Genomic DNA, 142,741 nt, shown 5'->3' with positions numbered 1-142,741 from the left:
AAGCATTCGTGGAATTCTTTCCTTCTTTTTCATTTTGTTTTAATATCTTTTACAAAGTGAATACTAGTAACATGAAACCTTTTTTTTTTTTTTTTTGAGAGATGGGGTCTCGCTGTGTTGCCCAGGCTGAACTCGAACTTCTGGCCTCAAGTGATCCTCCCACCTTAGCCTCCCAGGTAGCTGGGACTATAGGAACATACCATTTCTGGCTCTGGGAATTCTTAATTTGATTGCATTCAGCAGGTGCTTACTCAGTGCTGACTGAGTGCTAAGTGCTTTGTAGGCATGATCTCATTTAATCCTTTCAACCACTCTTTAAGTTAGGAACTGGTATCCCATTTTACAGCTAAAGAAATAGACGCAGAGAGTTTGCATGACTTTTTAGCAGGTGGGAAGTCAAGATTTGAATCGAGGCCTGTGTGACTCTAGAACATGCCCGAAATCACCGTGCCACCCTCATTCCCACTGTGTGGCCAGGAAACATTCAGGAGCAAATGAGATAGAGGCCTCACCAGGCACGTGCTTTGAAATCGAACAGTTTATCTGAAAGCCCTTAACTGGCAGGATGCCTTTTGATGGCAGAAGGGAGAATGGAGAGATTAGAGAATAGGAGGGGGCATACAGTTAGGGAAGACAGACTTTGTGTGATGGTAAAATGTGGTCACATTTTAGAGGGAAAGGCAGAAGAACATCAGCTCGGAATGCCTGCCTAGCTGGTGCCAGACAGCCCCTGCTTAGCTCTGCATTTCTCTTGCTACATTGGGGTCTGCTGCCCTTGGAGGTGGTTCCTGAAAATGCCAGAGAGGTGGAAGCGGTGACAGAGAGTAAGACTTTGCTAATGGGGAGCAGGACCTGCTGGTCCGATGATTGGTGTGATTTGGACAAGTCTGGGTGCTCTCAGACACCTGGCATGCTCTCTGCCTATCTGCTAGGGAAACAAGCTCTGCATCCTGTGTTGTATTAGGGCATTCCATAAGGAAGAGTCGTGTGTGTGTGTGCGTGTGTGTGTCCGCATATACCACGCGTGAATGTATTCCTGTATCGCATAGTACTTTTAAACTATTTATATATTATATTATGTTATATCTTTGTTAATTATCTGTCTCTCCCACTAGGATAAAAGCTCCCTGAGGTCAGGGACCTTGTAGTCTCTACCAGAACAGTGTCCAGAACATTGAGGTATCTAATAAATATTGTGAAAAAATGAATTTAGTTAATATCCTAGAATTTACACCTTCAGGCCAGGTGTGGTGGCTCACACCTGTAATCCTAGCACTCTGGGAGGCCGAGATGGGAGGATCCCTTGAGGTCAGGAGTTCGAGGCCAGCCTGAGCAAGAGCGAGACCCCGTCTCTACTAAAAATAGAAGGAAATTAGCTAGACAACTAAAGATATATATAGAAAAAATTAGCCAGGCGTGGTGGCACATGCCTGCAGTCCCAGCTACTCGGGAGGCTGAGGCAGAAGGATCGCTTGAGCCCAGGAGTTTGAAGTTGCTGTGAGCTAAGCTGACACCACGGCACTCTAGCCCGGGCAACAGAGTGAGACTCTGTCTCAAAAAAAAAAAAGAATTTACACCTTTAGTGGAGCCCTTGGGAAACTGCAATTAGCTACAGCCTCCTCCACCTCTTCCTTCACCTTGTCCCCTCCTTCCTTCCTTCTGCCTCCCCCCCACTCCCCATGCTTAGAATCATCTCTGGCAACAACTCTAGCCCAGCTTCTTGAAAACATACTTGATGGTTTTAGCTTTTTTCCCCCAGTCGTAACAAAAGTCATTTGCAACCAAGTGTATGAGTTGGTTTGTTGGCCACGTGGCTCTCTAACCCAGAGATGATAAATGAGGTGTAGTAATCAGATGAATATTTTTTGTGGCCAGTAAACTATCTCTCATGGTCATTCCTCTTGTCGAGGAGGGCCCAGCAGGAGGGGAGCAGGGGCAGGGAGACCCCAGGAAGCCCCTCAGAAGGGGAGAGACCCAGCTGGGTGTGGACATTCTGGTTGCATTGTTTTCTAAAGCAGTGTGCTGAGTTTTTGGTCCCACCTCCTGTGTGTATTCATGTGGAAGGGAACTTGAATCTTGAGACCTCAGGAGCTGTTTGGCAGTGGGAGGGAAGGGGTTTCCAGAATTGAAGAAGGCCCAGAACGCCACGTGTTTCCTTGTGAGGTCATTTGGGAACTTTATCGTGGACGTTGAGTCCATGGTCAGAAGAGGTAGATGCTTCCAGGGCCGTTTCTAGTGAGCCCAGGGGTGAGGCATCATCAGTGAATGTCAGCAGACAGATCCAGGAGGGAATGGACAAAGCTCAGCATCTGCATGTGGCCTGTTCTAGCCAAACCAACCTTAGGATTTAGCCCTTCTCCCCTGCCAAGCGTCCTCTGCAGCTTCACCAAATCACTATGGAAACCCCGGGACCTTGGCAGTGACCTCCACTCTGACTTCCCCTCTCCTGTGTTCAAGCCCAGCCCGGCCCTTTGGGGACCCACCTTCTTATTCCATCCTGTACTGTTACCTGCCTGGAAGAGCAGCTACCCAGGGGGCAGGGCCCCTTCCCTGTGATGGATGGGGTGGCCTGTGCTGGGGGGGCCCTGCTCCTCTCTGGGCATGCAGGGGGAGGGGGACCGCCAAGACCACCCTTGCTGGGCAGGTCTCTCAGTCTGTCCACAGCACTGGCCCTTAGGCTGCATGGCCACCTCCTGCCCAAGCCCCAAGGAGCCTGACTCCTGGGGTCCTGGGTTCTGAGCCTGATTTGGAGCCATTGCCCCTGCTGTGCTCTCACAGCTTAGCATGTGGCCACACAAGCTCACAGCCAGGGCTGTTAAGGTCTTCACAAATCTGCATCACAAATGCACACTAAATACCTCACTAATAGAATTTTGTTGTAAAAGTTATTTGGAAGGATTCAAAGTTATTTGGAATTATCTGGATGCCAGTAACTCATGGACTTTAAAATAGGCTATGATTTCTTGGAAAAGCTCAAGCCAATTCAGAAATTCTTACTAAGAAAATCCAACCTACAAATTATTTTCAGATGTAATGAAATGTTTATGAATATACCATTAATGAACCAAGTTGACATAATGTGTTGTGCTTTGTAGACATGTAATGACACATTTAGAAAGTTTTGATTTTGCATTTTTGCTTTCCGTATTGGGGGATTGAAATATTTTCGCATATTTTAAACATGTGAAGGTCTTTGGAAAAATACATGGGCCAGACGCTCTGTGCCCATAGGGCTGGGTGGACAAACGCCCCTGCTCTGGCCTTGGGGAGTTGCAGAGTAGGGAAGGGGCAGGGTGAGGGGTGGGGGAAAGGAGGTTTTGGCTGGAGATGTCTGGGGGTCTCTGAGGGTGGCGGGTGGGGCTGGGGGTAGGAGTCAGCCTGGGTTCTGGACGGCTCTGATACTTAGTTCATTTAACCTGTCAAAAGGCGTTTGAACCTCGATCCTGTTGCCTGGGGTGCTCTCCTCTAACTTTGCAGATACCCATTGGCTCCCTCCTCTCTCTTCTTTCAAGATTCCCTACAAATGTCACCTTAGGCAAAATGGTGCTCCCTCCTCCTCTAACCCAAGATGCAGTGTTAAGAAGCCGTCGATGCCATGTAGACAGGTACGCAGGCTGGAAGAGTAGAGAGTGTCATGTCACTGTCTGTTCACCTGTGTGTGGTCTGCCTTGATCTGCTTCCTGAGGGCAGGAATTGTGTTTTGTTCACCAGTACCTGGCCCCTAATAGCTGCACAACAAATATGTAGTTGTGGGCACAATGCATGAGCCTTTGCTCATGCACAATGAGTGAACCTTTGGCCTGTCTGCCTCTTGTGGCTGTTGGAAGATTCAGGGGAGAAGCGATACACTCTTCAAATGATAAACTAATGTACCAGTGGCCCCAGGAGTGCGAACCCACACTCTGTCTGCAAAGGACTTTCCAGGAGTTCCTTCTGTGGCTCACACACCAGTGGTGCCCAACCTTGTGTGTGGGAGAACACATTAAAGTGCAGCTGAAGCCTCACCCAGAGATTCTGATTCCATGGGCTGGGGGCAGAGCACTTGGGTGATGCTGATGCTGTCGGTCCTCAGACTGTGCCGGTAGGAACCTCACCAAGAACTAGTTGTAACTTTCGATTCACTTTGCAGAGCAAGACACTGAGCTGGAGTGCAGTGGAGGCTGGAGCCCGTGGTTCCAGAGCTGGGGGTTGCCCCCTCAGCGTTGGAGGGCCTAAGAGCAGAGCCCCCAGGCTAAATCCCCTGGCTGTACCTCTGGTTCTGGAACCCCTTAGCCCTGGTGTTCTCACTTTCCCATTCCTTCTTTTAGGCCAGAGGTGATCCAGTGATCTGGGAGCTACTGGCCATGCAGGCTGCTCAGTGTGAAGGTTGGGTCCAGTTGGGCCAACAGGGTCCCATGGCCGGTTCACACCCAGCCCGAGGCCCTTGTGGGCTGAGCATTGGTGCGGACCGTGCTGTCTTGCAGGAGTGGGTCTGGGTGCCTCCAGGAGGACAGAGGTACCACGCGATGCCTGATGACCTTGGAAAGGCGCATAGAGGTGCTGGAGGAGCCCAAGCCAGGGAGGCTGGCGTGGACAGAGGCAGCAGCTTGCTCACTCCCCCAGAGCAAGACACACCCTCTCTGCATAATGTGCTTGTGCCCAGCAGCCGTGAATCCCTCTGGGCTAGCCACTGTTGACGCTGGACAGCAGGGTCCCGGCAGCCCAGCCCTCGGACATGAACCAGGCAGCACACAGAGCTCAGTTCCCATGTGCATGGGCCAGTCTGCGAGGACAGGGTGTCGGGCTGCATTTATTTATATCTGCAGTGCAGACTCGGGCTCCTGAGTCACCCGGCAGGTGTGAGGGGACTGCAGGCGTTTGGTCCCCTGAAAGTGCACACAACCAGGTTCGCAGTCACCACAGGCCATCTGGCCCCAGTCATTGATTCATTCATTCCACAACAATTCATGAAGCACCTTCTGTGAAGACACAAAGATGAAAAAGACAGTCCCTGTCTGTCCTTGAGGACCCAGCAATGAGCAGCCCCCAGATGCCCAGAGCTGGCGCTCGGTCGATCCTGGTTGAGTGAGCGAGTGGGTGCTGGAGAAGCGTGGAGGAGAGAGTGAGAAACTGCCAGGGAAAGCTCCAAGGAAAGGGAGAGGGCACTCCAGTAAAAGGTGTGAATGTCATAAAATATGTGGGGAGTGACCGGAAATTCTATGTGAGTGGCAGCGTAGAGAAGAGAAGTGAGAGCTGACTCCTGCTGAGTACTGGGTTTCAACCAGGTATGGTTCTGTGCGTATTGAACACACCATGGCTTTAATCCTTTGGCCTGGGGGAGTTACGCTCCCATTTTACAGTTGCATAGCCTGAGGCCCAGAGAGCTTAGGTTAATGCTCGAGGCCATCCAGGTAGTGAGTGGCAGCCAAGTGTTAAGCCACTCACCAACTGGCACCAAACCAACCTGAGTCTCCATTTCTCTACCTGTAAAATGGGGACACCCAGGTTTCCCCTCCAGGTTTCTTGGAGGGATTAGGAAAGCTTTGCACGAGTGCACATGAAAAATCTGCGAAAAGGTTACCAGATTCGCAGGGAACTTGGTAACAGTGGTTACCTTTGGGGAGGCCGTCTAGTCTCGGGGAATAAGGATTAGGAGAGAAAGAACATACCAGTTACTGGATCACTTAATGCGCCTCCAGCGAGTAAAAGTTAAATGACCAGGAACCTTAGTGGGAAGGAGTTGGGGTGGCGGTTGAGTTTGAAAGAGAAGTTGGGGCTGGTGTTCCTGGAGTAGGGAGGATATTTGTCTGTAGCGAGCACTCTGCCTGCAGCCCCCACCCCTCTCTCTTTGAGGGGAAGGACACCCTGGCGACAGGCTTCCGCCTTAATATAGTATGTACATTTTATCTCTGCAGACTTCTTGCAGACTTAGTTTAAAGATCTCAGCTCAATACCATTAGTGTGTATCTGCAGAGGGCCCTTTGTAAAATTGATTAGAAAGTGGGCTTTTGCATGTGGGGTGGGGGTGGAGGTGGGACCTAATCGGATTTGAGCATGAGATGGTATCTAATTCCCTGCATCCAGCAACTGGCTTGGGGACCTCCCTGGGAGCCAAGGCCCCCCTAATTTGGTTTGCGAATACATTAGCCAAACAAGCTGAAGGGGCTCCTTTGGGGAGAGGGTTTTTGGGGGATGGGGAAGGGAGATGGTGGGAAGGCTGAGGAAATGGAGAGGGGAAATACTTTCTGCACAGGTCCTGGGTGCTACTGTACACGAGAGCACCAAAGATGTGCATTTCCGGTGGTTTGACCCCAGCCAGGAGAATGAAGCAGAGTTTTAAGAGGACTTGTTATTGGATTGCGTGCCAATTATCCAGCCCCTATATGTACCTTTTTTCATTTTTCAATATTTAAAAGAAAGTAATACATTCACATGTAACAATAAATAAGTCAAACACTATGAAAGTGCAGGCATGACTGGTATGGTATGTTCTTTCTCCCCTAATCCTTGGTTCCCCAGATGGCCTCCCCAAAGGTAACCACTGTTACCAAGTTCTCTGGGAATCTGGTAACCTTTTCACAGATTTTTCTATGTGCACTCCTGCACAGCTTTCTTAATCCCCCCAAGAAACCTGCAGAGGAAGCCTGAGTGTTCCCATTTTACAGATAGAGAAATGGAGGCTCAGATTGCTCACGTGCTAATTGGTGAGTGGCAGGGCCCAAATTGTAGGGGGCAGTCTGGCTTTAAATCCTGGCCTCTTGGCTGGTGCAGTGGCTCACGCCTGTAATCCTGGCACTCTGGGAGGCCGAGGGGGGAGAATTGCTTGAGGTCAGGAGTTCGAGACCAGCCTGAGCAAGAGCGAGACCCCCGTCTCTACTAAAAATAGAGAGAAATGATCTGGACAGCTAAAAATATATAGAAAAAATTAGCTGGGCATGATGGCGCATGCCTGTAATCCCAGCTACTCGGGAGGCTGAGGCGGGAGGATCACCTGAGCCCAGGAGTTGGAGGTTGCTGTGAGCTAGGCTGACGCCACAGCACTCACTGTAGCCCGGGCAACAGAGTGAGACTCTGTCTCAAAAAAAAAAAAAAAATTCCTGGGCTCTTTCTATGAAATCATTTGCCTTCCTGTGTGCCTTTCCTAAAAAGAGAGGGGGCTATTCAGAGCTAATCAGGAAATCTTTGGCTTTTCACTTCTCCAGCTCTTTTCTTCTTGGGTCTATCCATGTTATAATTATACCCATGCATCCTAAAAACAGGATGGAAACTTGCAAGGGCATCTTTGTTAGGGCCTCCTTCCCTTCAGCTCCCCTTTGTGAGAGTAAGAGTCACGATGAGTTGGGTGCTTGCCCACCCTATCTAGATCTGTGGGTTCTGCCTGCCTCCCTGCTAGGCACTGTGTGTGTCGTGGGGAGCGGGGTGCACGTGGCAGTGTGTGCTACAAAATGAGTGGGCATCAGAACCTGGGTCAGCGCCCAGCGTCACTACAGATAATAAATGTACCAACCTCATAAGGTTCTTGGGAGGTCTGAATGCTACCATGGCATTGTAGCTGGCACATGGTGATACCTCAATAAATATTAGCAATTATTAGTAATACTAGCTAGATAACCTTTAATATATTACTCATCCACTGTGTGCGAGTTGCCTCAACCAGAATGTAAGAATAGTATTGTTCTTATTTGATACTATTATTTAACATCCAATATGTTAATATTTGAATAGAATCAGCATAGTGCCAGGTATACAAGAGACGCTCACTAAGTACGATTTCCCACTTTTCTTCCCTTCCCTTTACCAGCTTTAAATCAAGATCTTGGTTCTTCTTTATCCTCGTGTGAATCTCATTTCTGTACAGTGACCCAATTTCAATTCACTCAACACATTTCTTGAGCGCCTGCTGTTTACTTGGCACTCTGCTATGTGCTGGGGACACAAAGATGAACACACCATGGGCCCTGTCCTCAAGGGACTGATAGTCGCATAGGGGAGGTGGACTGAGAACAAGGGAACCAATTGCAGTTCAAGTTTGCCGTGTTTGGGGCGTGCTCCTGGGTACAGGAATAGACTCGCTGGCTTCATGTTCTTCAGTTCCTCAGTCTTCCCTTCTGAGGACTGGAGCTACCTCCCTTTCCTGTTTCTCGGCATTTGGAACAACCTGGCTGATGTGGCTGGTCCTGTAGGGGCCAGAGGGCCCCACCCACCTCTCCTCACCATCAAGTCCTGTACCCACAAACCCCACCCACCCCCGCCTCTGCTGGAAGCTGTGGCTGCAGGAAAACAGGGTCACAGACCCCTAACTACTGTCGTCTGACCTGCCCCGGCCATTCTGGACCACCTGTGCCCCTCACTGGCCACACCTTCTCAGCAGATCTTTGTCCCAACCCCGCCCTCCCTCACAAAGAAGGTTATGTAGGGACCAGGAGACCTCAGCCCGGATGCTGTACTGTGAAATCCGGAATTATATAACAGCTGGATTAGGCAGCGATTATTAGCTTTGCTTAAAGATTTTCCGTTTACACAGGGATTAGCTGCAGGGGTTCCTTTAAATAGCTGGCTTTGCTAATGCATTTGTATTGCAAAGAAAAAGTGGGGGCTGGGGGCAAGGACAGAACTGTGAGGCAGAAGGCCTGAGTTCCAAGCCAGCTGTGTTTCCCTGGTGGGGAAAGTGAGCAGCACTGAGCGTAGCTGGGGGAGGACCCCCGGGCAGTTTGCAACGGGCTGGGTGCAGACCACAGCTGGGGCACCGGGAGGGCGGGGCACACCCGCACCGCGGGGACATGTGGCGTGATGCAGCCTGCCCCACAGAGGTTCCCGTGGCCAAGCCCCTAGCTGGGCCCTGCCCATCTGTCCATCCCGGCCCCGCCCCTTGCCACGCACCCTTGTCCCAGACTTCCCACCTACCTTCAGTTCCCAGGTTTGTACTGCCGTTTCCTACCTCTGTGATTTGCACATGCTGGTCCTGCTGCCTAGAATGGCACTTCCCACCCTCTTCCCTTGGCCTGGCTGACACCTGCTTGGCCTTCAAGACACAGCCAGACGCCTCCTCCAGGCTGCCTGCCCTGACTACCTTCCCCTAAGGAGGCTAGACAGCCCTCCTCAATCACTGATTGGAAGGAGAGGGCCCGCGAATATGCATGTGTGTGACCCTTTCATGGCGTGTTAGGACACTTTATTGTCCAGTGACTTCGTGGTCACTGGTCACTAACTTGTATCTGCCATGAGCTGCTGAGCTCAGGGGCAGGCTCCCTGTTGTGTCTGACTCAGTAGATGTGTGGCAAATGAAATTAAATAAATAAACGAACAGTAGCTACTTGCCACATGAGGTAAACATGTTTCATCCCGAGGCACACGGAGGACCCCGCCCTCCCCACCCCACGCAGCTTGTCCTCCGGAGCGAAACCCTGGTTGGTGTCAGACTGCATGAGTGCAGACAGGTCCTGGCCCCGCCCTAGCGTGTGACCTTAACCAAGTCACCTCGCCCCTGAGTTTCCCCGTCTATAAAACGGGACAGTAAGAGTCTGGTCTCTCAGGGTTGCTGTGAAGAGGAAGAGAATTAATCGCGCACCGCACTTAGAGCAGTGCCTGGGCCTAGTCAGTCCGCGTCTGGTGGCCGTTTGCTGAGTTCTGCCCCTGGGTACCCCCAGCGCCACCCCCCGTGCTGAGCTTGCTGTCTCTCCCCTCCACGTGCCCCTGTGAACTGACTCTCCCCCACCCACCCACCCCACCCAGTCAGCACAGAAATAATCCAATTTTACTTGATTATTAGTCATTACTTTCTGCTGCTGTTTTTGTTCGTTCCTTTAAAAAAAAAAAACTATTCTAGATTTAATTGAGTTGATTGATTAGTGCAACTACTGATTGGAAGGAGGTGCTCTGTAACCCTCTCCTTCCCTGGCCGGAGCCTTCGCCCAGAGCCAGGCAGACTGCGGGGTGCAGGGCTCCGGCCTGGCACGGTGACCCGAGGCTAGTCCCTTGCCCTCCTGGGGGCTCATCTGTAAAAAGGGGATGGAACTAAATGAGCTTGTGATCCCCTCAAATTCTGTGAAAACTGGACATCTAAGGCCCCCCGCCCCGCCCCACCTTGGCTCATGACTCATCCATCCATTTAACACCACAGCCCGCCTCCGCGCCTGGCACTTCGCCGGGCAGTTGTGGGGACCCAGCTGTGAGCAGGCAGGAGCCCCCAGCCTGCTAGGAGCTAGTGGGGGGGACCGGCAAGATGGAAACTCCACCGTTTATAGCTTAGTGTGCTCTAGGCTCAGTGGAGTCTCAGACGGGAGCCCTTAACTCTGGAAAGTTGTAGATGGGGGTGACACTTAGGTTCAGTCCAAAAACAAAAACAAAAAAGCCTGAACAGACTGGGGCGGGGCCGGGGGAGTGACCTTCATGGAAGCTGCCACTGTGCTCTGAGTACTGCGTGCGCTAAGCACTTTCATCTCATTTTCTCTTTCAACCTCACAGCAACCCTCTGAATAAAGGGACACGATATCAGTTTTATAGATGAAACACCTGCAGCTCAGAGAGGCTGAGTGGCCTGCCTACAGTCACACAGCAAGTGAGTGGGAGAGATAGACTTTGGACTGAAGGCTGAACGGTGTCAGAGCTTGTCCTCTTTACATAGTGTCACCCCATATTACAATATTAAGTAATTTCAAGAAGGCAAAAAAAAAAAAAGATCAGCTAACGTCGCCTAATGTCACTATTTCCATGTTATCTTCCATGCATATTCTTTTTATATTACAGACGTAATTAGAGTGATGTATCATTTTCTGTTTTTCGCTTAATAGCATTCTATTTCTTCTCCCCTCTGAGTTTCATTCATTGATTCATGCATTTATTGAGCACCTTCTGTGTGTCTTGGCTCTGAGGTAAAACAATAGACCATGTCCCTGCTTTCGTGGCGCTTCCCCTGGGTGGACAGATTTTAAGCATATAAGCAAACACATAAGAAAGAGAATGTTGGATGCTGAGAATGACTGTGGAGAAAGTACAGCAGGATGAGGTAGAGTGTACGCTGGGTGTCAGGGTGTCTTCCCTGAGAAGGTCACATCTCAGCAGAGACCTGACTGAATGGGGGAGCAAGCCGTGTGGGTGTCTGAGTATTCCAGGCAGGCGGCACAGCCAGTGCAAAGGCCCTGAGGTCGTGGTGCCCTGGGCATACCTGGGGAAGAGCAAGGAGGCCAGTGTGGCTGGAATATGAGGAGAAGGGCGGGAGGTGAACTTGCAAGGGTGGCTGGAGCTGGTCACGCAGGGTTCTGGACACCACGGAAGAGACTGGATTTTGCTCCCAGTGTTTCTCTGATGTCTTCTAATTTTGTTGTTTCAACAACTCCACAATGTGACACAGTGGATGTGGCGTCATTTACCAACATCGAGGTTGTTTCCTACAGTGTTTGTGTATGTGTGCACGTGTGTGTGTTTGGAGTGAACATGATGGGGCACATTTCAAGCGTGTAACTCTGCTTCTGATAAACTATCTTAGGCTAAATCTGTAGGAACGAGACAACTGGCTTGAAGTGTTTGCTCATCATGATCGGTAACACCTCACCGTGACATCTGGAGCCAAGAGCAGAAGGCACGCAGGCAGCAGGCCCGCGTGTGCAACGGTGCACAGGCAGAAAGAGCAAGGTTGGCTGAGGCCTGGGGCCTCGTGCAGGCGACCTCTGGCCATGAGGGAGGACATGCACAGGAGCAGATGCCTCCTGGGGACAGGTCCACCGTGAGCCGGGGCAGCTCCTCACCTTCCCTCCAAGCGGCAGAGCGGGTGGGGCTTGTGCATATTTTTTCCAATTTTTAAAAACTTTCATTGGAATAATTTTTGCTTTACAGAGCAATTGCCAAGATGGTCCAGAGGGATCCTGAATACCCCTCGTGCAGTTTTCCTTTTCATTAACTCCTTAAGTTACCAACGTAGATTTGTCACAACTAAGAAACTGACCTTGGGACATTACTATGGTCTAAACTACCTACTTTATTCAGATGCCACGTGTTTTTCCACTGATGTCCCTTTTCTCTCCTGGGACTTCACGCAGACTCCCACACTGCCTTTTGTTGTCATGTGTCTTTAGTCTCCTCTGGTCTGTGATACTTTCTCAGGTTTTCCTTAGTTTTCTTGACCTTGCCAGTTTTGAGAGCTGCTGGGTAGTTTGTTTTTGCAGTTTTCACCTTTTTTTTTTTTTTTTTTTTGAGACAGGGTCTTACTCTGTTGCCAAGGCTAGAGTGCAGTGGCGTCATCATAACTCACTGCAGCCTCCAACTCCTGGTCTCAAGTGATCCTCCTCCCTCAGCCTCCCCAGTAGCTGGGTCTACAGATGGGTAAGCTGGTCTCCAACTCCTGGCCTCAAGCAATCCTCCTGCCTGGGCCTCCCAAAGTGCTGGTATTACAGGCTTGAGCCACTTCACCCAGCCGCATTTTTTAACTCTCTATTTCCATTTGGAATCGTGATGTTGAGGGGCTGTGATATGTTGAGGCTGAGCTTAGAACTCAGGAACTGGGCATGCGGGCATGGTGCTGGGTTCAGTCCTGGCTTTACCCCCTACCCACTAAGTGGCGTTGAGCAAGAAGATCTTGCATGCCGAGTGGGTGAGAATACTACCTCGGGGGCCTGGCCGGGGCTGCCTGGGATGAGACATGAAGTGCTCATCAACTTGGGCTTCCTTTCCGGCTTCGCTGGTGTGTGGGCACCTGGTGGAACCAGGAGGAGGAACGCAGGAGCCAGGGCTGTGAAAGGCCAGAGTGAGGCTGGCAGGGAGGGCGTGACAGCCTAGCATGAGGCAGATATTTTGTGATGCTTTTGAAGATAGCGTCCTAATTTGATCCTCACCATAACTCCATGAAGTAGTGAAATGGGTTACCAGAGGCTCTGAGAAGGTCAAGAACCAGCTGAAGGTCATGGAGGAAGGAAGGGCAGAGCCAGGACTTGAACGTGGGCCGTGAGAGCTGGTGCTCCTTCCCGGCGAGGCTGGCCTGAGCTGGCCGGCAGAGGGGCGGGCAGCTCTGGGGCGGATGCTGTCGGGGAAGCCCTGCACCCTGGATCCTGCAATGGAGGGTCTGTCTCGTGGGGCAGCAGGGCTGGGGTTTGGCCAGGCAGACACACGGGGGCGGGAGGCTAGAGGGTTATGGATTGCCAGTCTTTACACGTCATATTGATCTCAGGCCGTTTATTAAAGCGAGCGTTTTAATTTGTAATGTGGGTTTTTTTCCTTTAGGTAATTTCATTTTTAACCCTTGAGTTACCTGTGAGACCAGCATGAGCACATGAGCAAAAGGCTCATTGGCATCAGCTTCCCAGGTACATCTTAGGACCAGCCAGTGCCCAGCCTCCCTCCAGCTGTCCTCCTCCCAGCTGTCTTCCCTCCTGTTCCGTTAGTCTCAGGCCCCTCTGGCAGATGACTAAGGCTACCTCTCTTTTCTAGAAAAGGTACTACAATGAGACCAGACAAGCCAGTGACTGTCTCAAGCACACACAGCCTCAGAGCTGGAGCAGACGCCATATCCAGTAGTCTCTGGGCTCCTTCTGCCAGGCATCATAAGTACTCAGAAGACAATAGTACCCTTTATTATATTTTATTTTCAAAAAATTCTTATTTTATTTATTTATTTATTTTGGGGCAAGGCCTCGCTTTGTTGCTTGGCTAGAGCACAGTGGCACCATCATAGCTCACTGCAATCTCAATCTCCTGGGCTCAAGCGATCCTCCTGCCTCAGCCTCCCGAAGTGCTAGGATTACAGATGTGAGCCACCGCCCTGGCTGTATTTTAAAATCTGAAATTTAAATTACAAAACTGTGATTCCACTCTTGATGGGGGACCTAGGGGGCCACAGTTTGAAGTGCGTGAGCTGATAGGTCTTGTCCTAGAGGGAGGGTGTGTGAGAGATAAAGAGAGATAGAGAGAGAGATGGGGGTGGGGAACACATTAGGTCTGTAGGAGAGAGGACAAAGCAATTTTGGCACTTAGGCCAAACAGCCAAAATTTACCCTCAATTCACCCAAGGCACACAGAAGTCTGGAGGATGAGCAGCCCTTTGCAAAAAGGCCCCCCTGGGGCCTGCGGGCTCCATGCCCTTCCTATTGGGGGTTCCCATTTCATCCACCTTGAACTTTCCAAATTCAGTGCTCGAAGGCCATCCCCACCCCCTCCCAGCTGAGCACGTGGGTGACAGTGCCCTGGCGATTCCTCTGGCTCTAAGTGACGTCCCTTCTGCTCATTCCCCTGTCACTGAGGCATGCGCAGGTTTTCAGATCTCCAAAGAGCCAAGTGTCTCCCTGAGCAGTCTAAGCAGCTGCCCGCTTGCTGCTGGTCTCTGGGCCTGGGCTTGGGACACCAGTCCCAGTACTCGGGGTGTCCTGAGAAGCGTCTGCCTGGGCCTGCCATCCTCAGTTTCCAGCTGACAGCAGCCTCGGCCCCTCCTCCCACCCTGGACCCACCAGGATGAGGACAGAGGCCATTTCTCTTCTGCCCACCTTTAAAGGCCAGCATGGCCAGGGTAGGGAAGAAGGAACCCCGTTTGGGGTCACCACACTCCTCCAGAGACAGTTCACCCCAGAGTGTCTGAGCCCCTGGACCTGGGCATCAGGATCGATTAGCGTTCAAGCCTCCGCCCTTCCATGTACCACAGACGCTGTGTGGCCACCTGACTCAACGTCTGTGGGCCTCGATTGATTTTCCCCTCTGTAAAATAGGGTGGAAAACTCAGAGTTACTTGAGGAGCAAATGAACTTATATGTGTAAAAGCACTTTGCACATAGTAAGTGCTTAAAAAGGAAAGAGATTTAGTGTTATTATTCCATTAAATCATACAGCAGCATTCATGTCTCTTTTATTCTTCCGAAGAGCTTGCGTGTCTGTTTTCTCATTGTGTCCTTAGACAACGCCATGAAGTAGGGTAGTTTTTCCTGGATCTGGTGTACCAGTGCAGTGGCTGAGATGCAGTGAAGTGTGATGACATGCCCAAGGCCACTCAACAGAGCAGTGGGGGCACTGAGGCCTGAACCTTGGGTCCCAGGAGGGCCCTGGCTACGTTAGGTGTGTCCCAGTGTGGCTCACCTGGCAGGCATGACAGCAGTTTGTCCCTCCGCCTCTGCCCCTCCCTCCCCTTCCCAGGAGCAGCTGTCTTCCCAGGTACCCCAACTTCCCAGGGAGGGAGGGCCTCCTTGGGTGCCGGCAGGGGGTGACTCCACCTCCCCAGCCAGTGGCAGGGCTCCATGCCATTGCCAGCAGCATCTTGGCAGATGAAGGTTGCATCAGTGAGCAGTAATTGAAATGCAAAATAACATTTTGATCGAGCCAGCAGGCTGTTTATTTATCAGATCAATAGTCAAAATGTCCCATCTGGAGAAGCCAGTGTGATAAGTGACAGAATTGCCAAGGGCAACCCTGGTGGCTCCAACCCCTTCCCCAGTGGCCCAGATTGGGGGCAAGGAACATGGAACCTGGGAGTGACCCCCACCGCTGCTTCTCCTTTCCAAAGTGTGGACACACACACCCCTTGCTTCATTTTCTTCTTATACTCAGTTTACATGGAGACTGAGCTCTGTGTTGTCAGGGGCTGCCCGTTTTGTGGCTGACGGCACCTGTACCCAAGAGAGCTGAGATAGTAACGGCTCACATTTATTGAGCACTTACTATGTGCAGATGCTGCTGCTGATGTTTTATATCTATTGTGTCATTTAATCCTCAGCAAAATTCTACGAGATAAGTGTTTTTGTAGCACCCATTTTGCAGATGAGGAAACCGAGGCCTGGAGAGGTTCAGCAGCTGGTTGCACAGTCAGTGACAAAGCCAGCCTTCAAATCCAGGTGATCTGGGCCCAGACCCCGCATGCACAGGTCTTGTCAGTCCTCTGTCTCAAGGGTGGGGGGCAGTGGACCATTTCACTTACACGGTGGGGTTCTGGCTCTGATGTCAGCCTTTTCCCAACCCTGCTTCCCACAGGTTTTCACGACTTGCATTGATTTTGTGCTAAAATATATTTTCTAGCATTTTGAAACTAGATGTCTCAATGACTAGCTCTCAGCCTCTTGCCTCTCCAAGTTGCCTGCCCAACACATGACATGGTTTTGGGTGCTTTTAAAAAACAAGTAAAACCAGGAAGTAAGAAAAATGCATACGTTCTTTGTGACGTCCTTAAACCAGGATTATCAGAATGTGATCAGAACTGATTGCAGGTTGGACCCTTTAGCTGTTCTCGCGGGGACTTTCGTTGGACCCCGGGTCGCTGTGGGTTCTGCCCCCGGGGTGGCTGGCTCCCTTCTCAGACGATGGTCCTGTCCTGCGACTCAGCTGTGTGACTGTCACATCCCCAGGGGTACAGGCCTCGGGGACTGTGTAATGCTGGTTTGACGGGGCTCCTCACATCCCACCCAACTCTTAGACCTTATTCATTTGTACATTCAACAGATATTTATTGAGCACCTACTGTGTGCCTGCTAGGATTCTAGACACTAGAGTAGAGCAGAAAACAGACAAGGCCCCTGCCCTCGTGTGTGGGGTGTGGGGAGGGCAAAGACTGGTGTGGGAACGTGACCAGTATAGTCAAGAAAGAGCCAGGGGCCGGCGTGGCTGGGGTGGAGTGACCACAGGCGAGTGGGCAGGAGACAGAGTGACACAGGTGTTGGGGCCAGATCTCGGGGGCCGTCCGAGCTGCAGTAACGACCCCTGCTTCACTGAGACTGCGATGGGAAGCCCCTGGCTGCTTTGAACAAAGGAGTGTTGTGACTTACTCCCCTTCGTGTTGTAACTCACTATGGCACTTTCTGGTAGTGTGACCTCTGCCAAGACATTTAACCCCTCTGGGCCTCAGTTTTCTCATCTGCAAAATGGGGAAAATGATAGTACCTACCACAAGTTGTTGCAAGGAATCAATGACTTGATGACATATTGTCCCTGCCTAGCACAGAGTAAGCCCTCCAGAAGTGGGCACTACTGTCGTCATTACAGGGATCAGAACAGGGTTCCCAGTTGGCTGCAGTGGCAGGTCCCTGCCTGTCCACCTGGGTTAAGATGTCTCTTTGTCACCTGCTCAGGCTGCCTGCTAGCACAAAGACTGAAAACCTGAGTCCGGATGAGAAGTGGATGCTGGGAGTCCCAAGCTTCCTATGTCATCCCTGCCGTGCACAAGGCCACGTAGAAAGGGCCACTGCCGTGACCAGAGAGTGGGTGGAAGTAATGTCCCCCCACTGGGTCTGCACACCGTGGGGCAGCAGTGAGGCCCAGCAGCTGCACACACAGGAGACTTGGATGTGCTGTCACACAGGGGCAGAGCGGAGGTCAGCGCTGTGAGCCTAGCTCCTTAAACGCGATTCCACCCTAGGTTGTATAAACAGAAGTCTAGTGTCTGGGATGGGGGAGGTGTCAGTACCGCTCTGCTCTGCACGGTCAGAACTCACCTGGGGAGCTGTGCTCAGCTCTGACGCTCCTCTTTAAGGGGGTAGGCAGAGCAGATAGGCTACGAGGGCTGTCCAGAAAGTATCCAGCCATTGTTAATACAAAGACAACGGTTTGCGTGACACGGATGTAACCTGGCAGCCAAGGCGAGTGGCCTGTACTGCGCATGCGTGAACAATGTCGCCTTCACTGTACCAGTCAGCGGGGCGCCAGCCGCCTTGGAGTGAGCACGTGTGCTGTGTGGCCGTGGCATTCAACATGACTGAGTGGAGCAACGATTGTGTCTGCATCCAATTTTGCGTAAAGCTTGAACATTCCTTCAAGGAAACTATTCGAATGATTCAGGTTTTCAGGGTCGAGGCGACGAGCGTAGCACAAATAAAAGTGTGGCACAACCGCTTGAAAGACGGTGGAGACTCTGTTGACAGTGACCCACGTTCTGGAAGGCCTGCAACAGGCAGAACACCCGAGAATGTTGACCGTGCACGGGTTAGGGTAAGGGACGCTGGGAGAACTGTGTGAGGTCACAAGACGCCTACTTTGAAGGGGACTGAGGCGTCATTGTCCTATGTACAATGTTTCTAATACTTGCATCTTCTTCAATAAATGTCTCTATTTTCCATATTACATGGCTGGATACTTTCCAGACAGACCTTTATTCTCAGAAGCCCAGGGGATGCCCACGCCAGTGAGGAGGGCTCACCAGGGGGCAGGAAGCTGCCTATCTATGGAAGGGCGTCAGACCTGTTCTGTAGGTCCTGAGAATCAGACTTGTGTAAACTATAACTGGAAGCTCAGAGGGAAGAAATATTTTTATTCTTCACAAAGAACTTTTTTGTAAAAACAATCCGAGTGGTCTAAACATGTAAACAGCCGCCTACAGAACTAGCGCTCCCCCCGTCACTGGGGTCCTTACAAGGCAGACATCACTTGCCTGCGATGCAGTGAAAGAGACTAACGCATCCATGAACGCAGATTAGGGCCCTTTGAAGTCCTGGTCTGCTTGAGTGCCTCCCCTGCACAGCCCCCTCTGTCTCTTCTTCAGGCCTCTGCTTAAATGCCACCTCCTCCGAGAAGCCTTCTCTGACCACCTATCCAGAGGCTTGCCCAGCCTCCCATGCTCTCTCCTGCTCATTCTTCACAGCGCTCACCACTAACTGAATTATTCCATTTGGTCACTTACCTGTCTTATTACTTAGGATGGGCAGGGCTAGCTGTGATTCCATACAAGCCCAGGGACCCAGTGGCTTAGCACAGCAGAAACTGACATGCCCACACGGCATTTTGGTGAGGGTGTTTGCAGGCAGCCTTTTACAAGGTGATTCAAGGCCTGGGCTCCCTCCAACTTGTGGCTCTGCCATCCCCATGGGCCTTGGAGTCTCCTGGATCCCCTGCCTATAGCCTGCATGTGGGGCAAGAGTGGGAGAGTGGAAGAGGAAGGTGGAGGGGAGAGCGGGGGAGGAGAGAAGTCTGTGGGAGATTTTTAGGGGCCAGATGAGGGTGTGGCTTATATCACTTTGTCCACATTCCATTGGCGGAGACCCAGTCACGTGGCCACAGCTAGCTGCAAGGCTGACCGGGAAATGCAGTCTTTGTGTGTCTAGCAAGAAAATGAAATAGCTTTTGGTGAACTCATAACAGTGTCAGGTACACTTATGTATCATATTTCACTGAATCTATGGTATCATCTATTATAAGAGATAGCATTTTTTTATTTTGGGGACTGCTAATTAAACCACAACATGCCGTTGATTGCAGAGGCATTCTGATTGCCAGGATGGTAAAATGTGGAAAATGGTACAGCTTTGAGTCCATGCAATATGGCATGCCTCTCCTTGAGGGCAGGGACCCGTCCACCTTGTCACCAACACAACCCCAGGGCTGGAATAGAGTCTAGCATACAGTAGATACTCAAAAGATAGCAGCTGAGTGAGTGAAGGAATGAAAGAGATAGTGTGAGAGCTACTCCTCTTCGGTAGAGTGTCAGAAACGCCCTTGTGTGAGCTGCAGAGGGAGGCCAGCTCTCAAAGCCACTATGCTGTTGGGTCATTCTCTAGCCCCGGATCCAGAGGGGAGAAAGAGAAAGAAAGAATTAGAAAAATATTCCTGGCCGGGCGCAGTGGCTCATGCCTACAGTCCCAGCACTTTGGGAGACCGAGGCAGGAGGATTGCTTGAGCTCAGGATTTCCAGGAAAATATTCCTGAGGAAGCCACATAAATTCGAGCCATCTCAAGAAAGGTGCCAGGGTAGCAGTGTGGCCGTGAAGGGTGTCAGGTGGGCTGTTTTCTATGTCAGCTTATCCCCCTGGGCAGGTCACAAGCTCACTATGTCTCTAACCCCCTGACCATCGGTGAGTCAGGCCACGCTTGCTGGCCCAAGCAGAGACGTTGCGGGGCTTGGGAGCAACTGCCGACAGCGGCCAAGGCTCCCAGGACTCTGCCTCTGACTGCTGCTCCCCTTGGCCGCCAGCTTCGATACTCTTCTCTCACTGCACATTGGCAGAAGGATGACCTCACTCAGTGCCTGAAGTGTCCATCTTACCCGTTCTGTCCCTGGAGAGGCAACCCTGGCACCAGAAATCTCATGGGAGAGACTTATTGGTCCAGCCTGGGTGAGGTGCCCACCCTGGGTCTATCAGTGGGCAGGAACGTCTATAAGGTGGACGTCTATAAGAGATGGATGGTTGGTGGATGTCTATAAGAATATGGCAATTCCTGCGGAAGCCCTGTGTGTACATGCGAGGGGTGGTGGGGAAGAGGTTAGTGCTGGGCAGTCAGTTCTAGTAGTGCCTGAAAAAGGGGCCTGGGAAAGGGACTTTCTCAGTGGAAGTAGCAGACATGCAAACGCGTGATTAAATGGATGAATGGGTAGAACACGGATGGAAGAGAGGAAGACGGTCTTTCTTGCTGTACAATTGAACTTCTTAGAAAGTATAAATGCAAGCTGTCACCTCATTACCAAACAGGGATGCTAGAAACAACTGCTAATATTTATTAAGTGCTTACTGTATGCCAGACACTGTTCAAAACTCTTTTTTGTAGTAACTCACTAATTCTCAAGAACACGCTACCAGATGAGTACTCATCCCCATTTTACAGATGAGGAAACTGAGGCACTTGAGCTTTAAAAACCCAGTTCTAAATGGGCAGAACTGGGCTTCAAACCCAGGCAGTCCAGTTGTTGTAATCACTGAGCTGTACAGCCCAGCACCACAGCCACTGTGAGGTTGGAATGCCATGTAGAATCTGCTGAGTCTGCCCGGGGACAGTAGGTGGGATGTTTACGCCACATCACTGTTTAATATAGGGTGAAAAGAAGCACAGATTCAAGAAGAGTTAAGATAAATTTACAGATGTCAGAGCTCCCATCTCTAATGAAAGAGGTGTGTTTGGGGGCATATTCCAATTTTTGATGCTGCCCTTCCCTTAAAAAGAGCCCAGAGCACTGGCTTTGCTGTCTGGGGGTCGGGGGCAGCCACTCAGCATCCAGTTGTCTCTTCCTGTGTTGGCAGAAACTCTTTCTTCTCCTTGTGATGGATGCAGCCTGGAAAACCATGGATAAAAAGTCCTGATTGAAAGGCACTAATTACCCATCATTATTTTCCATGCCGTAATTTGTGCGGAACGAGATTTCAATCAGTTGTCCGGGATCAGCCTGGTTTTGACTAATCTTTCTAACGACAAGATGCTTAATTACAGATTTTTGCCTGCGCTCCAGCACATGCAGAGGGAGGCCAGCTCTCAAAGCCACTGCGCTGTTGGGTCATTCTGCAGCCCTGGGTCCCAGAGGGCCCCCAGGAGGAGGAAGAGAAAGAAAGCATTAGGAAAATATTCCTGGCCGGGTGTGGTGGCTCACGCCTGTAATCCCAACACTTTGGGAGACCAAAGCAGGAAGATCGCTTGAGGCCAGCAGTTCCAGGAAAATATTCTTGAGGAGGCCAAATAAAATTGAGCCATCTCAAGAAAGGTGCTGTGGTAGCAGCGTGGCCACGGAGGATGTCACATGGGCTGCTCTCTACGTCAGCTCACCAGCTCACTGTGTCTCTAACCCCCGACCAGCCCCTCAGCTGTCCCCAACCAGCCTGGTGCTCTCCTTAGTAACTTTGAGCGAGTCATTAATTTCTCATGGCTTCAGTTCCCTCATCTGAAAGTCACCAGGGTAGGCAGAAGAATCTCTGAGCACTTAGATTCAGTGACTCCAGCTGTGTTGATGTATGTGTCCAGAAAAAATGTTATCTATTGTTGAAAGTTGAAAGATACACATATGCAAGATTTCAATCACACAGGAGTGGTAAAAATAGCATCTGTTAATAAAATAGGCAATTCAGACTACTCAGGGGGAAGGTCAACTTGAATTGATGAACTATCTGAGTTTAAGAAAAAAACATATACATCAAAGGAACGGACCTCAGTGCACAGAATTGGATTCATCATTATCCTTGGTTTGTAACACTTATCACTGGCCTGCCCTCCCTCCCTCCCTCCCTCCCTCCCTCCCTCCCTTCCTTCCTTCCTTCCTTCCTTCCTTCCTTCCTTCCTTCCTTCCTTCTTCCTCCCTCCCTTCCACGTACTAAGTGCCATGAATCCATGCCCAACAGGAAAGCTGGGACCTTGGCAATAATTCACGTCTAACCACATGATCCTCCCTATCCCTCTCCCCTGTTCAGGGCATTCTACATTCTTTAATACTATTTCTAAAGGAAGTTGATCTGTGCTACTTCCAGGTGCCTGAGGGGCTGATTCGTAACTAATAAAGCCTTGCTGGAGGGTCTGAGGATCTGCTTTAATGAACAGCTCCAGTGGCCCCTGGTTAGCACATTAATTATGGAAATGTACATAAGAGTCTCTCAAGTGTTCAGAAACCATTTTTCTTCTGGAGAGTGGATTCCCATTTCAGGCTTGTTTATCCTATTAATTTGCCTAGCCAACCCCTTTTCCTCCCGGTATGTGGCAAGTCCCTTGCAGAATTATCCTCAATTCTAAATCTGGGGAGCTTAGATGAGGGAAGAGGTTTGCTGGGTTTAACCACAGGCCTGCCAGCTGCTGGACTTTCCGGAAGGGGTTTCTTGGAAGAATCAAAGCATCAGGCAACATCCACCGAGTGCTTGCTGGGGACCAGCATTATCCTAAACATTTATTTGCCTTCAGTACCCATGCTCACGCAGAACACCCCCATGAAGGAGGTACTGCGGTTGAGCCCATTTTACAGATGAGAACCCTGGGGTCCAGAGAGAGTGACCTGGTTACTCACAGTCCGCAGTAAATTGTGGTAGAACTGGCACATCTGACACCAGCGTGTGCAGCTGTCAGCCATTAAGTGAGGCGGCGGCTTGTTCCTGCTCTCAGACGCAGGGCCCCAGCAGGGAGCCCCCGGGGGCTCTGGGACGTCCTTCTGCACCACCCAGACTCTCCGGTGTGGTGGGTAAACACTTCCCCTCAGAGGAAAGCAAGCCAGGACCTGGGCTAATCAGGCCAGTCCATTCCTCTGTCCTTCCGGAAGCTTCTCTCCTGCCATCTGACCACCAACAGGCCACTTTGAGAGGGACAGATCCCTGGGCTATGATTATCCTGGTACCCCCAATTTCTCTTCCCCTGCAAGAGGTCTGAGGCAAAATAGTTCAACAATTTGGGTTTCATTCAGAACTTTTGAGATTCTCCTGGTCCCGTGTTAGGAAAATCCTCAACCCACTTTGTTGTCTGGCAGAGCGATGACCAGCAGGGGAAGGGAGAGCCCCCCCAGTAAGCCCTGGGGGTCAGACCGCCCTGGGAACAGGGCCCCGCACTGGCCGCTGAGCAGGCTGGAGGCAGAGCCGGGTGCGGCAGGGGCGGCCGTGTTTCATCATCCCGGGGTGAAGCCGAGGCCAGGGCTGCTCTGCTGAGCTCCAGTTCAGAGACGGATCAAAGGGAAATGATGCCTCGAGGGGCTTCAACCACAGACTGTTGCTCTTCCAAAGGCTGCGGATGGAGATGGGCGTCTGTCCCCTCCCCATGAAGAGTCAATAGGCATCGATCCAGCTGGGAACTGGGTCCCAGCCACCCACAGATGATGAGCTCCACGTGACTCCCTCCTCGCCAGAGCGCGAGTGTCAGCTGCCTCCCGCCTCACCCTGAGGCCGTGCAATGCCTGGACACCAGCTCAGCCCCACCCCACGGCCACCTCTGAAACCGTACGTGCCAGATTCTCAGGCCTAGACGCAACCTGCCAGCCTCCCCGTGTCCTCACTCCTTCCTCCTGCTGGACCTCGGCCTCCACCTCCTGGAAACCTCCACTCTTGCTGCCTCTCCGTTGCCTCCCGAGTCCGCCCTTTCTGACATCACTGCCCTCTCTCCTGGGCCAGCGAGTTCATCTTCCCAGCCTGCAGCTCCACGTCTTGTCCACCCCCTTCCCTGGCACTTCTAAGTCAGCGTTGGCCCCAGCGGGACATTTGCAATGTCTGGAGAAGGTTTGGGTTGACATATTGTGGGGGTGGTGCTACTGGCATTTAGTGGGTAGAGGCCAGGGACACTCCTGAGCACCCTACAGTGCACTGGACAGTCTCCACAGCAGAGATTACCTGGCCCCGAATGCCAGCAGTGCCGAGGCTGAGGGACCCAGATCTAAGGTGCTGGGGGAGACTGGGCCCACCCTGCAGTGTTGCCCCTGCGGAGTGAGCTACGGGGCCTGGAGAATTTTTGTGGCCTTGATTTTTGTGGCTCTCTCCCTCTTGCACAACTACTCTTGCAAACTGTTTCCCTTTCCTTGTCCACCTGGCCCCTGGCCCTCAGCCTTCACCCTGGCACCTCCTGCTGCACAGGGTCCCTGCAGGCTGAGTGGAGGTGAGGTGGGTGGGTTTGGCGGGTGAGGAAGGCCTCATGCAATGCCCCCCTCTGCCACCTAAAACTTCCCATCTGCGCGGCCAGCCCTGCTCTTAACTCCTCAGCTAATTTCTCTACCTGCTTTCCAGATTCCTTTCAAATTTCTACCAGGTCGTCCCTGCATCCTTCTTCCAGTGGCACTCAGATGGGACGCCCGTGAGAATCACAACTGGGGCATCAAAACCAAAAACAAACAAAACGCCTCCCGCAGGTTTCCGGGCCCCATCTGCAGAGGTGCGTGTGCAGCTATGACTGCGGAGGGCTCGGGTCCAGGAAGCCGCCTGTCCCACGAGCAGCTCAGCTGACTTTGATGAAGGCTGAACGACAGTCTGAGCAAAGCCCACGCTGGCCTTTCGTATCTGCAGCCTTTCCATCCAGGTTTTGCTCTTCACCATCATCAGCACTTAGCCCTGAGTAACGATGAGTCATCATTATGTGCTTTGAGGAGAGAAGGGGCGTGATCGTGATCGGTAATGACACCGAGTCAGTAGGTAGGACCGGCATTGCCCCCCGGCCAACTGGGACGTATGGATACCTAATTTTCAATTACCTTAAATTCCTCCCATTCTCATGTCACCTGTTCCTCATCAAAGAAGCCCAAAATTAGTACCAAGAATAACAACAAGGACACTCCCTCTCCGTGCCCACAGCCCCGAGTTCAGGAGGGCGTGTCGTCATGTGTGCGAGATAGACGGGCCGCCTGGAGGTGTGCGAGAAGGCAGCACTCCCCCGCCACACCCCCGCCCCTCCCCTGCCCTCCAAGGCCCAACTTCTCGGAAGAATCGGGCTTTCACCACCCCCTCCAGGCAAAGGTGCCAGCCACCTCCAGACTGCCAGGTGCAGGGCACGCTTTCCCCTCCTCCCTTCACCTGGCCTTGTGGCTGGGTCGGACCTGCTGCCCACCCCTTCTAGAGGGCTCTGCTCGTCACATTTCTGTGACACGCTTTCTTTTTATTCTTCTCCCACTCCTCTGGGCATATCTTCTCTGTTCTCTTCTTGCACTTCTTTCCCTCCACCTTTCTTTAAATTTTGCTTTTGAATGAATGAACACATGCTGTCCTGCAGCCCGAGGACAGATGGGGGAGTGGACAGGCTTCCTGGAGCGTCCAGCCTCTTCGGCAACTTTCCTTTCCCTGCCTGGTGCATCAGGAACCAGGCAGCCGGAAAGGCCCTGTGCCTGTCTCTCTGCTTCCGGTCTCTAGTCTTACCTTGTATGGTTTGAGAGATGACAATGAGGCGCTTTGGAGCTCTTGGTGGCAGTCAGACATTGTTAGCATTTTTCGGGGCTATAAAGATGAGATCTCTGCCCGAGGCAGCTCTTCCCCAGGCCTGGGCATGGAGAGGCAGAGCGCGGGGAGGCCAGGAGCTCAGACTCGCAGTCGGACAAAAGCAGATAGCCGCATGCAGCTGGGGCTCCATGGCCAGCTACTCGTGTCCCCAGCCTCTGGGCAGAGGGGATGCCAGGCAGCTCCTGAGAGTGAGAAAAACAAGCTGAGGCACCTGGAAGGAACGTTCAGCACAGAATAAAGCTGTGGCCTCCTGCGAGTCCATACGGTCTGCAAATACGAATGAATGAAGACCAGAGGGGAGTGGCAGGGCTGCCCCTGTCAGCGCAGTGCCCCTCTCTGGGCGCGGCCCTTTCTGGCACGCCGTGCACCTGTGTTTGTCAGGTGTCTGTCGTTCCTACCAGAGTGAGCATTTCTTGAGCTCCTGGGCTGTGCCTGTCACATTCCCGTTACCTGGCCTGCCCTTGGCACATGGTAAGTGTCCAAAGTACACAGTGATTGTCCCTAGAAAAGGCATTCATGGCCGGGCACGGTGGCTCACGCCTATAATCCTAGCACTCTAGGAGGCCGAGGCGGGTGGATCGCTTGAGCTCAGGAGTTCAAGACCAGCCTGAGCAAGAGTGAGTCCCCGTCTCTACTAAAAAAATAGAAAGAAATTAACTGGACAACTAAAAACATATATAGAAAAAATTAGCCAGGCATGGTGGCTCATGCCTGTAGTCCCAGCTACTCGGGAGGCTGAGGCAGGAGGATTGCTTGAGCCCAGGAGTTTGAGGTTGCTGTGAGCTAGGCTGATGCCACGGCACTCTAGCCCGGGCAACCGAGCGAGACTCTGTCTCAAAAAAAAAAAAAAAAAGAAAGAAAGAAAAGAAAAGAAAAGGCATTCAGGGGAGGGGAGCACAATAATGGTCCTGGGAATGAGAAATCTGAAGGAATGAAATTGTTAGATGCCCCTCTCCCCTGGGACCCAGGCCCTAAAACAGCAGCCAGCTTCCCATGCCAACCCGCACTGGGGCCAGGGCTGGGTTTGCTTCCTTTCTGGCCCTGAAGTCCCCAACCAGGGCCTGGAGGTGGGGCCCAGACACTGCAGATGCTCCGTGCCCTTCTGAATCAAGAAGGAGAGGGGCAGGAGGGCAAACCAAGGCTTGGGGACAAAGCTGCTGCCCGCCCTGGTGTCCTTCAGGGCTCTCTGAGCCGGGTGGCTGGGGGGACGCGGTTGGCAAGGCCGCGGCCTGCTCTCTGCTGGGAGTGGCTGCGGGGTGTCCACCTGCTCCCCCAGGGCAGATGCCTCTTGTACGTCTGGGGGCAGATCTGAAGCAGGTGGCATAGAATACATGCCAACTAAATAGTAGCTACTGTAATTACTGTTTGTATCAAGTGTATCTCCCAAGATCTCTGGAGCCCTCAGGAGGCCCGGGAAAGGTTAGGGGTGAAGGGCCTGGAGCTGGTTTGCCCAGAGAGGCTTTCCACAATGGGCCTGGGGTGTTCCCGTGGACAGAACCTAAAGCAGCCACTAGGAGAGCAGGAGGGATGGACGGTTTGGCGGTGAAGGGCACCTGGGGAGGAACCCAAAGGCGCACATGTGTCTGCTCAGTTAGAGTCTCCTCCAGATGACGTCCTGCCAGGCTGGTGGCACTTCCAGGGACTCACCACTGGTAGCTGGAGGGGAGCCCAGGGAGATGACCAGCCAGAGATGTAAAAGGGCCCCAAGGAGACCCTCCACTAGGGGACTTGGGGCTTATGGGAGAGGTGTCTCAGAGGACTCGGGAACATTCCATTTGGGGCAGAAGAGACCCAGGAGCCTCTATCTTCACACACTGCATTCCAGGAGATTGTAAACTTCTTGAGAGTAGAAGCTTTAGGTGTATCTTTTATCTTTGTGTCCGCAGCTCCCAGCTCCTGGCTAGACTGTCTGTGGGGCCGTGAGTTCCCCATCTCTGGCCACGCTCAAGGCCCTGTCTCTGGCCGCGAGGATGGGGCAGCCCCTCAGCGGGCGCATCAACTATGAAACCATGAGTGGGACGGGGGACAGGGGAGGCCTCTCCCCACCATAAGGCCGCACAGACACATTTTGTGGCATCAGTGTGTGGCCAAGGATTGCAATGTGGGGGTGGGCTTTGTGGGTGTGATAAGGGGGAGTCACGTCTCCATTAATGGGGCTGTACTGCCGACCTCTCCACCCTCTGCTCCTCTCCAAGACCCTTCCCTCTCTCCTTTCACCTGCTCTCAGGCATCAGCCTCGGCCCCCTCTACCTCTACAGTGGAGGCTCAGGGAGTGAGGCAACTGTCACCAGACGAATGGACCCAGGCCACTGGACTCAGATCCCAATGCTGGGTTCCCCTGAACACACACTTTGATCTCCCAGGTGTGAGCTCAGCTGCCTTTCTTGTCCAGGCTGAGAGAGGGACAGGTCCCCTCCGTTCATCTCGGGAGCTGGAGTATGGAGGGTCACACCCTCCCCGGCTTCCTCCCCGCCTGGGTGGAGGAGCTTTGGTTACAGGAAACACTCTATTATCCCGCACAGTGATCCTGCCTATGGGTAATACCCCTCCACTTCATGTGTGGGCAGGGAGGCTTGGAGGTTGAGAAACTTAAAGTTAGAAACAGCTGGAGAACGTTCTAGGTTGGGGTTGGAAGGCTCCCTGGAGCTTTCTGATGGAGGAGCAGTCTCTGGGGGGACGGGTGGGCTGGGTGGAAGCTGGCCTGCTCAGGCGCCAGGAAGGGAAGGGAGAGGGGGTTTGGGAGCTACTTTCTGGACGTGCCTTCTGTTACCAAGCCAGGGCCAGTGGCAAAACCCGGAGGGCAGCCAGTTTGGCTGGGATCTTTGCCACAAGCTGCCTCCTGCCCTGGTCCGATGACCAGGCACCTCTGGTCCCACTCTCAGTGATGGCAGGGTACAGAGGGAAGCTCCGAACTTGGGCTCACCTGATGCCCCGTGGAGCCACCATCATGGGCCAAGGACCCTGTGAAATGGGTGATCAGGTCATTGTACTTAGGGTGCCCGGCCAGGGCTTGGCAGCCGGGACTGTTACGTTGTAGCCACTGAGCATTACTGTTATGCAGAAAGGTTGGCCAAACATTTGGGCCCAATAGTTCCCATCTTGTGTCGCTCTGAAGCCAGCAATTTGCAAAGCTTTGGAGGTGCCTAATCTGAAGCTTATTGATCAAGACATAGTTTCTTTGAGGACTCAGAAGGTTCTGGGGGTAATGCTAGTAACTTGCTCCAGGCTGTGCTGAGTGGAGACCACTTGATCTTCTGCACCATCATTTTATCTCTCCAAGGCCTTAGCATAGAGCCCTTCCCAGCTGCCCGGCCCCCGGGCCACCCCGCCCGGCCACGCCCGCCACGCCCCCGCACCTCACCCTGGGCTGACTTCCCGCTCTGTGTCCACAGGCTGCTGAACAGGATGTCCGCAGACGACCGGCACCTGGGCTCCAGCTGCGGCTCCTTCATCAAGACTGAGCCATCCAGCCCGTCCTCGGGCATTGATGCCCTCAGCCACCACAGCCCCAGCGGCTCGTCCGACGCCAGCGGTGGCTTTGGCCTGGCCCTGGGCACCCACGCCAACGGTCTGGACTCGCCGCCCATGTTCGCGGGCGCTGGGCTGGGAGGCACCCCGTGCCGCAAGAGCTACGAGGACTGTGCCGGCAGCATCATGGAGGACTCGGCCATCAAGTGCGAGTACATGCTCAACGCCATCCCCAAGCGCCTGTGCCTCGTGTGCGGGGACATTGCCTCTGGCTACCACTACGGCGTGGCCTCCTGCGAGGCCTGCAAGGCCTTCTTCAAGAGGACCATCCAAGGTGCGTGCTGCGCAGCGGGGCCTGGGCGCGGGGTGGGGGGCTGGCGCCCGGCCTGTGGGTCCCGCAGGAAAACCAGGGATTCTGGGGGGGCTGCCAGGTCTGGGTGTCATTGGATCAGGGCGTCTGAGGGCCCCTTCTCTATGGCTCAGGGTTTCTCACAAGGACTCCCACAGCAAGACTGTTGTTGCAATGACATGCCCCCAATATGACATGCCCCCAGTACAGCACCCCAGAGTATACACACGAATGCCAAGCCCTGGGTGCCTGTCACCTGTAGGGGGTATACTGTCAAATGTGTGCCCCTCAGAAAGCTTATTTTCTGGGGAAAAAAATAGCATTATTTGCCCTGTGATTCCAGACTTACTGAAATATAAAGGGTCCCTACAGTGTTTTTGTCTGATTGAATTGTACCACTAAGATGTGAATGATTTTCTCATTGTTAAAGACTCAGGCCTGTCCAAGTCAGGACAGGAACTCACCCTGTCTGGATCCCAGTTTGACATATCTTTTAAATCTTTTTTCTTTCTTTCTCTCTTTGTCACCCTGGCTAGAGTGCAGTGGCATCATCCGAGCTCCCTGCAGTCTCAAACTCCTGGGCTCAAGTGATCCTCCTGCCTCAGCCTCCTGAGTAGCTGGGACTAAAGGCGTGAGCTACCATGCCTGGCTAATTTTTTCTATGTTTAGCAAAGACAGTGTTTCATCCTTGCTCAGGCTGGTCTCGAACTCCTGACCTCAAGTGATCCTCCTGCCTTGGGTTCCCATAGTGCTAGGATTATAGGCGTGAGCCATCACGCCTGGCCTTCTTTTCTTTAAAGACAGGATCTCACTCTGTTGCCCAGGCTGGAGTGCAGTGGCGTGATCATAGCTCAGCCTTGAACTCCTGGGTTTTAGCTATCCTCCTGCCTCAGCCTCCTGTAGTTGGGACTATAGGTGTGTGCAGCACCGCACCCTTAAGCCTTTTTTCAAAGCATTTGCTTATCAGCTGAGTCACATTCCAATGGCTATGGGGGGGATAGCTTCTATCTGTGGGTACTGGAGTGACTCTCTGATAACTGAGTGCAAGAGCCCTCGTGGGTCCCTCTGTAAAGTCACCCAGAGGTAAATTAGGGATCACGGTACATCTGCCCTCATGGGGCTGCTGTCATGTTCACGGCACAGAGAGACTCCTTGCACACAACATCTGTGCTTCTGACTGTGGCAGGCCCTGTGCAGAGCACTTGCTTTCATTCAGCCAAGTATCTATTGAGCATCCACTGAGTGCTGGTGACAGGATAGACAAAATCCCTGCTTATGCAGGTAACTGAGACAAGCTGATGCCATCCCACTGGGACAGAAGCTGCAAACTAGCCTGGAGAAAGCCCAGGGGACACCTGTCCTGCTCCAGGATCACATCACTCCTCCAGGTCCCCGCCTGGCTGTCCCTGGGGTGTTCTCCCCCCACCTCCCAGGCTGAGCTTCCCTGGGATGATTCTGTTTATTCATTCAACAAATATTTATTTGTTTAAATTTCTTCAGAGGACAATCTATTCATTAAACCAATTGAGGGCATTAGGATTGGACATGTTCCCAATTCTACATATTAGTTGGGACGATGTGGTGCATTGGCTGACCACCAGGGCTCCCGGGCCAGACAGTTACCTTATTATAGCTGAGCCTTGGGCATGCTGCCTCAGTTTCTCTCTGGGCTGCAGTTTCTTAGTCTGTAAAATGAGATCTTGTTCCTACCTCACACAGAGCTGTTAAAAAGCTTAAGTGAGTTATTATACATAAAGCACTTAGACTATTGCCTGGCATCAGCAAGTGCTAAATAAATGTTTGCCATTATTATTTTCACTTTAACAATGTTGAGACATATTATTACTAAAACAATAGACATATGCTTTAATTTATAGAACAAGCTTTTTTATTCCACACATATTTAAATAAAACAGTACAATCCTTATTTTGATCTAACAGGATTTAGATTATTTGAGCTATTTTAAGATTATTTGAGCTATTTTAGTTTTAAATAATATTTATTTTTTTTAAATGAACCTTTAAAAAATAAACATGATAAAAATTAAAAGAGTAGAACAAGTTTTCCTAAAACTCCAGACCTTAATTCTCTTACCTATCCCAGAAAAAGCCTTTAACCAACTTTGTCCAGCAAATACTCCCTTCTGTATCAGGCCCCGTGCTAGCCCCCAGGACATGCAACTGAATGCATCTTGGCCCTGCCAGCTCTATCCCCTGAGTCCGGGGAAGGCATGGGGATCTCTACATTTGAAGAGTGCTGCATGGTGATTGTGTCTCTTGCCTCAGCCAGGTATGAGAACCTCTGGTCTGATGGTTTTCATGCAAATCATTGGATATTTGATAAACATGAAATGTTTAAACCAATTTAAGTTACTGAGATAAAGTCTTTCTTTCTTTCTTTCTTTTTCTTGAGACAGAGTCTCACTCTGTTGCCCCAGCTAGAGTGCAGTGGCATCTTCAGAGCTCACAGCAACCTCAAACTCCTGGGTTCAAGCTATATCCTCCTGTCTCAGCCTCCTGAGTAGCTGGGACTGTAGGTGCATACCACCACGCCCGGCTAATGTTTTCTAATTTTTGTAGAGATGTGGTCTCTTCTTGCTCAGGCTGGTCTGGACCTCCTGACCTCAGGTGATCTTCCTGTCTCCGCCTCCCAGAGTGCAGAGGCGGGAGTGCGTGTACTCCCAGAGTACAGGCGTGAGCCACCACGCCCGGCCCGGTTTTCTATTTAAATTGGAAAGTAGTCTTGGTGAAGTTGTCGTTATTTTAGACTCTTTGAAGTCAGTTTTTGGAAAAATTGCTTTTAGAAGACAATCCCGTTTTCTTGTCCCCATATCCTTCCGTGGGCTGGAGAGTTCTGCATCAGCAGAGGCTGCTGTGTGTAAACTCAGAAGCCTGACGGAGCCCAGGTGGCTGAGAATGTCCTCGCCAAGGCAGGAGTCCACACAAAAGATTTGTAAACAGTCTTAACTATCGGCTACCGTGAATAGGATAATAATCTCTTCAAAGAAGTCAAAAAACAAACAGCAGCATTTGTGCAGTCGGAACTGAACCGCCCCTGCCTCCTCCTCACAAGGGGACTTTCGTGTTTATACCTAGAAAGAGGTTGATACCAAGAACAGGGAAAAGTAAACTCTGACAGATTACTCTGGTTGTTGTATTAACTCTTTGGTTTTATTCTAACAAAGATTTAGATTTTGTTGTCTCTAAACGTAATAATGGTAGAAAACGTGGAAAAATAGGAAAAGTATAAAGAGGAGAAAAATAACATACTTGGACAACCACATGGACAAACTAAGAGCTGAGTGAGCATTTATTAAATCCCTGCTCTGAGTAAGGTACAGAGAAGAAACGGGAGGGAAGGGGACATAGGTCCCGTCCCAGGAAGCTGGACTCGAACACTTGGTGCCCGTGAGTCTGTAGGCACAGCAGTGCGCTCAAGCCAGGGCAGCCTCCTCAGTACCTGCCCAGCTATGGAGGGTATTCAGGCCAGTTTTTCCAAGTCCAATAACGTGGGCAGAGGAATTGAGTCATGGAATGATCCATTCACTAGTAAAGGCTTGGGAAGCTCTGAAAATCACGCTCGCTCACACCTTGCCTCCTCCTTAGATCACTTCTATCTGGTTGATACTGTTGTTATCCAGTCCAACACGGGAAGAAATTTTACAGAAACAAAGATGTCGTGATAGACTTAGGGAGAAAGCCCTGGGACGAGCATGTCCATGAATACTTGTATTACATACTCACTGCTCACCTGTGCTCAGCGCGAGTCATGTGGGGGTGGGAGGGGAGGGTGGGCAAACCAGAGCCTGCAGGCTGGCCCCCTGGTTCTGTAAATCAAGGTTTGTTGGAACACAGACACACCTATTTGTTTACATGCCATCTGCGGCTGCTGTGGCATTTCAGCAGCCGGGCGGCATAGCTGCAGTGAAGACCTGGTCCCTTACCCACCAGGGTTGCACTCCTCTGCACGACAGCACCGAACGGGGCAGACTCAGTCCCTGGGCTCTCCGTGGCTTGTAATCAACCCCTAATTGTGCCTGTTAAGTGTTTATTCCAACTTTGCCCAATTGCATGCTATGAAAGGGAGTTTGTTGTGAGTGCTGGGGGCTGTGAGACACGGAGAGTAGATGAGCTTAGAGATTGAGAAAGGCACCTTCCTAAAGGGACAGAATGGCTCCAAGGCACAGGAGATAGACCTCAACCTGATTGAATTTACTAGCACATCAAAAAGAAAAATAAAAGTGCCCAACAAGGATTGGCCAGCCCCGGAGGCGTAGAAGAGAAAGAAGCCTTAGGCAAAGGCACTACTCCCAGGAAAAGGGAGTCTGAGCCTAGGGACAGCCTGATGTCCATTAAACATTGTTTGCCTGATTAATACCTTTCTGATTGTGATCTAGTTCCCCCAAAGGTCTTCTGCCAGGAGTGCACTTGCTGGTTAGGCAGACAGCTCAGTTTCTGCTCGTGTCCGAGCTCTTCCAGCGCTGCTTCCCGGGCTCCTGCATTTGGGCAGTCGGAGTCTGCCCCTGCGAGGCGGAGCCCGATTGTGTGGCTGGCACAGTCAGGCTCTGGGGCTCAGGGCTGCGGCACTAACCTCACAGTAACGAAAACCTTTGTAATGAGTACCGAAGTAACGAGGCGGCCTTTGGGGGAGCCATCTGGGGGCCTTTTCCAAGTCCCAGACCTTGACCTTGTTTCCCTGTCCCTCCCTCTCACCAGCGACTCTACCCCTCTGTTTTACTGAGAAGTTAGAAGCCCTGGGTGGGGAACTCCCTCAGCTTGTTGCCACCAAACGTACCCAGTCTCTCCAGTATCTGCAGTTGCTTTCATCCTCTGAGTCCACAGCTGTTGCTTGCTGCCCGCTCACCGCTGGAAGAGATGTCTCCTGCCCAGGCTTTGAATCCTACCTCCTCCCCTTATCCCATCATCTCGCCTTTGTCCTCCCCTTCCACTTTCTGCAGTCTCCTTCCTTCCTTCCTTCCATCAGCACCCAAACACCTCTAGCATCCCCACTCTTAAAAAAAAAATATCCCCTCAACCTTCAGCTTCCTCTGCCCGGTTCTTACCCACCTTCTGTGCCCAGCTTCTTCCTTTCACGCCCACGGCTTCAGTTCCTCTGAAATCAGGACGAACCCTAACTCCATGACTCCTGCCCTCAGCCTCCTCCCCCAGCTCCATGGCTTTCCCACCTGATGACCATTGCCACGTGGATGTCCCGGAAGCACCCCAGACACTCTGAGTCCTAAACGGAAGCTGTGTCTCTCCGATCAGATGTTTCTCCTTGTGTCCCCAGTTCCGTGCCTGCCTCGCCCCTCTATGTTCAAGCCGACACCTGGCTCTCACCCTTAGCTCTGCTTCCTGCCCCAGTACCCACCTTCCCCCCCCAACCCCACATGCCAGCAGCCGGCCCTGTTCATTCTCCCTCCTCCATGTCCCTTGAGCCACAGCTTGTCTCCTGTCCCCTGCTGCAGCCCAGGCCACCACTGACCCCACCACCTGGTCTCCCAGCGGCCAGACTCACACCCCTTCCCAGTCTGTAGGGAAACCTGTCTGAACACACGGCTAACCGTGCCTCTCTTCTGCCTTGCGTGCAGGTGGGTGCGCCTGGGATGGCCCAGAGCCCATGCCGCTCTCCCCTGCCTGCTGGGGTTCGGCCTGACCGCTCTATTTGTCACTGCACTCACCGTCTAGACTTTGTACGCTCTTCTCTCTGCTCCCTCTCCTCCCAACCTCCAGCCTCTACTTTGGTCTGCTGGGTCTCCGGTGAGCTGGCGTTTCCCCCAGGAGGCCTCCTTTCAGGGGACATAGGTAGGGCCCCTCCCCCTGGCCCTCCCTCACACCACCTGTCACACTGTGCGGTTCTTGCCATTACCTATCCGACGCCCCAAGAAGACTGTAAGCTCCTAAGGCACAGGGTTACATTTACCCAGATTCTCACTTACCCCATGTCCTCTTGTGGTCCCTGACATATAGAAAGTTCTCAGCATGTCTGGATACAGGGTGACTCCCACGGTGACACCCCCACCCCGGCTTTCCTCAAACTAAAGAAGTTTGCAAATGTAAAGGTTTAGGGATCTAGATAAAATGAATGTCTGCTTAGAATAATGTATTAATTTTACTTATACTTGCCTATTTTAAATCATATTATGTAAAATAGTATATTACTTTTTAAAAAACTGTTTTTCTACTCATTTTGTGAAGCAAGGCTTATCAGATTTTTCATATGAATCTTTGATACAAATGTCTTTGCCTTCCTTCTCTCAAGCCGCTTTTTGGGTCATTTAAGCAGTGTTTTACAGTGCACTGTTTTCGCTCTCATCATCGTTACTTGAGATTTCATGAGTATGTATGCGCTGCGATCCCCCAAATTTTATTTTAAGCCCTAGGTACACTTCCTAGACCATTAGGAGAGTCCTTTTCTATTTGTGCGGATTTACAATCATGATTTCCACAATGCATCAAGTACTATACTGCTTTTGACACTCAACATTTGTCATTGTGCGATTATATTCTTGGGAATAACTAAATTTGTGTTAAATTGCTCTAGTCCCTTTGTTATTGATTCACTCAGGTGGCTAGCAGTGATTATTGAGGTCTTAAGGCAATGTGTCCTCCCAAATGGTAGTCTGTGGTTCACTATAAAGTGATTGACTTAATAACGACTCTAATATGAGACCTTACAAAGACTCAAATCGTAAGCAACTTCCTGTTTCCTAAAGGACAACATTGGAGAAAACTCCTGCCTTACACCTGAGCTCGTGAAGCAGCTGTTCGGTTCTTTGGTGAATCTCTACTGAGCACCGACCGTTGTGCTGGGAGCTGGGCGTACAGCCCTGGCCCCACCCGACTGGGGCGTTCTAGGGGAAAGCAGCCCATGAATATGATAAGGAAAGCAGCACAGGACAGCCTGAGACAGGTGCTATGAAGGAGGAGAAGCAATGAGGACTCCAGGGAGTGACTGAGAGAGGGGGTTTAACTTAGACGGAGGATTAGGGAAGGCTGCGCTAATCAGATGACTTTCAAAGTAAGTTGAAGCCCATGAAAGAATCCCAGGACCAGCATTCTAGGCAGAGGACACAGTGAGCGTGTCCGGGTAGGAGGGCCAGTGTGGCTAGTGTGCGTGAGAGGAGGTGGGGGGGGAGGGGTGCGGCTGGAGAGGGTGGGCAAAGTCTTGGGGCCATGCTGAATGCTCCACTTGGGGTTCTTCTAGGTGGAGTGGAAACCATTGACTGACACGTGATATGTGGCTGTGCGGGGATCGCGGGGGGTAAAGCCAGTCTGCACCCCTCCCTGAGTTCCCAAGGCAGGTGGCCAACTTCACGCAGGTCACTCGGAGACCCTTTCAGCAAGTCCTGGATCTATGACTTAAGACGAGGAGGGGCAAGAGAGAAAGAGGCCTGGCACAGTGCTTCCCCTGTTCACCTGGGGCGCAGATGCAGGCTTGGAAGGGAGCTCCCCGAGGAGAGGGGCAGGGGGATAATTGATGGGTTATTCCGCCTTGGACCACCTCCAGGCCTTTTGTCCCGGAGAATGCAGCTGGCAGATCCCTGGAGATATGAGACAGTGGTGCAGAGACAAAACCCTGGAGTGGGCAGAACCCAAGAGCCGGGTGCTGGTCCCAGCCCAAGGACTTGCCAGCCCACTGACCTTGGGCAGGGACTTAGGTCCTCTGGCCTCAGTTTGCTCATTTATATAAAAAGAGCAAATTAATCCCACAAAACATTAGCTCTCTGCTGGGCACTGGGGGAATGACAGGAAGAGCAAATCACAATTCCTCTTTTTGGAGACACAGCCAAGATGCAAATCAGAATGTGGCCAGCGTGTGACTGAGACGACACAGTCCACAGGAGGTTCATGCTTTCTGGAGGGCAGGGAGGGCTTCCCAGAGGAAGGGACACTTATGCAGGAATGGAAGGTGACCGTGGCAGCAAGAACAAGCGCCCAGAGGAGCTGAGTGTGCTCTGCTCAGGAGAGCAGGGGATTCAGTGGCGGATGACAGGCTAAGGGACAGAAAGTAAGGAGTAATATTTAAGAATTTGGGGCTATTTAACCTGGCTCAGAATCTCACCTTTACAATTCCTTAGTTGTATCTCCTTGGGCAAGGGACAGTTTTTCTGAGCCTTCATTTCCTAATCAATAAAATGGGCCTAATAAGTAGTTCCTGCCCCTAGAGGGTTACAGAAGAAATTAAATGAGACTTGCATGTATGTAACTTGGTGCCTGGCATGTGCTACCCACGAAATAAGAAGGAATTGTTTTATTTATGCCTGGCAACAGGAAGCCATTGAAGGTTTTTGAGCTGGGAATTACTCAGATCTCCTTTTAGCAAGATAATCCCGGCAATGATAGGAATGGTAGTCTGGAAGCCGGAGGGCCCGGGGCAGGCCGAGCAGTCAGGAAGAGATTTCGTAACAGTCCAAGTAGGGGCATCCAAACCAAGACCAAGGCAGAAGGGTTCAAAGGAGAGGTTAGGCTTGAGGAGCTTTCAAAAGTGGATTCAGTATTAAAAGTATAGCACCTTTTGGGTCCAATGGACACTAAAGTATAGTAGACACTGAAGGGAGGGGGACTTGTAGATTTCTAATTTAGGCTACTAGGGAGATGGCACAGCTATCAGGGGGGAACAATCCCAGAAGGAAGAATTTTGTTGGTGGGGGCTGGAGGGGGGAGAAGGAGCATGAGACAAAGGATGAGGTTTTGGACATGTTGAGGGTGATCAGTTCACACAGACCCTGGAGAGTTGGAAATTGCAGCCCAGAACCCAGGAGTGGAATCTTGAGTGGGTTTTTGAGCCTAGTGAGATTTTCTAGGGCTGTGGTTCTCAAAGTGTGGCCCCCAGGCTGGCAGCAAGGGTGACACCTGGGAGCCTGTTAGAAATGCACGTGTCAGGCCCCGCCCCAGACATACGGGCTCTGAGACTCTGGCAGTGGGGCCCAGCAATCTGATTTAATTGGCTCTTCAGGTGAGCTTGATGCAAGCTCAAATGTGAGAACAGGTGTTCCAGAGAAAGCTCTTCAGAAGGAGAGGGAAGGCGGGCAGAGGAGGAGGGACCCTGGTGAGCAGAAGCCGCATAGAAGGAGCCGTGAAAGGAGACTGAGAAGTGTCATATTTCATCAGTTCTGACGCGTACATTTTCCCCATGTATTAACATCTCTGAATTGGGCTGCAAGTCACAGTTACCGTCAACCAGGTAATGGCCGTATGGTGGTTGTCACGGTCCTCACGTGCACATCACAACGTGCAAAGAGGGGCCAGTGGCCTGAGACAATGACGAACACTTTTTTAAGAAACAACATTGTCAACTCTCTTGTTAGTAGAGAGGATGATTCTGTGGAAAAACATGAAAATGATGTCTTTGATCAAAAATGATTCAAAGAGTCCGACTCTGAGAAGTTTTGGCACTGTCTTAACCAATTCATTTTTCTTGTATTTTCTCTTTCATGTATGTATAAGAATGCTATGGGATCAAATCTGTAAACAAATCTGAAAGAGCTTTTAATAAGAAAAAGTGAAAATGCTAGTGGTAAGGAAGCTCAGTTGTAAGTTGGCAGATTCTTTTTTTCCCTTTCTGGCGGTACATAAAATAATGGTGCGTCTTAGAGTTGATGAAATACACGTGGAAATGGCCAGGGATGTTGCAAGAGGCCCTGCAGAGAGAAGGGAGATGAAATCTAACAAATTTGCCCATTTTAAGAGGGTGGTGATGGATGTCTGGTGCTTTAGGGAGGACCAGGAAGGGACGGACCAGAGGAGACAATTGCATTTGGCAACTGGCAAGTCGCTGTTGTGGAATTCTAGGATTCTCTGGGTGGGGGTTCTTGTTTTCAATTCATTTGCATTCGTTATCCATTCAACAGATATTTATCAGGTGCCAGCCTCCTACTTGAGATGCAAAAATGAAAGATACAAGCAGCTCCATCCCCAGTAAGCACGCAGTTCAGAAGAAAGAACAACACATAAGATCCTGGTTAGGAAACAGTAAGCTAGTTACTTCAACTATGGGGGGATGGGAGGTGGGAAAGAGCATGTAGCCTACCTGGGACAGAAGGGAAGATGTCACCGAGAAGGCCATATGAGAGCTGAGGCTCCAGGGATGTGAAGTTCACCAGGAGGAGGAATTGAAGAGCTGCAGATCCAGGGAGGCGTGAGAGGCCGCAGGGCTCCCTGGGACCCATGAACTACTCACTGGGAGTTCAGGCTTGCTGGAGCCTGCAAACTGGGGGCTGCAGCTGGGGGAGATTAGGGTCAGATCATAAAGGGCCTGGTAGGCTTTGCCCTGGAGTACAGATTTCATTCTCTGTGAGGTGGGAAACAGTTGGAGAATTTCTTAAATTTACATTTTAAATTAATTTCTAACTCTTATCAAAATAATATGTGCATATAGCTTAAAGAGTATAATAGAAATATACATTTTATAATGAGAGATAACAGTTATTGGCTCTACCTAGTCTCTCTTCTTCCCAAACCAGAGTTAACCATTAAAAAAATCTTTCTGCTAGGCTGGGTGCAGTGGCTCACGCCTGTAATCCTAGCACTCTGGGAGGCCAAAGATAGCTTGAGGTCAGGAGTTTGAGACCAGCCTGAGCCCTGAGCAAGAGTGAGACCCCATCTCTACTAAAAATAGAAAATGTAGTCAGGTGTGGTGGTGCCCACCTGTAGTCCCAGCTACTTGAGAGGCTGAGACAGGAGGATTGCTTGAGCCCAGGAGTTTGAGGTTGGTGGGAGCTAGGCTGACGCTACGGTACTCTAGCCCGGGCAACAGAGTGAGATTCTGTCTTAGCGATTTTGACATTATTTCTTGACTTGACTTTCTGTTATGGAAGTTAGCTCCAATTACATAACTCATCCCAACACACACAATCTTTCAACTGCCTCAATATGGTTCTATCATAATTTTGGGTTAAATCTATTTGCCTGTTGCCAATTCCTTTTAACATGTCCTTGACTTTTCTCCTGGGTTGGAGTCCCTGTTTTCTGGATCCTACCTCTTCCTCTTTTTTGGTTCACTCCTTTTTGGGGGAGCACATGCTCCATGGGCTTGCTTGAAAGGTGCAAGGGAGGTAAAATTGTTGATACCTTATCTGAGGAAATGTCTTCATTCCTCCTTCAGCCCTCACCTGAGATTCGTATCTTGGATTAGTACAGAATTCTAGTTGGAAATAATTTCCCCCCAGAATTTGGACACCATTGCTGCTTTGTCTTCTAGCTCTGGTGCTGCTGTATCTTGAGTCTCCGGTGCCTGCCGCTTCTGAGGTTCTACAGCACAGATTGCTTATTTATTATCTGGGATCCCCTGCTTTAGCTCCCTAGGCTTCTGCTTCCTCCGCTCTCGGGACAGTTCCCACACCTGTGCTGCCAGGCAGTGGGCTCTTGGGAAGACATGTAGACAGGTGTGTTCAATGTGCCATGATAAATCAGAGCTCCACGGGGGGGATTGACCTGGGGCCGTTATCAACCTGCCTCCAGGGGGCAGAGTGGCGGGGGAGGGGAGACGGGGCTGCAGGGCACAGGCGGGGCCAGCAGTGGTGAGTGTGAGACCAGGAGTGTGGCAGAAGGAGGGAGGAGCTACGGAGGAAGTAGGAGGAAAAGGATCTTGGGAGCAGAGAGGGCAGAACCCAGGAGGCCCCTCAGTTTCTGACTTGGGTGCAGGTGGCCGGTCATCCCTGTGATGAGACAGGAAATAAAGTCAGAGGAACAGGCTGGGGGAGGACGGGTTCAGTTTGAGAAAAAGCGAGAAGCCGGGAGGACCTCCCTGTGGACACATCCGGCAGGCAATGGGTGTAAGGGCGCGAGGCACAGGCAGCGAGCTGGCTGTGCATCATTGCCAAGTGCACTATGGCGGCAGCCAGTGGGGTGAGTGACGTCGTCCATCTAGCGGGTGAGGAGGAGGAACAGGTGGAGACAGAGGACGCTGGGCAGCGCAGAGATGACAGGGAGGGCCTCTGTCCTCCAGGAGTGAGATAAATCAGGGAGTGGAACCAAGCGATTGCCAGCCCGGTCCTGTCACGCCAGCCATGCAGAACACTGGCCACTCAGCCCCTGACCTTAGTCGGCGGCCTCTGAGCCCACAAGTCCCCAAAAGCTGTTTGTCGAAGCTTCGCATCCCTGAGCCCGGGGCAGGACGGCCCACTCCCTGCAGCTGTTCGTGGACAGCTGATGGGGATGCCCTGGGATTTCCTCCTCCTAGGGCAGCCGGGATCAAAGAGAGCTGGTGGTGGCAATTACCCCTCCATCTTAGGGTCACATAGAAATCCCGGTCAGGTTTTGGGTGTGCCTGCCTCCTTCCCACAGGCACGAGCAGCATCCGCTCTGAGGTCTGGCTATGGGAGGCAGATCTTAGTGTTCTTAAATGTCAGCATGGGTGGCTGGCCTCAGGTCTGACACCTAGAGAAGACCTATCCTGGGGTCCTCTGCCTGCACCTACCCTGGCAGATCTGCCTGAATATAAACATAGGAATGGCAAGTGCATGCACTGCACTAAGTTCTTTACATGCATTCTGTCTCTGAATCTGTATAACTTCATGAGATGGGAACTGTACCCATTTTATAGATGAGGAAACTGAGGCTCAGAGAAGGTAGGAGACATGTTCAAAGTGGAATCTACATATGTCTAGACTGAACAGACTCCCGGGTTAGAACCCTGAATTTATGCTACCCACTGGCTATGTCCCTGTTATGTGAGAACTCAACCCCAAACCTGCCGCACCTCAGCTGGTTGGGGGGGTGTGCACGCATGTTTGCCACCAATGTCCTCTCCCTTCCTGAGCTCTCCTAGCCTCCCCTCGAGAGACCGCAGGGATTCTGATGAATTAATCTCATCACTTTATCCAGGAGGCACTTACAAAAATTACAAAGCAAGGCCAACCAGCCTGGCTTTTCTGGCAGCCAGCCGCTGTGGCCATAAAACAAATTGAAAGGAATAGAAATAAATAAATAAATAATTAGAACTCTCTCTGTCTCTCTCTCTCTTTCTCTTTCTCTCTAGCTGACTCTCATACACACACACAGTCCCCCAAAGGGTCGAGAACCGCACTGGAGACTTGCGGTTGGCGCTCAGTCCTCTCGTCCGGGGACAGCACCAGTACCAGGTCCACACACCCCCCTTAACCCCCTGTGGGCGGTCAGGCAACGGGCTGTGGTCCACCCTCCCGCAAAGGCTGGCAGGCTGGCTGTGCAGCTGAGAGCAGAGCACGGGGAAGAGGACAGAGTGCAGGGGGCGTCCCCAGGCAGCACGAGCTCCCTGCACGGCAGCTCAGGGCAGACTGGATGGAGTTGGCCACCTGGGTTCCAGTCCTCGCTCTCCCCCACCCTGGGCTCGGCTCACCTTTCTCATCTGTAAAATAGAGAGAAATATATTTGCCTCCATGGTGGCTGGGAAAATTAAAGCATCAATAGACATAAAGCAGCACAGTAGTTGCTCCATAACGAGCACTTGCCGGTGTTCACTCAGCGTGGGTCCAGCACCTACAGGGTCCCAGGCACTTGGACTGCAGAGCGGAGCCCGTCTAGGTGGGGGAGGCAGACAGGTACGACACAGGCAGTCATGGGGATGGCAGTGGACGGTCAGCACAGAGAAGGCGCATCTCCGCAGGGGGGACCTGGAGCAGTAGGCAGGCCAGGGCCGGAGGGAGCATGGTGGGCTTGTGCTCAGCTGCAGCAGCAAAGGCCTGGGAGCCTAGGAGATCAGGGAGTTCCAGGAACTGATAATTATGCAGAGTGACAGGGAGTGGAGGAAATCAGGACACTGAGGCTGGAGAGAGAGGGAGGGGTGGGGAAGGGTGGGGAAGGGTGGAGGCCAAGTTCTACCCAGCCTTCTAAGCCAAGATAAAGACTTGGATGCATTAGTTTACACATGTGTTTTCCTCTTTTCTGTTTTATCTTCTTAATTGTATCATGCTTATGAATATTGAATCTAGTTCCCAGGAAGCCACACAAGCTACAGTGCTCTAAGAAATGGTTAGAGACCGGGCGCGGTGGCTCACACCTGTAATCCTAGCACTCGGGGAGGCCGAGGCGGGAGGACCACTCGAGGTCAGGAGTTCGAGACCAGCCTGAGCCAGAGCAAGACCCCGTCTCAACTAAATATAGAAAGAAATTATATGGACAGCTAAAAATATATGTAGAAAAAATTAGCCGGGCATGGCAGCGCATGCCTGTAGTCCCAGCTACTCAGGAGGCTGAGGCAGGAGGATTGCTCGAGCCCAGGAGTTTGAGGTTGCTGTGAGCTAAGCTGATGCCACGCCACGGCACTCTAGCCCGGGCAACAGAGTGAGACTCTGCCTTAAAAAAAAAAAAGAAAGAAAAAGAAATGGTTAGAGTTAGATACAAGAGGGGGGCAGGGCACAGAATCTTCACCCCTTCCCCTTCTTATCACCTCCCATCCTCCAGCCCCCTCCCTGCAGGAGGTGGGACAGAGAGAAAGGTGGCACGTGGACTTGAGGGAGAGAGAGTAGCCTTCCCTCACCTGCAGATCTCCAGGGTGCTCTGGGGAAATCTGTTTCCTCGCCAGTAAAACTGGGGACAAGAATACTCATGAGCTGTCATGGGCACTCAGGACAATGAAGCTCACTGAGCGATTTTGCTACTTGGAAGCACTCTGTCAGTGGTGGAACATGGCTCATGCCCATCCCCAGAAAATGCAATAGGAAGTGGTTTCTGTATCCCACATGGGCAGGCTGTGGCACAGGGAAGCCCAAGGACAATGCCCCCCCCCGCCCCCCCCCGTCAATGGTCACCAGACTGCCTCCACTGCTGGGCTAGTGACAGGGGCCTTCCTTGGAGGACAGCACTTACAATCTCCCCAAGCTCTTTGTGAGATGCAAGGGTGGCTCTGTGTGGCATTGAGTAACTGGCTTCTGCTGCCCAAGTCTCAGTTTCTTAGTCTGTGAAATGGGGCAGTGACATACCTACCTCTGAGGGTCGTTGTGAGGACCAAGGGAGCTGATGCATATTATCCATACAGGAGGTGCACAATGCATCTCAGCTGTCATGGCTATAATGGGAATGGGGTGTGGTGTGCAGGATTCAGAGGACAGGTTGGCCTCGAACTTCTCCCTGAGCCCTCAGGAGGTGGCTATCTAGGGGAGGGGCAGGAACAAGAGATGTGTTCTAGATCAGAGATTCTGTTCTCTGAAAACCACGGGCTCAGCAGACCTCCCTGACTTTGGGACAGGAGTGGAAGAGACACAATGACAAAAGCACTGTGTCATGCTGGCTTTCATGTGTAGCTTTCAGTTGCCCTCTGCCCCTCCCCTCACCTTTCTTTCCACCACCAGGCACATGATAGGTGCTCAATGCGCATTTGTTAAATCAGTGTGGACAGGTCAGAGAACAGAGAGTAGAGAGGCAGCCACCGCCTCTCCCGACCAGACTGAAGCCTCCCAGGAAGAGGCCCTGAAAAGAGACAGTGGCCTCCCCAGAGCACAGGAAGTTCAGCTCAGTCTAAAGAAATGTATACATTTACACTGCACAGAAGCACTTGGAAAGCTCAGGTTTCCCATCTGTAAAATGGGGGTAGCATTAGTACCTTCTTCCTGGATTGCCCCTGGGAAGGACTGAGATGAGTCACTCGCCGCATTCCCCTCGCCTCTGTGCTGCTGAGAGTCCTGCCCTTGTGCAGCTGACAGCTCCCAGGAGCGTGGGGTCAGGTTCACGGTAGCCAGTATTATAACCCATTTAAGAAGCGACCTGGAAAATTAATCCCAAATTCCCTCTGCCCTATGAACTGTGTTTATAAAATGACCACCTCACGTTGAATAGAGCTTTACAAACGTTAAAGCAATGTTCCACACGTCCGTCCTTCGTTGTGTAGATATCTCACCGTTTTGCAGATGAGGACGTTTCAACGTGGTGAGAGGAAAGTGATTTCCTCCAGGTCAGCACGGCTGGGCGGCCGGAGCCTCCCAGTGGACATAGAATCCAGGCCTGATCCCTGTGGGCTCGGAGTTCCCAAGAGGCTTTTTCCACGTATTGGGGGGCCCAGGCTGAGGCCAGAGTGGTGGTGGTCTGAGCTGGTCTCTGGTCAGGGGGCGTTCCCCTCCTGGACTAAAATGCCGGCTCAGTGAGTTTTGATGTCCCAGCTGAGTGGAGTGGTGGCTTCAAAACAGTGGGGGACTATTCTTGGAGAGTGTTTCTCCCAGTGGCTGCCTGGCCCACCCAACTTTGGTGTGGAAGAGAGTGCGAAGCGTTCTGATAAGCGCCTCAGAGCACCTACTTTGAGAACCCTTCCCTGTGGGACCCCCCCGGGGGGGGGGGGCTGTGGGAGTGACAAATTAATCCCCATCCAGCCTTTCATCGGGCCGTGGGCCGTGGCGCCTGGCAACCCTCTCTGTGTCTGGTTGCAGGGAACATCGAGTACAGCTGCCCGGCCACCAACGAGTGCGAGATCACCAAGCGGAGGCGCAAGTCCTGCCAGGCCTGTCGCTTCATGAAATGCCTCAAAGTGGGGATGCTGAAGGAAGGTAAGAGGCTCCTCTCACTGGGCGGTTTCAGGGCCCTGTGAGATACCCCCAGGCCGTGGACCTTCCCCAGGGCGACGCACGTGCACTGTGCCCCAAGGTAGGCCCACCCAGGGGCCGTCTCCCCCCACACCCTGCCGGCCGGCTGCCCGCCGCAGCGCTGCTTTAGGGAGGCGGGAGTTGGAAGTTCTGCAGTGAGGGTCCTCTGGGGACTCCTGGCCCCACCTGGACCCTAGACAGTTGGGCGCTCTGGGAAGGCCCTCCTTTGGGGGCAGGCCCCCTCTCCACCCTGGGAGGGGCAGGCCTTGAGGCTTTGAGGTTGAAAAGAGCAGAGACGTTAAGGCCGAGGATGATAAATCATGTTCCCTTCACCTGCGAAGAACAGCCTTTGCTGTCCAGCAGGGGACAGGACGTGGCTCTGGCCTTCTCTGCACCCTCTCTCGTCCTCTCTTCCCTCTCCTTTCTCCCCCGTGGCCTCTGTCTCCAGAGCCACACAGTCTGGCATGGCAGCCACAAGCTGCATGTGGCTCCTGAGTGCCGGTCCCAGCTGAGATGTGCTCTGAGTGTGACAGACACGCCAGGTTCAGAGGACTTCACAGGACCATGAAAAGCAGTATAAAATATGGTAGTGATCATCTCTATCACTGGATTGCATACAGAAACGATAATATTCTGGATATGTCGGGTTAAAGAAAACTTTGTGAAATTAACATCACATGTTGCCTTTTACCTTCTTTAATATGGCTCCTAGAAAACTGAAAATGACACATGGATAGCTGCTCTGGGTCTCCTCCTGCCTCACTTTCCTGGCTGATCTGCTCAGTTTGAGGAACCCCGTTCAGTACCATTTGGAGGGTGGGTCATGTGTGTGTGTGTCCCTCCCTTCTCCAGTTTCCAGGGAAGCCAGTGGAAATTCTTACAGATCAGCTTTTAAGCTTCTGGGCCTGGGATCCTTCTAGAAGTGGGAGGAGGCAGGAAAAGAGTTGTGCAGGGTGATCAGGAGGGACCCCAGGGAACAGGGAGGGGCAGGCCTGGGATGCAGACCGCACCAGGAGGGGGAAGTCTGGGGAGCCCAGCCTTGGGAGCCCAGGGTCACCCCTCCCAGCCCTCTCCCAGTGCCCTCTCGGGAGGGGTGCAAATTTGTGATGCTTTGTCAGTACAACAACTTGGACCTGGCGTGCCGTGGAAATTGGAGCTCCCACTTCCATTTTCTGTTCCGAGTACCCGCAACTCACCTCAGCTCAGCTCAGCGTCTGTCCCCGTCTCCCCTGAGGCCTGCTTGTGTCTACGTAGCGCTTTGGCCTTTCTCATTTCTCATTGATCACTTCATTTAACCCCTTTGCGATGGAGAAGACCCCTCAGCTGTTAGACGTAGGTCAGCTGCTTCGCTGGGGTCTCAGCTGAAGAAGGAGCCCTCCTTCCAGGTTAAGAATGGGCTGTCCTGGACCTGCCGAGAGACTGTCTGTGGGCTTCGGTTTTGGTTCCTTTTGACTGCACAGTTTTGGTCTTGCCCCTGCGTGCACCAGGCTCTTCCTGCTGCTTCAGAGCCTCCTGGTGTTCACATGGGGGAAACTGAGGCAAGAGGCCCATAGAAGCCTGCCTTAGCGCCGGCCTCTTGACTTCCCTCTCCACGTGGTTGTGGGAACCTGAGGGTTTCTAGCCTTGGAGAGACTCATTCCTAAGTCGCAGAGATGGAGCTGCCACTTTCTTCTGGGTGTGAGGACACCAGGTCAGAGGGGGTACGGCTGTCCAGCGACCCTCCTGGTTGGGGTGTGTAGCCTCTCTCTGCTTACCATATGGCATCCGTGGAACTTAGAGCAACAGGAAGCTTCTCATTGTTATCAGCATACCCCAGAATCTTAAGGGTGACAGAACTGAGCGCTGCAGGGGTTGGGGTGAGATGAGGCTCCCACCCTCAGTCACCCTCTCGTTTGAGGGGAGCTGGGCCCAGGGCATGCAGCCTCCTTGGTCCGTGCTGGGTCACCCCCAGGGCATAGGTCAAGGGTGGGGGTGTGGAGAGGGGACCACCGCTCGATCCCTGAACCGTCTTGCAGTGCTGAGCAGAGCCTCTTTAGGGCCACCCAGTGCTGGGAATAGTGGAGGTACTTTCTAGTGGCCCCCCAGGAAGGGGTGGTGGTGAGGGGGATGCACTGATGGCAGGGCAGGGGTGGCCAAGTGCCCAGTTGATGGGCTGCAGCGGCTGTCACATCCAGCCCGGCACTTGTAAGAGAAGCAAGATGGACTCTGTGTGTCCCAGGATGACGGTGTGGGGGGTGCTGGGAGGACGTGGCCCAAGACCTGTGCTGCCTTCAGTGGGGAGGACTTGCCGGGTGAGGCCCGTGGTGACATTCCCCCATGCTGTAAATAGCCCTGTGGTGGACGGCCTGTACCCCGGGAGGCAGCTGGGGCGTCCCAGGCTGCTGGCGGGATCTGGGCAGACACCTGAGCCCAAAATGCCCCCTTACGGAGCTCTGCCTGAACGAGGAAGACACACTCACCAGGACACTCCCTCCCCCACTCCCCATCGGTGCTGGCAGGTCTAAATCCAGAGGGGAAAGATGACACAAAGGCTCCCAAGTGTGGACAAAGCAGAGAGCCTCCTTCAGTTTCTGCCCCCCTCAGAGCCCTGGTGAGATCCTGGGATCTGAAGCTCCGTGGGGACCGGCCCCCTGAGGAGGAACGTGCCTCATTCAGGAGCCTGGCTCCCTGCCAGGCGGGGGCTCTTGGCAGCTGCCCCGCTCCCGCTTTTGTTCAGTGTCCCTCCTGGCTCTGCATGCAGGGCCCAGGCCCCCCTCTGTCTTCCTCAGACTCTAACTTGACTCTGAAAGACAGACCTCACCCCTCCCCGGAGCTTCTCCCCTGCTTTAGGTCCCACGGTGGCCTCTGGCATTGGGGGGTGTTGGGGGGCCAGGGGCATGGGCCCTGAGTCTTTCAGGAGGGAGAAGGCTGGGGAGGGAGATGGCGAATGCCTCTGCCCTGTCCCTGCCACCACCCACACATCAGAACTCTGCTTCCCCTCTTCCTCTCAGCAGCTCTCCTTTCCTAAGTGAAACTGTCATGGTTTGAGGGACCAGCAACTGCCAGGGAAGAGGTCAGACCTGGGGCTTCCTCTGGCCCACCCCATCCCGTGAGGCCGCAGTGGCTCAGGGATCCCAGGTGGGGAGACTTCTCACGTGGTCAGTCCCAAGCTGTGTCGCTTCCCTGTACCTTCCTCCCGTGCTATCCTGGGACCAGAGCCCACGGTGGACCGCAGGAGATGTCCAGGGGTCTGTTTTGCTTTAAGCAAATCTATTATCTGAAAACCTGTATTTTCAGGGAAAAAAGTAATTATTCTCTGTTAAAAATTGAATACAGAATCGGAACTGGGCGAGGAGTTGGCAACCCGCATTCTAGTCCTGGCTGTCCAGTTATCTCCCACTTGCATCATTGCTTCACCTGCAGAGCAGGGGTGTTGTGATACCGGTTCTCCATCACCAGGTCAAGGTGGGGACCAGAGGGGACAAATCCTTGGCAAAATCCCCCATGGGGTGACAGAGATATCAGCACCCTGGGTGCATTAAAATACTGTAGTGTTTTGTTCAAAATTGGTCTCGTTTACACTCAACTTTTCAGCATCCTGCCCCTTGCGTTTGGTATGGCAAGCTGGTGTCCAGCCGCCCTGATTTTCTTCCTGGATTTGCTGCTGGGAATCGTAGAGGGTGACACGGTCTTGGGCTGGCTCCCTCTCTGGGTTCTAGGATCAGGATGAGGCAGGCCTCCCCGCCTAGCTGGGCTGTGGACTAACTCAGCCCCTCATCCAGGAGAACCCTGGAAAGCCATTGGTTGCATTTCGTGAGATGCTCCCCACGTCTACAGTACAGCTCCGGGATTTCAGCTCATCCCTGCAAACTTCACTTTCTCCTCACCTCGCTTCACCTCCCTCAAGCCGGCGGCCTCCCAGGTCCGCTCCGTTTCCTCCCCATCAGCCCCTGCCTGCCTTTCCCAAGTGTTTTCTAAAAGATATTTGATTTCAGTGAAAGCTGGGCTGACATCCATGCAATATGCTCCCACTCTCGCTTTGTGCTTGTTGGGGAGGTGGAGGGCTCCTCCGGGGATTCTGGGTAATTGGGTTAGTGGCCAGCTCATGTCAGGAAATTAAAAGGAGGCCCTGATCAGGTTCCCGCTGCATGGGGTTTAATGGCTTTGGATTTATAGAGTATTCTGCCTCTAGCCCATGCCAGAAATACCACTTTTCTGGCCCTGTGAATGAAGAAAGAGAATGAGAGATGGCTTGCCTTTAAAAATTCTTTTTCTTTTCCAAAATATATTAGTGTGTTGGAAAAAGAAAAAAAGCGGCTCTCAATTACTTCAGAGAATAGTACTGAACTACAACCTGAGCACTCCAGTGTGTTAGTAGCCCTCCCAAACCACTTTCCATTCTACACAGGCCCTCCCCGCACCACACACACACACACACACACACACACACACACACACACACCTGACAGCTCACAAGATCCTCTTGTGTGCCCTAAGGCTCTGGGCCACTCAGCCACAGTGGCCTCTGGTTGGGAAGTGTTGATTGAAAGAAGACGTAGGTGATGTTGTCTGTGCCGAACTGTTATTACTGCCCACAGGGAGCTGTCGGTGTTCCCACGCATTGGATAACAGGGTCAGTGGTCATGTAGACCCCACAGAACCTCAGCTTCGCCACTTGTCAGTTCCTTGGGCAAGGTACTTAAGCCTCTGGAAGCCTCCCTTTCCTCCTCTGTAAAATGGGAGTGATAATAGTGCCCTTGTCACCTGCTCCCGGTCTTCAGGGAAAGCCCGTAGAGTTATACCATGAAGGCTGATGTTGATTGTGGGTTTGAGATAGATATTCCTCATCACATTATAAAAATGATTTTCTTCTGGGATCCAGAAGGCAGCTTGGAGTCTCCCATAGCCTCTCCTCCCACTCCGGCTGGTGATCTTGCTTCACATTTCCTTGAGAAAATAGAAGTCAAGTGGGGCATTTCTTACCCTCCTACTATTGAATCCAAACCTACCAGTTTGTGTCTATGTCTTCTGCCTTCTTCCTATCAGCACAGATGTTTTCACTCCTAACAAAAGCCAGTCCCCCTCCTGTGCTCTGAATCGCTCTCCTGTCTGATAAAGACTTTACTCTGATATTAGTAGCATCTTCTCTGCTTCCAGCATCATGACATTCTTCCTCACCACTGGATCATTTTCATCAGCATCCAGACATTATGAAAACAAAGTTAATTTTAAAACCCACAACTGTATTTTGTCCCTTCGTCTCCATCCAGATGTTGCTACTTTATCTCGTTCCCTTTCTCAACAAAGCTTCCCAGTGGAGCTGACAGCACTTGCTGTATTTACTTCCTTAAACCCCATTCACTCTGTCAAGAAAACTTTTTAAAAAAGTAGACATTGAATAGATCCAGGGAAATATATTTATAGTATATTAGGTAGGGTGAGGCTAAGCTTCTGTAACAAAGAGACTCCCTTTCCCCTCTCAAAAGAAAAAAAAAAAGAAAAAACACAAAGTGACTTACAAAAAAACAAACAAAACCACAAACAACCCAGAAACTTAAGCAGGATAGCAGTTTAGTTCTCTCTCATTTCTCATGTAACACTCTAAAGGTTACAGATGGTCGATCCAGGACTGGTTGGCAGCCCTGCCATCCTCAGCATGTGGCTCTCACTTGTGGACCCTCAATTCTTTCCATCTCAGACATCCCCCAGGAGAAGTCTATGCCAGGTGATGTGAAGGGCAGGACCCAAAGTAGCACACCTGTGTTCTTCCATTCACAGCCCATTGGTGGAACCCAGTCACATGGCCACACCTCTCTGCAAGGGAGTCTGGGAATTGTAGCTGTTACCAGGGATACCACGTACCCTGCTAAAACTCAGTGGGTATGGAAGAAGGGAATAACATATTTTTGAGGACAGCCCTTGTTGTTTGTCATAAACGTATGCCAAGCATGAAAAATACTGACAACTTCCACCCAGGATGAGACAAAATTGACCTTACCTTGGAAGTTCCTCCTGCACTTTTCCTTGTTTTCATTCCCTCTTCTCTGCCTCAGCAGCAACCACTATCCTGGATTTCACTTTGTTTTTCCTTTGCTTTTTTTTATGGTTTTACCATTTATTTGTATCTCTGATGATATCCTGCTTTTTACTTTTAGAAGAAATTATATATTTTTCTGCTTCTTGATTTTTTTTTTTGGTCAATACTTCCGAGATGCATGCTTCTTGTTGCATGGTGCTGTAATTAATTCCTTTTCATTTCTGTCTAGCAGAAGTCAGACTGTAAATGTTTCAGGCTTTGTGGGCTTATATGGTCTCCCTTATAAGTACTCAACTCTGCTGTTGTAGCAACACACACAATACATAACGAACAAACGGGCTGTGCTCTGATGAAACAGGCAGAGGGCTGGATTTGGCTCACAGACCACAGTTGGACAACTGCTGTACACTGACATCGCGTGAGTTTAGGAGAGCTTGCTTATCCTGTCTACTGTGGATAGGCACTGGGGCTTCTGGGTTTTATTACGTATGCTGTGCATGTTTTGCTGGTTGCACGTGTGTAAGGCCTTAGGGGTCTGGGAGTGGAAGCACCAGGTCTACGGCATCTTCAGCCTTATCAGATGGTTGCTCTGTATTCTCACCAATGCTTCTAATTTTTGCTAGTTGTGTATAAAGTGGTATCTTCTGATTGCTTTAATATGTATTTTCTTGACTGATATAAGCATATTTCATGTATTTAGCTATTTAGGATTCTTTTTCTGAGATGAGGTGTTGTCCAAGTCTTTTTCCTATTATTTATTTATCTTTAGAGATGGGGCTTCCGCTCTGTCACCCAAACTGGAGTGCAGTGGCATGATCTTAGCTCACTATAGCGTCAAACTCCTGGGCTCAAGCAATCCTCCTGCCTCAGCCTCCTGAGTAGTTGGGAAAGCAGGTGTCTACCACCACACCTGGCTAATTTTTGTTTTTAATGTTTTTTAGAGATGGGGTCTTGCTGTGTTGCTCAGGCTGGTCTCAAAGTCTTGGCCTCAAGTGATCCTCTGGCCTGAGCCTCCCAAGTCACTGGGATTATAGGCATGAGCCACCACACCTGGCTATTTTTCTACCTTATTTTTTCTACTGGTTGTAGAAATTCTTTATATATTCTGACATATTATACATTATATATTAGTCATTTTCAATTGTTAGTATTATAAAAATCTCCCTATTTTTAGCCTCTTTCTCTTTATGGAATCTTTTTAATGAACAGAAGTTAGTGATTCTAATAAATTGAATTATTAATTTTTTCCTTTATGGTTGTGCTTTTATGTCATTTAAAAAATATTTTCCAAATCTGCTATTGTAAAGATGTTTGCTAATCTGCCTCACATGTGTAGGTCCTTAATCCTCCTGAAGTTGAGTTTGAGTTTGAGTTTGAGCTGGTCATCTCCCAGCCTGCTCCAGTCGGACTTCACTGCTGACCACACCCCTGCGACTGTGCCCCCCACAGCCTCTGAGTTGCCAAACCTGATACTTCTCTGTCTCCTGCTCATGCTGCCTCTCAGCAATGCTCCAGGCAGCCAGCCAGTCCATCTGTGCCCTTTGCTCTTGGTTCCTCTGACGCCATGCTTGCCCAGCTTTCTCCTCACCTCTCCCACCATGCTTTGTGGTTTTCTTTGTGAACTCTGCCTCTTCCTAATCTTTACATTTTGGAGTTATTCAGGTTTTGGAGCCAGGCCCTCTTTTCCACCTACACCCTACAGGTGATTTCTTCTAGATCAAAGACTAGATGCAGATGACTCTCAATCTTAGACACCTGTGGCCCAACCCCTTCCCTAGATAGTTTAGACTTCAATATCTAACCACACAACTGGCATCTCCACTTGGGTCCCTGATGAGATATCACAGATTAAACATGTCTAGAGAGGAACTCTGGGCTTGGGCCACCATGTCCAGTCTTCCCCATCTCAGGAGTGGTGCAGCTATTCACCTGCTGCTCAAGAGAAACCTGTTGTCAAAATTGCAAAGTTGGGTTTCAGCCTAGGCATGGTTCTTGTTGCACAAAGATACAATTATTGAGACAATGAGGCTGGCCAAGGAAGAAAGGGATTCTTTAATAGGACAGACATTTGTTGGGAGGACAGGAGAAGGTGTGTCAGTCTCAAATCCATCCCTCTAACTGACGGAGATCATGGGCTTTTAAAGGAGGGGGCCACGTGCCTTGGGGCAGGTGTAACCAATGAGGGGCTACTGGCACTAGGGGCAGGTTGTGGGAGACGCTGAGTCATCAGGAGGTCTGCCCAGGGGACTTCAGAATCTCAGCTCCTTTGTCTTGTAGAAAATCCACCATTTCTGGGAAACAACTCAAAAGGTCAAGTACTAATAGTTAAGGGAAAGGATTATATAGGGGTCATTTAAATTTGTTCAACAGGGGGCCAGTTACAAACCTACAAGTCAGCCTAGCCTCCTCTTTGGTCAATGTCCAAAATGCATTTCAGTTTCTCCTACTTTTCTTCATCTCCATGTTCGTGACAGTGGTCTAAGGAAGCACCATCTTTCTGCTGGACCATCGCAACAGTTTCCTAACTGGCTCTTGATTCTGCTCTTGGTCCTATTTAATCTGATCCCCATAGCAGCCAGAGTATTTTTAAAGCACTTTTAAGATTCTGTCATTTTGCTTTAGATCATTCAGTGGCTGTCCATTGTACTTAGAATAAAACCCAAATGCTTTACCTTGGTCTTCAAGACCCTGCTCTAGTTGCTCCCACCTCTTCACTGTCTTCTCATACCATCCCTCTCCTGTCTCCTCACGCCAGCCTCACCAGCTTACTGTGGATCCTCAAGCATGACAAACTCTTTCCCACTTTAGGACTTTCAGGTCCTTCCCTCTGCCTGGAATGCTGTCCCCAGGGCCGACCCCTCTCATCCTTCCCGCCTCAAGTTAAATGTCATCTTCTCAGAAAGGCTGCCTTCCCAGTCTGTTACTTGCTATCACGTCGCCTTGTTTACTTCATCCAGCTCCTCTCTGCCTGCAATTGTTTGTTTGCATACTTGTTTACGCTGGCCATCTCTAACACAGTTCAGGCTCCAGGATGGCAAATTGCCTTTGGTTGGACTGTCAGCTCCAGGGTGGGTAAGTGGCTGCCTGGAGAGCATGATTAAAAGGCTTTTTAGGCAGTGCCTGGGATCAGTGGGCAGGAGTGCCGTGATTGATTAGCAATGCCTGCCACAGACTAGGAAATGGAAGACAGTGGCACAGGTGACAGGTATTTGCCATGCCTGATCTGGTCAACCAAGTTTAAGTGATTTGACCAAAGCCACACAGCTAATAAATAGCAGAGCTGGGTGGAATCTAGTCTCCTTTGTTATGCAGAAATTCCTCCTAAGAAGCCCATTCCAACCTCAACGTAGACTCCTTGGCCAGTAGCAAAGTGCATAGCCCCTTCCTCAAGTGGGAAGAGAGAGGAAGGGAAAGGAAAGGGAAGCTTCTCCCTGTCGGTGTACAGTTTTGGAGACTTCCTGGCAGTTGGGAATCAGAACGCAGGGATAGCACAGGCTTGTCGAGTTGTCCGTGGGGACGTGGTGCCGTGGTGAGAAGGGTGCAGAGGAGAGCAGCAGGAGAGTGGACCCTTCTCGAATAGGCAGAATGCTGGGGCTCATCTCTTGCTGCCGCTTATCCACCACAGCACCCAGAGCCCACAGGGAAGCTGGCAGAAGCCCTGGAATATTAGGTGGCATGTGGGTTTGTTTACCTAAAAGGCTATCTCTTGTGGCTTTTAGGGAGTGAGGTGGGAGGCACTCTTTGCCATTATGATATGTCCCCAGGGTGAGAGGCCCAAACTAGCCATTGTGTCTGAGGCAGTAAGGCAAGTTTACCTGTCATCCAGAATGCCCCGCAGGACAGGTGGCTAAAGGAAGTCCAGTGTACGCAGGGGATGTGGCCAAGAGTTCATGGCATCACACAGGGATGGCACTCCTGTTGGTGTGGCCCCACATGATTTCTGGGCCCTCAGGAGCTCATGGTACCCCCCATCACCTTTTGGGTGGTTTTCTCCTCCTTCTGGGGATGGATCAGCTATAGTTTGGTGGAACTTACAGACAGAGGGCCAACCCCCAATTTCCCTGGGAAGAATGCTGGTCAGATAAAAGTACTGGATAAAGTAGGTTCAGCACAGTGCTCCCCAGACCTGGCATGGACTCAGGATTACTAGAGGAGCTTTGAAAAAAATATCCATTCGTGGATATCTCCCCAGACCTACTGACTCGGAACCTCTAAGAGGTGGGTTCTCAAAGTCTGTGCTGTTCAAAGACTTTCCAGGACATTCTGATGATTATATAGGACTGGTGGTTGCAAGTTCAGGGCAAAGGAGATAGGACTCGGTGATCTATAAATCAAGATTCAGACCCACCCTCTGACATGTCCTGGCTGCAGGACCCTGAGCAAGTCACATGACCTTTCTGAGCCTCAGATTTCACATGGGACCAATAATAATCGTGTATTCTCGCTCCTCAACATTGTGATGCAGCTCAAGTGAGATATGGTATGAAATAGCTTTGTAAACTGTGAAGCACTGCACACGTGTGAACCTGCTCGTATCATTATTACACCATGGATGTTGAATTTGGTGGTGGTGATGGGGCGGGGGGGTCTGGATAAGGGGAAGAGAAAGGTCTTGGCCATGACAGTCTTGCAGTGCCAGCAGGGATCCTGACCTTAGACCTGGACAGTGGCTTGCAGAAGGAGGACCCTGGCTCAGAAGCCTTTCCCGCTCCTGCCCTGTCTGAACCTTTCTTGTGGGAAGAGAAATGTGCCAGGGGGAAGTGCCTGGGACAGGCTCAGGGCCAGGTGCAGGGCTGGGCTTTGCAGACCTTTAGCTGGTTATTTTTAGTGTCTGGGTACAACAGAAAGGAGCTTAAGCTGCCCCCCCCTCCCCCCACTGCTGCTGGCCCTGCACGCTCGGCTATTTTTACTCCTGAAAGACTGGGATCTCGTCCAGCTTAGGGAGGTAGGACGAGAAGAAAGGAGGGAGGTGGAGGGAAGCAGGAATTATTTTACTTCCATTAAGAAAAAAGTCAGAAGCCTGATCTTATCAAGTCGGCAAATGGGCATCTGATCTGGACGTGGCAGCTTCGGGCTCTGGACGCCCTGTAGCGTCTGCAGTGGATGGGAGAGGCCAGCAGATGGGGCATGGCCTGGAGGGGCTTGGGGAGCCCAGCTCCTTTGCTCGCAGGGCGGGCATCTGTCCCAGAGCAGCCCTGAAGCTTCTTTGCCGTTTCCTGTGCCCTCAGCTGGGAAGTGGGATTGGCCGCTGCAGGCACCAGGGCACCAGTGTAGAGATAAGGTTGGGGGTGGGGTGGGAGCTGTGTGACCTCAGCCAAGGGCAGGACCTCTGTCCTCAGGTTGGACAGAGGCAGCCATCAGCCCTGCTGGCGTATTTGAGACAGCGCAGGTGTTGGGGCTGTGTGCCCCTGAGCACAGTATTTAACCTCTCTGAACCTTAGTTTCTTGAGGGGTTTTTGTTTAACACACTGAGCCGTGGCAGTGACAACTATGTGGATGTATTTCCCTTTCTTCCCACGAGGAAATCAGTTTGGGCCAGACTCTACCACCTTCAATAGGCAGATGAAAGGCAAGAAGTTACTATTGAGTGCCTACTGTGTACCAAGCGCTCTGCTACGTGTTTCAACATTAATTCCACCAACCTGAAAACTGTTAAGGATTTAAAAATTTTTTAACAGTTTTATTGAGATAGAGTTCACCATTTAAAGTGTACAGTTTTATGGGTTTTGATACATTACATTATTTTTTTAATTGTGGCAAAATATATATCACATAAAATTTGCCTTTTTAAAAGCCATTTTAAGTGTACAATTCAGTGGTATTAAGTACATTCACAATGTTATCCAACCATCATCACTATCTATTTTCAAAACTTTTTTATCATCCCAAAGAGAAACTCTATGCCTGTTAAACAATAGCTCCCAATCCTCCTCCCTCAGCCCCGGCAACCTCCGATCTACTTTCTGTCTCTATGAATTTGACTACTCTAGATAGCTCATAAAAGTGGAATCACACAATATTTGTGTCTAGTTTATTTCACTTAGCATAGTGTTCTTTTTTTTTTAAGGCAAGCATGAAAATGAGGTTTATTGAGGAGAGAAAGATAGGATTATAGCGCAAGAGCAAGATATAGGCTTATAATGCGTGATACATACGCCACAGATGACGACCGGACCCATTGTCGCAGCAAAGGGAGAGCAAAGAAAGGGCAAAAAAAGTAGCGTAGTGTTCTTAAGGTTCATCCATGTTGTTGCATGTATCAGAACTTTATTCCTTTTTTTGACTGCATAATGTTCCATTGTTTGTATGTACCACATATGTTTATCCTTCATCTATTGATGGACACTGGGTTGTTTCCACCTTCTGGCTATTATGAATAATGCCGCAGTGAACACTGGCAGACAAGTGTTCATGTCTGTTCAAATTCCTGTTTTCAGCTTTTGGGGATATATACCTAGGAGTGGAATTGCTGGATCATATGGTAATTCTGTTTCACTTTTTGAGGAACCCTCAAACTGTGTTCCACAATAGCTACACCATTTTACTTTTCCACCAGTATTTTTAAAAAGTTTTTTTTTAATTTTTTTTTTTTTTTTGAGACAGAGTCTCACTCTGTTGCCTGGGCTAGAGTGCCGTGGTGTCAGCCTAGCTCACAGCAACCTCAAACTCCTGGGCTCAAGCGATCCTTCTGCCTCAGCCTCCTGAGTAGCTGGGACTACAGGCATGCGCCACAATGCCTGGCTATTTTTTTCTATATATTTTTAATTGTCCAGCTAATTTCTTTCTATTTTTTTGGTAGAGACGGGGTCTCTCTCTTGCTCAGGCTGGTCTGGAACTCCTGAGCTCAAAGGATCCACCTGCCTCAGCCTCCCAGAGTGCTAGGATTACAGGCGTGAGCCACCGCGCCCGGCCTTTAAAAAGTTTTTAATTAAACTTTTTATTTGGAGATAATTGTAGATTCACATGCAGTTGTAAGAAACAATATAGAGAGATCCCATGTACCCTTTACCCAGTTTCCCCCAATGGTAACATCTTACAAAACTGTAGTACACTATCACACCCAGTTTATTGACATTGATACAATCAAGAGACAAAATCTATAAGGGTGAAGTATTTTTATAATAATATCAATTGACATTTGTTGAGCACTTACTATGTGTGTACCATCTACACTATTGTAAGTGCTTACATGGAAAACACTTCCATTATGAGGATTAAATGGGTTGATATCTCTACACAGTGGGTACTATTATTATCCTTATTTCACAAGTGAAGAGGTTGAGGCACAGAGAGGTGAAGAAACTTGCTCTCGGTCACTCAGGTACCAAGGAGTAGACAGGGATTTATATCCAGATCTGACACTAAGGCTAGTGCTGCTTCCTTGTGTCCATAAGATTTCAGGATTTCTCATATTGGTCAAGAAGAGGGGTGGCTCCTTATCTGATCCTGGGCTCAACTCAAGGACTTTGTCTGCACAGGGTCCTGTATTCCAGTGATTACCAATTCTTTTTGTATTCATGGAACACGTAGAAATGTTAAGATTTTGACCTGCACAAGTTAGGGGCTTAGACAGTGTTGAACAGTGGTAAAAACAAAGGATATGTATTTGTTACAGTATTTGGAGATCTGTAACACTGTACATAGGAGCATTATTAATGCCTTTTGGTATTCAGAAAGTATCAATAAGATGATAAAATCCAATATCCCAGACAGTAATTGTAAATTAATTAGTATTTTAATGTTCTTCCTGAATCTGCTTTTTAGCTATTTTGCTAATATAAGGACACAAACAATAAGGCAACTCTCATTTCAAGTTAAAGCCTCCTTTTTTTTTTCCAGTTGGTATTTGTAAGGCTTAAGCATCCTAATTTAAAAAGTAATTGCCCATTGTATCAGTTAGTGAGAATTGCTTTCCATTTCAAGTTATAGAGAACCTGATAGCTAGTGGCTTACGCATCGATAAATGAGGTTGATTTCTCCACCTTACGGGAAGCCTGGAGATGAGCAATTGCTGGTGTTGCACAGGCTTCCAAGTGGTAGCAGGAAGGGCTCGGGCTCGTTCCGTCTTTCTTCTCTGGCATTCTTTGGTGTCCTCAGATGGCTGCCTTATGATAGCAAGGTGATTGCACCACTATGTTTCACCTTCCAGGTCAGGGCAGGAGAAAGGCGAAAAGAGCTGCACCAAACATGTCTGTCTCTTTTATCAGAAAAGCAAAACCATTGCCAGTAGCCTCCACCTTGGACTTGCCTTTCCATCCCACTGGCCAGACCCAGGTCACCTGCCCAGTTCTAGCTACTAGGGAAGCTGGGAGTGTGGGGAACAAGATTGTTGGGACTGGCTAGGGCATGTTGCCTCCACCAGCAAATTCAGGTTCTGTTGGCATGGAAGAGCGGGAACGGACATTGGGTCCATAACCAATACTGTCTGTTGGGCCCACCTGCTAGCATTTGGTGATCCATTTGTGAAGGCTTCATGATACAATATCTTGTTGTAGCGCTCAGGATGAGAACAAAGTCCATGCCATAACCTCTTGGGGAGAGTCTTCTCCTTGTTCATTAACATTATGAGCAGCTCACTCAAGAAAATGTAAAAGCACGGTGGCAGATAATAAGTATAAACATAGGTGACCAATGTATGTTTAGGTAGAGTGCAGAGGAATTCAGATATCTGTCCACTGTCTCTCCCCTTGAGGAGCTGATGGTTCTCGGTTCAGAGGATACCACATCAATAAAGACAATTGCGTAGAAGGCAGGGAGGTGACTGGACTGAAAATAACATATAGATACAGAAAATAGGGTGCTTGGCCAGGGAAGGAGGGTGCCCAAGAATTTCAGATCTGTAAAAGATTGTCTTGTGGAAGGGGAGCTGCCTTGTTGAACGGGATGGAGAGTAGTAAGTGATCCAGAGACAGAATTTAGCTCAATACAAGGGGAACCTTCCATGAGGAATGGGCTGCCTCGAGGGAGGGCGGTTCTGGAGGCTGGTGAGACAAAGGGAAGCTGTGAAAGGAGAACCATGAGATTCTTTCATTTCCTAAGTCTAAAGGGCTTCATTTTAACTCAGCACATCATTTTACTCAGACACTCGATCGCCTCCCTCGGGCTGGGTGCTGAGCTTGGACTATGAAGACGAATGAAAGTCCTTGCCCAGGGGGTGCCGCCAGCCCCCCAGGGAGATGGGCGTATGGCGTCTTGTGAACTGCTGGTGGTCGCGTCATTGCTGTAATAGAGAACGAGCAAAGGGAAGCCAGCAAAGGCCGCTGTGCTGGGGGGTCCTGGAAAGGCTTCTCAGAAGAAAATACTTGAACTGGGCCTTCGAGGGTGAACCCAGGATATTAATTGCGTTTGGAAACAGTGTGGGCAAAGGGGATAAGGACACTTCACTTAGGTGGGGGTCCATCTTGCCCAAGCCCAGGCTGGGGTGCCAGGGTGCCTGGGTTGGGAAGCACAGGTCTGTGCCCCAGGACCTCCCACCCTAAATGGCCATTAGCAAACCCTGACAGGGGGATGAGGGGGGACAGAGAAATGTAGCAGGCCTGGGTCCTGTCCTCTAAGAGCCCATGGAATAGAAGAGATGGTAGCTGTAAAGGGAAACAGGATGAGGTGGCACATGCAGCACCAGGTGAATGCCAGGGCGTCGTGGGGCAGTGGGAGGGTGCTGGGACGGACGGCCTCCCCTGGCCTTCTGGAACCGCTTTCCAATTTACCAGGCATTTTCCCGTCACTAGTCATTTTTTCAATTGTCACAACGGCCATACACGGTGAGCAGAGTTGACATTACCCTTGCCTCCTCCCCTGTCCACGATGATGAAGCTGAGTTCGGGACCTGAGTGGGGGCAGGGATGAGCCTGGGACCTTGACCATGTACCCCACGGGCTGCAGCGACTGTGGGCTTGTGCACAGAGCAGGACTCGGGAAAGCAGGCTGGAGGCAGGGGGAGCAAACATGTTTCACACCAGGTGTCAGTTTGTGCAGAATTAAACCCAACAGGCTACTTTCTCTTTTAAATAGAATAACTTGATAATTGATATGTTCATTGATCAGAGCCATTGACCACTATGCTGTAATGATCTGGAGGAGAAAATCTGAGGAGAGTCTACACTTGTTGTGCCCTCGGAGGTCACACCTTGGAATGGCAGAGAGCTTGGGTCTTTTACTGGGCAAATTACTAAATCTCTCCGAGCCTGTTTTTCTTATTTGTAAAATGGGGATAATAGTACCTACTTTATATTTTGTGGGTTCAATATGGTGATACTTTATAGAAAGTGCTCCATCAATTATGCTGTTATCATTATCAATGTGATTTACCAGAAAGTTGTACACAATACTGGGGAGAATAATAATAAGGGTGATAATAATAAAAGTAATAGTTCCCGTTTTCTAAGTACCCACCGTGTCTCGGGTACCATGGCAGACCCTGGAGTAGGACTGTGAACAGCCCCTGGCTGTAAGGGCTGGCCAGTGAGTCGGGGAAGCCCAGTGTGCTCTTGGAGCCCATGACGAAGCACCTAGCCCCGCATGGGGGTGGGGAGGAAGGAGGCACATCCACTCCTGTATTCATCAAGTCTTTCCTGAACACCTAAGGCCGGGCCCTGTGTCAGGACAGAGAACATTCCAGATGGAGGCATCGGCAGAGGTGGCAGCTGCCCACCTCCTTGCCTTGCTGAGGGATGGACACCTCTTTTTATTTTCAGGTGAGCATTCCTCACTCTGGTCGACAGCTGCCTGGGAGAGGTCACCAGACTGGCCTCTAGGAGAGAAGGTCAGGAAAGTGGGGAGTGCTTGTCCTGGTCTCAGGAGGGACAGTACATGCAAGACCCTGGCGCACAGCAGGTCTCGGTGATGAATGAAGTTGTCAGCGTTCCCTGGGGAAGCCAAGCTTGGCAGAGGGTGTGGCTCAGCCCAGGCAGAGTGGGCAGGGGAGGCTTCTACATAGATGTGTCACAGGTGGGGTCAGAAAACTCTTCTAAACCCTAAGCCCTGTCTTTCCTGTGTTTGTGAATCTCTTCCTTCTGCGTCACTGAAGAGGCTTCAGGGCACTGGGGGACAAATGTGAGCCAAGGTCCTGCCAGCACATAGGTTTGTGTCTGGGCTGGGTGGGATGCAGCTGTCCCTGTAAGGTCGGGGTGCTGGTGCAGGTTGACTTTACAGCCGCGTTTGCCGGGATGTCACCGTGCAGCCCTCCCCAAACCCTGCTGTGCTGCAAGTCACCTTGGTGAGACGCTGGTTCTGATGCCTCTGGGGCCGAGCCTGGGACTTCTGCACTTCTGCCAAGCCCCAAAGATGGCGATGCCGCTGGCCTGTGGGCTGTACTTTGAGGAGGAAGGCAGTAGAGCGTGTCCCTGCCCATATCCACGCGGCACCCTCTTGCCATGACACCTGGTGATGGCAGCTCTGCCCCAGGGCTTTCCTCGGCCACGGAGTCTGCTCAGCCTGCACCTGGGAGGCAGGAAGTGCCAGAGCAGCCGTTAGCCTGAGTGGCGGCCACTGAGGTGTGTTCCACACTCGCCCCCAGAGTCCTCAGTGCATTCAGCCTCAGTTGCCCACGGCAGCAACGTCGTGGATTCGTTTCTGGCTTCCCTCCCTCCTCTGAAACTGCCTGCGGGCTCATCCTTGTCTCAGAGCCCGCTCCTGGAGAAGTCAGTGACAGATGTCAGCTGCAAAATTCTGACCCTCTATGCAGAAGGGAAGCCTATAGGAGCTCAAAGACCACGTGCAGAAACCAGAGAGAACTGGGAGAAGCCCTGGAGAGCCCAGGGACAGGAATGCCGTCACCGTCAGTCCTCCCCCTCTGTCTGTCTTTGCACCTGAGTCGTGGGTCCCTCCGACCTCCAGAGGGCAGAACAGGAGAACCGGAACCTCTGGGATATGCAGTGGGGGTGTGAGGGTGGGGCACAGGCCCCAGCGAGATGACCCAGTAGGGGAATTACCTTTAAATAGGAAGCCAAAAAATGTTCGCTGCAACCATGTTTGGCACCAAATACAGAAGCACCAGGTTGCAGTTTTAAAAGGACGTTGCTGATGAAAATGCCGAGTAGTAATTGGCCCAAAAGAGACAGTCCCCTGAGGTGGCTGGGCTGGGTGAGCACACAGCATCCTCATGCCCTCCGGGAGGAGGATATGAGCTGGAAACACCTAGGGGACTGTGTCCTCAGCTTCCCTAAGTCCCTTTAGGGCAATTCGTATTTGAAGGAATTGTCCCCACCCATTCAGTAAACAATGTAATTTTACTTTCAGTTGCTCTAGGAAACTTCCTTTCCCATCCCAGGGACTTAAATTTAGTAACTGTGCATCCTAACAAAGCAGCCAGGAAATCGCCCCTGGCAGGAATGGGCTCTAAGTCACCGTTCCAGTCGGTCACAATTATTCCTGCTTCCTCTTGCCCGCTCTGAGCAAGGCCCGGACTGGTGGGACTGGCGTGCCGGGGGCTTGGGAGAGGCCAGGACAGGGAGGACACTCGTTTCTTCTGCTCCAGATCTTATCCTTCCCAGATCTAGGAAGTGCTGGAATTTATTGGAAAATAGAAGACAGGGCCCGGAAGATCGGCTGACTGGGGCTTTGTGGGCAACATTCTACCTTTGGGGAAAAGAACAGACGTTGAACTTGGCATGTCAGCTCAGAGGCTCAGGCGGCAACTGGGATTTCTTTGAGGACTCTGGTCTCCGTGTGTGACTTTCCGTGTATCTTAGTCAAGGCCCATTTCACGGTCAGGAAGAGGGCTGTCCAAGTTAGCTCAAGTAAAGGAATCTGACAAGGGTCCTACAAGGCCAGCCTTGGAGAGGTGTAGCAAGAAGACAGAAGTGGCTTCCAGGCCCTGCAGGGCCCCAGCGCCACGCTTTGGGCCCTCGCTGTCTGGTGCATTCTGTGTTGGTTCACACTTCGGAGCAAATTTGAAGGGGTCCATTCATTGTTGCGGGTCAGGCCACATCGGTTGGTGCCCTTGGGAGAAGAGCCCACCCGTAGGCCCTGTGCACTTGATCTGCTGGTGGGGGTGTCAGACGGTACCGACGATCTGTCTAGACAGCAGGAGCTGTGGGTGGGGCAGGCTTCTGGAAGGCAGTGTGGACACAGTGACAATAACAGATCTTTCCGGGGTGGACTCGCACTCCTGGAAGTGGACGTCAGTGTGGGGTCATTGTGGGATGTCATTGTGGATGTCATCACTGCTTCTGTACCTGCTGTCAGCATATTTCCAGGCACTGACTTTCCAGGGGTGGGCGGGACCACTGCATCCCATCCCATCCATGGGGATTGTGTGAAAGACACAATAGAGCTCTGTCCTAGAACCTCAGAGGGTGGGATCCAGAAATTGACATTTGTAACAAGAGCCCACCCAGGTGCTTCTTATGTGAAAAGTTTGAAAATCCTTGTTCAGCTCTTTTGAAGTGCCTGCTGATGACAGGGTTTCCTGTCCTGTCTCCGCAAGTTAACTCAACCCTCCTGGGTTCAAAGCAGATCTAACGTAATATGACTTCTTCCCCAACATGTGGTAGAATCCTTTTTATTGTCTTTTTCCTTTGGGAGGCATAAAGACTCAAGGGCTGACGGTTGCTTGGGATGGATCTCAGGAGGGTGCTGAATCCAGAGAGGCAGGACCAGGCCGGAGCAACTGGAATGGGCCATCACAGCTAGACAATTGTTTCAGGATCGTCCAGCCACCTGGCCTGAGGCTGGCCATGGGGCATCTGGGCGTGGCCCTGAAGGACTTGGTCAGTGTTGGCAGCCCTGGTCAACATCACTGATGTTGACAACTTCTGAGACAGTCTCCCCTTCCTCCCCACTAGGTGTGCGCCTGGACCGGGTGCGTGGAGGCCGCCAGAAATACAAGCGACGGCTGGACTCGGAGAGCAGCCCGTATCTGAGCTTGCAGATTTCTCCGCCTGCTAAAAAGCCATGTGAGTACCACAGCAGTCCACGCCCCCTTGGCCAGTGTCTGTACCTGGAACATCTGGCATAACCTTGGGGACGTGCCACCTTCCCACTGCTGGGACCCAGCGTTGGTGTCAGATGCTTCGGGCTTCATTCAGAAGGCCTTGCCATAGGGGGTGGCATAGGATGTGGCTCCAAATGAAGCTTGGTCCTAGGAAGCCATGGGCCGCAACATCCAGAACGTGCCCCCCCCCCCCCCGCCCCAGCCACCCACCCAAGGTTGCTGAGCAGGATCCTCTTGGGAGAATTCATCAGGCAGCTTCCCTGGGAGGGATATTTCTCAGCAACACAAATAGCTCTGTCAGCAACGTTGTAGAGTCAGAGCGGGAGGGGAGATTTCTTCCTGACCCATCTGAGATTCCACCCTGGCCCTTTCCCTCTTTCCCAGGCCTTTACCTTTCCCTCTTTGGTTGTTGCAGTGACCAAGATTGTCTCCTATCTACTGGTGGCCGAGCCGGACAAGCTCTACGCCATGCCTCCCCCTGGCATGCCCGAAGGGGACATCAAGGCCCTGACCACTCTTTGTGACCTGGCAGACCGGGAGCTCGTGGTCATCATTGGCTGGGCCAAGCACATCCCAGGTGAGCGTGTGGGGCTGGGGAGGGTATGGCCCGGGACTCTCGGCCAGTGTCCCCATGGCCTGCCCGATAGCTGTGACTCTGATGCAGGAAGTCTGGCTGCCGGGAGCCCCATGGAATCTGCCAATTCCCTTTTTCTCTGGGCTCCTGCTTTCTCTCTGTGGGATTGGAGGGAAGCAGGTGTGTAGGAGGCCCGGGGATGTTAATGCACGGCCGGGGGCTCTTCAGGACCAGTTATCGTCCTAGCTGGGGCTACCATTGCATCTACAATCAGTGTAATAATGAACAAGTTCCTTGAATGCGTAAAGAACAAAGAAAGAATAGGGTTTTCTTATAGGACTTACTAGGGTGATGCTGGAAAACAACACAGAAGAGGGATTGATTTTCTTCCTTCTCGAGGCAGGAAGAGTGGAGCAGTTAAGAGCGTGGGCTTTGGGAATCGCATCAGGATTCCAATTCTGGGTGTGCAGCTTATTAGCTGAGTGACCCTGGGTGGGCCACCTGACCTCTCTGTACAATGGGGATACAGCTGTACCCCCTCTGCAGGCTCTGACATGAGGATAGAACAAGACATGTGTGAGGCATTCATGTGTGAAGCCGTGCTAGCCTCAGCACACGCTAACATCTGTGACGGGGGGCTGTGTCTTGATTTAGATTCTGTGATTTGAAGGGCATTTCTGGTGCAGAATGTATGCATGATGTGTTTCAGGTCATATGGACATCTCTTCACTGCAGGGGGACTCAAACCCCACTTTTGCCTCTCTTGGTCTGGGCAAGTGGTGGGAGCTGATATGGTATTTTTCATTTCTGTAAACACTGACGCCCACATATTCCACATTACACGCGTTGTGGGGACTGTTCTCTGTGCAGTTTATGCCTCAGCTCCTTTAAGGCTCTAACAACTTGGCTCGTAGTAGAGACATCCTGTTATCCTCTGATAGTGACCTACCATGGACTCTGATATTAACTATGTGACATGGGACACGTTAGCTTCTGGTCTGTAGATCCTTTGTTTGTCTGTCGTGGCTCTGAAAGGCAAATGCAGCATGATGATGACATAGTGAAGGTGTCCTAGACTTTAAACACCAAGGCCCAGTGTTGATCAAGGCGAAGCAAAAAGTCCTGTGTGAGACCAAGCAAGCACAACGTACAGGAGGGGCCTTCCTGTGGACAGGGGTGCAGCTGGCTGTCACCCGGCTGGTAGGAAGCCTAGGATTCCCTCTGTCGGGACTCCCTGGTGGCCCCTGGGCATTCTGACTCAGGGGTGGGCTCTCCAGGGATCTGGGCTGGTGCGCCCTTCCTAAGGAGCTCAGCCTTTTGGGGATTACACACTCAGTAGTTTCTGAATCTGCCCAGTGCTGGTTCAGCACAGATGTGGGGTCAGGCCACTGCTTAAGACACCTCAGCCTGGATTGCTCCACTAACCCAGGGCCAAATTGGGTACAGCTACCCCTGCCCCCACCCCCACACTCCTGCCCTAGGTTGAACAGATACTGTATTCCAGCAGTGGCTCGGGAGTGGCGCCTGGCGGTCCCCTGGGTCACTGCTTCCTTCTTCCACCACCCACCCCTGCAACACCTCAGGGGGAGTGGAGAGGACCAGCAAACCCTGTCTCCCCTGCACCCATTTTTCCTGTGCCTTTCCACCTCCCATCGGGGCCCAACCGAGAGGGTAGGAGTAGCACAGGGTGGCTGCTGGGGGCATAGACTTTGGAATTGGGCAGCCTGGGCTCTGATCCCAGCTCTGTCCTTACTGGTATTGTGCAAGACATTTAATTTTTCTAAACTTCAATGTCCTTGTCTGTAAAATGGGAATCACAATAGAGCCCCCCGATGGGATTGCCAGGAGGATGTGGCACTCTCAGTGGGCACTGGGTAAATGGCAGAGACGCTTACCCCAGTTGTCGTTGCTCATAGTAATAAAAGCCTCCTTTCTTGTCGTCATTTCTCCTTGTTCAGAGGTGAATTCTTTTTGGCTAAAAAATAAAATAAAAATGGGGGCTCAGTTGTCCGTCTCAAATGCTAATTTGCCTGTTTTGCATACATCTGCATGCTGAATTATTTGGGGCTGACCTTCTAGTGTTTAAGGTAAAATTAATTAGCGGAGTCCCCTGCCACTTCATGTAAACCTCATATTAAGGCAACGACACATCAAGTGCCTGGTATTTTTAAACTAATCAACTTAATCCACCTCAGATTAGATGGAAAACGCATCCAAAGACAGGCTGATTAGCCCTTAGAGAGAGAGAAACAGAGGCCACTCACTGTCCTTAAACACAGGGGCCTGCGTCTCCCGCCTCAGTGTCTTCCAGCCTTTGTCCATAGCCTGGCACACGGAGGGCATTTCACACTTGCCTTTGCCCACACACATTGAGCACTCACTGTATGTAAGGTCTCCTGCCAGGACTTGTGGCTGACGCAAAAAATTAGAATAATTTCTGCCCCAAGGACCCCATTTGGAACAAGGCTTGATTCCCTTGGAATCCCAGCTGGTGTTCAAGTCAGTCTGAGGTTGTCCTACCCCAGATGCAGGCTTTTACCGTGAGTTGAATTTTCCAGGTGCTGGGAGGGCAAATCCAGGTCCTTAGGGTGTCCACCTCTTATTCCCTGGGAGCAGGAGATGAGAGGAAGAGCCAGCAGCCTTTAGCAGGGAGCATCACTTGATGAATTGCAGCCTCCAAACGTTCTGAGCCGGGTCCTCCTTCCTGGGGCAGCCTCCTGGGGAGTCCCCGCCACCCTGCCCCGCCCATGCCACCGTGTTCCGGGCATCCCAGAGGCCTCACGAAGGTCCCTGGGCGGCCCTGCTCCCAGGTAGCCACCGTCTGGCTCGATGAAATATGAGCTGCCGAGTGACAGCAGCTGTGTCTGAAGTGGCCCCAGATCCTATAATTACATCTCCCTTTATTACCTCTGCTAATGGCCCTCCAGGTCGACAGAAACGATCATAAATTAACAGATTATGAACTCCACTTGCCACAAATTATGTGCCCTTTTTTTTTTTTTTTTTTAATTCTGAGAGCTCGTGGTGCCAAATCACTGGGGGGATGGGGGCTTGGGAAGAGCCTGAATGTTATTAGATCGGTTGGTGCAGATAAAGCAATTTTCCTGGTGGAAGCCCTCGGAGCCAGGGGCGCTGGGCAGCACAGCGTGGGTGGGCAGGCCTGAGCCTCGAGGGGGCAGTGCCGCCTGGGACAGCCCCACACCCCCAGGGGCACGGCCCCCCTCATCCCCCCCAGCAGCCCTCCTCCAGGGGCCTCTCTGTCCCAGAATTGCTAATTATTAATACTCGATAGAGAAGGAGACCAGCCCAGCCCAGCACAGAGACGCGGGAGTGGAGGGTGCTTTACCCACGGGCAGGGAAGAGCACTTGGGATCCTTTGTTTGGGTTTTAAAGGAAAAAAAAATTATGCCCCTAGTAAAGATGTCAGATGTGACAGACGGGTGGAAATTAGAGTTCCAAGTCCTCGATCCTAAGCCTCCTTCTGGGAATTTCCTGGGCGTGGACAACCACTGTGTGTGTGGGGTGGAGGGTGAACCCCACTCATGGGCTCACACCCTGTTTTACACCTGCTCGTTCCATTTAATTATATAAAGTAGTAGCACTTACCATGTGTAAGCAGGGTCCTGAGTGATCCACACGTCAGCTCGTTTAATCCAGACGACCCCACGTGGCACCTGCTGTCATTATTCCAATTTTACAGATGAAGAAACTGACGCACTGAGAGGTGGACTTGTCCAGGGTCACAGCTCTGGCAATACCTGGCTCTGGCATCTCCGCTCTTAGGGTTGGGCTCTTCTTATGCCTTTCGGTTCCTTTCTACATCCAAACAAAGAGTTTTACTTCATTGTTTCTAGAGGCTCTAATATGCCATTCATTTAACTAAAAATTACATTTATATAATAACTACATGTATTACATTAGTTACATTTAGGTTGTTTTCTGCTTTGGGTCATTTCGAACAGTGATCTAACGATCACCCTTCTACAGTTATCTTTGTGTCTTATGTGTATTTTCTTTCTAGGAAAAATTCCTAGCAGTGGAATTGCTAGGTCAGAGGGAGCATGCCTTTTATTTTACTTTTGCTTTATTTATGATTTAATTTTATTTTTTGAGCATCTTAAACACTGACAGGGTTCAAAAGCCAAAACTAGACAAAATCTCACCTCCCTCCCTGCCCCCTCCCCTTCCTTCCTCCTAGAGGTAACCATTTTTGTTCATTTTTTTCTTCTGGTGTTTCTTTTTTCAAATATTAGAAGAGATTTGAAATATTTCAAATATTAAAAGATATCAAACACTTCCCTGCCTTCCTTGCACAAAATGAAGCAGCCTATATACGTTGTTCAACCCCTTGAAGTATCCATTTGGATTTGCAAACCTATTCCCAGGGCTTTTTCAGAAGGCTGCAGGGCGAGCCGTCTAGCCTAGCAGAGGGGCTCGGAACAGCCTCCCAGGGACATCCTCTGATGGTGGCACGGAACTTTCCAGGTTGCTGTCTCCCTCCCTCCCACCACCAAGGGGCAGGCCTTTCCCCGACTCCTGCTCAAGAGGCAAGGGCAGGTGAACCTGAACCTGGGTCCACAGATCTGAGAGGGTCTAACCACGTGCTCTGGGCACATGTTCTTGTCACCTGGGAGTCAAGGCTCATGGCGTTTGTCTGTTCTCTCCTCTGCGCTGCAGATGTTGCAGTGGCAGTAGGAAGAGGAACGGCACGGCGTCTGTGCACCCTGGGAGCTTAGAGCTACGTCAGGGGTGCCCTCGCCACCCCCTTCAGAGCTCAGCCCCCAAGCCTCCCCTTTGGGCCACATTCGGGCCATCTCAGAGCCTGCGTTAGCTGTGTGCTGACTTGTGACACCTGGCCTGTGCTCCCCCATTCTGCATAAACGCTTGCAGGCAGGGGGCAGTTCTGGTTTCAGTGCACTGTTCTGTCCCCAGGGCCTAGCACAGGCCTGGCACTTAGTAGGTGCTCCGTAAATCTTTGTTGATTGACTCCAAGGGCAGAAGCATGATAGTTACATCCTTCTAATGATCGTGCCTGCATGATTAGCCTCGCAGGGGCTTTGCTCCCAGCGTTTTCAGAAGCCTGGGTCTTCCCGCAGCTCCCTCTCTGCCACCTTCCAATTCAATTGTCTATTAATTTCCCCCCTGCCCCTCTCCTCCATCTCCCCCACCCCTAGTCTGTCTGCTTTCAATCCCCCCACCCCACACACACTCCCCTGTGCTGGCTGATTGGTATCTGTTAATTAATGTTGCCCAAGGCCTCTCTCCTACTCAGAGGCCTGATAAGGGAAATTGGATGTCCATTTCTATCTATCTTTTATTACCTCCTGGCTCCCTGGGCCACCACGGCAGCCACACACCCTCTCCCCCACTGGGGATCTGGACAACCACACACACCTGACCCCTCTGCCACAGCCTCTCCCCCGCGGAGGTGCATCAATCACAGCTTACCCGTGGTGGTCGGTGTAATTGTTCCCGCTCTTTCGTTGATCACTCTCGGATCCCAGCAGCCGGGTGGGCATCCAAGGCCCAGGGTGTGCAGATCAAGCCAGAACCATGGTGACTCAACTGAGAGTGCTCACGGGCAAGGGCAGCCTGCCGAGTGGGGGCCTTCAGCCCCAGCAGTGCCCCCTAAGGTTGAACAGCCACGTACTGGGTGGGAGATGGGCAAGGACAGTGGCATTCGGAGACAGAGAACAGCACATGACAGGTGAGACAGACCACACAAGCCCAAAGCGATAGGCCAGTCCAGAGGCTCAGGACCACCCAGCCCTCCAGGCAAGCCCCAAGCAGAGAAAAGAGTGATGCCAAAGGCTGGGCACCGTGGCTCACACCTGTAATCCCAACACTTTAGGAGGCCGAGGCAGGAGGATTGCTTGAGCCCAGGAGTCTGAGGTTGCTGCGAGCTATGATGATGCCACTGCACTCCAGCTTGGGTAACAGAGTGAGACCCTATCTTAAAAAAAAAAAAAAAAAAGAGTGAAGCCAATAGTTATTGTTGTTATAATAGTTACAACAACCATAATCACCACCAGCTCCTTCACTAAGGCATGTTGAGTGCTGATGATCGATCAGCTAACTTATTTACTTATATACTTACTCTCTCTTTCTCACTTTCTTATAATTTACTTTGCCTAATTCAAGTGCATATATAATGCAATTCCAGTATATTATCCTCATATTGCAGATGGAGACTTTCACCTCATCGTTAATAAGAGCTCAGCAAATACTCTGTATGTTCTGCACTCATTGTCCCATTTAGACCTCACGGTGGGTCTCTGAAGCAGGCACTGCTGTTATTACACCCATTTCACAGATGAGGAAGCGAAGGTTTGGGGGAGTTGCGAGGCTTTCACAAGGGCAGCCTACAGCTAGTAAATGGGGAGCCAGGATTCAACCCAGGCAACCTCCGGAGCACATTGGACAAGACAGTGTCACAATTCTGGAGCCTTCTCCAGGCCCAGCCTTCTTTCTCTGTGGAGTCAGCCTCTCACTAGCAGGGAGGGGGACTCCTGTGATTCCAGGCTCCCAGAGCAGGACTGCTGGGTCATCGTTAAGTGGAGAGCGATGGCCCGGGCAGAGGGGCTCTGACCCCTGCGAGGCTCTTGATCTCTCAGCAGCCCCAGGCTGTGGTCACTGGGCCCCCCGCCCCACTGTGGCTTTGAACAGCTGAGTCCTGTTTCCTGGTTGGTCCCCTGGGTCTCTGCATAGCTGAGACTGCGTGGAGGATCAGGTGTCACTTGAAAACACCAAAGCCTCCCCCGGCTTGCGCAGAGAGAGGGTCTTGGAAACCCCGGAGTGGAAGAGACCCTATAGTGCCGCCTCCTGACTCTACTGTGAATTCAGTAACTCTTAAACTACCAATGCACGTAATTAATTAAAAAGCCCCTACAGACATTTGAAAAATACCATAGAACTAATGATAATAACAACTGTCAACATTGACCGAGCTCTTATTATGTAAGTCTTTTCCATGAATTCCAAGTCTGACTCATTCACCGAGAGGAGGACAATGAGCCTAGCAGCCACCCAAGGAGGCCACCCCCCAGCCCCCCGCCCCAGGCAGAATCTGGGGATGCCAGGGCCACAGCCACCACCACCCCTGCACCCTCCAGCAAGCCCCGGGGAGGTCCCCGTCCACCTTCGTGACCGGCTGCTGCTCTCTGGGCCCCCTCTCCCCACAGGCTTCTCGAACCTCTCCCTGGGGGACCAGATGAGCCTACTGCAGAGCGCCTGGATGGAGATCCTCATCCTGGGCATCGTGTACCGCTCGCTGCCCTATGACGACAAGCTGGTGTATGCGGAGGACTACATCATGGACGAGGAGCACTCCCGCCTCGCAGGGCTGCTGGAGCTCTACCGGGCCATCCTGCAGCTGGTGCGCAGGTACAAGAAGCTCAAGGTGGAGAAGGAGGAGTTTGTGACACTCAAGGCCCTGGCCCTCGCCAACTCCGGTAAGGGCGGCTCTGGGGCCTGGAGGGGGAGCTTCCCAGGGTCTGTGCGAGCCTGGCAGCCTGGCGGGCAGAGCCGGCTGCAATGGGTGGAGATGACGGGAAGGCGATGAAGCTTCTTGTCACCAAAGATTGAGCAAGGGGTGGCCTGGAGTTAAAAAGATGGTGATGGGTGGGACGCAGTGGCTCACACCTGTAATCCCAGCACTTTGGGAGGCTGAGCGTGGAGGACCACTGGAGCCCAGGAGTTTGAGGCTGCAGTGAGCTATGATCGCATCACTGCACTGGCGCCCCGGCAACAAAGTGAGACCCTGTCTCAAAAAAAGAAAAAAAGAAAGAAAGAAAGAAAGAAAAGAAAGAAAGGAAAGGAAGGAAAGGAAGGAAAGGAAGGAAAGGAAGGAAAGGAAGGAAAGGAAGGAAAGGAAGGAAAGGAAGGAAGGAAGGAAGGAAGGAAAGAAAGAAAGAAAGAAAAGAAAGAAAGAAAGAAAGGCTGGGCGCGGTGGCTCACGCCTGTAATCCTAGCACTCTGGGAGGCCGAGGGGGGCGGATTGTTTGAGCTCAGGAGTTCAAGACCAGCCTGAGGATGAGCTAGTCCCCGTCTCTACTAAAAATAGAAAGAAATTATATGAACAACTAAAAATATATATATAGAAAAAATTAGCCGGGCATGGTGGCGCATGCCTGTAGTCCCAGCCCAGCTACTTGGGAGGCTGAGGCAGGAGGATTGCTCGAGCCCAGGAGTTTGAGGTTGCTGTGAGCTTGACACCATGGCACTCTAGTCTGGGCAACAGAGTGAGACTCTGTCTCAGAAAAAAAAAAAAAGAAAGAAAGAAAAGAATAAAGGTGGTGATGAAGGTTAGCCTTGGTTGAGTATTCCGTAAGCCTTTGACGTCCAGACCAGCAAGCTGGTTAAGGACACAGATTCTGTGCCCACAGTTTGCCAAAGGTCAAATCCTGCTTCTACCACCTGGGCAAGTTGCTCCACTCTGTGCTCAGTTTCTCCATCAGTCAAAGGGGGGACAGTAAACAGTCCCTACTGCACAGACTGTTGGAAGGATTTATTAATGTGGGATTATATCATGCTCACAGCATACCTGGCACCTAAGTGCTCAACTTAAATTAGCTCTGAATTTATTTACTTCTTACAAACAGTCCTATGGACAAATTTCTTGTCATAACCACATTTTACAGATGTGGAAACAGGTGTAGAAAGGTGAAAAAATTGTGTAGGGTCACACAGTTAAAAAATTGTCAAGAATTAGGATTCAAACCAAGGTTGTCTGATTCCAAAATCGACCTGAGCTTACACTCGCTCCTGGAGTCTTTCATTCAAATTGCCCAAGTACGAGGGAATAAAACCTTCCCAACTAAGTGGTTTAGTCTGGCGGTAAAAAGGAGGACTCGCTCCCTTTCTTCAGCATCCGCCAACTTCTGACCATGTTATCTGGGGAGAGAGGCTGGGTATCGGGTAATGCTGGTGAGTGAACGGGAACGTCGTGGATGCCCACACTTAGAGAGCTTCCATGCCATGCAGGGTGCTGTGCCGGGTGCGGGGGTTGGGGGGGGGAAAGCAGGAGGAAGAAAAACACAGGGTCTCTGCCCTAAAGAGAGCATTGGTCAGGAATTATGCACATAATTCTACTGTACAGCAAGGTGTGGCGGAATTAATTGCTCAGGTCTAGGTCAGACGGACCCAAGTGCAAATTCTAGCTCTGACACTTAGTAGCAGTGTGACCTTGGGCAACTCAGTGTCCTTGTGTGTTCAACGGGGATATACCCACTACCTCTTTTGTGAGTATGAAAGATCAACCAAAGATAAAATGCTTAGCCCAGTGCCTGGCCTAGAGACAACGTTCAATAAATATTAATTCATTATTATCAATGTTAGAGGAAACAAAATGTTATCAGCATATGGAAGAGGGAGAGCTGGCTCTCAGATGGAGACAGTACACACAGGATAACCAGCTGGTTTGCTGGCTACTGTCCTGCTCCTGCTCAAAGTCTCATACCCCAGGAAACCCCTCCGTCGCTGGCAAACTGGGACGCTTGGTCACCCTAACACATGGCTTCCTGGTGACTGCAGGGAATGCTGTTGAGACCCTCCACCTTTAGCAGGTCACTTTACCCAGCCAGTGCACCCATCCCCCAGCCACTAACAGCTCACAGCTGCCCCCTTCCCCAGACTCACCCCTTGCCTTGCCCGGAGGGTTACATGCCCCCTCCCTTGGCAGCATCAGCCAATGGTGGACCCACAGAGGGCGTCAGGCTGAAGCCAGGCCTCGTCCTTGCCCTGCCAGCTCCTTCCTGCCCCCCCACTTGTTTTCTCCTGAACCCACGCCCTCCGTACACCCCCCTACCTACCCCTGTCTCAGGCTCTGCTCCTGCACAACCTGACTTCATTTCTAGTTCAAATCCTTTCTATTAATAATAAATGAATGCAAAATAACAATTAAAATGTCACATACTTCTTTAAAGATCATTTATACCTTAAATTCCAAAGTTGTAATGTAGTCTTGGTTGGAGAATGCTAACGCTGTTTTTTTTAAGTATAGTTTTAGATGCACAAAACAGCTGAGCAGATAGTACACGGAGTTCCATATTCCCACCCCTGCCTTGTCCCCCCCATCCCCAGCACAGGTTCCCCTGTTATTACTGTCTTGCATTAGTGTGGTAATTTGTTCTAATTAGTGAGCCAATATTGATACATTGTTATTAGCTAAAGTCCATAGTTTCCATTAGGGTTCAGTCGCTGTGTTGTATTGTTCTTTATGGGTTTTGACAAATGCATCACGACATATCAGACAGAACAGTTTCACCGCCCTGCGCTTCACTTTGCAGAGGGCCTGGGGGTTCCAATGGGCTGAGGGGGGAGGGTGCGCAAAGCCAGGTGCAGGAAAGCTGGCCGGGCTGGCAGGTCAAGTCCTCACTTCTGGGCTCTCCTGACTAATTAATTCACTGCAGGCACACAGCTCAGCTTGCCCACGTTGGGAGAAGCGAGTGAAGAGGTAGGAGGCTGTTCATTCGTCTGTCTACCCCACCCTTACCTCTCAACGTAAGAGTGCACCAGCTCTCACCTGCCCCTCCCTGATCTCACAGGTGCACGTACACACACCCTCACACATGCACGTGCACACAGGTACACACACTCACACATGCATGCACACACATACACACACCCCACCTGAGGACCCACAATGGTTTGGTGACATGAACCCATCAGGAACTTCTACTGGCATCAAGCTTTGCCTGAGTACTCACTTTGTCACATGGGACAAGGTTCCAGGAACCCAGACTTCTTGCCCCAGTGGCATCTGGCAGGCCATCCGGCAACCTGTGGGCCGGTATGAGAAGCTCAAGGTGGAGAAAGAGGAGTTTGTGATGCTCAAGGCACTAACCGCCCCCCAAGAGGGACCACACATAGCCTATTTCAGAGAGCCCCGGGCCTCGGTGGGCCAGTGGGGGAGAAGGGGCAGCCCCAGGCCCCAGGCTTGCTGGCAGGTACTCAGGACGCAAGCGGCCAGTCCTTCCCACCCCCCGGAGTAACTGCAGCTGTGCTTTCCAAGACCTGTGATGAAGGGCCAGTTTTTAAATGTTTTAAAATGTTCCATCCATCATGGACCGACCATTTTGTAAAATACAACAAAAATGAACTGTTAGAAAAATGAAATAGAAAACCGTATGTACAAAAACACAAGCCCCATTTTTGAATTATTAGATACAACAGACATAAATAAAAATTATCCTGCCAAATTGCTGTAAACATTTACTCTCAGCTTCTCATCACAGACCAGTAGCAACCACAGGCCAGATGGGAGCCGTCTGTGCACTGCGCTTTGAGAAGCACGCATTCCGGGCACGTACTTCAGGGTCGGGCAGACCTGCATTCAAATTCTGCCTCTGCTACCCACTCGCTGGGCGTCAAGCAACCTAACCTCTCTGAGCCTCAGTTTCCTCATTTGTGAAATAGGGAGAATAGCAGCTGATTGTGAAGAAAAGTCTGCAACCTTGCACGTAAGGCACTGAGCACGGAGCTGGGCGCACAGTCCTCCCAGCTCACTGTGTTTCTGTTCAGCTCTGCCAGGCATAGTGCGAGGCCTGGGGAAGAGGAGCTGGCTGGATGTAGCCCCTGTCCCCGGGAGAGATAAAACATGAACTTGACCAGAAATCGCGCCAGTGATCCCTGGCATAGGGGGGCATTGTGTAAAGGGCTCCAGGAGGGAAAAGTCAGTTGTTCTGAGCTGGGGAGGTGGAATCTGAGCCAGGTCTCAAAGGGAGGGTTGGTTCAGGAGGACAGGAAGAGGGAGAGGAAGCTTTTGTAGTGGAGCAGTCAGCTCAGAACAGGAAACGGGGAAAGAATAGGCTGGTGTGGGGCTAAGGCTAAAACAGCAATCTGGGCCCAGACCAGAAGCTCAAGGGCTGCAAAGGGACTGGGTCGCCATGGGGTCAGTACGGACAGCCAGGAGGGGTGTGGGGAGTGACCCGCCCCAGCCTCGAGGGAAGAAAATCACCCAGGCATGGCAGAGAGTGTGTTGGCTGAGGGAGAGACGGGCCACGACACCATCAAGGCGGGCCTAGGGGCAGCCCCAAGGGCACCAGGTGCCATTGCTGAGGTTGAGTGGCAGGGAAGACTCAGGTGTGGGTCCAGTGGGGCTCAGGGGGCTGACACTAGGCAGAAGAGCAAAGCACATCGGAAGCAGCATGTGGCCCCAAACCACGGCCCCTCGGGAGCCTGCTAGCCGCTGTTCACCCTGCATCCCAGCCATCCCAGAGGCTCCCTGACAGCAGAAAAAATTCATAGCCATTGATTTTGTAATTAACAGTTTATCAATGCCATCGATACAGACCTGCTGATGGATTGCAAAGAAATTAATCTTGCAATGTTATTTCATTTTTGGTCGAAGGCAGCTGCCAATTTTGGCCTCCTTGGGGAGGGTGGGAGGGGTGGAGAGAGGGAGCTGGCAGCCAGGGCCCAGCCACATTTTGGGGTGCACGCTCTGTGTGGCTGAGAGTTTAGGAATGGAGCCCTGCTTCACGCTCAGCTGGCAGTGAAGGAATCCTCACTGCCTTGGTATCAGGGAGCAGAAAAATGTGGAGGAGATTTGGGTATGGGGCGGTAACACCCTCGCCCTGCAAGGGCACTTGCTGCCTGCCCACCTGAGTCCCCACAATAATGCTAATAATAGCTGGCATTTATTGGGTGCTTACTAAGTGCCTGGCAATGTGCTATTTCATTTGACCTCACACTGCTCTGTGAGAATGCATTCCTATTTTACAGTTGAGAAGGACCCAGTTGTAACCCAGCTGTCAGCAGGCGCCTCCCTGCTGGGTGTAGGTAAATTTCATTTGCACCCCCAATTCATGGCCTAAATTCAAAGCCTTCCTCAAGATTTTGGAGAACTCTGAACGGCCCCCTCCACCCCCGAGCCTCATGCTCCCACCACAGGGCACTCTGACACCGAGCTCCGTCCCTTTATCTGCGTCCGTATTCCGTGTTCTGTCCCAGAATTGAGTAAGGCTGGTGATCACACTGAACACCTGAGGAGCTGGTGCCTGACAGCTGTCACAGTAACAGCAGTTATGAGGGCAGCAGTGGTGGGGGTGACGCCACTTCCCAGGCACGCACTTGTCACAAGCACTGTTCTAAACCCTTGACCTGTATTCACTCCTTTAACCCCTGGAGGTAAGTGTGGCCACTTCCCCATGTCACGAATGAGGAACATGAGGCCCAGAGAGGTTCAATAACTTGCCTAAAGTCACACAGCTAGTAAGTCAGGGACACAGGATTCCAACTCCATCAGTCCGGCTCCAGGGTCCACCTGGCACTTCCAGGGCACCCGACAGGGGTCTCTGCTGCCACCTCTTGGTGCCTCTAGAGAAATGCTCAGCACAGATACAGGCCTGAGCCTCTGTGACCTCAGCCTGGCAGCTTAACCTCTCTGAGCCTCAGTTCAACTCTCTGCAAAAGGCGGGTTTAGGAGGCAGCCCTGCCTGCCTGCCTTCCCCCAGGACCCCCGGCCAGGCCCGCTAATGCTCGCCCTTGCGCCTGCAGATTCCATGTACATCGAGGACCTGGAGGCCGTCCAGAAGCTGCAGGACCTGCTGCACGAGGCGCTGCAGGACTACGAGCTGAGCCAGCGCCATGAGGAGCCGCGGAGGACGGGCAAGCTGCTGCTGACGCTGCCCCTGCTGCGGCAGACGGCCGCCAAGGCCGTGCAGCACTTCTACAGCGTCAAACTGCAGGGCAAGGTGCCCATGCACAAACTCTTCCTGGAGATGCTGGAGGCCAAGGTCTGACGGGTCCGCACACGGACCGACGCCCGCCCACAGACAAACGGACAGACGGAGGAAGAGACCTCCACAGCCACCAGCCTCGACCTTCCACCCTGTCTTGTGGCTCTGAACTGTCCCAGAGGAAGGGGGTTCCAGCCCCCTGGCTGTGTGCAGACTCCCGGGTGCAGCGGGGTGGGGGACAGGGACGGGAGGGCAGGGGCGTGGGATTCATCTGTAACCAGCTTTTTCTTTGGTATGTTTTCCCCTCTCCACGGGCAGTGCTGAGGCCTGGGCCAGGGCTGACTCCCCTTGGGATTAGAGACCACTGGAGCGAGCGACCCCTCCCCAGCCAAACCACCCAGAGGCAGCAGGTACATTTCCTAACTCCCCTGCTCCTCCCCCATCCACACCCAGGGGGGCATTCTCAGCACCCAGGACCCCGCAGACTCAGGCTGAGTGCCACCTGGAGCTCTCCTTTCGGAGAGGGCAGGTACTCAGGGGACAACAGCATCTTTCTCCCAGAGGCCCTGCCTGCTCTGAGGTCCTCCCGCAGTCCGGATGGCTCCCTTCCTCCCTCCTTCCTCTTGGCTTTGCACACACTCGGCTGGGAGCCGGGGCGCACCCACGGGAGGGCAGTAGCTAGAGCTCACGTTTCCGGGGCATGCCCACCTGCCTGTGCTGCTAGGCCAGTGCCCACCTGTCCTGCCCCTCTCTCCTCCCCTGGAGCCCCCTGCTCCGTCCTGACCCTACCTCAGAGCTCACGCACTCAGTGGGTTCAGCCAGCCACAGCGACTCCAGGGCCTGCAGACAGGAACACGCGGGCACAGAGAAGGGCGGGGCCCAGAGCATACTCCCCGGAACCCTCTCCTGCTTCCGGTCTTTCCCCTCCCTCGGAGGGCTGGTCCAGACCAGGTGGGCTGCAGGAAGTTCAGGCCCCATGGAGGACACCTGGGGGCCTCTGATTCTGAGTTGGCCCTCCTGGGAGGATCAGGGCAGGATGGGGAGAGGCCCAAACTAATCTTTGCCAAGCACAGAAAGGCCCAGCAGCTGAGATAAATGGGCAGGGGAGCCCAGAAGGGAGGGAGCTCTGCAGGGGGCAAGTGAGGGAGGTCAGACAGCCTGATCCTTCCAGGCTCCCCCGGCCCCTGCATTCAGTATCATGCCACGGGGCTGGTGCACCAGTGATACAGGAGGGGTTGCCTCCTGCCACCCTTGGGCCAGGAGGTTTGGCGTAGCTCCCCTGGCACACCGAGCAGGCCCAGCTCTCAGGCGGGACCCCTCAGTCCTCCTTACTGCTGTGTAGGCTGACCAGCCATTCCAGTTTGCCCAGGACTTTCCTGGTTTTATTAGGTCATTAAATATGAAATGTCTGACTTCAAATCAAAAGTTTAGTTTATTATATCTGAGGCAAAAAATAGTACAATTAATCAAGTATGAGCCTAAACTATCGACACAGTTTTGTCACCTTAACGGTAGTTTGTTTATGCCAGCAGCGAAGAAGCCTGGTGAGCAAGTGGCAATGAAATCACAAACAGCGTTTTCCACAGCTTGTTGAGAATTGAATATTTTTCCTTGCAAGAAGTGGTCTAAAGCCTGGAAGAAGTGGTAGTCAGTCGGTGCAAGGTCTGGTGAATGTAGTGGATGACAGAGAGTTTCTAAGTCCAGATTCTGTAGTTTGAGCAGCGTTGTTTGTGCAACATGTGGTTGAGCTTTGTCTTGCAAGAGGATTGGCCTGTCTCTAGTGACCAGTCTCAGCTGCTTAATCGCAAGCATCCTCATCATTTCATCCAATTGGTTGCAGTAGACATTGCTGTAATCAATTGATCCGGTTTCATGAAGCTATAGTGGATAACACCAGCGCTGGACCACCAACCAGACACCATTAGCTTTTTTTGATGAATATTCAGTTTTGGACTGTGTTTTTGGCACTTCATCTTTACCCAACCATTGTGCCAGATGCTTGAGATTGTCAAAAAGAATCCATTTTTCATCACACATAACAATATGGTGTAGAAATGTTTTGCCTTTATATCATGACAGCAAAGAAAGGCCAGCTTCGAGATGATTTCTCTTCTAACGCTCATTTAATTCATGTGGAACCCATCTATTCAGCTTCTTTACCTTGCCCATTTGTTTCAAATGGTCAAATATTGTAGGAATAGTAATGTCAAGCCTTGCTGCTAATTCACGCGTAGGTTGATATGGATTCGCTTCCTCTACAGCTTTCAGCTCATCATTATCCACCTTGGTCTCAGGTCACCCACGTGGCTCATTTTCAAGATTAAAATCACCAGAATGGAACTCCTCAAACCACTGATGAACGGTTTGTTCATTAGCCACATCCTTCCCAAACAAACACTTTGTTGACATTTCAAGCTACCTGCACTGCGTCAGTTCCATGATGGAACTCATGTTCAAAAAACAAACTTTTTACTTATCCATGGTTTCACAAAAATTGCTCTAAGAAAAAATTTGAAAGATAATCACGAGCCAAACGGCATTTGAGAGAATGAGGATGTAGCTACACAATAAAAATAAAACGAAGTGTCAAAGTCAAATGTTAGAGATAACAACTTAGTACTTAAGGAAATCGGACATTTCATCTTTAATAACCTAATAACACTGAAAGTTCTGTGTCCCAGGAAACCCCTCAGACCCGGGAAAATGGGACAGTTGGTCACCCCATTTCTGTGGATGGCCATGAAAATCAATTTTAACCCCCTCAAGGGATAGCCCTGAACGTCCCGTCTGTTCTCACGGTTTGGCCGAGGGCAGCTTAGAGAATCTCCCACGGATGGGAGGATATCAAGAGGGGATGGAAGACGCCCTTTCCAGTCGGCTGCCTTCTCAAGCAGGGGTCAGAGCGAGCCCACCTAGGATAGCCCTGTCCCGACCCCGCTAGCCCAGCCTTCCCCACCAGGAGAGGCAGGAGATGTCACTAGGACACCAGGAGCCAGGTGCCTCTCCTGCAGTTTTCTCAGCGAAGCAGTTGCCCTGGTCCCTCCGCCCTGGCTCTCCACCCCCAGGAACTGCTGGGCCTGAGTGTCCCTGCTGGGCCGTGCTCAGCTCACCCCAGATAGGAGGGCTGGCTAAAACCCAGACACTACAGAACGGCTCTATGAGGGTGTCCCCACGTAAACAATTTCAAGGGTTCCAAGTGCCCTCTCCCCTCCTAAGGTCTAAGTCACTTGATGGGCCAGCGTTGGAGCTATGATCCAGGGTGCTTCAACCCCCAGCCCTCCAGGCAGCACCCTTCATCCCTGATCAGGGTGGCCGTACACACTCAAGGCAAAGGCATCTCAGCATCAAGGAACATGCCAGAACTTGTTAAAAACCAAGGCTGGCATAGGCATGCCCTGAGGGTCTGACCGGGGGAAACCTCACGGTGAGGGGCCCTGGGACATGCTCTGCGGGGCTCCCCCAGCCTCTCTCTGTGTGGTGTGCCTGGGGAGGTGTGGCAGAGGGTGGCTTGTCCCCGCCAGCACCCTGCGGTCTGCACTGTCACTTCCTGCTCGAGCGTGAGGACCCGGGCTGCCCACTGCGCCTGCAGCGGCCTGTGCACAGCTGGCGTTTGCAGCCCGTCTTTCCTAGGGAAAGCGTCTGCGGCTCACCGCGGCTCCCCTGGTCTGGAGTGGGTGGCTGTTCTGCCCCTGGGCAGCTTCGCTTCGCTGGATCGAGTGTTTCTGTGGGTAGGGCCGCGTTAGAGCTCCTCTAGCAGAGAGAGAGGGGTGGCCGTCCCCAGGGCTTGGTGCCCATGAGGTGGAGGCTGCTTTTACACTTTAAACCCCTGGTCACAGCAGGAAATGTATCCGTAACACCGGAACTCCTCGTGGGAAGGCTCTTGGTATGTGTCTGATGGATCCATTGGACGTTCAGAACAGGTCAGGGCCAGCTCCTCGGCTGGAAGCCTAGACAGATGTGGGCCCTCTCTGGGGAGGGGGGGGGGCTGACAGTGGGAGAGTTTAGGAGACCTCCCCCCGCAACACTGGAACTCAAATCTACCCCCAAATCTGCCGTTTCTGGAAAAACTGTAAAGAGGAAACAGCCCTTCTCACTTGTACTCATGCTACAGGTCATTTGAAATGAACCAAGAAATAAAACAAAAATCCAACCACGGAGAAGGTGGTTTTGGCTGGATTGTGTTTGGTCCCCTCGTCCCCATCTTTTCTAAAGGTTCCCGACTGGCTTTGTCGTGTGTGGACTTGTCATGTGTGGACCCAGTGGTTGCGTACAGGGAGAGCAGTCCCCAGGCCACCATGTCAGTCCCCAGGCCACCGTGTCAGAACCAAGTCAGAGGCTCTCAAGGCCAGAACAGGGTTGGGCGGCCACGAGGGCCGTAAGGAGCCAGACCTGCACCCACCAGTGTTGGGGGCTCCCTTTGCCTAAAGACTCTCCCCTCCTCCTGTGCAGACAGAAGTGGCAGGGGAGCGTGACAAGCTTGTGACAAGAAGACTGAAGGGCCCAGAGTCCACACCCACAGAACAGCACCAAAGAAAAGCACTATGTGGAAAGATTGTTTTATTTTCTAATAATGATAATATGGCTGGAACGGCTTCTTAAGATGTATATATTTTTTAAAATGGCAGTCCCTCGTTGCAGCATCACCCGTCTGTACGTATTTCTGCCTCTGTCTGTGTTCTCCCAAAGACCCCCATGTAAATCACATGCCCCAGGAGTCTTCCTTCCTAGCCCCGTGTATCTGGAATCTAATAAATAAGGAAAGGCCTATCGAGGAGTTTCTTCACACGTCATCTTTCCAGGCTTGTTGTCCCCCGGACAGCACTGCCCCCAGGTCTCAGGCTGGTGCTAGGAGAGGCCACTGGGAGAGCCACCTCAGCCTCAGTGTTCTCTAGTGAGTCACGTGGGTATTTTAAAAGCGTGTTCAGTAGCAAAACTTAGGAATACAACCTGAGAAGCGTGATGCGGTTCTGTGAAGACGCCTCCTACTTTTTATGCCTTTACTATTAATGGTGAGGCAATCTGTTATTTTCATTAATGCCAGAGAAGTGGTACATCAGATACATGTGAACCGAAAACAATTCATTGCCTTAGGATTTTGGAATCCATCTCCGCATACACACACCACACACTGACAGCACAGCCCACGTGCAGCTCCAGGACAGTCAGGACCTGTGGGCAGCAGAGGAGAGGGCCTGAAAGAGAGCAAAGAGGACTATATCGAGATGCCTTTTGTTGCACGTAAAAGACACTGCAACTTATACAGCTTACTAGATATTTACTGTCTGGATACGTGTGACGTCCAGAAGAGGGGCAGGCATCAGGCAGGGTTTGATCTAGAGTTTCACAAAGTAAATAGGGTCATGGTTCAACTTTTCTAATCCTCTCAGTTCTGCCTTCTTCTATCTGTTTGGTTCATCCTCAAGCTACCCTCTTTCATGATAGCAATAAGGCTTCCTGGTTATTTCACACCCTGGGAGAGAGAGAGAACATCTCTTCCTACAACCACGGAAAATGTCTGAGCTTCATTCTCAACTCCAGTGGTTTCTGTGCCTATCCCTTAATGCATCTCTGTAACTGCTACACAGTGGGAAAGGGGTGGGTTGGGAGTCTAGAAGGCACCCAGCAAACCCTGACACCCACAGAATGCACATACATGGACAGCTCAGGGTCTGGTCCACTTTCAGGCAGCTGTTTGTAAGTCTCCTGAAGCTCCCAGCAGATAGGAAGCACATGCTAGTCTTTGTACTCAACACCTAGCTAGTCTCATGCGTGATATGCATTATGTACGTATGCGAATGAAAGTCCTCAGTTTGTGGATGATTTTTAGGTAATTTCTGAATTCACCTCCACTACGTCTGATGCACACGTACTTGTGCACACACACACAAATGCACACACACACATGCACACACACACACAGGGCTGGTACTCATGCTGCTACCTTAAGAAAACAATAATTAGGAAATGGAGTCAACATAACATCATGTAATGCAATCAAGATAGATGTATTTATTGAATTAGCTGTATTTTAGGGTTTTCTGTGCTGCTTCTATTCGCACACATAATTGTGATCAGATTAGCCAATAGCTCATATTTTCAAAGATTTAACTCTCATCCATATCTCCATCTGCACGCAGTCTCTAAATATTATCCCCTTCTAGTGAAAGAAGTGAAGCTTCAGAGAAAGAGGAAAACCCCAAATAATGGCCATTCATTTGTGTATTCACTCGGCAAATATTTACTGGAGGGTCTGCCCTGTTCCAGGCACCATTCTGGGCACAGAGACTATCAGTAAAGAGAACAAGCACAATCTATCTTCATGAAGCACACGGTCCATTGGAAGGAAAAGAGACACAATACGCACAAAAAATAACCAAATTATACGGTTTGTTAGAATGCGGTAAGTTCCACAGGGGATAAAGCAAAGTGTGAGGAACCAGAAATGGGGGGGGGGGGATACAAGTTTAAAAGGAGCAGCCAGGGCAGCCTCGGTGAGGGTGTTACATTGAACATTAAGTTGAAGAAAGTGAGGGTTGTGTGGGCGTCTGGAGGAAAAGTTCTCCGAGCAGAGAGAGCAGCCAGTGCAAAGGCCCTGAGGCAGGAGCATGCTTGGTGTGTTCAGGACACAGGAAGGAAATGAGTGTGGCTGACATGGAATGGGTCAGGCAAGGGGCAGTGGGCCCATGGGGCTCTGGAAGTGTGGCTTTCACTCTCAGACACTAAATGAGGAGCCAGCAGAAGCTTTGGAATACAGAGGTGACATGATCGCACATTTCAAGGGGAGCCCTTGGCTGCTGTGTTGATAGCAGGCTCCAGGAAGACAGAGTGGAAGCAGGAGGACCAATTAGGAGACCACTGGCGAGGAGACTGTGGCTTGGAGCAGGGTCATTTCAGAGCATATGTTAGGTGCTCAGGTCCTGGATCTATTTGCGAAGCCACCAGGATTTGCTGATAGGTTGGATGTGGAATGTACGAGAAAGAGAGGAGACATGAGTGGTTCAAAGTTTTCATCCCCAGCAACTGGAAGAGCAGGGTTGTTACCACTGAGATGGGAAAGACCCAGGAGGGCAGCTTTGGGGACCAGATAGAGAATCAGCCACGCTAAGCTTGATGTGCTATTGCACGTCCAAGAAGGCATTAGGGTCGGCTCAGTAGGGAACAGGGAACGAGCTTCCCCGGTAACAGACGCAGCACTGGCATCGTTACCAGCTGGGAATCCTTTTCCTGCCCAGCCAACCCCTCCATGGCTCTCTCCCAGCCTTAAAGGCAATAAATTCAAATCGTCTGGTGAATACAGATTTGTGGAGCAGAAGGGGCCTAGCAATCACCTTTGATGTCATTATTCAACAGTTGAGAGAAATAAGCCAAAAGAGGTCTTCAGGGGAAAAGACCCTTGAAGGAAGAACCGGAACTATAACCCCACCTTCCATTCTGCAAAGCAGGGTGGGTGCTGGAAGCTCACTGGGCTGGGGCGTACACAACTGCGTGTCTAGATTTAGACCACTAATTCACAAATGGGGGTGGTTTTGTCCCCCAGGACATTTGGCAGTGTCTGGAGACATCTTTTGTTGTCCCACTGAGGGATGCTACTGGCATCTAGTGGGCAGAGGCTAAGGATGCTGCTAAGATCCTACAGTGCACAGCGCAGCCCTCACTAAAAGGATGATCTGACCCCAAAGTCAATGGTGCAAGGCAGCACCTGTGACTTCAGGTTGAAAAGACCTTCTTGGCAGACCTAAGTGGTCCCTGTTAAAATGTGCTAAGAACAAAGGTGATTCCACATCCTCCTCTTCCTCACCCCAGTGGCTGTAGTCCCTGACTGTCCCTACATTTCTCCTCCATATGTGGGTTTTCTCTCACTACTTCTTCCCCCAGCCTGGGATGGGCCAGGAGCCTGGGGTTTGGCCATTCAAAGCCCCATGTCTGAGTGCCAGAGCCAAGCCTTCTGCCTACGGTATGGTTGGGGGAGTGAGGGGCGGGTAGGAGTCTTTTCAGACCATTTTTCCTACTTACTTTTTCCAGGAAATTGCTCTCACTTCTGCAGACATCCCTCCCTCGTCATCCCAAATTCCCAGCTCATTTGTGCAAAGATCCTACTGGCAGCTGTCACAAACCAAAGCCAAGCCACAAAGGCACTGGGGCTTTTACTCAGGGACTGAGGAGACTCTTCCACTTCCCCTGTGGAGCAGAGGGACAACCAGAGCCTCCTGCCCTCCTGTCCTCTCAGATAGGCAGATAGGACAAGCTTGGAGCAAGACTAAGGCATGGGTGGGCATGAAGGAGGGGACAGCCAGGCACCTGGGCTGGCCCAGGAAGACTTGAGAAAGACCCATCCATTGCATGGACTGTACTTCCTCCTGGGCCCCATTCTCAAGACCCCTATTTAAATACATGTCCCAGATGAAGCTCCAACACCACGTTCAATGCCCAGCCAGTCATTTTCAAAGAAACAACAGCCCAGCGAACCCCAGAACAACTGCAAGTGGCCCCTCCCCTCCCCATCCAGATCTGCTTGGCTTCTCTGGCATCTTCCTATTTTCCTGCACAGGTTAAAGAAGTAGAAGCTGATCCACTGAGCAAATCTCTTCTTTAGCAGAGGATGTGGGGCGGAGGCAGTGGAGGAAGTTTGGAAACCTCACCACCTATGTATTTTATTTTGCCTCAGTTGCAAATTTAACTACATGCCCAAAGAACAGAAACTGCCTGAATGCAAGAGAGCTGCCCCTTACCTGCCCTGAGCATTGCTGTGCACACTGCATGTGCACCTGGCTCTCTGGGGGCTGCTCCAGGCTCAGAGGCTGCAGCGGTTGTTTTAGGTCTTATTTCAGCACCCAGAAGGGCAACGCCTCTCCCAGGGTGTGCTCTCTCCCCTCCAGGGCTCCTGATTTCTTTCTAATGGATTCTAGTCCCTTTGGCCCATTATCTTTTTCTCATTCATTCATCACTGGGCACAGGGCTAGATTTGGGGGTGGGCACAGTGGGAGCTGAGTTTAGCAGAGAAGATAGGCCCTGAAATAGTGGCCTGCAAGTGTATCTCATACAGGAGACTTTCAGCGATGTACGGTAGTTTAACAGGGGAACGGGCCTGGCCTTTAGTGTGATGATGATGGAGAACCATCTCCCAAGGATATCATCACCGGGGCGGCAGGTTGAGGCCAATCCTGCAGGAGTGAGGTAGCCAGTGAGGACAGAGAAGAGTGTTTCAGGAGAGAGAAGAGCTGTCAAGGAGGGAGAGAGAGACAGAGACCACTTCAGGCTTGCTCAAGAAACTAGAAGAAGACCACCTGATTGGTTGCTTGTTGGCAGAGGGTGAAGAAGAAAAGAGAAGGCTGGAAATTGGAGGGGCCAGATCGTGCAGGGCTTTGTCAGTCTTGCTAAGGACGCTGCTCAACAATGGGAAGAACAATGGGAAGCCTTGCGGAGTTTTCAGCAGCGGAGTGACGTGGTGAGATCTGTCTCTCCTACCTGGGGACAGTGGGCCAAGCTTTCTGTTGTCCAGGGACTGCCCACTGGGATGAAGCATAAACTTCGGGTTCAGACTGGCCTAGGCCCAGAAGTCTGCCCTGCCACTTACTGGCGGTGGCCACGGGCCAGACCCCTCTCCTCCCAACCTGCAGGACGAAGCTGATCATACTCAGTGGAGACGCTAACGGGTAACTCAGCAGGATGCCGCCTGTATCCCAGCCACTGCACACATTGTCCCACCCATGCCGTACAGTGAATGTCCGATATAAATGCCACTGCCTTCATTTTGTGGGAGACTAAAGCTCAGAAAGGGTAATCAACTTGCTTGAAGTTACAGGGGTCAGATTTGAATCCAGATCTGCATAAGTTCAATTAAAGTCTCTTCTCGTAACCCCCATGCCGTATTTCAGACTAGTCATCTAAAGTCAGGGGCATGGTACGCACTCAGCAAGTGTCTATTCCTTCCCCTCTGCCCCACCGTAAGGTACCATGGGCTTCGTGGGAGCCTCTTCCAACCCCAGATATCTGCTCCCACCCCCGTCAGGGACAGCTTGTCACCTGCCCAGGTCAGCTCACTAACATTTCCATCAGAGCAGGAAGGCAGAGAGGGAACACACATGCGCTGGTTGGAGGCTTCTGTGCCATGCAGCCCATGTGCACTGTGGCAAGGGAGCCGCTGCAGCAGGCGTTGCTGTGCCTTTTGCTGGTTAAGTGCTTTATCCAAATCCACGCCCCATGTGACTGAGCTGACACTGCTGGCCTTCAGACCACATTGCTAGAGACAAAAATCCAGGGACTTTTATTTCTTGCCTTTCTTTTTTTTTCAAAAAAAAAAAAATTCAGCCTAACCTGATAGGCTAATATTATGGTGACACTTTTATCATCATCCTAAAGGCCCTTGGGGGGAAGGCTTAGACTCATTAAGAGAAAAAAGTCTCAACTGTATGGAATTAGAAGTCAGAACATTTTTGGTTTTGTTTCCATTTTTGTTTGTTTTTTTGAGATGGAGTCTCACTCTGTTGCCCAGGGCTAGAGTACCGTGGCATCAGCCTAGCTCACAGCAACCTCAAACTCCTGGGCTCGAGTGATCCTCCTGCCTTAGTCTCCTGAGCAGCTGGGACTACAGGCATGTGCCACCATGCCCGGCTAATTTTTTTCATTTTTAGTAGTTCTCACTCTTGCTCAGGCTGGTCTCGAACTCCTGACCTCAAGCAGTCCTCCCACCTTGGCCTCCCAGAGTGCTAGGATTATAGGTGTGAGCCACCGTGCCCGGCCAGAAGTCAGAGCTTAGACAGAAGCAATCCCATATTCCCAGACAAAACATGGAAGGATCCCAGGAGACAACCCTTAGTGTGCACCAGGGGACACAGAGGTGGGCACGGATGTCTGCAGCAGGTATTCTGTGTCCTTCAAGCCATGTCTCATAGGTGGCTGCTCCTGGCTAAGGTCACTCCCCTATCTTAGCCACAGGTGACCTGTAGGATGAGGGATGGGGAGGGGCCCCAGTGTCAGGTGCAGAGGAGGGCCTGGGTGGTCCTTGCTTGGCCCTGCCAGTGACCTGTGTCCTTTTCCATCTTATGCCCCATGCAATCCCCTGCTCCGCACAGAGGTCACTGGGGGGAGGGGGGCACAGGAGGCTATTAGAGGAGAGGGACCCAGGGCAGATGTGGAAAGTGCTGACCAAAAGGAAAGACACTTGGACTCAGAGAACCCACTCCTGGAAGGAGACAAAGCTCCCACAGCTTCCTCTGGAAATTGCTTTGTTTAAAATGCAAAGTGCGGATGTGTTTAGATGACATCTCGGCATCCATCACCCTATGCAAATGCTGACCCTGGGGAAGAGGAGCCCCTGTAAGTCACTTGATCCCCTAATCGAGTGTGTGTGGGTGATGACAGGCCAAGGGAGCGCACAGGGGCAAGCGACAGCTCTCCACCATCAGGGGCTGGATGAGGGGTGGTGGGGGAGCGAGCCGGCCCTGGGGTGGGCTGGCTTACTTGGGCTGCTTCATGCATCAAAATATACAGGAAGTAAAGAAGGGAGTCACTTGTTAGTGTTCACTTGTTTTTCAGGTATAGATGCCTTTCCAGGGACAGCGGCCACGGAGTTCTCCGTATTCCCAGCAGCTAGCTCAGCACAAAGCAGGTTCCCAATCTCCTGTACGCATGCAAAGATGAGATTTTATTGACCAGTGTCCTTCATTTTTGATCCTTTTATCCCATCTTTCCAATTTTTATATTTCCAGTACATGTTTGTTGACGATGGTGATGGTGATGGTGGTGATGGCTCCCAACAAAGTGTCCACTTCTCCCTGAAGGTCAAGGTGGGAAAGAGAAGATAGGGCCCTGTGGTCAGCAGTCATTGTTCTTTGAGACCTCCCAAGAAGAATGCAGGCCACCAGGCAAGTCCAGAGTGTCCCCTGGGGCCATCTGTGCTGGTGACCCACCTCAGCCCCTCCTCTGCTCCTCCAGCCCACTCCAGTTCACTGGAGCAGTCCCCACACCCTCAGTGCCACCTTAGACCTTCCCACCAAAATTGCAACTCTAGAATCTTCCCTAGGCAATGAATACATGCTGAAACCTCCCGTCTTTTCATCTCTTGGCCATATCCACAGCAATGAAACTCGCTCTTGTTTCTACAGTTCTCAGTCTGCCAGCAGGTCAGTCTGGTTCTCTGGTAGACAGAGGCTGAGATGGAGTTAGGAAGCGAGAGGTTTATTGAGGGTGTAGTGAGTTGAGTAGCATTCTCCAAAATTCATATCCACCCAGAATTTCTGAACGTGACCTTATTTGGAAATAGGATCTTTGCAGATGTTTAATTAAGGATCTCAGGATGAAATCATCCTGGATGTAGGATGGCCCTAAATCCAATGGCTGGTGTCCTTGTAAGAAAAGAAGACGCAGAGAGACACACGGAGAAGGTGATGTGAAGATGCAGGTGGAGATTGGAGCGATGCGGCTACAAGCCAGGGAACACCAAGGATTGCTGGGAAGCCGGGAGAGAAGCCTGGAAGATGCTCCTTCAGAACCTTCAGGAGGAACCAGCCCTGCCAATACCTTGCTTTTTAACTTATAGCCTCATGAACTGTGGGACACTAGATTTCTGTCCCGAGGTTTGAAGCCATTCGCGTTGTAGTGATCTGTTACGCGGCCCTGGGAAACTGACATGGGGAGTAACTGACAAGACAGACAAAGCGGAAGAGCGGAACTGGACAGGGAGAGCGTCCGCTGTGGCCCAGCCTTTCCTGCCTGATTCTGCCTCCTCTCTGTCACAGCTTTACCCCCAACCCCTACCCCTCACCCCAGTACATTTCTCACACTCCCAACGCCTCTCAGCCTCTGATTGCTAGAAAACCTCAACTGACAAAGTCTTGGCCACCCCAGTAGGGACCTCTGAAGCAGAGACTATCTGTTAGGGAAGTCCCATGCTGGGGAGAAATGGCCAGGCCAATGCTCAGTCACTGGCTGGAGCTGCCCAGGAAAAGCGTGGCCTCAACTCAAACTAGGTGGTGGGTCCCAAAGGTGCTGTGGCTGGAGGCTGACACTGACCACCCCTTGCAGTGCTGTGGCAAATTCTCCCTTGCAGGGAGATGAGAGCAGCATACCTCCATGCCTGCCCCAGCCAGCATGCCTGTCCCCAGCCTTAGCTTCCCCACTGTCAAACATTTTAGTCATTCTCATTAGAACCCTGGGTTCCTGGTACAGCTGACCTGCTGGAGACCTCCTGCAGTCCCCAACCCTGGGGAAAACTGCTCAGCCTGGCTGATGGGCTCCACTATAAACACACATTCTTCAATATTCATTCCTGCACTCCACAAGCATTCATTGAGTTCCTGCTGCGCATCTGGCTAGATACTGAGGATCCAGTAATAAACAAGACAGATGTGATCCCTGGTCCCCTGGGGCTTACATACCAGTTGGATGTAAAAGAAGAAGAGGAGGAGGAGGAGGAAGAGACGAACAAGCTGATAAAGTAACTGCAAATGAAAGTGCTAGAAAGGGATAAAGAAGGAGACAAAATGGAGAATCCTGGGAGGTGAGGGTAGGAGACCTACTTTAGATGAAATTACTGGGAAAGGCCATCCTGAGCAAGTGCCGTTGAAGCCAAGATCGGAACGATGAGAAAATCCTAACCATGCAAAGAGTGGGTGGCTGTATCTTCCAAATAGAGGAAACAGCATATGCAAAGGCCCTGGGGTGAGACTGAATCTCAGCAGGGCCTCAATGGTAGACAGCTCTTTTACCCCATAGTAGTCCCTCAGTGGATATTCCAACTCCCAGCAATCTTAAGGTCCCAAACCCATCCTATCCCTCAGCAGGTGACCTCACCTCCTGAGTCACAGAAGGTGGCGCCAACACAGCTTCCTTTTATCACAAAATTTCCCCCATGGTCACACACCAACTTCTGCCTTCCCCCTGTTCTTAAAATAAGATGTGCTCTGACTTCCCTCCACAGCCAGTCCTCCCCACACCTTGACCTGCCTCTCCAGTCCCTTTGGGGCTTTGTTTCCCAATCACTTCCTCTCTCACGTGCCACCAGTCTTGCCATTCCACTGGCTCCCCCTCACCCACCTTCAAACCAGCTCAAACAGCTCCTCTTCCAGCTAAGCCTTCATCTCTTTCTGTCCTCAGTCATTTTCCCAAAGCAATTTCTTGTTTTCATCATGCCTCACCGCTCACTCCTCCCCCACGTCTGTGTCTTCCACCACCCTCTGCCCAACCGCCCTGCTCTTGCAAAGGCCACCGTGCTGCCTTGCCCATCCTTTCCAGATGTGTGGTTCCTCTGCTAACTCTCCGGGTTTTGTCCTTTCCGCCCTCCGCCTAGGACACCATAGTTATTCCCTTGTGGAATACAGCTCCTTGAAGGCAGGGACTTGTCTTACTGACGTTTTACCACCCAAAGCCTCAAGCACCGTACTTTGCCCAGAGGAATTGCTTAGCAAAGGTCTATGAGTGGAATTCAATTGGGGTGTCTCCTGGGCTTCTGAGAATCAACGTGGGAAAGTTTATTCTGGGGTAAATACAAGAGGGCTCCCCTCAGTGGCAGGGGGACAGGCAGAATAGGGAGGTGGGGTTGAAGGTGGGGGTTGGGAGAGAGCGAGACGGCACGGGGAACAGGCGGAGGGTGCCAGCTCTTAGGAGAGGATGATAAATGATAACAGTGCTGGGAACAAAACCAAACATCCTTCATATTGTCAGAGCAATGAAGCCAGCATTGCACGTCACAGGCCCCAGACGGTGCCCTGCTTTTGGAAGAGGCACAGGCTCTCAGTCCCCTACTGCTCTGAGTCAACAGCACAATTCATCTTCCTCGGGGTATCTTCCGAAACTGTGGGTAGCTGGGTACCCTGGGGTTGGTGAGAGGGAGGAGTCAACCTGAGCCAGATGTCCTTCTCAGGGCAACACGGGTCCTTTCCGTGCCTGAGGTCAACCAGATGGAGCTGGCTTCCGCTGGTGCTGAGGGGGTTTGTCCCACCCTCTCTCACGGAGCACTGAACTGTCAGAGCAAAGACGCTCTAAGAAGATGCAAACGGAAACGCACCTGCGGGGCTGAGGAGAAGACCCCAGAGACTTAGCTGTTGGCTATTTTCTTGCTTTGAACACCGAGTATGAAGCAGAAGCAGCCCTGCTCTGAGAGTCAGGGGATCTGCCTGAATGGGGGGCTCAGCTTTGCTGCTGAAGAGCCCGGGAGCCAAGTGGGTGTCTGGGTCTCAATGTCCTAATCCTTAACTGGTTGGGTTGACCAAATGACTCCAAGTTACCTTCCAGTTCTCTCTTCTGTTATTCCTTATGCGACTCAGTAGTGGACACTGTGGTTTCTCAAGCCCAGCATGCCTTTTCTCTCTTCACAGTAGCAGCACCCACTTCTCAATTCCCTTTCCGCTTGGTGGCAGAGAGGCTGCCAACCTCGCTGCCCTCCCCCCAGAGCGGTGGGGCCAGGACCTGGGCTCTGCCAGGCAGCCTCTGCGACAGGGTCCCATGATGACAGCCTCCTAAAGGACCTGCAGTGGTTCCAACTGCCCAGCCACCTGGGTTCCTGCCCTGCTGGAGGTAAAATTGTCCATCTCCTCTTTAGTTCTGTGAACTATCCAGTGTTACTCTAGTAAGATCCTCTTTTCCCCAGCGCCAATGCCTAGTGCTTGTCATCAGTGACCTTGATGACATTCTGTTAGAATTCTGAATCCAGGAAGAGTCTGTGGACAACACAGGAGGCTTGTCAATCAGTCTACGAACTGGCTGGGAGGCTTTTAATAGAAAAACAGAGAACAGCGTTGCGGAGCTTCACTGTCTGCTTCTGGGAGAAAGAGGCACATGCCCAGCAAGTGGGGATCCCTTGGAGAAATCTGAGAGAACTCGGAGGTCCCCTGAGAGCATGTCATGCACATCGATGATTTCTAGCATTTCACACCAGGTGAATTCCTCTGTGCACGTGCCCAGACATGGGTGGCGCCTGTAACCTGAACAACGTTCCCCATCCCAGCCGGGGGCCAGGTAAGCCAGCCGTTCCCATAACCTCAGTAACTGCCCTTGATCCAACACTGTTTGTCCAACAGCGTTTGAGAAGTCAGTAAGGATGTAGCCACTGGGTGCCCTCTATGGCCCCATAGAGCGGGTCTTGCCCACGGGGGGCCCTTAGCAAGTGTATCACTGACTGTCTGAAGCCTCAGGTAGCTGGGGAAAAAAAGAACTTGAGCAAGGCAGGACGTCAGGGGCTTCATCTGTGTGAAAGGAGTGGGTATAAAAATGGTGAAGGGAGGTCATCTGGCCACCCAGGAAGCAAATCTTATATAGGCCCTTCCTTAGGGGACAGCATTTCTCAAAGTGTGGTTGCAAAATGTTTTTGGGTGGCACTTGGACATTTTAACACTTCATCTGGCTTTATTTTTTTTAAGGTGCATTAAAAATATCACTAACATATCCAAACATATGATCTCACAGCTATTTTGCTTAGGAAGATGCTACAGTAGGCACATAAGGCTAAAAAGTGAGGTAAGTACAGATATTAAGTAAATAATAATATAGGTGGGACATGGATTTGGTGGACTTTGTAGATGTGGGGCTGGAATAGATGAAGCTGGGTAGCACTTGTATAAGAGAAGCCCAGAGGTCCTCCCTCCCCCTCCCCAGCCGCCCTGCCCTGGCTCAGCCTGCCTGAGTGAGGAACCTAGATCGAGACTGTGAGCTCCTCCAGGCCCGGGCTGGGCTTTGTTCCTGCTGAGTTCTCTGTGCAGAGCCAGCAGATAGGAAGTATTGACATATTGAATGATAGCTTTACGCCCTGCCTTGTTCCAGAAAATAATTAAAGCAGTCAACATGGAGCTGACTTGCACAGAAACAAGGCATGACACAAGTTCAGGCCTGCCTTTCACAACATGCTCATGCTGTGCGACTGGTCACCCTGTCCCATTCCCATTGACAGGTAGCTTAATACCACCCCCTCTGTCTACTGGCATCCATCTCTGTTGCCACTGCTGGGGTCAAGCCACCAATATCTCTCATCTGAATTGCTGTCTGCCACCATCTCCTGACTGTTCTCCCTGTCTTCAGACTTGCCCCATCTAAGTGATGTTTTCTCACATGACAGCCAATGGGTGGCTCCCAAAATGTGGCTCAAGCCCCTGATGGTTTCCTACTGCTCACAGAATGAAGTCCACAGTCTTTAGAATGGCAGACAAGCCCCTTTGTGGCCTGGCTTCTGCCTACCTCCCCTGCCATCATCTCTTACCAATTGCAGTCCACATCCTACGTGCCCGCCATATATTATTCTTCCCTGAAAGCGTCTTCCCTCCATGCCTTTGCACACACCGTTTTCTCTGCATGGCATGCCCTTCCCTTTCTTCTTCGTCTCACTCCTCCTCAATCCTCAGGATCTACTCAACATCACCTTCATCCAGAAGCTGATCCAGACTTCTCAGTCTGGGTCTCATGTTCCCACAATACCTGCTTTCACTCAATCATAGCACTTACAACGATGGGTCCCAGTTGTTTACTTGTTTACCTGCCACATGAATCCTTAAGTTCTTTTTTTTTTTTTTTTTTTTTTTGAGACAGAGTCTGGCTCTGTTGCCTGGGCTAGAGTGCCGTGGCATCAGCCTAGCTCACAGCAACCTCAAACTCCTGGGCTCAAGCGATCCTTCTACCTCAGCCTCCCGAGTAGCTGGGACTACAGGCATATGCCACCATGCCTGGATATTTTTTTTCTATATGTATTTTTAGTTTTCCAGCTAATTTCTTTCTATTTTTAGTAGAGACAGGGTCTCGCTCTTGCTCAGGCTGGTCTTGAACTCCTGACCTCGAGTGATCCTCCCACCTTGGCCTCCCAGAGTGTTAGGATTACAGGCGTGAGCCACTGTGCCCGGCCAGTCTTTAAGTTCTTTACAGACAGGGGCTATGGCTTATTCACCTTTGTATTCCCAGAACCCAATCTAGCGACAGACAGAATAAGCCCTTGGCAAATGTTTGACGGTTGAGTAGCCAATGGCCACAGGCTTGGGAAAGTCCATGACAAATGGGCTTGGGGCCACAGAACCTCTTAACCTCATCAGTGTTATTCACCAAATATTTCTAACTTCTCACCTTCTGGGCACGTGGTAGGACTGCATTCCCTGAGCCTCTTGTGCATGGGTGGGGACCCTGTGATCATTCTGGTCAATGAGCTCTGAGTGGACGTCCCAAGTGTCCCTTCTAGGCTGAAGCACTGAGTTACCAGAGCTCTCTTTCCCTCTGCTTTCACAAATGGCACTAAATGCAGATGGTGGCTACTCCATCAACTGGGACCCTGGAGTGATGACACCAGGTGGAGCTTCCAGCTGACCTCTGAATAACATACAGGATAAATGAGAAATAAGCCTGTGTCATAGTAAGACTTTGACTTTTTTAAACAAGTATAATCTTTCTAGGCTGTGCCAACTGACATTCCCACCCAGTCCATAGGACTCTAAGCACTTAATGTAAATTTTATTCTATTTTTCTTCCCTCTTTTTGTTCCACTTCACTGCCCATGCTGACTCCAAACTGGCCAATCCTCCTCTCACCTGGAAAGAAGGAAGGAAGGAAGGAAAGAAGGAAGGGAGGGAGGGAGGGAGGGAGGGAGGAAATCACACCCTCCCTAGTAACCAGGAATCCAGTCAGCAGCCACTGGGGAAATATGTCTCAAGAGCTATGAAGTCCATAGCAAGTTCACCACCGTGAAAGCAGACCAGCCTTCCCTTAGACAGCAAAGGGCGGAGGGTAGGGAGGCTAAGTAGTTTTCCTCTCTGTCTTCTATAGAGCCAGTTATTTGGGACTCCTGAAATTCACAAGTCATTTACCCACCAATTCTGACCCCTGTGCCCCTTGCTCTATTCCTAACTCAGGTGTCCTGAGATAGGACATATAGGTAGGTATATGTGTGATATTGTGTGAGGGGTCACACCTCACACAATATCACACCCACGCCACCCACCAGCCTCTCTGCCACTGCAAGGGTCCGTACCACTCACAGTTCACAAAATGCACCCTCTGCTAGTCCCACCTCAACTTTGCCAAGGGTCGTCTGCCTGGTTCCACAGGTACCCGATCCTCTCAAATGCACGTGTCAGGAGTTATAGGTGGAAGCCAGCTGGCCCAGGTTGCATCTTGTTTCAGCCTCTGCGCCCTAGGGTCCTGATATGGGGTCCCCGTGCTTCCCTGCCCGGGGGATGTATACCACATAAAACTGTATGTTCCAGGTTTCCTCTCACACCCATTACTCTTCATTAAGCCTAATTAGAATGCACTGAATAATCATATTATTCTAATGCTCCATGTAATGATTAAGAATAATGGTGATTTCCACTTCTCTTTCCCTCTCTCCTCCACCTCTTTTTTCTTCCCTCCTGCAGAAAAGCTACTTGCTTCTTTAAGGTGTTTTGCTTGACTTTATTCCTTCCACTGGGGACTGGGAAGACCTTAGCCGGACAAGGACCATGACAGTCATACCACTCTGGCACTCTTGTCAATGTATTCTCAGTGCCCATTCCAGAACATGGCATCAAATGTTGCCAGCAGGGACAGGGACAGAACAGAGAGGAGAGTGGCCTTCGTGTGGTGTACACCTGGAAGGGTGTTCCCCTAGACGTTTGCTCATTTAATTTGCACAGCAACCCTGCGGGTAGATGATCTTATAACTATTATTCCCATTTTACAGATGAGGAAATTAAGGTTTTGTTTCCTCGTTACATGTGATAATATGAAAAAAGCATTTCATTAGAAAAGCATCATATACAGGTAAAGAGAGATACACAGGATTAGGGTATTGGGGAATCTCGAGAACCCCCCACCCCCCAGGGACATGCTGGCAGCTTCCAGGCACCAGAGCCCAACTATCTCCATCTCTCTGTGAGCTGAGTCCACGGTGATCGTGTTCCCTCTCCTCTCTCCACCTCACGCCTCCTCTCCTTGCCCCTTTCTTTTCCTGCCTTCTCGGCTCAGACCTGGCCCAACTTGGCATCAGGACTTCTCAACTCTAGCACGTGCCACCAATACGCTCAGCTCCAGAGCCTCACCCCCATCCCAACATCCCCAGAGACGAGTCTGACTGTCTCAGTCTGCCTTTTTCAAGTTTGGCCGTTAAATCGTGGCTCACTAGCCCAGGCAACAGATTGAGATCAGGAGTCCATCCTGGGCCCACTCAGGGAACAGGTAGGTCTGTCCCTTCTAGGGACAGTAGCCTTGATAGGTACCACAAACCAGGTATAGTATAAGGGGTAGCCTGGAGCTGACTAATGCTCTGAAGTTGCTGTCAAGAGATTGAGGGGCTGGAGAAAGAAAGGATTAGAGAATGAGCAGAGGGATCGTAGGGTGGAGGAGACCCTAAAAGGTGAGGCCTAGGGAGGGCCACAAGGCAAAGGCTCCAGAGGCTGGTGGGTTCTGCGACAGTTCTTGGGAATCCTGTCCTCTGGGCAGGCCATTGTCACTGACTTCCCCTGCCTGTTGCTGGCAGTTGAGTGAGCTGTGTGGTTCTGGACATTCACGATCGCAAGAGACAGACAGAAAGGAGGAGGAAAGCTGGAGGGACAGTCCAACCCAGAGAGCACTGAACCTGCAAGGTGGGTGTGAGAGGGCAAAACAGGAGAGAGAAGGGAGAAGGAGAAAGGAACTAGGCTGCTCTTCCCAGAACCCCCTCCAGGACATCACACAGAACATCACATATGACTGTCTTCCTCCCCAAACCCTGATCGCTCGTTTGCACAGACTTGCCCAGGTTCGCCGAATAGAAGTGGTAAACTCTTGAGCTCTGGAATTTTAAAGTTCCCCCTCTCCTCACATAGGTAGCTTCCTATCTTAAAAATGTCCATCCTGAAGCCAGCCCCAAAATGGAAGAATCCTGGAAAGTCCAAACAATCTAAGATGCATCTCCTTGGGGTGGGAGAAAGAGCATGGACTATGGAATCAGAAGGATTTGGGCAAATCTCTTAGTCTATTTTTGCCTCAGTTTTCCCATATGTAAAATGGGAATGTCATGCTTACCTTATAAGACTGTGATGGTTCATACAGAGGGCTTACACATCGTAGGCATTTAATAAAATATCATTTGGAAATAAACTCAGTTTTTATTCCTATGAAAATGTATTACTTAACTTTAGATCTTAAAAAATAGTTCTACTGGATATAGATTGTTAGGTTGACAGTGTTTTCTCTGAATATTATGTCATCACTGTCTCCTAGCTTCCATTATTGCTATTGATAAGTGAGCTATAGAGCCCCATTCTATTCTATTGTACATGATCTGTCTTTTCTTTCCAGTTGTTTAAAAAAAATCTCTTTGTCTTTCACATTTTGCAATTTTACTGTGATGTCTTAGATATGAATTTCTTTTTATTTATTATACTTGGAGTTTGTTGGGCAGCCAGGATATGAGGATTGATGTCTTGCAACAACTGTGGGAAATCCTCCAGCACCATCTCTTCAAACATTGCCTCTCCCTCGTTCTCCTGGTCTCATTCTGGGACTCCAGGGTGGCCTACCTTAGACCTGCTTGCTCTACCCTCTGCCTTTTTAGTGTCCCTTTCATATTTTCCATGTCTGTGTCTCTTTAAGGTAAATTCTGAAAAATGTTTGAATCTATCCTTCATATTATTAGTATTTTTCTCTTTAATTGTGTCTAATATTCTATTTAATCCTTCCATCAAGACTTTAGATTTAATTATGTTTCCCACTTCCATAAGTTCCATTTGTTTTATTTATTTCCACTTCAATTGTTTTTTATTCTCTCATATTCCCTGCTTGTATTTTAAAACTTTTATTTCTTTAGATATGCATTGTGGTAGGCAGAATAATGGCCTCCCAAAGATGTCCGTTTCCTAATCCCTGGAGCCTGGAATATGTTACGTTACAGGACAAAGGGGAATTCAGGTTGCAGATGGAATTAAGTTTGCTAATCAGCTGCATTTAAGAGGGGGAGATTATCCTTGGTGGGCCCAATATTATTTTCATTGGAAGAGTAAGCCATACTGCTGCTGTATAACTTTTTAAAAATATAAACTTTTAATTTAAGATAATTGGGAGATTCACATGCAATTGTAAGAAAGAAAACAGATTGAGAGGCTAAGAAATGAGGATCACTTGAGGCCAGGAGTTCAGGATCAGCCTGAGCAACATAGTGAGACACCATCTCTAGAAAAAATTTAAAAAATTAGCTGGGCATGGTGGCACACTCCCATAGTCCCAGCTACTCAGGAGGCTGAGGTGAGAGGATCACTTGAGCCCAGGAGTTGGAGGCTGCAGTGAGCTACAATCATGCCACTGCACTCCAGCCTGGGCGACAGAGCAAGAGCCTGTCTCTAAAAAATAAAAAAATGAAAGAAAACGGAGATTCTGTATAACCCCTCCTGCCCTACCCAGTTTCCTCCAATAGTAACTTCCTATAAAATTATAGTACAGTATCAAAGCCAGGATATTGACAATGATACAGTCAAGACACAGAATGTTTCCACCCCCATCCTCATGTTGTTGCCCCTTGGTAGCCACAACCCTTTCCCCTCCCACCCCCAACCCCTCCTTAACCACTGGCGGCCAGTAATCTGTTCTCTATTTCTATGATTTTGTCATTTGAAGAAAGTTACAGAAATGGAATAATATGGTATATAAACCTTTAGGGTTGACTTGTTAAAATTCAGCATTATTGTCTGGAGATTCATCCAGATTTTGTGTATTTTTATTACTGAGTGGTATGCCGTCACATGAATGTGCCACAGTTTGTTTAACCATTTACTCTTTGAAGGACATCTGGGTTATTTCCAGTGTTTGGCCATTATGAATGAATAAAGCTGCTATAAACATTAAGGTACTGGGTTTGTGTAAAATGAGTCTTTGTTTCTCTGGGATAAATGCCCAGGAGTGCAATTGCTGGGCCATATGGTAGTTGCATATTTAATCTTTTAAGACGCCACCAAACTGTTCTCTAGAGTGGCTGTACTATTTTACATTCCTGCCAATAATGTGTTAGTGATCCAGTTTCTCAGCATCTTCTCCAGCATTTGGAATTGTCATTAATTTTTATTTTAGCCATTCTAATGGTGTAATGACACCTCATCTTGGTTTTAATTCACGTTTCCCTGGCGTTGATGACACTGAGTATCTTTTCATGTGCCCTTTGCTATGCTCACTGGGGAAATATATCCTCGTGTCTTTTACCCATTTTCTAATAGGATTGCTTTTTTTTTCTTTTTACTATTGAGTTGTAAAAGTTCTTTATATATTCTAGATTCTAGTCTTTTGTCAGTTATGTGTTTTTGTGAATGTTTTCTCCCAGTCTGTGCTTGTCTCTTTATCCTCTTCAATTGCAAAGTTTTAATTTTGATGAAGTCCAATTTATTATTTTTCACTTTTATGGATTGTGCTTTTAGTGTCAAGTCTAAAAATTCTTCCTCTTGTCCTAGATCTTGAAGATTTTCTGCTATGTTACCTTCTAAAAGTTTTATATTTTTGCAGTTTACATTTAAGGTCATGATCCACTTGGAGTTGATTTGTATACAAGGTGTGAGACTGGGGTTGAACTTCGTTTTTTTTTTTTTTTTTTTTTCTTGTCTATGAATATCCATTGCTTCAGCACCATTTGTCAAAAAGGCTACCTTTCCTCCATTAAACTGCTTTTGTACCTCTGTCAGAAATCAGTTGAGCATGTTTGTGGCAGGTCTGTTTCTGGATTCTTTGTTCTGTTCTATTGGACTACGTGTCTTTCCCTCTGCCAATTGCACAGTCTTGATTACTGCAGAATTGGTGTGAATTATTCTTTAAACATTGGGTAGATTTCTCTAGTGAAACTACCTGGGCCTGGAGATTTCTATTTTGAGAGGTTTATTGGTTTTGGTTTTGTTTTTATAAATTCAATTTCCTCAAAAGTTATAGGGCTATTCAAATTATTGCATATTGGGTAAATTGTGGTGCTTTGTGCTTTTTGAAGAATGGGTTCGTTTCACCTAAGTTATCAAATTTACACGTGTGGATTTGTTCCTGTATTTTTGAGGTCTGCAGCTTCTGTAGTGATATCCCTTGTTTCACTCCTGATATTGGCAATTTACATTTTCTTTCATTTTTCTTTATCAGTCTTATTAGAGGTTTATTGATTTAGTGATAATTTTCAAAGAAGTAGCTCCTTTTTTCATTGATTTAATTTTTTTCTGTTTTCAATTTCACTGATTTCTGTTCTTATCTTTATAATTTTCTTCTTTTTGCTTGATTTAGGTTTATTTTGATCTTATTTTTATAGGATCTTAAGGTGGGAACTTAGATTATTGATTTAAGACTTTTCCTCTTTTCTAATATAAGCATTTAATGCTGTGAATTTCTCTCTCAGCACAGCTTTAGCTACATACTACAAGACTTAATATACTTAGTTTTTATTCAGCTCAATTTTTTTCCCTTGAGACTCTCCTCTTTGCTCTATGTAGAAGTATATTGTTTAGTTTCCAGGTAGTCAGAGATTTTCCTATTATCCTTCTGTCATTGATTACTAGTTTCATTCCATTTTAGTCAGGTAACACATTCTAAAACTCTTTTAAATGTATTGGGATTTATTTTATGGCTCAGGATATGATCTATCTTGTTATATGTTCCATGGACACTTGAAAAGAATGTGTATTTTGCTTTGTGGGGTGGAGTATTCTATAAATGTTGATTAGATTCTGTTGATTTATGGTGGTGTTGAGTTCTTCTGTATCCTTGCTGGTTTTCTGTTTGGTTGTTCTATCAATTGTTGAGAAAGGGATATTGAAGTTTTTAATGATAATTATGGATTTCTCCTTTCAGTTTTATCAGCTTTTGCTTAGATATTTTGCAGCTCTGTTATTTGATGCATACACATTTAGGATTGCCATGTCTTCTTGGTGGATTGTCCGTTTTATCATTATGTAATGTACTTCTTTGTTTCTGGTAATTTTCTTTGCTCCAAAATCTACTTTGTCTGATATTAATAAAGACATTCTCCTTTCTTCAGATTAGTAATTGTGAGGCATATCTCTTCCATTCTTTTACTTTCAACTTATCTATAGCAATATATTTCAGGTGAGTTTCTTATAGATAGCTTATGGTCATGATTTTTTGTTTGATTTTGAGATAGGGTCTCACTTTGTTGTCCAGGTTGGAGTGCAGTGGCATGATCATAGTTCACTGCAGCCTTAAACTCCTGGGCTCAAGCAATCCTCCTGCCTCAGCTTCCCAAGTAGCTAGGACTAGAAGTGCATGAATGCCACCATGCTAGGATAACTCTTTTTTTTATTTTTTGTAGAGACAGGGTCTCATCATGTATCCCAAGCTGATCTTGAGCTCTTGGCCTCCCAAAGTTCTGGGATTACAGGCATGAACCACTGCACCCAGCCTTTAGGTCATGTTTTTATATACGGTCATCCAGTCTCTGTCTTTTAAGTGGCACTTTAGACCATTTACATTTAATGTAGTTATTGATATATTAGAGCTTAAGTTTTTGTTTTCTGTTTGTTCTCTCTGTGTTTTGTTTCTCTGTTTTCTTTTTCCTGCCTTCTTCTGGGTTACTTGAATGTTTTTTTAGAAATTTTTATTTATCCATAATTTTTTTAGTGTATCTCTTTGTATAGTTTTTTTAGTGGTTGCTGTAGGCATTACGTTACATATACATAACTTATCACAGTCTTCTGATGTCTTCATTTTATCAGTTCAAAAAAAGTGTAGAAACTTTACCTCCCTTTATGCTCCTTTACCTTTCTCTGTTTATTATATAATTGTCTTAAATATTTCTTCTACACACATTTAGAGCCACATTAGACAGTGTTATATAATTTTTGTTGCAACCCTTAAACATAATTTAGAAAAATCCAAGAGGAGAAGGAATGTCTATTGTATTTACCCATATTTTTCCTTACTGTGTTCTTTCTTCCTTATGTTCCAAAGTTCCTGTTTTTATTGTTTTCTTTCTGTTTAGAGAACTTCCTTTAGCTATTCTTTTAGGATAGATCTGATGGCAACAAATTATCTCAGTTTTACTTCATCTTAGAATGTCTTGATTTCCCCCTTTAATTCCTGAAGGGTGTTTTTCGCTGGGCATAGGATTCTTGATTGATGGTTTTTTCTCTGAGCACTTTAAACCTATTATGCCACCTCCTCCTGGTCCATGGTTTCTGATGAGAAATCTGCTGTCATGTAAATTGTTTTTATTCTATTGATAAGGTGTTATTTCTCTCTATCAAGATCTTTCAAGGGTTTTTTTCTTTAGTTTTCAAAAGTTTGAGCATATTGCATATTGATATGGATTTCTTAAGGTTCATTCTCTTTAAAGTTTGCTCAACTTTTTGAATCTGTAGGTTTATGTCTTGCCAAATTTGGGAAATTTCCAACCATTTTTTCAAGTACTTTTTCAGCTCTACCCTCCTTCGTCTTTCCTTCTAGAATTCTGATGACACAAATGTTAGCTCTTTTGTTATAGTTCCAAGGTCCCTGAGATGCTATTCATTTTTGTAAAAGTCTATTTCCCCTCTGTTGTTCAGATTGGGTGATTTCTAGTGTTCTGTTTTCAAGTTTATTGATTCTTTCCTCTGTCCTCTCCATTCTGCTATTGAGCCCTTCCATTGAGTTTTTTCAAAATTTCTGTTATTGTCCTTTTCAATTCTAACATTTCCACTTTGTTCTTCTTTATATCTTCTATTACTTTACTGATATTTTCTATTTCTTAGCTGAGATTTTATATTTTTTCATTTGTTTCAAGTGTGTTTGTTGTTTGTTGAAGGATTTTTATGATGGCTGCTTTAAAATCTTTGTCAGCTAGTTCTAACATTTCTCTCATCTTGGCATTGGCATCTATTGATTATCTTTTTCTATTCAGTTTGAGATCTTCCTGGATATTGGTACAATAACTTTTTATTGAAACCTGGATATTGTGGGTATTATATTAGGAGACTCTGGTTCTTATTTTAATCTTTGCTACTTTTTTTCTGGCACCACTCTGGCAGGGGAAGAAGGGGTGCTTCCTTGATACTGCCAAGTGGGAGTAGAAGAGAGTACTCATCATTACTTCTGCAGGGGGAGGCTGGGGGATCTGGCTCCTGTTAGGCCTCCTCCACAGATACCTCCCTGGATAGTACCAGGTATCCCTGGCTGGTCAGGTAGGAGTGCCTCCCTACTGCCCTCCACTGACACCATGGAATAAGGGGCCTCATTACCAACTGGTGAGGATGAAAGTCCTGGTTCCCTACATGGCCTCTGTCTTACCACCCTGGTGATGGGATTAGGGTCCCTCCTTACACCCTGTCAAGGATAGAAGCCTAGGCTCCCCCTTTATCCTTTGCTGGTGGTGGTGGGGATATGGAATTAGTTTTTTTTCTTTTTTCTGTGGTATTTGGCTGGAATAGAGCAGTTATATTCTAAAAGTTTTGTCTTGCTAGGTTCACCCTTTCCCCATCCTTTGGCTAGAGAGAGCAAGCTTTGGGGGGCTTATAAAATCTGTGCCCATTATCATTTCTAGGTTGCTGGCTTCTTCAGCTTCAAGTTTAGGGTATATGAGGCAAAAAGGGAACCCAGAGAACTCACCATCATGTTGTTCCTTGGGTCCTGACATCCCTACCCAGTCTGCCTTCTTCTTCCTACCTTTCAGAGCCTTCTTAGGATTGTTTTCGATAATTTCCAGGGTTTCTAGTTATACTTAGTGGAAGTAATAGAGAAAAGTATGTCTACTCCATATTCCAAGAAGCAAAAGTCCTACTGTATAACTTTTATAATTAGAAAAAAGTGTGAGTGTATATGGTTGTGTGAGTGTGAGTGTGTGTGTGTGTGTGTGTGTGTGTGTGTGTGTGTGTGTGTTTTCAGGAGCATTAAGATACAGGCACATAAAGGCTCACTGTCAATCTTTTTTGTTAGGTGCCAGGCACTGTACTGGCATTGCAGGAACAGAACAAAATAAGGACCAATTCAAGCTTTAAGGAGCCCACCATGCAGAGGTCAAGCAGGCACATAGGTAAATAAGTAACATCTATTACACTTGCTGCGATGGAAATAGGCCCAGGAACAAAGGCCTGGTCAGGTCCATCTGGGTCCTGTCTTCATGGAGGAAGTGATGCTTGAACTGAGTCTACAGAATCTCCTAATCCATCCCCAGAAAAGGGCTTTTCTTGGCAAGTCAAGATAGAGACATCAAGGTGGTGGGAACGGGGAGCAGATCTTGAACTTTAACGTGCACGTGAATGGCCTGGGTATTTTGTTAAAATGCAGATTCTGATTCAGTAGGTCTGAGTTAGAGCCTGAAATTCTGCATTCCTAACAAGCTCCAGGTGATGCCCAAGGTGCTACTGGTCCATGGAACCACACTTGGGTCATCCAGCCCAAAAGGTCATGTGTAACCACAGTTGGAGTAGCAAAAGTAGGGTGTGGACTTTGGAGTCAGACAGCGCTGAAACTGACGAACTGGGCAAGGCACTTAACCACCCACAGTTTCTGCGTTTCAAAAATGAAGATAATAATGGTTCCTGCCCCACATGGTTGTAGTGAGGACTAAAGTGGCAACGTTTGGACAGTGCCAGGCACAGGATAAGCACGCAGTGAAGTCTTGGGAACCAGGCGCGTCTCCCTGCCACTCTCCAGCTGCCCGTCAGCCCCGATCACTGGTGGCACACGGCTGCAGGGACTATATGGGCCTGGCAGTGGCACCCACAGGGTTAATTAATGCTCCTGCTCTTGCCCAGAGACAAATGTTTTGTGTTGAGGAGTTGCTGCTGGGAAGGAAAAGGAGGGGGGAAAGAAAGCCCCTTTTTTATTATTCTGAGGTGCATTTTAATTTGCACAAGCGACGGTTGTGTCTGTGATGGATGACACAGAGGGAAAAATTACAGCCCAGGAAGCCCAGCAAAGGGAGGAAAAAAATAAAAGAGATCTAGCAAGGATTAAAAACAGCCCATTGTGATGCCGCATTCTGATCAGGGGCTGGCGAGGCTGGGGAGGCCGGGAAGGGGTGTCTGAGCAGGACAGGGAGGGAGAGAGGGAGCAGGGGCAGGAGCAGGTGCCTGGCAGGAGACCAGCCTGGACCACGTGGAACCCGGTGCCCAAGGCAGTTTCCTCCCTGAGCCCTGGCAAGCCTGGGCTTGGCGCCTGAGAAGGAAGGTGCCAGGCAGAGCCAGGCCTTGGCAAACTGGGAATTTAGCTTTTCTTGATACTGACTTCTTTCTGCATTTGTTTCTCTGCCCCATGGCATCACCGCCATCTCTGGGTCATCCAACTCAGAACTTTTTGGGAACCTCTTTGATCTTTTCTCAAATTAACAAAACTCCGGAAACTTAAGGCCCTCTTTGCTGAGGACATCATCGTATATCTCAGCAACCTGCCTCAGGGCAGAATTGAAGCAGCCAGGGAGTTAGGGGTCTGAATTAGGCAGCTCTTTCCTGATTGCTCCTGAGCAGATCCCTGCAGGCTGGCACCAAGGGAGTTACAGATGTTCTTTCTTCTCTTTGGCTACTGGTTAACAGTAGTTCAGAGTATGGGTTCTGGAATCAGATGCACAGACCAGAGTTTGAAACCTGACTTTTCTACTTAATAGCTGGGTGACCTCAGGCAAGTTACTTAACCTCTCTGGTGTTTCCGTTTCTTTAACTCTGGAATATAGATAAAATAGTACCTATCTCACAGGGCTATTGTGATGATCAAATAAAATAGGGAGATTCTTGTGCCCCACAAGAAAATAAGCCAAGCAAGTTTCAGCGGGATGAGGAGAGTTAGGAAGGGCGACGATCCCAGCTATACAATTGGCTGTCTGCAGCGCAAACAGGACACATCTCTCTGCTCATCTCCAAGACTGTCAGGGAAGGAGACCTCAAAGCACGTCTGATCCAATAGCTAACCTAAATCCTACACTGTCAGCTCGGGTGGTTTCCTCTCAAGTTCTCAGAGACAGGGACAGCAGCTGGTCACTGCCTTCCCTCTGGTGACCCCGGCTGACTTGGACGAGGCTCCCCACCCTCTTTCCTTTTAGGGTGAAACTTAAGCAAATCTCAAACTTCTCTGCAAGACACTCCACAGCCTGGCGTCTCTTGGCCACATCTGGGTAGGGAAACAGTAGTAACGTTCCAGTGCAGCCAGCGCACCAAAGATTGATGGTGCAGGAATAAAAGCGACGAGAAATCTTAAGGAGCCCTCACGGGACGCCCCTCCTGCTAATAGCAGATTTCTTTTAGGGCCAGGCACCTTTTACACGCCACTCACCCACCCACTCGCTCACTCATTAATAATCCAAAATACGTAACATTTATTGGACACTTACTGTGTGCCAGGCTCTGTTTCAAGCATTTTGTATGTATTCATTTAAGGCCGGGCAAGGTGGCTCACGCCTGTAATCCTAGCACTCTGGGAGGTTGAAACGGGAGGATCACTTGAGGTCAGGAGTTCAAGATCAGGCTGAGCAAGAGTGAAACCCCATCTCTACAAAAAATATTAATAGAAAACTTAGCCAGGTGGAGCATATGGGGTGTACACCTGTAGTCCCAGCTACCGGGAGGCTGAGGCAGGAGGATCGCCTGAGCCCAGGAGATTGAGGTTGCGGTGAGCTATGATGATGCCATGGCACTCTAGCGGGGCAACAGAGTGAGACTCTGTCTGAAAAATATATATATATGTGTGTATGTGTGTGTGTGTGTGTATTCATTCATTTAGTATTCAGAACAATCCAAGTGGTAGGTGCTACTATTATCTGCTTTTTACAGATGAGGAAACAAAGGCATAAGAGAGGTTAAGAATCTTGCCCAAGATCACAAAACTTGGAAGCACTGGAGCCAGGATTCACGCCCAGATAGTTCAGCTTCAGAGCCAAAGATATACTTGCAGTCGTCCCCAGCCTTTTTGACACCAGGGACCAGTTTCATGGAAGACAATTTTTGCATGGATCAGGTCGGGGTGGGGGGCGTCATTGGGAGGGATGGTGCGGAGCTCAGGCGGCCCGTTTCCTGACAGGCCATGGACCAGTACTGGGCTGCGGCCCGGGGGCTGGGGACGGCAGATATACTGACCCTCTATCACAGCACAGAAAGGCACGCGAGTGTGCCACGTACCCTCACAAGTATATGCAATTATTATAATTTATTTGTCTGTAACTGAGGCACATCTACACTCTGAATGCCAATGTTGGAGAACTGGTTGGAGCTGTTGGGGTGATATAGTTTAGGGTGTTGTATAATTTGCTGGTGTGAGTGCCCAGGGGTGCAGCTGTTTCTGTTTTCTACAATATGTGAGGACTTTGCCTTCTAGAAACACAGGGCAAATATGCTCAATCGAGTGACTATGAAATCAATCACGTGGACACTTTTAGAAACTGTGAGACATTGTTCTCCAGTCTTCCTAGTGACTGGTTGTCATTGTCACTATTCAATGTTCTTGTGAGTCTTTTCTGTACTTGGCTCCCAGGGGCTCCACGCCTTCCTCTCCCTCTGTCCCCTTACCATCCTGACAGCAGGCCCCCTGTGGGGTCTGGATTTGGGGGAAGGTTAGGACCACAGGGAGAGTCTGTCAGGAATGTGGCTCTGAGTTGGAGGGATGAAGTCCCTTGGGCATGGGCTTTCCTGCCAGGGTCTTTAGTCACACATGGGACAGCAACAGGGGAATCAGACCAGAGTTATATAAACCAGGTCAGAGCCTTGCTCTGCTGTGGGACTTCTTTGAGCCTCAGTTTCTTCTTCTCTAACGTGGGGATAATACTTATTCTTCCTGCCTCACAGATTATTCCAAGGACCAAGCAATGTCCGTAACAATTATTATTAGCTGTGGACTTGTCATTTAATATCTAATTTGTCACAGAGGATGACTCCCTGTGGGGTGTCAATGCTGGGTAAGGCCCCTCTTCCCAAGAATCTCTCCCCTGTGAACAGCTCTGTGGAGACTAAAATTCTACCATTAGTGATGTATTTGTTTGGATCTATCATTAACCTTTATTAGTATTAAGCCTTTGGGAGGGGTGATATCTTCAGTTTTATCAGGTTATCCCTTAGAGAAATGGCTCTTAATATTTCTAGAATATTAAGACCAGATCTTGTTTGGGAGTCCGATGCAATCTATGAATGTTCTGTCCAGAAACATGCATAAATTTAGGGGGTGAGGTTTGGAGCTCAGCTTCCCTATCTTGCATTCTGTCAGGAGTTCAGCTACAGTGACGTCTGCTCTTTGTGCCTGCCCTGTTTTCCTGCCCCCTTCTTTTGGCAACAGCCTCCTCTTTTCCCGTGGAGACCACCACAGTCTGCCCATTTTAATTCTGCACTCAGGTTCCCAAATGCCCTGATGACTTCTTACTGCGAGCACCCACCTGCAGGCTCTCTCTGGCCACAGAAGCACGCTCAGTGCAGGTGCGTGCAGCAGGTGAGACGTGCTGGGTAGTTAATGCCCCAGGGAGCAGTTTTCAACCAGAGATCAATCGTACTATTGGTGAATAAATGCCCCAAAACTTCTTCTACACAATGTCCCACAGGGCCTCAGTGGAGCTGGACCCCAACTGCCCAAATTGTGACCTGCTCAGGAATTCACCCTCTGTGCTTCCTTTCCCTTCCCTGTCTCTCTTCCCCGTGTGCCTGTGGTGCTTTCTGGGATCGCCTCCCAAACCAACGACTTGCCCTCAAACCCTTGTCTCAGTGTCTGTCTCTGGGGGAACCCAGCCACAAATACCACTTTTTGCCATACTTAGTTCATGCCCTTTTGGTGCAGCTGGTCATACCTCTGGTCCCTGAGGTGGGCACTCACCCAAGCTGTGCCAATGAGGGCCAACGCTGGGACTTCGTTGGGAAAGAGGCACTGTCTTTTTCACCGGGATCACTGGCTGCAAAGACCATGAAGGCTTTGAGCTACCAGGGTCAGCCTTGATGCCAACTGGGGAAAAACCAAAGCCAGGAAGGGCTGAGGGCAGGAGGGACGGATTTCTGACATCCCTAAAGCACCAGGATCCTAGCTCAGCCTGAAGCCACACCTGCCCTCAGTGACATGAGCCAATAAAGCCCTTATCTTGCTTATAACTGTGCCTCTCATTGGAGCCACACATTCCCACCCTGTGCAATAATGTTCCTTGAAGGACGCCCAGGAGGTTTTCGTGCTGTCTCACCAGGTCTGCTTCCTTGAAGGTGTCTCAGGACCCCAAAGCCATGACCAGATCACCAGTCCCCTCAACAGAGAAGCACACTCTTCCTCTTCCCAAGGTGGGCCTTGGAGCAGCCCACCTCCTCTCAGGACCTGCTTGGACTGTGATCCTGTGGGCCTGGGCTCGCCCCACCCTGGACCCATCTCCTCCCCTGTGGTCACCAGCCTGGTGACACCCTCACTAGAGTTCAGGGCAACTCCCCTTTTTGTGGGCCAGGGCGTATGGCGGGAAGTCTACAGAGGCAGAGAGGAGTGCTCCGGGCCAGGGCGCGGTGCTAAGCCAGGTTGTACCCGCGCTGGCTGACTAACCTTAGCCCCAACCCCCCTCCACCAGGGTATGAAGACAAAGCCTTCAGCACAGTCCCTGGCACATAACGAGGCTTTAGTAAGTGGTAACTATGACCACCACCAGCAGCAGCAGCAGCAGCAGTGTCATCATTTTTACCCACCCTGCTTTTGGGTCAGGTCCTATCATTCTTGCTTGGATTTTGGCAACAGCTTCCTAAATTTATCTCCTCACCTCCAAGTTCTGTCCTGGGGAGCTTCTGTCCCTCCCTTGTTGGGCTCTTCTCTTCCTTTCTAGCGCTTGGTTCTGCATTTGCAGCCGCTGCCTTTCCCTGGACACACCGTGCCCTTTCCTGCCCCTGCAGTTCTGCCTGCCTGGACTATCTCACATATCTTCCTGCCCAAACTCTGCCTGTCCTTCCAGATGGCTCCAGTGATCTGCCCCTCATATTAGTCAGGTAGACTGGAGCAACAACCCCCAAACTGCAGTGGCCTGAACAGGAAGGACCCTTTCTCCCTCACGCTACACAGTGGTTGTGTAGAGTGGCCCAGGCTGGGTGGTCTCTGCTCCAGCCCACCCTCACGGGAGACGCAGGGTGGGAGGCTCCGCGGTCTAAGGGGTAGCCTGTGGTTATTCCCCGTCCACCCAGGAGACGGGTGGAAGCCATGCAACATGGGCTGAGCCCCTTGCCCATGCCGGCTCAGGGACAAGGCTGGGCTAATGTTAGCCAGAGAGCTGTGAAGAAAGGCTTGTTTGGGGCTTACAGGAAAGTAACTTCTTCACTCTCACCAGAGAGCCACACAAGGCCAGTCTGCTCAAGAGCAGGAAGGCACAGCTTCCTGGCATAGCAGGTACTGTATTTGCTTCCTGAGACTTCCGTCACAAATTACCACAAATTGGTGCCTTAAAACAACAAACTTATTCTCTTGCAGTTCTGGAGGCCAGATGTGTAGAAGCAAGGTGTTGGCACACCGTGCTCCTCCTTCCTTGCCTCCTCCACCTTCTGTGGTTCCAGGCGATCCTTGGTTTGTGGCTGCGTCACTCCAATCTCTGCCTTTGTCTTCACCTGGGCTTCTCCTCTGTGCCCGTGTCTCCCCTTCTGTCTGTTATAATGACGCTTGCTACTGGATTTAGGGCCCTCCCAGTCAATCTGGGATGATCTCATCTTGAGATCCTTAATTATACGTGCAAAGACCCTTTCTTGAAATAAAGTCATATTCATGAATACCAGGGCATGCACCTATCTTTTGGGGCACCATCTTTCCACTCACTATCGGCATCTTGCAATCTTGAGGAAGGCCAGCCTCAAGACAGCACTAACGTGTGGGGAAGGTCAAAGCCGAAGAGTAGCAAAGAAAGTAAGCCAGCACCTTGCTCACTCTGTGCCTGAAGCTGACACTACCTGTGTAATTCCTACGTGGGAGGTACATGAGCTTGCTATTCAAAGCAGGGTTGCTGCTACTTGTACCTCCTTCCAGCTTTGACCACCTCTGTGTGTCCCTATCCCTTGGGCATCTTTTTGGACCCTTACCTGGACTCAGATTTCTCCTGCCAAGTAGACTTTGGTTCTTCAGGTCTCGGGTACCCTGCTGTGCAGCACATGCTGATTTCTGGTGATAATTTCTGTCCTCCGTGTGTCTCTTGGGTTTCCCACTCTTCCCTGTTTGTGTCACCCAGGCTAAATTATACGTGCAGATTTAATTGGCCAGCCATTAACCTCACCTTCACGAAGCCCATCAATGTGATCGGGTGTCTGCTTCTGCTGGCCTCCCCTCTGCCAGCGGCGGCCCAGCCAGCCCCTCGCCCCTCCAGCCTGGGGTCCCCATTCATCACACCTGTGTTTATAGCCTTCCAGCCTCGCCCCATCCCCGAGACAGTCCCTGACTGCGCCAATTTAAATTAATTTTGTCAGTCAGATTTCACGAGACACTGAATCAAAGCCTTTTCTAAAATCAAAAAGCACTAAATCTTCAGTGGACCCTCTTCCCACTAATATTACAAATTAGTTAGAATAAAAAAGCATTATGGTTTCCCGGCATGACTTCTGCGTAAACCTGCCAGTTCAGTTTATGGCGCAGGTCTCTGTTGCCCTCCAGCTGCTTACTGGATTTTCTACTCATAAAATTTATCGTAAATTTTTAATCATAAAATTTGTTCTATGGCTTGCCTACAAACGGAACTTATGGCTTCCCTGGGGGAAAATTGTTGGAATCGGTTTTCTTCCTGTTTTTCAAGCCGAGTCCCACGTTTTTCCTCTCCAGCCATCTCCCCTGGCTCACCGTCACTTTTTGAAAGCGGATGTCAAGGGTTCCTTAAGTTCATTAGCTAATTCTGGCAGGACCTTTCATTTGCACGCCATGCTACACCTTGATTTATGCATCTCTCTAGCATTTAATTTTTCTAAGTGACCCTTTACCTGTTTTTTATTATGACTTACTAATTGCAGCCATTTCCTAACTTTATTTTTCTTATTAAAGACAGGTTTTAATAGGTAGTTCATTTCTCAGCCACGTAAAGACCCTGATTAATTTCAATAGCCCCCTAGTCGTTCAGGAGTGGATCTCCTTTCTTGCTAATATTTCTTTGACCCTGACCTGACAGGTCTGGATGCTGTACTCAACAGGCAGGGTGTAACCATGGTTAAAGGCAGGGGCTCTGGTTCAAATCCCGCCTCCACCACTTCTTTGTTGTATGATGTTACTTAAACTCCCTGTGCCTTGGTTTCCTGGATTCTAGAAGGAGGATAATAGAACCTATTCCAAAACCTCATGGTGAGGACTCAGTGAGACAGTGCATACAGAACAGGTCCTGCCACACAACAAGTGCTTAGTAAATGTTAACTACGCTTATTTTGGGGAGAGGCCCTTTTCCATTAGAATGTTCTCATGTGACCTCTGAGGCTGATGCTGGGACACGGGCTGGAGGAGGGGGCCTTGTGAGCCATGGGACAAAGCTGGGGTGGCACAGTCACTGGACATTTGGGGTAGATGAGCCAGGCTGTCATGGCCTGGAGGGGGGCTTGGCCTTGGTCAGGGAGGAGGCACCTGGAGCTAGAACACCAGGCAGGGCCAGGTGGGCAGCAGGACCACCTGTTGGACAGCAGCTGGCCATCTGAGTTCCTGACATTGGTGCTGCCCAAGGACAGTTTCAGCCCCAGATCCCAGGGCACAGCTAAGTAGTCCCAGCCGTGCTGGGAGCAGCCAGGGATACAGGTGGATCCAGAGCACTTTTGGCATGGAAGGCTCACAGATGCATCAGCTGTGTTAAAGAAGAGGGAAAGGTTTGACCCTAAACTTTATACCAGTTTGGAGGCTAAGCCTTGGGCTCCCAGGAAAAGGAGGGAAGAGCCAGCCTTAAAGTAAGCCTTTTGAGAAAAGTGTCTCTTCACCCCAAAACTAACCTAACAAGCATGGTGGGCAAGCTAAACCAAAGCACTGCATTGGTTCTGTCAATGCTCAAGAGGGCACAGGCCCTTGGGTTCCAGCTCCACTGGACTAGAACCCTGTCTTGCCTTTACTGCCAGACTGGAACTTGGCTGAGAACTTTAGTTTGGCATTTGAGGTCTCATTCCTGGCCACCATGTCTTCCTGGCACTGACAACCCTCTTCCTGCATCTCAGGTTGTGGGCAGGCCCTGGCTTCCTCCGGCCGAGATAACCATCCTTGGCCATGACAGTCCACCGGTCCCTCTGCTGGACCTTCTGCTCCCTGCCGGGCTGCATGTCCTTCTCACCCTGCTTGTCCCAATCCTGACATGCCAGTGAGTGGGTCTGGTTTCCACGAGAACCCCTTCTCTTCTGAATTATTTTGCCACCACAGAACAGGAGCAAGGCTGCCTTCCTCACCTCCTTTTTTGCTAACTGTCCTCACTTGTGAACTTTGGTATTCTGTGGGAATTGTTTTATCTGCTTCCCTGACCTTGTGAGTCACAGTGAGCCCCTTATGTGCATGAGTCCTTTCAGCCACTTTCCAGCTTTTAAAAACCATGTCTTCTGGCTAGCAAGCTACTGCCAAGTCCAGTAGCTGTCCTTGGTGCTTTATCAACAGCAGTGGAAGCAGGTATTAAATCTTACTATTTTGCAGGTGAGAACCAGGCTGGGAGACGTCACACAGCTAGTCAGGGGTAGATGCAGGGTTTGAACTAGGCTCCAAAACCTTTCCAATTCCAGGTTCCTTTCTTGACAGTAAAGAACTTCCCGACTTCCAGCGCCTTAATTCCAAGCCTTCCAACTGAGAAGAATTCCAGGGCCAAAGAGATAATGTTGAACTCTCAAGGCCAGGGGAGCCCATTCAGGGGGACTGTCCCCCAGGGGCATCAAGCTGGGGTGAAGTCTGGAGTTCCCTGACCCTCTACACCAGCTTCTCAACCTTGGCTGCACTCTAGAATCATCCAGGGAACTTCAAAACATCGCAATGCCTAAGCCATATTCCAGACCCGTTAGGTTAGTTTCTTTGGGGTGGGACCTAGGCATTGATAGTTCTTAAACTACCAGATGCACAGATGTTGCCAACGTGCAGCCACAGTTAAACACTACTGACTTAGACCAGTGGTTCTCAAGCTTCGGCATACATCAGAATCAGCCAGAGTGCTGGTCAAACCTCAGACTGCTGGCACACCCCAACTTCCCATTCCGTAGGTCTGGGATAGGGTCAGAGAATTGCATATCTGATGTGGTACCAGGTGATGCTACTGCTGCTGGACCACACTCTGAGAACCGCTGCTCCCAACAGTGTCCCCCAAGTCTCACCCAATCACACAGATGCTTCTCCACACCCAGATACGCTGTGTCCTCCCTACTCTGCCCCGGAGCTCCACAGGGATCTTGCACACACGGGAAGAAAGGACCGTAATGAAATAGGAGACATTAGGAAATCTGGCCCCAGATAAACAGTGTTGATTATGAAATGAAAGGGCAGGGGGCAAAACAGTTAATTAACTTGAATGTCTGTGTCACTTATTTAATGTGTCCCGTCAGCAGTAAGAGGTGATTTTCATTCTGTGACCGGCAGCTTTGGACTTATAAATGGAGTGGCCAAGAGATACTGACCACTCTGGAAAACTCTGCTGTCCACTGGACCAGCCATTTAATGACTGTGGGACTGTGGCCAAGATGCTTGTCGTCTCTGAGTCGCAGTTTCCAACTCCGAAAAGTGAGGGTTATGATAAGGCATCGTGGTGTACTCGGGAGGATTAGATTAACATTTGAAAGCGCCTGTCCAATGGATGGCAGCTGCTACTGCTGCCGTGTTGTTACCCTTAGCCCTGCTGCCGGCAGTGCCCCACATGTGCAGATTCTCAGCACCAAAGTGTGCTTTCAGTTTGATACTAGAGAGATCTTCCCTTGCCCAACCAGCGGGGACACTTTTTATTGGTTAATAGCAGCTGCTGTATTTACCAGGGAAGCTGGGAGCTAAATTCTGTGAAGTTTTGACAATCGACTTCAGCCTAAGCTTTCTGGAGTAATTCTCTCTCCCCTTGGCTATGCAGAAGACGGTCCTTTCCTTGCTTGCTCCATCTCATTCCTACCGCCAGCTAATTTTGTCTCCCCACGGGCTTCTAAGATTCCAAAAAGAACTCTCTGATCCTTTGCGGCACCTGCCCAGGTGCCCACCCAGTCATGCTGGATGGATGGATGGATGTAGAGATCTAAATGAATACAAGTCACCAAAAATCCTTTCTGGCAATTAGTGATTTAAAACTAATAAATTATTAAAGATATAAAAAACATGAGGACTCTGGGTTCCATTGACCTCATCCATGACATGGGTGTTAACTAACACCTGGTGAAAAAAAGAGCAACCGATCCATCCTTCCTTCCTTCCTTCTCTCCTTCCTTCCCTACCTCCTTCCCTTCTTCCTTCCTTCCTTTCCTTTTATTGCACAGTTTCCTTAACCTCTCTAAGTCTTGTTGTCCTCAGTTATAAGATGACATTATTGACGTCTCCAGTTGGGTGCTTGTGAAACCAGAGGATATGGCATGTGTGGACACCCCTGGCACAGTGCCATTCCTCTTGGATATTCAGGTGACTCTTGGTTCTCTCTCGCCTTCACCCTGCCTTACAGGGATCTATATCCAACACCACTACAGCTTCTGCAGATCCAGGACTGAAGGGAGACAAGCAAGACAGCCAAGGAGGCTCCCACGCTCAGGACTGTGCAAGTGCAGGGCCAGCCCCCAACAGTAAATGCCTCCTGAAATGTTGTACCCTCAGTACTTTGTCTGCAGTACCCTAGTTCCCCAACCTGGGCTTCTGGGTGACTTTTTATATATTCATACCCTCCCCCGCCACACACACACACAATTTTATTTAAATGATGTCTTATTTTGTTTGTGCTGCTATGACAAAATACCTGAAACTGGGTAATTTATAAGGAACAAAAATATATTTCTCACAGTTCTGGAGGCTGGGAAGTCCAAGGTCAAGGTGCCAGCAGGTTTGTTGTTGCTGAGGAGAGTCTGGACTCTGCTTCCAAGATGGCGCCTTGAATGCTGCAGAGGGTGGGAGACAGAAGAGCAAGACTTAGGCACAGACTCCCTCTGACAAGTCGTTTTATAAGGGCACCTCCCTTGAGACTCCATCACCTCCCAAAGGCCATACCTCCTAATACTGTTGCATTGGGGATCGAGTTTCAACATGAATTTTGGAGAGGACAAAAACATTTAAACCAAAGCAAATGGCAATCATGAAACTGTCTTGGAATCCACTTTTGGGGTTCTCAAGCCTGTAGGAATCTATACTTTTCAAACCCAGTCAAAGCAATGGGCTGTGCTGTGCAAGGCCAGCAAGCAGAAGCCCATGGGTGGGCTGCCGGACCCCCGTCGCTGTGCAGACACTGAAAGAAACAAGCCACGCCTCCCCCCACACCTCAACAGAATTGGGCACCTTTCGAAACCCATCCCCTACTTAGCTTGCCAAGTTCTGACCTTCTCTGATCTCTACTAGGCAGGAAGGACAGTTAGGGTTCTCCCAGTTTAAGCAATTAGGAAAGTGAGAAACAAGTGATATTCCTAAGGTGGTGAAGTAAATTAGGTGTGAAGCACAGGCTAGACCACTATTTCTCAAAGCATGATCAGAGACACCCAGGGTACTTGTCCAACTTCAGATTTCTGGGCCTGGGCTGTATACCCCAGACTTCCTGAATTGAAGTGCCTGGGAACAGGGCTGGAATTGGCTCCTGGGGCTTCCAGGGCATGGTGAAGTGCAGAAGTCCGAGCTGCTCTGATTTTCTGGGTCCTGGCCCCCCATCCTCATCATCCCACATCTCTGAGTATGCAGGAGGGAGTGACGCTCTAGCCAAAGCATGATATGCATGTGACGGATGCTGCTCATGATGATTTCAGTTGGTGTAAAGTTAAATTCACTGAGATAGTAGCTAAGCATTTATTTTCACGGGTATCGGGAAAAATAAAACTATCACTCCAAACACGTGAGTTCATGAATTTTTGCTTAACTAAGTTTTCCAAAACTTAGTTAAGTTTTGGAAAGGTGAACCAATTTAAAGTTGAGTTTAAGAAAATATGGTACATATGGTACCAAAATGTGGCAACAATTGTGCAAGTGATGCAACAATGACTAAAGTTTGGGTGATGATTCTGTCAGAAGCAGAAGCTGGGCTGGAAGGCACGGCCCCTTCTAAAGGGGTTTTTAGATCCCTACAGAGACTCTACCTCTGTGTCTCAAAGGTTGTCAGCAGCCAATACACAACATGATAAATATTTATAATGACCATTGTTGTCATGCCAGGAGCCGGGGCAGTGAAAAGCTTTCTTCTTAGGGAGAATCAGTTGCCCTTTCTAACGGGCTAGGGAAACCCCAAACTCAAACTCTGTCCAAGTCTGAAGACCAAGAAGCAGGCTGGGGACAAATGCCTACTGGGGCAAGTTCAAGAGAGGTGAGATGCACACCCTTCTCACCTCTTCCCCAGGTGTTCCTGGTGCCACGACCACCCACAGCCTGTGGCTCCTCCCTCCCCTTCCCAAAGCACCTCTGCAAATGGCCAGGTTGGCCAGGGGCTGGCGTTGATGGGAGGGGCACTGTGCAAATAAGAGATGCCCAGGACAGAAAAAGAGAGAAGGAGAGAGCTGGAGAATGGAGGGCCGGGGGAGGGGAGACGCTGGAGGAGAAAGAAGGAAGAAAAGTGGCGGGGAAAGCATTTGTAAAATTAAAAGGCAAGGCCCCATCAGATGGTGTTGGGCAAGGAAAGCGTGTTACAGGCAGGAGTAATTGGTAATCGGAGCTGATGTGAAGAAGGGATGATTTATGGGAGCATGCAGACAGGGGTGGAATAATTTTTGGAGCAGAACGGGGAACTTACTGAACGCCTGAAACTCAGCTACTTATCCACTCGTTCTTGTGATGAATTAGCTCTTGTTTAAAGTAACCGCGGCTCCATTTTTCATTCTGATTACTACATTTGATATCTTTCTCTCCCTCTGTTTCCCTCTGACCACTGCCCCCTTACCAGGTTCTGGGTGCAGAGGCACTGGGTTCGTAGAAACACATCACCCCTCCTCCTTACCTCCCCCTCTTCCCCACCCCTACCCCCCAACAGCAACATTAACTCTAAATAGCCAAGTCTAAAGCCCAGGCGCTTGAAATATTGCAAAGATTAGGAATGTGGAACATACAGAATTAGCGAAGACTTAAGATGCAAAACCAGCCTGCTTCTGCATCCTGAATGATTGCAATTCCTTGGCGGATCTGATGTGCAAAGTTCCTTTCCCAGGCCCGCTACGTCTGTGAGACAGAGAAAATACACCCTTCCTCGCTGGGTGTAGCATCCCTTTCAGAGGTGGAAAGGCCTTTGAGGACCCTGGCAAATCCCCAATGAGAGGTAAACTCAAGGTCAACAATGTTAAATGCCATGTACCTCTCCTTACAACATCTAAAAATATCAGTTGTAAATTTATATTGTACAGAAAGGGAGCAATTCTAGGCATCAGTGTAGGTATACAAGTATTATTAATATTAATATATTATGTCCCTTTATTTTAAATGTTATTCTTATTACAAATACAACCCTCAAAAAGTCAAGCTCCCATGTGGTCCAGTCTCAACACAAATTTCTGTTAACAAAAAGTATTTGGCCAGGCACGGTGGCTCACGTCTGTAATCCCAGCACTTTGGGAAGCCAAGGTGGGAGGATCATTTGAGGCCAGGAGTTTGACGATAGCCTGAGCAACATAGTGAGACCCTGTGTTTACCAAAAAAAAATGGAAAAATTAGCCAGTTGTGGTGACACACACCTGTAGCCCTGCTACTTGGGAGGCTGAGGCAGGGGATTGCTTGAAACCAGGAGTTGGAGGCTGCAGTGAGCTATGATCACACCACTGCACTCCAGCCTGGATGACAGAGTGAGACCCTATCTCAAAAAACAAAACAAAACAAAAAAACCCAACAATGACAAAATGAAAAAGTACTTGTGAACATAACAAAGGAAAAATATTTATCTAATGCTCAGGAAAAAAAACTTCTAAGATTCTCCTGGCATCTTTTTCCTTCCCCAGCAATGAACTCCAAGCCAAGACGCCTGCCAAACCCTGGCCACGCGGCTCTGGGTCCGGTTGCTGCAGATGCCCAGGCAGGTTGTGCCATGCAGTGGCCCTGGCTCGTCACTTCTCGTTAGGGCCCCCACCCCTCCAACTTGGCTGCCTCTGGTTTTCTCTGCTGTTGGTAACAAGGACACGCAGCTTCTCACCACCGGACCTTGCAATGTCCCCCAGAGCCCTGCCTATGCCTTCTGTGGGCACCTTCCCAGGTCTCTGCAGTCCTTGGGTGGTTCTGTCTCAGGCCTGTTGGGATCTCTCCTGCTTCAGCAGACCCCTGGTTCTGCCAGCTTCCTTTCAAAGTTTCCTAAACACTGAGGCCTCCTGATCACTTTCTTCACCGATTTTCTAGATCCTGACCCACCAGGGCCCCCAGGTACCTGCGTACTCCCTACCTCCAGCATCTTGGCGGCTTTGACTCCTGCTTCCATCTTTAAGCCCAGCCTCCTAGAGCTCCCCGGGGCTCAAGCCTCTGCCTGTCTGTTTGGCAACATTCTGCTCCTATTCAGATCCTGGCTCTCCTAGCCCTGGGTCCCCCTCTTCCTGCCCCCGTGATCTCCCTCAGCCTCGGAGGGACAGGAGGGAGGAAATGAGAGCCGTATTCCTAGTTAACAGGGTGACAGCAGAGAAAAGCTTTGGATTTGGAATGGGGATACTTAGAAGCCAATCCCAGCTCTACCACTGATTCTAGGCAAGGGGTTTCCCTCTCTGGGCCTCGGTTTCCTCATGTAGAAAATAAAGAGGTGGACTGGCTAGTCATTAAGATCCTTCCCAGTGTATGGTTCAGAGCATTTGGTCTAGAGTCAGCCTCACGGTCAACCCCCTCTGTGTTCCTCGCTGCTGATCTCTCTGAGCCCCTGTGACACCCACTTCCTGCGTTTTCATGAGGATCCAATGGGAGCCTGAATGCAAAATGCCTATCACAGTACCTGGTACGCAGTGAACACTCAGTAAGTGTCAGCTGCTGTTACTGTTATCATCGTCATCATTATTGTTATTTATCACTCTGTCACTGAGCTAATAATCCTAGAAGATTTTTCCTGGTTGGCCTTTCATTTTGGTTTATACGTTCAGCTTTCTAGAGCATGATTTCACCTTAATTTTGCTTTATCACATTTGCTAAATAAGACCCACTCTCTGCAGGAAACAGCGATGGTTCTCAATCGGGCTGGTAGGGTATGTCAGAATCTTATGGGGAAGAAGGGAAAACGGGCCACGCGGTGACTGGGAATCACCATTTTAGACCTGTGCTTCTTCTAATAAGAAAACACTCCATCAAGAAGGAGCTGAGTCAGCCCAACAGCAGAATCCACAACACAGCCAACCGGGGGCTGCCGCTCTCGGAGGTTCCCAAGTTCATCCATCATCAGGGTCCAGGCGTCCTTGCTGGGCTTTGGGAAGCATGGCTGGGTGCAGAGTGGGCAGGGCCGGTCCTGGCTGGCAGGGAATGCCATCGGCATGCTGGAAAGGCAGCAGCCAGGCCTGAAGCCCCACCCAAGTTCCAGAGGGCGGGCTACAGAGGCACAGACCAGAATGCTGGCTGGCCAGGGTCGGTGCGGCAGGACTGCAGGGATACCTGGGCCCACCCCTTCCCTGGCTTCCTCCAGCACCCACCTGCCCTGCACTCTGGGCCACTTCCCAGACTGAGTAGGAAGCTGGGTCCAGGAAGAGTGTGTGCCCTAGGGTGACCTTCCCTCCTCCTCCCACTGGCTGGTGGGTTCTGCAGATCTTTAGGCATCTGTCATTTAGGCAGAAATGCCAGAAAGAGGAGAGTTACTCTGCTCTGCCGGCAGCAATGAGGGACTTCATTACTTAGCTTACATCCAGTGACAATGGACACTTCTTTTCTTTTTGCTGGGTTGTCACTTCCCCTGGCTGGAGCTGGGAGATGGACAGTTCCCCTGAGCCAAGCTGGCAGCCTTTGTTTCCTAGAAAGCAGGCCTCAGTTGTACCCAGGCTTCCGTGAGACTCAGCAAACTTACACCTGTCCGCCTGGGACTTAACATTCTCTACTTCCATCGTCCATTCATTTATTCCAAAAATATTAATTGGGCACCCACTATGTGCCAAGCACTCGATAGGAGTTGAAGCTGACTCAGATCCAGGGCTGGAAGGCCAGTGAGCTAACCTACCCCCAGGTACAAGAATCATGCACAGAACTTGATTCTCCCTTTTGAGGGCAGTAGGCCCATTCCACTGGGCTGCGACCAGCTGGAGAGCAGAGCCGGATCTGTTATGCTTATTATTGTCTACTCAGCACTAAGCACCATGCCTAGAAAATGGAAGGCACTCGGGAAGCACGTCTGGAGGGAATGCTTCTTCCAAAAGGGATTGTGGAGGGATAACCCCGAGCACCCCAAACCATGCACACAAATGTCAGTCCACACCCTCACGGACACACCACCCAGGAGGCTCCATACCGAGCGCTGCCAGTCCCGGTGTATAGTCTTTTATAACAGCGACCCCGAGAGGTTGGCATTACTACTACACCCCTATCACAGTAGAGGAAATTGAGTGAAAAAGTTTTAGTGACTTGCCTACGATCAAACCTGGTTCCAAAGGCTGCATCTTTCCCCTACATCGTGAGCATAGAGGACACTATCTAGAAGCCTGGAGGTGAGGCTGTGGAGGCTGGAAAAGGAGAAGGAAGGGCAGGAGGAGCAGACACACGTTTGGGGACTCTGCAGGAGGAGGCAGCAGCTTCTAGTGAAGACTCCAATGCACCTTTGCTGGGTGTGTTGCAGGGAGGGGCAGCACGGCGAAGCCCTCCAAGCCCTCCTCCCCTTTGTGGAACAAATATCCAGCAATTCTGATTGGCTGGGCTCAGGTCTACCAGGTGGGACTAGGGTGGGGTCAGGGACCAAGGCCGTTGCAGAACAGACCTTCAATGGATCTGATTGTTCAATAACCAAACTCCCCTCTTTCCCAGGAGCCCACCCCTTTTAAGGTGAATTGCATATCTTTAGCTAATAATTAACTTGTCACAAGCCCCATCAATACCCCATCAAGGAAGTGACAAAGGGAGAGGGAAGGGACTGGGGGGAAGGGGGCCCAGCCCTGCACCCCAGCCGGCTGCAGCCCCACGCTCATCTGGCCCATAATAAATAGGATGAAAGGCACTCCTGATAAATGCCCATGTCAGGGAGAGATTTTACCTTCACTCAGAAACAATGTAATATCTCGGCTATTACCCAAAATAATTTATCAATGTGTAATAGCTTTGTGCAGGCCTCAGATAGGAGGGGAGCTGCACTATCAGAGATGGATGTAGCCTACCTTCGGCTTTTAATTTTTAATGTTCGCAGCCAGCTTTGCATTAAAGGCCAGGTGTCATATAAAGACTTAATGTAAGAGGGGAGTTCATGAATGCTAATCAAGGGAGGAGTGCTCCCTGGCTGGCTGCTGTCACCTCCCCACTGTTCTTATTGATCTTTTGTTTTCTCCCCTCCTGGTTCTTCTCCTCTTCCTTCTCCTCTCCCCTCCTCCACCTCGCCCCCTCCACCCATCCTCCCTGCCTGGTCCTTCCCTTCCCTGCCCCACCTGGGCTTTCCTCTTCCCAAGACACATCTTTTTCTTCCTTATATAAGACAGAGGGTCTCTGGCTGGGCCAGGGCAGTGAATGCAAAGATTCCAGAACATCTATACGAGACGCCCGATCGCAACATGGCAGGACTTTTTTCTTCATTCATTCTGTTTTTATTTATTCATTCATTTCTTTTACATTCATTCATCCAAAAAATATTTTTGAGTACCCATGAGGGGCCCAACTCTGTGCTAGGTTCTGTGGACAATGGAAGAGATGGGCAAGATGGTTTCTGCCCCCAGAGGAGTGTCTTGCCGGTGAGGTACCCATTCATGCACACATACACATGTAAACATGACTAGAGACAGTTATGTGAGATTTAAAAGAAACCTCACGTGTCATCTCTCATCGAGGGCTCCCCTAATTTGTGTGCCCATGCGTGCACACACACCCCACTCCCCAGTATTCCCTGTCCCTCCTGCACCCTCTTTTCCTCCAGTGTCCTTATCACCTTCTACTAAACTATATAAATTGCCTGTATTAAAAGGCAAACTTAGACATATTAAAATTTTAAAGAGTTTATTTGAGCAAACAGCAATTCATGAATCGGGCGACATTAGGCCCCAAGCGGTTCAGGGCTCCACCCAGGGGACCAAGGTGAAAACTTTTACCAGGTGTTTGCAGGAGCAAGACAAACAAAATACTTGATTGGTTAGAACAGAAAATCGTCGTTAGAGGTTAGTTGGTTTCTGATTGGTAAAGGCTCTAGTTAGACATTTGTTAGCAGTTTCTGATGGGTTAAGCTTATGTTTTGTTTTCTGAGGCTGAAACCTTCACTTTGAGTTGGGCTTCAGTTTGCTTATGCAGGAAACCAAGGTGCACTGGAGCTGTCTCAGCCTAATGGCCTCCCAGGTAACTGTTTTAACACCTGTTTATTTTGTTTTTATTCTCTCTCCTCCTTTAAGAATGTAAGCTCCACAGGGGCAGGAATTTTGGTCTATTTTATTCCCTGATATTCCTTGTGTATAATAGATAGAACAGTGCTTGATGTAGTAGGTGCTTAGTAAGAGCTATTGACTGAAATAATCAGCCAAGAGTGGTGCTCAAGGACAAGCGCAGTGATTTTGCTGTGTGTTGGGATGAGAAGGAACAACTGTGCCTTCCCACAGGGGGCTCCTGCAGCTCTTCTGCCCACTGTCTGTTCCCTGCCCCGGGGAGCCTCATCCCTCTTTCAGAAGCCATCGTAGGCCCCTGGGTAAACCACTACTCTCCCCACCTTGTCCGGCCCATCCACCCCATGCCTGCCTCTCTTTGCCAGACTCCTTGCTGCTTCCTGCTCCTGCCCTTCCCCCATCCTGACTCAGATCAGAGGCTGCAGAGAGTGGGGAGGGGGCCAGGGGATGTCTACCTCCTCCAGGGCGGGGCTGGGTCTTAAGCCTCTCTAGAACCCAGAGCACAGGTCCTGGCACACAGTAGGTGCTCAATTCCAGGCAGCCCCAGTTTTTATGTGAGAGATGCAGTCCTGCAAACCTCTCCTAACTCAAAACTCACAGAACTCAAGACTAGATTTCCTCTAGGAATAGATATAAAGTAAGATCTTCATGATTTCAAATTTTGTATGCGTGAGACTTCATTCCTAGCGTTTGTATTGTCCAGTTTCAGATTCACTTGAAAATGCTGGCTGTGCTGTGCTGTGTTGCAGGTTGAGTCGTCAGCCAAGAAGGGGGCCTCTCTATCTCTGTTTGGTCCTGCTGCCTCTGCCAAGCGGCCTCCTTCCACTGCTTCTGCTGTCAAGAAAACACGATTTCCTTCCTACTGCCCCCTTCTCTGCCTTTAAGACACACCACAAAAGTCAGCCTACTCCATGAAGTCCTCAGGCACAGTGGGCCCCTCCTTTCTCTGTGCTCTCAGTGAATTTTGTTCACGCCTCTGTTAGACAGCGCCTTGTAAATGAGTTGCTAACGGTCCGTCTCCCAATTAGATCTTGAGTCCTTGACAACAAACACTACGTCTAAATCATCTGTTTAATCCTAGCATTTTGTACATAAATGTACAAAGGAATGAAGGAATGGGTGCCCAGGCAACTCCCAAAGATATTCTCTGAAGCTGGTGTGAGCTTCTAGGCTGGTTTCATCGGAATCACTTCTGGAGCTTAAAACAAACAAACCAACAACCAAAGCCAAACAAAACTCCACCCCAAAATCTGCTTAGAAAGTCTGCCCACCTGCCATGTGCCTCTGTCCCCCTGAGATTTTGCGAGACAGGTATGTGGGAGCCACTATTCTACCCGGGGTCTTCCTTTGATTCACCTGGAGTACTTGCTAAAGGCACAGAATCTTGGGTTCCATCCCAGTCTTCCAGAGCCAGAGGCTCCAGGGAGAGTTTTTGTTTAGCAAAAGCCCCAGCTGATTGCTAGAGTCTGAACGGTTTAGGAAGCCCCCCAGTGCTCTGTACTCAGGCCTATCCTCCTCAAGGGCTCCCAGTCTGGGGTGAGGATCCCTCCTCCCCAATCCCTGTCCAGGCAGAGTCCCTCCAGAAGTCCCCAATAATTTCCAGGACAGGAAGGAACATTAATGATGATTCTATTCCAGGATTTCTCAGCTCCGGCACTATTGACATTCTGGGTCGGAGAATTCTCTGTTGTGGGGGTTGTCGTGCACAGCAGGATGTCTAGCAGCACACCCTGCCCTATTCACTACATACCAGCAGCCACCCCACTCAGCCTTTAGCTGTGACAACCAAAAATGTCTCCAGACATTGCCAAATGTCCCCTGGGGGGACAATATTGCCCCTGGCTAAGACCCATTCCAATCCTGCCTGGGGCTCAGGAAGGCTAAGTACTTTGCCCAAGGGAAGTAACATTAAGATTTCAGGAAATAATGAAAAGTCACGAAGAAGATTATGTACAAAGAGGCTCATCAAAATCTTATTTATAATAGCAAAACAAACAAACTAGAAGCAGCCAAGATAACTAAAAATACAAGATTTTCAACACATATAGCACCTTGTAAGGTGGGATATCAGGCAGCTGGGAAAATGGCAATATCGAAGATTAACTAATGACATAGGAAAATGGTTAAAGGCTACATGAAAAAACTCAGTTTACACCATGGAATGAACAGGTTAGTCTCATTATTCAAATACGAAAACAAAAAGACATAATTTCTTGCCGTTTTCCCAATGGAAGCATTTAATTTTTTTTCCTGATAAAAAGTTACTACAGTAAAAAAACTAGAACAATGCAGAGAAAGTGAAAGTTCTATACATACATCCCACTTCCTAATCATAGGGCCAAACAAAGGTATAAGGGCTCCCCAAGCAGGGAAAGAATTAACACAGTTTACACTGATATTCTTCAAAGCTACAATCCAACATTTATTTAGAGGAAGTGAAGAGAAACTGATCCTTACTGAACAATAAAAAAAATGATATACCTTTATTGCAAAATTAGTAATTTATGACAGGTGTTGAAGAAAGATTTTTTTATTACAAAGTATTTGAAACATACAGAAAGTTATAGAAAATGATATAAACAAATTCTTATGTACCTTATGTTAACTTATTTGCTTTAGATCTTTTAGTTTCCTAAGAAATGTTGTAATGTTATATAGTCTAAGCCTTATTCTCTTACCTTTTCCTCTCTTACTTGCACTGAAAGAAAACTGTTTTGAAGGTGGAGTAAATAATTTCCATGCATGTTTTTAATATATTTACTACATATGCATATATCCATAAATAATTTTTAGTCATGCAATTAAAAATTATAGATATAATATCAAATTATGCCATCTCTTACAACTTGCTTTTTAAACCTTGCGATTTTATTTGTCCACACTGAGGCATGTAGATTTAATTCATTTATTTCAATTGCTAATTAGTATAACATAGAACTAAATCATAGCTTATTGATCCATTCTCCTATGGAAGGGCAGTTAGATTCTTTCCAATTTTTTCACTGTTTCAAACAATGCCACAGTGAGCCCCCATATCCAGATCTTGTGAATTTGAGGGAGAGTTTGATTTCTAGCTTAGCACTTCCCAAACATTTTTAATCTCAGGATTCCTTGACACTCTTAACAATTATTGAAGGCCACAAAGAGATTTTGTTTTAGGGGGTTACAGCTATCAATAGATACCTTCATTACCAGTTTAGAAACTAAAACTGAGAATTTAAAAAATATTTATTAATTTAAAATAACAATAAATCCATTACATGTCAATATAAATAACATATTTTTATGAAAAATATTTTTAATAAAAAATTAGTAAGATAAGTAGCATTGTTTTTTATTTTTATAAATCTCTTTAATGTCTATTGTGCTGTATTGTTTTGCTTGAAATCTATAAAGCAAATTTGGCCTCTTGGCCTCACAGAGATACATAGTTGGAAAAGAGAGGAACAACATAATAGCCTTTTTAGATAATTGTGGATATTCTTTTTTAACAGACAGAGTCTCACTCTGTCAACCCAGCTGGGTTGACATAGCTCACAGCAACCTCCAACTCCTGAGATCAACCTCCTGCCTCAGCCTCCAGTGTAGCTGGGCCCACAGGCATGCGCCACCATGCCTGGCTAATTTTTTTCTATTTTTTGTAAAGACACAGTCTTGCTTTTGCTTAGGCTGGTCTTGAGCTCCTGGCCTCAAGCAGTCCTCCTGCCTTGGCCTCCCAGAATGCTAGAATTACAGGCTTGAGCCACAAGGCCCAGCCATATTCTTTGATAATACACCAAAACTTGACTAGTGGTAGCTTCCTAAAGATTAGTTGCAATGTGAAATCTGAAACCATATCAGTGAACTTTTTGTACTCTATTGTATTAAAAGGCATTGCTCTATCTTGTATTTTTAATAAATCTTTTACTCGTGACCTCTAACATCCTACATTGATCATTTGGAAAATATTGGTTCAGGGAGTCTTACTGATCTTCCTTCCAGATGTTCACACACTTCATTACACAGTATCAAAAAGTTGCATTCCTTAATATCACCTTTGATCTCATCAGAGGAAACTGGAAGTATCAGGAAGGTGTCAAACTAACAGAGGTGGATACAAGTTTCCCACAATTTGAAAGCTCCAATTTTATCACTGGCAACAAATATTATCAGTCATTTCCCTTGAAGTGGCAGGCTCAGTCCTTTTTGAGACAGTATCTGCCAGATAGCCAAATCTGAATAACCTGTTTTTCTGTTGTTCTTTCCAGTAAAAATACATGAAAAAAGTGGCTAGTTCATCTTTCAGCTCAGGCAGTCACATATGTGCTTTTCCTCTTGAGTGTTCAGCTGAAGGGCTTTAGGCACAATTCCCATTTCATCACACAGAACATTAAAAAGATAGGTACTCTGGGGTCGAGAGTTTTTAAGTTTAAACATTTTACTCTCCATCAAGAACATCCTTCAGTAAAACTGTTTTTTTGTTCGTTTGTTTCTCTTTTATTTTTTTTAACTGCAGAAGGACATGGAAATGACAATTAGCACAGGTTGGGGCCACTGCCTTGATTCATGCTAAGGCCCCAGCAGTTCACTCACCATCGCTTGAACACCATCAATATCCTCACAATGGAAAAGACAAATAACATCTTTGTATTGTTCCGAAAATAGTTTTGACCTTGCAGGTCCCCTTGGAAGCATCTCAGGAATCCCCAGGGGTCAGGGGCCACATTTTGAGAATTGCTATTCAAGGGTAGCTAAGCAGAAGCCAAATTACTGGGTGGTGGGGTGTGCTTGTCGTAACTTTACTAGCCCTTCCCAGATCACTCTTCAGAGTAGTTTTGTCAACTTCACTCCCACTAGCAATGCTTACACATTCTCCAGTACCCATATCCGAGTCAGCGCTGGGTGTAATCCAATTTATATTTTACCAATCCAGTGGGTATGAAATGGTGTCTAATCGCTGTATTAATCACAGAATAACACTTCAAACATATTTGGAATGGTCTTTCAAATCAGTTTTTTAGCCATTCACAGTTGGATGGTGTTTGCTGCACTCACTAATAATTGAGGTAATTTACAAGGATAGAGACATAAAATATAAAATCTCTCTCAACATATGTTTAAAAGTTGAAGTTTTTTCCCCCTAGCTTTCATGTTGGCAAAACATTTCCCACTTCAATTTTCTTTTGCAATTTTCCAAATGAGAGAGCTTCTGGAGAGTGCTATTCTAGGGTTTTTAATAATTTATTCCCTGTAAACATTGCTAGCCCACATGTGATTTGGTTTTAGAACTGCAGTTGATTACACGACAGATTACAGCCTGCTGGTCTCAGGGTTGGTGATGCTGCTTTATAGCAGTGGCTCTATGCAACTTGCATGTGTTGCATGTGTACATTGTTGAAGTGCTCGATGCAGTTTGTAGATGCTGGTAGAACTGGCTGTGCAGGACTCATTGAGAACTGGCATACCAGTCTCCAACATGGCAACTTTCAAGAGACTTTCCAGAATAAGAGTGTGTGTTTGTGTGTGTGTGTGTGTGTGTGTGTGTGTGTGTGTGTGTGTGTATGTGATTTTTGCTTTACATGTCAACTTCATAAGCTACCCCCATGTAAAGAGCAAGTAGCTGTGTGTGGGAGCCTGAATTCACAGGCACCAGATTTCTCATTGATTTCAGTAATGTTTAGCTCCCCTTATAGGCTTGGGTTCTCAGAGTCAGGTATGGGGACCAGATGTCAGGTCCATGTTCCCTGGTTCTTGGTTCCAAGTACCAAAGAATGGTTACTGGTACTGAGTCGACGGAGCAAATGAACAGACCAAGCAGATGCGAGGTGCAAAGTGCAAAGTGTATTAAAGCATTGTGCGTTCCAGAGAAGGAATGGCTGAACCCCCATGAGTGGAGGAGACCCTGAGTTTAATAAGATTTTCCTTTTTATGCTGGTTTCCTAATTTCATGTTAAGTGGAAGATGGAATATTCATGGTTTTTCTTGGAAAGGGGTGGAGAATTCCAGGAATTGGGAACCCTCCCCGTTTTTAACCTTATAAGGCAATTTCAGGGAGTTGCCTTGGTATCTCTAAACTGTCCTGGATCCGGTGAGTGTGATTTTTACTATGTTAATGAGGGTGGGTCACTTGAGGGTACTGTCACCTGACTTGCACGCATGCTCCAGAGACCCTCATTTGTGGCCTTGATCATATCTCCACTTTGTGGCCTTTCTACCTCTTTCTGATTGGTCAGTCCCTGAAGACCCCCTATCGTAGACCAAACATCTGTTCAGTCCTTGGAAGCCCCCTTGACACATCATCTGCTCCTTCTTGGAAGCCCCCCTTTCTGGTCAATTTGTTCCTCCTAATAGACAAACCATCTTCTAACACCATCTATTTTTTAGTGAAACCTCCCACTCCAGACAAAGCATCTGTTCCCCTTCCTCCTCGTCCCAACCTAACGTCAGCATCTGTTCATCTAGACCAGAGATTGGCAAGCTTTTTCTCTAACACTCTAGACAGTAAATATTTTAGGCATTGTGGGCCACACAATCTCTGTTACAACTACTCAACGCTGCCATTGTAGGGCAAAAGCAACCACTGATAATGGGTTAGCCAACAGGTGTGGCTGTGTTCCGAGAAAACTTTATTTACAAGAACTGGAGAGGGATGCAGTTTACTGACCCCTGATCTAGACTGCTTCTCCACCTGGTTCTCTGGGGAAAGCCTTTGCTAATCCTTTAGTGTCTATTCTTCCAGTATGATAGAACAGTTTTCATTTAACTGTGCACACATGTGTGTTGTTCAATCTTTAATGACAAAAAATACAAGAAGATGAAAGTGAAGACAATGTGGATAATAAATAAGGTTATTTTATTACTATAAATTATAAAACCATAAATACCCTGAGAGGAGAACTTGAAACACACGTCAACGAGAGCACATGCCAACGAGAAGAGATGCATCAGGTGTCCTTTTGTGGTCCCTCTGCTGCTCTCCAGAAAGGTGAAATCAAATTAGTTCTGGAAGCCTCCTTGGGGAAAAAGCTGATTCCAGGTCTGGGTCAAGGAAAGTACAAGAGGAGGCCAAAGCCTCTGGTACTGTCAGACCAGGAACGTGTGCTCAAAGAATGATGGGGACACAGGAATCAACTTGAAGGAATCCCTCTGATCAAATCTGGCACAATTTGAGCATGAAAATGAATAATGATAGTAATAGATTATAATTCACTGAGCAAAGTGGCCATCCCTAAATCCATACTGATTTAAATAAATAGATAAATAAGGAAGGAGGGATAGTGCTTCCATATAGTAGAATGCTAAGTAATAAATACAGAAGGTAGTGATGAAGAAGGTAGAAAATCATCAATGGGTGCTAAAACTAATGGGTGAATGTTTGACGAGGGAGGAACAGGATATTTTCAAAGCCTCAGAGTATCTTCCCACAAATTATATACTCATCACAGAGGGAAGCATAGTAACTTTATAATGCAGAAACCTGGCAGGCATCGCTTTACCAAACCATTAAAGTTAATATCACCAATATTGGGTCAAATCAACATCATGTGCCTCCCGACAGAAGTGCACCACGTCACTTCTGCGGAATCACCATCCAAAGCCACAAACTGAATCTAATCATGAAAAAACATCAAACAAACCCAAATTGAGGGACGTTCTACAGAATTACTGACATGCTCCGTTAAAAAATAATGTGAAGGTCTAGAAGTGCAAGGAAAGGCTGGAGCACTGTCCCAATCAGAAGAGACAAACAGAAACATGACAGTTGAATGCCCCTGGTAATGCTGGATTGGACTCTGGACTGAAGAGGAAAACCAGCTATGAAGGATGCAAAGACTGTGGATGAAATTTGAATATGGACCGTAGATTAGATAATAGTTAATGTTAATTATACTATATATATATACACTATATAGTATACTATGAGTATGAGTATACTATATAGTATAGTATGAGTATACTATATAGTATAACTATACTATACTATACACTGATTTTGATAACTATGCTATAGTTATGTAAGACAGTGTCCTTGTCCTTAGGAAGAAACGCTGAATTATTTGGGGTTAAAAAAATTGGTTCTGGTAACATGAAGAGACACCTTATAAGCCAACCTTGGGCTCCCTCATAAGTTTGAATTCTAAAACAATTTTATCTGGGAATGTGGGGGCATTTTCCAGCTAATATCCTGCCTTGAATTAGTAGGCCCATAGACTTCATTGTCTATTTATTTTCATTTCAATATGTTTTATAATCAGAAAAAAATGTTACTTTTTTAAAAGTTTGGGGGAAGGGCATTCCAGTGGATAAAACAAAATGAACAAAGTTATAAAGATAGGATATTCGAGTGGTGGTTTGAGGTTTAAAATATATCCAGGTTGTTGCAAATGAGTAGTTGAGAAATAAGCCTGAAAAGGTGGTGGTTATGGTCAGATTACAAGGGACTTTAGGTGCCATAGTAAGGTGTGTTAATTTTGTTCATGGGGCAAAGGGCAGCCCTTGAGAGCTGTTGAGTGGGAAAGTAACATAGAGCTGAACTTAGGGAGGAGGACTCTGGCTGTAGGTTTTAGGTTAGTTTTGAACAAGCAGCACCTGGAGTTGGAGAGATTTTTGCAAAAGTAGAGTGGGAGGTAGTGAGTGCACCACTGTCAGTTCAGCACATATTTTTGCATATCTGGAGTTGGGGAAACAAATAGAGATGGATAGAAGGAGAGCCATCTTGCTTGAGGAGCTCTTTGAGGCTATGGGAGCCAGTGATTCATCAAGGGAGGCAGTAGACATGGACAGAAACAAAAGAAGAACTTGGGGAAGTACCTGCATTGGGGGCAGGGGCAGGAAGAGGAGCCAGCAAAGGAGCCACAAGTTATCAGGGAGGGAGGAAGAGAGCTGGGAGGCGGCAGTGCCCTGGAGGCCCAGGGAGTGTCCAGCAGGTGTAAGTGCTGCTCAGGAACTAGGGACAGCCTTTGGAGCTGGCTCCAGGGCTCTCGCTGATGCCTTGGAACCCCATTCAATAGGGAAGCCAGGCTGCAAGGAGGAGTGGAAGTGCCAGGTGAACGCTACCCTCAGGAGAAGTTTGGTGGTGTTATACAGGAGGAAGGTGAGAAAGGAAAACTTGAAGAAAATGGGGTCGAGGGATGTCTTCATTCTCTTTTGGTGCCAGAGCAGATCCCCTCCTTGCTCCTTTGTCAGTCTGCCAGAGGACAGAGGCACCTCCACCTGGGTCAGCAATGCGGAGCCACCTGTGCTGTCTGGCCCCTGCAGCAGCTGCCCTCTGCCCATGGGCATGAGAGTGGTCTCCTTGCACTTTATTACTAACATGGAATGTTTTTCATCATCAGCCTTCTGGATTCTGGACAAAGGGATGCTGCTGCTATAAGAGATGATCTCTTCTATAAAGAGATGATGCTTCTATTACTGAGATGAGAAAACAACAGGTGTCGCCTCCACTGAAAGCAGAAAAACAGTGGCGAACTCCTATCAAACACAGGCAGTGGCAAGAAACAGTCCCGTCTTCCCATCTCTTCTGCCAGGACTCTGTTAGTCAGGGATGGCTTTTCATTAATCTGGAATTCTATGCTCCTTTAAAAATTTCACTCCATAATGGTGACAATAATGATGACAATGGCAGGCAAATATTTACTAGGCTGGGTGCCTAGAGGGTGTTATTACAAGGAAGGAAACAAAAACGTTGGGAACTTTGGGAACAAGAACTTTGGGAAGTACCTGCCTTTGGGGGAAGGAGCAGAAAGAGGAGCCCTCTGGCTTCCTTATCTCCAAACAAGATAGAGGATGAAAATCTCCCTCTTGTCTCTTTCATCTCTCCATAGATAGGTAGGTCGGTGGATACATAGATATTAACTGTCTACGTGACTGTGGGGCTGGCTAGGCAAGTCCACACCCATAGGGCAGGCATCCGGAAGGGCAGGCTGGAACTCCCCAGCACAGGCTAAACGTGCTGTCCACAAACGGAATCCCTTTTTCTTCAGGGAATCCTCAGAACCTTCAAAAGGCCCACACAGATTTTCAAGGATAATCTCCCTTAAAGTCAACAGATTATGGGCTTTAATCATGTTTACAAAATACCATCAATGGCAACACCTAGATTAGTATTTGATTGAATAACTGGGGACTGTAGCCTGGCTGACACATCAAAAAGACCACCACAAATACCAAGCCCCAGGACTTCCCATGGAGCCTGAAGTCATTCAGTTCAGACCACATGGCAGAAGGCATCTGTGCACGCAGCAAGGGGACCATCCTGAGCTTGGTACCTTAAGACCAGACAGGCTGGACAAACAGCTTAGCTTACAGACAAACCACGGTGAGCTGGCATTAAAGAAAGCGGAGGTGACCAAGGCTTTAAGAGGGCATGCTCCATCATCTGCCAAGACAAGCCCTTGGGACCCCTTGAGGAAGGGCTCTGCTCTGGGTTCACCAGTGATTTCTGAACTGCGGGTGGCAACCCAAGTGTGGACCATCAAATCGGCTCTGGGGGTGGTTGATCAGCACATGTTTTTAGTGAAATAGAGTGGAATAAAAAATGGCAGCGTGCATCACACATGATAAAGTGTTTCAGGTAGAGGTGTGTGCGTGTGTGTGTGTCACTGCCCAGAGTCCTCTGCAGGTTTCCTTCAGCACTGGAGGTACTAACATCTTTGTAAGAAAGTTGGGGATTCCGGGGTAGTGGGAATTGGGGGGAGTGGGTGGAAGTTTGGGGAGATGGAGTGTTGGGGAAGTTAGGGAGAGCTGAAGAGGGAAAGCATGCAGAGGACTGGAGGGGGTGGATGCCTGCAGGAATCTCATCCTGTCTCCTTCACTCTTGGTTTCCAGGTCACTCTGTGGGACTTCAAGGGCTCGTGGGAGGGGCAGTGTGGGAAGGCGAGGCAGGGCCTTTACGGCACAATGTTTGCTTTCATCTTTTTGGTTTACAGAGCTCCAAGCAAGGTCATAAGAGAGTAGCTTCTGTTTGCCCCACTTGCAGATAAACAAATGAGGCACAGGAAATGCTGTAACATGGGGTCCCCAGCAATTGAGAGCACCCCAAGGGAGAAGCGAGTCCAAGACAGGATGTTAGAGGATTCTCTTCTCTTACTATCCTCTGGTTCATCTTGCTGCTTTCTGTGGGAGCCTCTGTGTCCTGGTATGGGGGCATCCCATCTCCACACCTTCCCCCAGCCATGGCCCCAGAGCCTGTGGCCCTCGAACTCTGGACAAGGAGCCTGGTAGAAGAGTGGGGCTTCACAGGAGGCAGCCAGTGACCTCCTTGGTGGCCTCTCCTGCCTTTTCCCACCGTCGGGCAGTCCAAGAGATCACCTTTGGGTGTTGGTACAGACCACAAGCCAAAAATCTCCCCCTTTTCTGGAAACTACTGACCCTCCTGGTGGTGGGCTCCAGGCACCCACAGATGTCCTATGTGACTCTGCACCCTGGACACGGCTGGCAAACCAGAGCCACTTATTAGACCCAAGATGACTGATCGTGTTCCTGTCCCTGCCCCCAGAGGGGAGTTGAGAGACAACAAGGTAAGTCTCTGTGTTCCACTGAAGTCAGGACACGCAAATTTGAGTGCTATGGGTGGCCTACAGCACCTTATGGGATGGAAGTGGAGACACCAGAGAGGAAGAGAGGGAGGTGGGAGGAAGTTCTAGTCCCCAGGGCTGGAGTCCCACTGAGCTGGGGCTACAGCTCTGCCCCGGGGATCCGTAGGACCTGCTACCTTTGTAAACAGTTCCCCGCTTTTTAAAATGTATTTTTAATTGACAAATAAAAATTGTATATATTTATGTACATGTTTTAATATCTGTATATATTGTGGAATGGCTAACTCGAGCTATTTAACATATGCCTTACCTCACATATTTATTTTTTTTGTGATGAGAACACTTAAAATCTACTCTATGAGCAAAAATATATATACATACACAGCAGAATACTATTCAGCCATGAAAAAGGAAATTCTGTTAAGTGAAATAACCCAGGCACAGAAAGGCAAACACCCCATAACCTCACTAATATGTGGAATCTAAAAACGTCAAACTCACAGAAATAAAGAGTGAAATGGTGGTTACCAGAGGCTGGGCAGGGAGGGTGGTGGTTGGGGAGATGTTGGCCAAGGATACAAAGTTTTGGTGAGACAGGAGGAATCCACTGAAGAGATCCATTGCACTTCACCATGATTATAGTTCTTCATTCTTTTTTGTTTGTGTAAACTAGCACACACTTGACTTGGAAAGAAGAACTCTTTTCAGCTATAAAAAAGAACAAAGCACTGATACTGGCTACAACTTAGATGAACCTTGAAAACGTTATGTGACGTGAAAGAAGCCAGATGTAAAAGGGCCCATATTGTATGATTCCTTTTATAGGAAACCGCCAGAACAGGCGAACCCATAGAATCAGAGAGTAGATTAGTGAGTGTGGGCGCTGGGGAGGGGGATCGGGGAGTGGGGACTTAGAGGGTACAGGGGGCTCTTCGGGGGAGATGAAATGTTTTGAAACTAGAGAGAGGTGGTGGATACCCAACATTGTGAATACACTAAATGCCACTGAACTGGACACTTTGAAATGGTTAATTGTATGGTATGTGAATTTTAGTGCAATTAAAAATTTTTTAAAAGAAAGACAAATCCAAACTAACACATGGAGGGAATGATTGGCTTCTGTCTAACCTGGTGCCCTAAGGCTCCCCCTGGCTGGCCTGTGAAGGCCCCATCCTTGAAGCGACCTGGCCCCATGCCAGCCAAAGTCCTGTTTAGGGGAAGAGGTGGGCGGGGGGAGAGAGAGAGAGAGAGAGAGAGAGAGAAAGAGAGACAGAGAGAGAGAGAATGAACAGGACCTCACACCTTCCCCAAGCTCCTGGCACCCTGGGGCCTCCCCAGAGAGTGGCTGATGGCCCACATGGTTCTGAGCTCAGCTAAGGTCCCTGATGTTTCTCTGATCCCCTTCTAGGTCAGGGCCACAGGGGAGAGGCCTCCCAGGCACCTGCTGGCACCAAACGGTCCCGAGCTCCTCTAATCAGGGTCTCTGGCTGTCGAGTGCTGTTGCTAACGTGGTGATTCTAACTGCCGTGTACTACAAATTAATTCATTCCTTTAGGCCTTGCTGTTCGGTAACTGGCTGTCACAGCATTCGCCCTGGGAGCTAATTGAGAGTTGCGATCCATGGCAGTATTTCCATTAGCAGCATAATGACAAGCAGCCACCACACACACACAAACACACGGGAGCACAAAAACACAGTGCACACATACATGCACAAGTGCTCAGGCACACAAACACACACACACACTCAAGCTGATTTGCCCACGTTCATTAGCATGGAGACACCTGGGGCATTGTGCTGCCAGGGCTACCACGTTTGGGATCCCCTGAAAGAAGATGAAGCCCCTGTGAACAGGAGACCCTGGGGATGGACCCGCTGGCCACTGCCAAGAACACAGAGCCCTCCTCCACCCACTTGCTGCTGTGCCTGCGTCCCAAGGTGTACCTGGTGTCCCAGTTGGCTCCCTTTGGCCAGGGGAGGAATGGGCTGGTGACCACAGCAGAGACTCTGACCATGTGTGGACATGTTCTCAGTGGTTGGGGGTAGATAAGTGGTCAACGGTTCTCATGTCAACCAAAGTTCACTAGCTCCCTCTTTGTGCCAGGGCTGGGATGAATGAATTCATCCGCTTGTTCCAGAAGTCCTTATTCGGGTAAGAGCCAGGCACCATTCTCAGCACTCAGTGGTTGTCTTAGGCTGGATTCCCCAGAAGCAGAGCCTGAGATAGGATGTGAGTGAGGAAGTTCATTGGGACATGATCCCAGGAACTCCAGGAGGGGAGTGGGGACATGAGACAGGGAAGGGGAGGCAGGCAGTGCAGGGAATGCTAGTGATCAACTCGCCACCCTCAGCAAGTAGGGTCCAACTGCACTGGGGACTTGCAGAGAGTGTGGAGAACAAGTCCCAGAGTTGTCACACCCCTCCCTCCCCTGCATTCACCTCCCCTGCACTCACCTCCCCTGCACTCATCTCCCTTGCACTCACCTCCCTTTGCATTCACCTCCCTTTGCACTCACCTCCCCTGAACTCATCTCCCTGCACACTTCTCCCCCTGTATTCACCTCCCCTGCACTCACCTCCCCTGAACTCACCTCTCCGTGCACTCACCTCCCCTGCTCTCATCTCCCCTGCACACTTCTCCCCCTGTGCTCCCTTCCCTCAGCATTGACAGCCCCTGTAGTCACCTCCCCTGCACTCACCCTTCATGTACTTACTGAAGAACCCCTGACTCTGACAGAGGGCCTGCTTGTTTGGGAAACAAACCCTTGTGTTCTGCATAAGGGTTAGGCTAGAAGTGCCAGGAAGCTGATGTCCCTAGGAACAACTAACGTCAAATGGAAGCTGAAAATAAATACCTCAGCACAAGGGGCAGATGAATGCAGGGGAGGTAAGAGCAAGGGGGGTAAGCACAGAGGAGGTGAATATGGAGGAGGTGAGTGCAGGCGGAGGTGAATGCAGAGGAGGTGAGTGTCAGGAGTGATCTGACATGCCTACTTGGACGTCGTGAAGGCACATGATACCAAGCATGGTCAAAATCAAATTCATCATCTCCCCTCCTCCCCACAAACCTGGCCATCTTTAATACTCTCATTCCATAGTGTGACAGCCACCCCATTTCTAAAGCTGACGGCCTAGGATTCACAGCACTGACGGCCAATCAACATCAGGTTCTGTTGTTTACCTCTAGTGCCACACCATCATCCTAATCTAAGCCACTCCCCAGCAAGCACACAATGGACACTCAAAAAATATCTGCTGAAGGCTTGATCAGATGGGCTTGCACTTCTGTGAAGACTCCTGAGACCATCTAGCCCACCAAGGTGCTGCACCAACACTCCGGGGGACACGCCATCCACGTCTCAAATTGGACTGTTGCAAAGATAGATGAAAAGAAACATACCCTGACTAGGTAAATTATAAAACCCAGACAGTGAGTCTGAGAGAACTGCAGTTAATACCCTTTCTTTACTCGTGATAGAAAAATGTGACTCTAATTGGCTCAAGCAAAGTAAGAGGAGAGGTGATGGTAGATTTAATGGCTCAGATAGCTGAAAATGTCAACAGCAGAGCTTCAGGTATGGCTTAAACTAGGGGCTATTGATACCACCAGGACCCCATTTCTTCCTGTTTAATTTTTTTTTTTTTTTTTTGAGACAGTCTTGCTCTGTTGCCTGGGCTTGAGTGCAGTGGCGTCATCATGGCTCACTGCAACCTAAAACTCCTGGGCTCAAGCGATCCTCCTGCCTCAGCCTCACCACTAACTGGGATACAGATGCATGTCACCAAAGCTGGCTAATTTTTTGTAGAGATGAGGTCTCGCTATGTTGCCTAGGCTGATCTCAAA

General features: G+C 49.6%; 1 protein-coding gene and 1 long non-coding RNA gene across 3 annotated transcripts; one reads left to right on the top strand and one right to left on the bottom strand.

Annotated features, from left to right (window-relative positions):
• Positions 1–28,913: 28,913 nt before the first annotated feature.
• ESRRB (estrogen related receptor beta) lies at positions 28,914–84,005 on the top strand. Of its 2 annotated transcripts, XM_045563255.1 has the most exons (7): positions 28,920–29,316; positions 45,672–45,788; positions 65,625–65,735; positions 66,189–66,350; positions 73,529–73,798; positions 79,845–80,084; positions 82,827–84,005. In XM_045563255.1, exons 1-7 carry the CDS (start codon positions 28,920–28,922, stop codon positions 82,940–82,942), a joined length of 1,413 nt encoding a protein of 470 aa, XP_045419211.1. In that variant the 3' UTR covers positions 82,943–84,005. The 2 variants fall into 2 exon arrangements, with proteins under 2 accessions (XP_045419201.1, XP_045419211.1); XM_045563245.1 differs by lacking the exon at positions 82,827–84,005 and having other exon boundaries at positions 28,914–29,316; positions 79,845–81,511.
• On the bottom strand, positions 67,329–69,017 carry LOC123646391. Its single transcript, XR_006737891.1, has 3 exons — positions 68,887–69,017; positions 68,243–68,322; positions 67,329–67,375 (listed from the first exon to the last, which is right to left on the bottom strand). It is a non-coding gene; the product is annotated as an uncharacterized LOC123646391 (long non-coding RNA).
• Positions 84,006–142,741: the final 58,736 nt, after the last annotated feature.

The sequence above is a fragment of the Lemur catta genome, chromosome 1 (genome assembly GCF_020740605.2).
Source record: "Lemur catta isolate mLemCat1 chromosome 1, mLemCat1.pri, whole genome shotgun sequence".
In the NCBI taxonomy this organism is placed as follows: domain Eukaryota; kingdom Metazoa; phylum Chordata; class Mammalia; order Primates; family Lemuridae; genus Lemur; species Lemur catta.
This window is presented reverse-complemented; position numbering and strand designations above follow the sequence as displayed.

Bases quoted from the DNA above. Each gene is read 5' to 3' on its own strand.
- ESRRB (XM_045563255.1), top strand. From the start codon at position 28,920: ATGTCCGCAGACGACCGGCACCTGGGCTCCAGCTGCGGCTCCTTCATC. The intron at 73,799-79,844 runs GTAAGGGCGGCT...TTGCGCCTGCAG, and splicing joins CCTGGCCCTCGCCAACTCCG to ATTCCATGTACATCGAGGAC. The intron at 80,085-82,826 runs TCTGACGGGTCC...TGTTCTCACGGT, and splicing joins GGAGATGCTGGAGGCCAAGG to TTGGCCGAGGGCAGCTTAGA.